The sequence below is a fragment of the Argiope bruennichi genome, chromosome 11 (assembly GCF_947563725.1).
Source record: "Argiope bruennichi chromosome 11, qqArgBrue1.1, whole genome shotgun sequence".
Lineage (NCBI taxonomy): Eukaryota > Metazoa > Arthropoda > Arachnida > Araneae > Araneidae > Argiope > Argiope bruennichi.
In genome coordinates this window covers 20,036,479-20,169,607 of record NC_079161.1, presented here as the reverse complement: position 1 = coordinate 20,169,607, position 133,129 = coordinate 20,036,479, and the positions used below count along the sequence as shown (strand labels likewise).

At 29.4% G+C, this 133,129-nt stretch overlaps 3 protein-coding genes across 4 annotated transcripts; 2 read left to right on the top strand and 1 right to left on the bottom strand.

Annotated features, from left to right (window-relative positions):
- The first annotated feature begins 4,869 nt into the window (after positions 1-4,869).
- Positions 4,870-21,073, top strand: LOC129957186 (techylectin-5A-like). Its single transcript, XM_056069382.1, has 7 exons — positions 4,870-4,958; positions 7,820-8,010; positions 13,997-14,119; positions 15,679-15,860; positions 17,242-17,344; positions 17,579-17,743; positions 20,070-21,073. Coding segments are annotated over exons 1-7 (1,011 nt in total). The 5' UTR covers positions 4,870-4,956; the 3' UTR covers positions 20,315-21,073.
- Positions 21,074-49,304: 28,231 nt separating this feature from the next.
- On the top strand, positions 49,305-66,575 carry LOC129957619 (splicing factor ESS-2 homolog). The gene is made up of 7 exons (XM_056070038.1): positions 49,305-49,573; positions 49,776-49,950; positions 51,917-52,009; positions 52,853-53,116; positions 56,743-56,988; positions 60,796-60,994; positions 66,257-66,575. Exons 1-7 carry the CDS (start codon positions 49,442-49,444, stop codon positions 66,498-66,500), a joined length of 1,353 nt encoding a protein of 450 aa, XP_055926013.1. The 5' UTR covers positions 49,305-49,441; the 3' UTR covers positions 66,501-66,575.
- Positions 66,576-69,054: 2,479 nt separating this feature from the next.
- Positions 69,055-132,910, bottom strand: LOC129956981 (proline dehydrogenase 1, mitochondrial-like). 2 transcript variants are annotated; one of them, XM_056069069.1, is made up of 13 exons: positions 132,578-132,910; positions 91,155-91,363; positions 89,065-89,102; positions 87,696-87,839; positions 85,470-85,534; positions 83,256-83,443; positions 80,984-81,065; positions 79,159-79,251; positions 77,887-78,033; positions 76,297-76,392; positions 73,815-73,999; positions 72,335-72,423; positions 69,055-71,365 (listed from the first exon to the last, which is right to left on the bottom strand). In XM_056069069.1, the coding sequence occupies exons 1-13, from the start codon at positions 132,875-132,877 to the stop codon at positions 71,160-71,162; spliced, it is 1,842 nt and encodes a 613-aa protein (XP_055925044.1). In that variant the 5' UTR covers positions 132,878-132,910; the 3' UTR covers positions 69,055-71,159. The 2 variants fall into 2 exon arrangements, with proteins under 2 accessions (XP_055925044.1, XP_055925045.1); XM_056069070.1 differs by lacking the exon at positions 132,578-132,910 and adding an exon at positions 129,558-129,632.
- Positions 132,911-133,129: the final 219 nt, after the last annotated feature.

Sequence of the window (133,129 nt, the reverse complement as noted above, 5' to 3'; positions counted from 1 at the left end):
TCAGTAGCGCCATCTAGGGCCAAGAGTTCATCTTGGCTATTCATTTGTCACAGCCCTTTACACGGAGCGGACTTCATTCATTCGTAGTCAGATAGAAATTCAGATCGTACTTTAGACATGAAACAGAGAACGACCAGTCTTATCCAGTACCCCAGTGGTTTGCCTCGACTTGCAGGACTTTGTGGCTACGACAGATTTATACTCGCACCAGCCACCATGTACACGGAGAATCTTCGGCTGGCGGGGCTCGAACTCGCAATCCAAGGGATGCGAATCCTGCACCCTACCTACCAGGCTGTCCTGACCTGTCATATTCTGTTGTGGACGTTACTCTGATCCGATATTGGTTAGGTAGATGTCTAGCTCCTGAAGGGTGTCGTGGATATTACTAGAAGGAAAATTCAGTGTCATAGAGAGGGAACTTTGATCAGTTTGCACTTGCACTATTAAAAAAAGTCTACGGTTCTCCAGATGAAGAATTCAAAGTAGCAATAAAGTAATGACACTGTTATTCGATAGCATTACTTCTAAGATCTTGGAATATCGGCTATTTCTCGTAAAATATGTATGGTTATTCGAACCAAATGAGAATTGATTTATAATTTTTACAAATATTCGGTAAAACATAATGTTTCAGATGCGCAGAGATTAATTTCAATAAAGGTCAGGATTGTGGGTGACGGCTGAGGTCGACCATTCTGGAGATTTAGCAGGATCCTGATTCACATTGCTAAACCTCAACAATTATTGTCAGACCTCCAGTTCATTTTTGTTGTCATTCATCGACAGCATTGCTGGTTAGAGTTCCAAGTTTGACAACAAAGAATGGGCGTCTTCTATCAGATGACAGTTTGTTTGTAGGTGTATTCCCATAACAACTGCAGTTGATGCACCGAGGATAATTGCTGTTGTATTCTTCCATTTTATGGTGACAAACACGAAAGCCACAATTCTTAGTATGTTCTAGTGATTGGCATTTGTGAATGTTTTATGTTTAGGAGTTGCCCAACTCTGTGGGAATCGCAATTGACTAATAATTTTTGTGTGTTCTTAAGTTGACTATAAACTAATTGATTGGGGACAGTGCTAAAATAACTAGTATTGCTTTAATATCTTCTCTTTGTCGGAAAACAGGACAGCGGGGGTTTTCTCTGTATGATATCCAATATTGTATTCGTTTCTTTTTAAATGCTTTTTTGGTGGTTTGTTTTTGTTTTTTTTGGTTTTTTTATGATGCATCTGGGAAGTTATGGCTTAATTTCGACTATCTTAATTTTGTCTTCGAGTGAAGACTTATTATTTCTTCCTTTTAGAATTTTATTTCAACTCCTTTTCTTTGAAATTTCTAACTGCTTGATATAAATGCTTCTGTCGAATTTTACCTCATTTTTAATTATTGTCTAAGATTTTTATCATTTCTTTGGTTTCGTTTAGTTATATTAACCCTTTGCATTCGGATTCTGCCACTCACTCACCATTCAAGACGGTGCATCATTTTGACATTTTATTTATTTTGTTAATTATGGTTTTTTAAAAATACCTAAAGAATGGTAAGAAGATGTAGATTAATTTTTCGGTAAAATTCAACTTAAAACTATAATAAATATTTTTTTCATAGTAATAAGCAAGTCTTTGTGTTATTTTAATAATTTGGCATCGAAATACTTTCCTGAGTGAAAAGGGTAAATTTCCCGTTTTGTAGAACTCGAAGGCTATTTTGGAATGAACCTCGTAATTATAATGATGATGGTGACACCTGTGTCGCATCCCCTTCTCTATATTTCCATGCGATACCAGAGGATAAAATTGACCTTTACAAATTTAATCTGCATTAGAACCGCTTAAATGGCAATTTTTCGATAAAATTGATTTTCCAACCTGCAAACATTCCACCCCGAAGATGAGACAATATCAGACAATGGCTGCCTTATCTAAATCTTAAGAAAGGCAGCAGGATTGTCGGCTTGGTCTGTTCCTTGTTATTTTCTCATAGAAGCAGTCCACTCCATGGAAGCAGAGATCAATGTTTCATTCCTTTGTTAGTTATTTGTGAAAAAGGTTTGCTTTTCATCTGTTTACTTTCCTTTGGATGCTTATGGTAGGTCATGAAGGGTTATACAAGGTGGTTATAATTAAACTTCCCCAATAAACAGTATCATACAATGCAAACGGGTGAAAGGGTTGCTACGAAATTTGGTATATAGACTATACACGAGATGCGCTCACGGAATGTCAAAAAAAATTTTAGTTCAAAATATCCACCAGAGGGCGCCTTTTCCAGAAAAACATTAAATTTAACACAATGAACGATCAAAACGGAATATAGAAACAATATTAATATTTATTGACTAGTTTCTGATCACCTTGTCATCTAACCACATTAAGTAAAGTTAAGGAAGAAAATAACAGTACGCTGCTTGAGCGGGGTGGGGGAAATATCCAATTCAGTTGGTAGAAACAAGAACAGATTAGGACGAAATTGCACAAGAGGAACAGTTGTTTATCGTGTCCAGGATGATGTAGGGAAAGGTGCTCCATGTGACCACTCTCATTCATTTGCAAAATTTCAAATCAATGGGCAGTGTGTGCTCAACAGCAGATCGTGACTGATCAGTTGTGATGCTTCGCACATGAAGCATTATAAAGTTCTTTAAGTCATTCAACGTCGCAACAAGATACCGTCATCATTAGAGCCGGAAACATCGACATAAAGCATGATAACGACTGTAAACGTTTCTTACCCTAACCTGAGGCCGCAGTGGCCTGGTGATAAGTTGTGAGCCGTAGAGTTTCAGGTTCGAGACCCGATTCCACCGAAGAACCGTTGTGTAAGGGGGTCTGTTGCACGTTAAATCCGTCATGCCAAACGTCTTCTCGCTGGTGTGGTGTGGCGTGGAGACGGGGTGCTAGCTCAGGTGTCGTCCTCGTCATCTGACCGCGGTTCAAAACTACGAGGTCCGTCCCAAAATAGCCCTAGTGTTGCTTTAGAACGGGACGTTAATATAAACTAAAACACAAAAACTCTTACCCTAACCTGATTTGCATAAAGCTTCTTCGCAAGCATGAAAATCTCGACATTTTTTTCCTATAACTGTCAACTTTCCCCAGTTTTACTTTTTATTACTCATAATTCTTCTTCCGGATTGTTAATATTGTTTCTGTATCTTCGGACTTTTATTATTGTGTTAAAATTAATGTTTTTCCGAAAAAGGCGCCCTCTGGTGGAACATTTTGGAACTGAAACTTTTTTTCAAAATTATGTGAGCGCATCTCGTGTATAGTCTCTATACCGAATTTCGTTGCAATCCGTTCATCCGTTTGCGTTGTAGGGTGATGTTTATATGGGAAGTTTAATAATTATAACCACCCTGTATATCTCCTAGCATATGTATTTAATGTTTAGAATATCTAATAAAACGTTTGTCACTCCCTTTCTTCCATTTCTAAGGTAATGTGTAGAGTTATCCTTATAATTCTGATTCAGTTAACTTGCCTTGAGATGGAAATGTCCACAGTCTATACCAAAAGTGATGATGATGAGATCTATACTGGAATTGCCTGAGGCCATCCTGGCCATGCCAAGAGCGTCAAAACGAACTCTTCAAGAAAATCGTTATCACCAGCTTTTAATTCTTGTAGACTATGAATCTTAAACCAATTGGTTTTTAGTTCTATCCGAATGCAACTCCATATCTTAGCGTATAGCAAATCTGGTTGCCTTGAATCGTAGGGCCAGATTGCTAAATCAGCAAAGTAGGCATTTGTCTAAGCACCTTCCCCCAACTTTTGGGAGCTTGAGAACTTCTTGTGTCATTTTTAGAATAGTTTACTTTTGTATTTTTATTGGATAGAGAACATTATAGTACCGAAATAGTATAGTAACCGTTAAAAAAATTCGAACTCGAGATTTTGACGAATCTCCTCGTTGTAGATTTACATGAGTTCGAAAATCATTTTTGGAAAATTTCCATCTGTCTGTGACAAAAATTACTTTAAAACATTTGAGCCAAATGTATGAAACTTGGTGTGCAAACTGTACACCAAATTTGTAGATTTCTATAAAATTTTGAGCAAAATACATTCCGATTAAAAATTCTGTTAAGATTAAAAGACTGTTCGATTAAAAATGAAAGCGATAAATACAAAATAAAGAAAGCTAGATATATAAAATTCGGTGCACAGATTTAACAACTATATTGTAGATACCTGTCACATTTTGAGCCATATCCAACTACGGATTGACTGTCTGTCGGTCTGTACTTCCAGAAACATGCAAACGCAATAATTCAAAAACGCAGTGACTTAAATATATCAAATCTGATATGAAATTTTGTGACAACAAGTGTAGTTTTGTGCCAAAGTTTTTGCTTTATACAGCTGAAATAAACGCATCTAAAACACAAATTTGATTTTTGGATATTATCAATGCTTGTCAGGAATGAATCGCCAAATAACTCGCCAAGGATGACGCGATAGATTCAGTAAAAATGCTAAATTCTCGCCATGTAAGGTAATGGTCTCTGATATGATAAATTTATTAAAATGTATGCGAGAAAGTTTGGGAGAGATTACTTCTATTGGTTTAACAATCAAAACAAGACTTTCACATTCGAATTCTCCTAATTATCATATTTTTCCTTCCCTTATCACATGAAGTCACTGCTTGAGGAGAAAGAGCTTATCGGAACTATAATTTCGAAAATAATATAGATAAGAAAGAGTTACCATACGTCTTTTACGAGTTATCAGATTTTATGCTAATGGACGATAAGATTTTAAATAGAAGTGCCGTATCTTCATTTTCAAGAGTTTCAACCTCTTTTTCAACTTTATCTTGATAAGAGGATATCAAGGCGCAGTTCCATATAAGAAACACTGCTTTAAATATTGAGTTTACTCACGTGATGTGGTGACAATCTCTCTCCATGTTTTGGTAGCACTGTCGCATCGGAAAACATGTAAGTTAATAATATTGATGTGTTCATGCTTATTTGATACATTAATAATATATGATTAGTTTTATCTTACGGAAGAAATTAATTGTTTAAATAAAAATAATATTGTTTTTGGTTTCTGAAAACTTGCTCGCGGTTAATGGAAAATGCAAAATTAATTTTTTTTATAAAGCGTCTTTTTGATTTTGTACTTATTAGTGATTTCAAAAAATAACAATTAATTGAAATAAATCTATAAACTTTATCTTTCAGGGCTAAAAAGAAGTATAATCCATGATCTTACTCTTCATGGAAATAGAGATCAGGGCAGGTATCTAATCTGATACTCTAACCTATGTCACTGGACTCAACAAATGTTACCTTATTTTTTTCACTTCTTGAGTTGCTAGACAGATTTAGAGATGCATAATCCACGATTTTTTTAATAACAAATAATATTGCTATTGTTATTTTTAAATATGCGTTCCAAATATCTGTTATTTCAATCATATTATTAATTAAAAATTATTACTTAGTATTAAATATAAAATTTATTCATTGTAATTAATACTTCATTTACTAATTTAAGTAACGTGTGATTGAATTCATTTATCTGTTTCAGCTTACTTCTTAAATTTTTTTTTCTCAAAACTATTTATTTATTAGAGTGAACCATTTTCTGGAAAAGATGAGTTAAAAATATATGTCATTTATTTAAAATGTTTACTTTAGTCCTATATTCTACCAATAGATGGCGCCAGCAGTAAAAATAGTACATGTAATCAAAGTCAATCATGTCACGAGCAATTAAAAATGATCTGTATGGAATAGTGCATCATCAAATACGAATATCGGTCACTCCCGTAAAGTGGAGCGGTGACTTCCACTTTCCAGTGAAGCCTCGCACTTTCCGGTGAAATCACCACTCCGATAAATTTCAGTGATATGCAATTCAATGATACGATACGATAATTCCAATAACCGGTCCGTTCACTTTTCAATCCAATCACAGATTTCTTTCGAGAGCTTCCATTGGACAGATCGTATCGATTGTTACTTTCCAGTGAAGTCACCGCTCCGGCAAATTTCAGTGATATCGTATCGATTGTTACTTTCTATCGTGATCCAAAACCTGTAATCGAAATATCACCAGTAAGATCGTATCAAGGATTTGAATCACACCCCTCTCTGAAAAGATCACTTGTATGTGTGACTTTTTGATATTGGTTACGTAATAACCGCTCTGAAAATATTCGTCATCCCTAGACAGATTCAACAAAATTTGAGTTTAAAAAGACAAATATGAACAAATAGAAGTCTAAATTAAATGTTTATTGATCTTTATGTGATCATAAATCGTGGAGAACAAATGCCCATTCTATCATGAGAAAATCATCGTACGTTTATCAGTAGTTCAACAATGAAGTGATAAATGTAAATACAATTAAGAAAATACTGGTAGCGACTAAACAAGGACTTGTAAAATTGCTGCCAATGACCTTTTGGTAAATAAACGAGTTTGTAGCTCAAATAATTCGATGTCGAAGTGCTGAGAGTTCTCGGATTGCTTGAACTCGTGTCGCATCGATTGCTTGGAAAAAGTTTCATGACAAATATGGAAACACTTTTTAATAACACAAATGAATACATAAAAAGATATAAACTGATTGATATATGTAGATATGGCAAAAAAAACCGCTTAAAGAGGTTAATAATATCGTTCAGCAATTTCGTTTTCACAGCATCAGGTTGGCATAGTAAGGTGTCAGAGGATTATTTCTACAATTTTGTGGGTCTTCCAATGTTCTGAAGAAGTTTTGTGTTATGTTTTTTGATTTATATCATATGTTTTTATATGATATATTTTTCGCTACTTTCTAATTTTTCGAAGAATCTGGTTGAGATTATTTTGTAGAATTCGTTTACTGTTAATAGTTTCAAGGTCTTTTTTTTTAATGTCAATATTTCAGATCACGGTATGTTACTAATTTCTTTAACAGGATTTTTATTTCAAGGTTTCTAATTTTTTTATATAGATTTTTGATGAGATTGCCTAAATGGAAGAAATATAAAAAAGGAAAGGTCTAAATAAATGCTTTTGTAGACAAAAAAATGTATTCTTCCTTGATAATACAGGTAATTTATCAAACACATAATATAATCAAAATTGAAGTGGAAAAGCTGATGTCATCTTGCAAATTCTCATCGAATTTATAATTATTCCGAATTCTCATTGAATTTACGAACGGTTAAGAATACCAATCGCATTTACGAATTAATATGAATTCCCACTGATATTGGGAACTATTCCGAAATCCTATTGAATTTACGAACTGTTAAGAATTCTCGCCGCATTTACGAACTGTTGAGATTTCCCATTCAATTTTGGAACTGTTACGAATTCCCACTGAATTTTGGAACTGTTCCGAAATTCCATTGAATTTACGAATTATTCCGAAATTCCATTGAATTTACGAACTATTCCGAAATTCCATTGAATTTACGAACTATTCCGAAATTCAATTGAATTTAAGAACTATTCCGAATTCCCATCGCATTTATGAACTATTAAGAACTTCCATCTCATTTACAAGCTATTAAGAATTCCCATCGTATTTATGAGCTTTTACGAATTTCCAATGAGTTTACAAACTGTTAAAAATTTCAATCGCATTTACGAACTGTTACGAATTCCTATATCAAACAGAAATTGAAAAAGCAAGAAGGCGAATACCACTGGATTTAAGAACCCAAACAGTCCTCAACATCTCTTTTCATGAACATCATCTGTGTTCTGAAATTATGCATATTGAGAATGAAATTAATGCTTGAATATCAGAATTGAAACTTTTTTTCTTTAAAATCACTACTTATTTCTTTTATAGGTGGAATGCAAAAATAACTTTCGGTGTGGTTGTTTGCGTTATTTTAACTTCCATCCAGACAGAAGCAGATTCTTCAGCGTTTGAGACAGACGCAGACTCATTATCGTGTGAACAGAAAGAAAAGCATTTTGTAGTTTTAGATCTTGCTAAAGAATTGATCTCAAAAGCAAAAACCCTTCATCCATCTTGCGGTAAGCACAAAGAAATATGTTTCCTGTTTATTCTTGTATTATTTGTATTCTACTGTCCAGATATATTGTTTTCCAACGGATTTTAAAACCCATCGCACTTTTGCGCATGCGTTAGGATGGATTTAATTCGGTAAAATAGGGGTGAGAGGAAAGAGAAAAAGAGATGTTTACTTTTAACAATAAAGTAAATTCCGGAAATGCACCGTCCTTCCACGTGTCACCCCTTAATGCGATAGAATCGTCGAAAAGTGGTAGTCTCAGGATACTGAAATGAACAGTACTCAGAATGAAATTATTTTAATTTTTTTATTAATGAAAAATTAACTGTTTAATTCATTCTCACAAAAGTGTCATCAGAAGCTATCTTGTACTTCTACTTTTTTGAGCAATATTTGAAATATTTATTACAATAAATGATTATAGAAAAATTTAATGTTATCACATATCAAATCAACTATTAAAAGCTACGTGGTGTGAACGTCACATATGTCAAAGTAAAAATATATTTAATATTAGCATTAGACAGAATCCCAAAGATCGCTTAAGCCTTTAAAGGGCCATTTTTTTCTAGTCATATTATGCTAAAATATTTTTAGGCTTGAAATTAGAATAAGAAAAAGGATTCTCTTAGCTTATTAGATAAATTTAATTTGATTCATTAATTAATTTGGTTAATTAATAATTAAGTAACAAATCAAGACACGCCATTTTGTCTGAGATAAAGAACTGAAGCATCCAAGTTTCTGACTTACTAAAAAGATTTGTCAGAACTTATGCCAACCTACATAATTTCATACAAAGATTGATACATTTGGTGGGAAGCATACTTCCCACCAAAATCTTTAATAATGTGCGAAATTAACGAGAGAAAACATCAAAATTAAGTTTAATTAATTCAAATTCTAATTAAAATTTCAAAAAAAAATCATCTCTATGTGCACATTTCCACACACCAAAGCACATATGTGCTAAATTTAATAAATGTAAAATCATATGTTATGGCCTGCAGAGCGCCAAAACACATACATTCATCTTTATTTTTAGTAGAAATTAAAAAGAAAAAATATGTTTAATCAAATTTTAAAATCTCATAGTTTCGCGGTAAACTACAGACAGTATGAAACAATATTGAAAAAATCATAAAATTCTTAAAATTTCATGATTTATTAATATAACATAAATATAATAAAAGGGATAATTCAATTAGTAGCATATGACAAAAAATACCAAGATAGCTAATTTGAACGATGAATTTGAATCTCCATAGACTGCTGAAAACAATTAATCATTTGAATCAATTTTTAAGTAACCGTAAATTAATAAATAATTTTGAATTTGAAGAGACATTTTTTAATTAAGTAAATTAATTTCATTTAAATATCTCTCTTCCCATGCTGCACAATTTTAAATTCAACTTTCTTTGCAAAACTTGAATACCATGATACTGCTTGTTCCATGCGCATGCTCAATGTCAATAATTTTTAATTAATATAAAATTACCTAATAATTTAATTGCTATGAAATCTTGTGAGCAAAATTTGAAGAAAATCTATTCAACAGTTTGTACTTCTACAATTACAAAAATCAAGACATCTCAATTTTATTTATATAAAGTGAAAACATTTCGCTTATATAGTTGCAGTAAACCAAGTAAGTATATATGTTTTTAAAAAAATTCGTAGGATTTGATAAACTAGAATCACAAACTGCGAAAACATAATATTTACTTACTAGCCGCCTTTGGCGACTAGCTGGTTCGCCAGGATTAATGCTAGCTAAAATATCCAATGAAATATTTTATGGAATTCAGTCTCTTAATAGTTCTTTCAGACAATTATGAAGTCTAAATTTTATACAGTCTTATGATCTTGTTAATCATATTTAGTAGAATAATCTTGATAAACAAATGTTTCAATCTCCTGCGATCAAATCTGACTAAGTTGTTAATAGTTTCTTCAGCAAAATATTTTTTAAGCTTCAGTTTAATTTATAATCATATTACTCATACCTTTATAGCAGCCTTACGCCATTCTATGCATTGCGCTATGTATTTCTCTAATTTTCTGCCAATTGCCTTAAAATTTGGACTTCAAATTGAAGTGGAAGTGATTCAACTTCAATTAATACAAAAACTTTTTGCTGAAACCAAACATGCTTTTAAAAATATCACAACAGAAAATCGAATCCTGTACCATTGAAGTTTTATGTGTACCATATATATATATATATATATATATATATATATATATATATATATATATATATATATATATATATATATATATATATATATATATATATATCAAAAAATTCTCTGTTTCATTATAAAATTCCCTTTTCAGTTTTACTTTCAAAATTATTTAAATGACATAGATTATAATATTTTATTTTATTTTATTTCAGTCGATAAATGTATTTCTGAAAAGAATTATGAAGTCTAAATTTTATACAGTCCTATGATTCTGTGAATCATATTCAGCTAAATAATCTTGAAAATTTAACTTTTCAATCTTTTGCAGTTTGCCCGAGATATACTGCTTTGAAAATCATTATTTTAGGAAAATCGATAATTTCTTTATATTAAGTCAATTTTCCATGGGGAAATTCTGGGAACTGAGAGGACTATCTTTTTTGTGATAGTCAAAAGAGTGATTAAAAACTGCGTGTTTTTAAGAGATAATAAAATTCAAATTATCGTAACTCAATCAATTTTAGTCTGAAAAGTTTGGAACATTTTGTATTTAAAATATTAATGTCTCAAGAATATTTTACTAAATATACCTCATAGGACCGATAGTTTATTTAAAAATATAAAATTTAAGACAATCTGCATAAAATATTTTTTTTACTTCATTTAAATCATTTTTCCTAGTATTAGACATATGCATCTAATAACTGTTTAGAAATTTGCTGTTGTGTCCGATTAGAGCGGATATTCTGTGTATATTAAACGACCTTTGCTTTAAATAATTGAATAAAACTGAATTATTGAATTCATAATATAGATGCTTAAAAAGACAACAGCAATATTTACCTTCCCTTTATTTTTTTTAGAAAATATTATATTTTATATTAATTCCATTTCATATAAACGCATGAAAACTACTTTTCTAGGTTTAACTTACGGTAAAAGTTAATTTAATCTTTTAATTTGAGCTTTTATCAACGTTGATAAAAACTAATTTTCCTAATGTATACAAAACATTCTCGTGCAGATTAAAATTTATTTTCGAAATAAATTAGTGAAAAACATGCTTAAAATATTTTTTAATTCATTAAAAGCAGAAACTTAATTTATAGGTTAAAATGTTGATATTATTGAAAATATATTTTTTTTTTAACTTTAAAGTGATAAAAATATATTTTGTGTACAGTAATATTTTCGGAAGTTAACTGCGAAGAAACGTCAAAATTTTCCTTAATTTTTAATTAATTAAAATTCTAATTAAAAATTTTAAAAAAATCGCTCCGGGGTGCACATTTTCGGCCTGCAAGATATACATTGCGAAATTTTGTAAGCAGTGGGTCGAAAGATCTGGCCTGTAGAGCTCCAAAAACGAGCTAGTGCAAACAACATTCATATTTATTATAAGTAAAGATGACCTTATAAAATAAACATTGCCAAATTCGTGAAACTTTCAATTTTTTTTTTTTTTATTGTTATTAATTTAAGTCAGCCAGGCTTCTGATATTTCTTCTGCACTAATTGCTAATTAATTAAGAATTAATTTAATTTAATTGTTAATTAATTAAATCTAACTTAATTTAAATTAAGCTAGATTTCCCCCCCCCACACCCCACCCCTTCAGAAATAATAAATAAACGATTCAAATCGAACTCTTAGTATCGGTTATTATTTATTTTGAGTTATATTTATGTTTTAAAAAATATTTTTAGTTATTAATATGCTTGTATTTACATGCTGATAACATAGTGAATTATTTATCTCAAATATCACACAAATAATGCATCAATATCTTTAACTCTATACTGGGCATATAAAGATTAAAACTGACAATCAAAGGTTAGAATCGTTTTTCTAGGTTCTCGCTTTCATGGCAGTATATACACAGAGAAGAGATGGAGGTCGATTAATTAACCTTCTCCCGATGACAGATTGCAAATGAACAAATGAGGCACAATCAAGTAACAAAACTTGAGATACAAATTTGAAAGGCAAAAATCGGATCTATTTAACCTTATTATGCAACTTGCTGTTGATAAATCTTAATTGCCCTCTGCAAAGCTTAATATGTATATTTAAAAACAAGATATATCCATGTTAGGATTAAAAAAATTTCAAACAGTTACAGAATTTTGGGAATTTTAAAACTGGCATAGCATAAGGCTAGAAAAAATATGAACCAAGAACATTGTATAAAATATACTAAAAATTTCTTTTGCTTAATGTCACTTTTATCTATATATTAATTTGAATTTTAAACTATTTTATGAATTGTTAATTATATCATGTATTAGATTTGTTAGTTCTTATTATTTTTAATAGTATTTTCAACTATTTTTATTACTTACTTTTACTATAAGGTACATTTTATATCTATTTAAATTTTTATTATTTTCTTATCATATGTTGTTGTTTTGTTGTTTCTTATGGCACTTGCCACTGACAAACCCGCTGTTCGAAGACAGCCGATTTAAGCCTAAGGGGGAGTGCATCTTGTTTTTTATCGTAGGGCCAAGTATACGACTTGACTACTCACGCATCACTCATTCGCTTGTATAACCCCTTTTTACAAGAGGGCACATTCACACCTCTCACAGATAGAACAGGAAGAACAACCATGCCCATACCGGGACTCGAACCCGGGACGCCCGTCCAGATCACGGGGCAGACGCGCTACCCCTGTACCAGGACGCAGGCTCTTATCATATACTTTATTATTACTATTTTATATCTTATATTATGTTTGCTATTTTGCATTTTGCATTTTATATTTTTTTTTCTTCATCTTTTTACACTTTAAATCTTATTATTAATTACAGATTTCATGCATCTCGTATTTTCTAAATTCAGTTATATTCGTGGTTTTCATACTTTCATATTTCTCCTTTATTGCATTTAATATTCTAGTTTATACTTATTACTATTAATGGAAGGTATAAGAGATAACTATATTCCCTGGCTTGTCTTACTGTGCGAGCTTTCTCCCAATTATTTTAAAATTATTTGGGAGAAGATAGATAATTCTTAATACAAGCAAACCTCACTTGACGAACACCTTACAAAACGAGCAAAACAAAATGTAAAAAAAGGACTCATTTAACGAGCGATGTTTCGCAGAATCAGGTGCATATTCGGTATGGGTTTCTTTTTCATAGGTACCCAAGTTAGGGCATTCTTTAAGTTATTTGTGCTTAGGTTAAGTTATTGGATAATGGTAAGGTTTTGGTGCTTACCATGTTGGAATCAACGCCATCAATGGGGCGGTGCAACAAATGCGACCACACCTAGAGGGAAAATTGGGAATTCTGAAATTTCTCTCTTGATAAAACTGGCAACTTTAAAGAAGTGTAAAAAAAAAATTTCGCTTAAGAGTTTTAAATAGAAAATTATGTTACGCATAAAATTGAACATCTCAATTTTTTGATATGGATGAAATAAATCGTCTCTGAAACAAGATATTTATCAAATGGCTTTAATGTTCGGGGAAAATATTATTAAAAGACATAAATTTTAATAATGTAGACAAAAAAAGGAATAAGATTATTGCATATGAGTCATCCAAAGATTTGAGACAAAAATGGAACTCATGTAAATGATAAATTAATATACAATCAATACGAAAGATTACGATTTGCATTGATGATAAATTTTTGTGTGAGTAAAGAAAAAATGTTAAATTCCTTTAAGTATTTCTTTTGAGTTCAGTGGATAATTACATCAATGTAAGATATCTGTAAAGTTCATTATTTTGTAAATACAAGTCTTGTGTATTAATACTTATTTTGTTTGATTACATTGCAGTTAATGATTGCAAAGATAATTCTTCAACTGCTAATAAATGCGGTGTCAAGGAAAAAGTTTCAGCATATTTAAATATTGCGATGAAGCTGGTAGAGGAGGCTAAAGAGAGCTATACAACCTGTGGTATGTATTTCATTTCATTTACAGTTATTGTTTCATTAAAGAATTGGGTGATGGTTTGATTTGGCGAGATATAATGACAATAAATGTTTGTGAGGCATATTCTGGTAATCATAATAGTTTTTATACGATTTCAATCAAAAAATGTTAAATGACTTCTTATCATGTTGACTACCGCATGATCTACTTGAGGTTTTCACTCTTACTATCAAATTGTATCGAACCGTCAATAAAATTGCATGGTGCCTTCTCAATTGGAGTTAAAATATATCAAATTCTTTATCAATAAAATATATCAAATATAGTACTCCTTTTTTAGCATAAGTGCCTCTATGAAAAGAAATAATATTTTAAGCAAAACAATTCTAAAACTTTTCCCTAATTTTTAATATTTGAAGAAAGCGGTTCTAAGAGGTTTTCCGAACTTTAAAAGAGCTCTTTCCGAATTCATGCATATTTATTTATCAATCGGAATTTTGATTACTTGCATTTGAGCATAATTTTAAACCTCTCCAAAAATTAAATAAAAATCAGAAAGTCTTTTAACGAGCTGAAATTTGCCAACCATTCCAAAATTCACTTTCAACATCGATGTTTTCTCATTTTGTTATTGTTGTAATTATGTAGCATTACCCAAGCGATAATTCTTAACACAATAAACATTTGACTAAGATTTTATGTAGATTACTGCAGGAAGACTACCTATGGTTCTCATTTTTAATGAACATTATTATTCTGGAGCCTTTGTTAATTTCATGGCCGTTTGGTTTGATATCTTCCGCATTACTAAAAGTATACTGTATTAAAAATACTGTAATAATAAAAGATAACAATTATGGCTTTAACCAAAGAATGAGTACTTTTATTAACAGACTAATAGCGAAAAATCGCCAAAAAAGATCGGCAAACATATCATGTTGCCGATCTTTTTCGGCGATCATTGTCTACTTTCGCTAATGACATGCAGTTAATCCTAAAGTTTGCCAATGGCATACAGTTAGAAACAAATACAGTTGTGGTGAAGAATATATATTTTTTAAAAACATGATAAATTTCCACTTACTCCATTTAATAGATATAATTGAAATATTTAAATACATAACAGTTAAGATATTAATTCCATTATTAGTTAAGAAAAGCAGACGACTTTTTTTTTCCATTCAATATACATGTAAAATTAAACAATAAATTTTTACTTTCTACCATAAAAAGTTATTGTTTGCGATTAATTGAAAGATTAAAATTTGCAAACGATAGTTAATTTCTTCAAATGTGTTTAAAATGCATCGATAAACTTTCAGTTCTAGCTGAATAATACAATCTTTTGGCACTTGTTCAAAACTTCAAAGCTTTTCAATAATATAAACTTTGTAATAAACCTAGATTTGTAGATTATTTTTATAATATTTGCACTTTAATATTAAATATTTTTCAATAATTACTAAATTAAATCTCGAAATTTAATATATGCGGTAGAGTCTCGAAGTATTTTCTAGTCTAGTCAATCTATCCTATTTTTTTCTGATGATCGATTGAAGTGAAAAACTGATATTTGCTTGCAGATGCTTCCAAGAATTGCACAAAAGTCGTATTTCTTCACAAGAAACCTATCGACTGCTCAGAAATCCTTGAAAATGGAGAAAGAAAAAGTGGCGTATACAAGATTTGGCCTAGGCATCGTATCTTCGAAGGCAAGCCACTAAGCGTGTATTGTGATATGGAAACTGATGGAGGAGGCTGGACGGTAATATGAAATGTTTTTTTACTGAAATATTAAAACTTGTGTTTATATTCTGATTATTGGTGTACCCGATGTATTAAATGTTACTCCTTTTATTACTTCAAATTAGATCAGGTTTTCTATTAAATTCTGCTTCTTAAGACGTATGAGTGGTTATTTTTAAGAAATATCATATTTTTAATGTACAAAAATCTAAGTATGTTCAGGCAGAACTGAGGGTTGAAATCTAATTTAGTGTGCTTCCTCATATTGCCAACGATGCCAAATCGCCAATACCAGAGAACAAAATATCTGCCAAGGCAAAAAACGTGTAATGAAGTAAGCAACTTAAAAGGATGCTAGTTGAACTATCCTCTTTGTTATATGGATACACTACAGCAAAATTCTAAACAATCGTGGCGTTCACGCTCCTGATGATTTTTATGTATGGAAGACATAGTAATTTTTTAGGGAATCTACGAGAAAGTTTCGTGGAGACCACTTCCATTCGTTTATAATTGGTGTAAGCTCTCATTATTAGTGTTGTAGTGGTAACATTATAAGCCAGATAACAACTTCCGGAGAAGAGAGTACTCTTTTGTCTAGTGGTTATGTTACTCGGCTATGAACCCTAACGTTGCGAGTTCGAACCTCAACCCGCACAGTGTATAATTAATTTAATAGTGGCGATAGTAAAATTATCAGATTTTGTAGAAAATTGTAGGTCAAAATGATACACATTAATGTAATTAATTTTGAAAGTTTTCAATAACCAGATGGAGTCACTTAGCTAAATTCCAATATACTTTTCGAAAAAGAAACATGCAAATGGGAAAAAAAAAACAATTCTGGATAGTAATTAAAAGGCAATAATTTGCAAATATAAGTTCTGATCCAAGAACCATTAATTAATCAATGAAGGTTTTCAAATGATACAATGTATGACATGCCTATCAACTTCAGAATGTTGGTATATGATAAGGTAGAGTTCTCTTGTACAAATATTAATTTTTCAAAATTTATTTAATGCCAAATATATGTCAGTTACAAAAATGAAAAGCTAGTGTTTTATTTCATTTTTTATTTAAGTGTGTATTAAAATTGCTCAGATTTCAAAATGTCTATTCTGTGTCATATTGGATGTTTCAAATTCATTCATGTAATTGAATTTTGAAGAAGAGTTTCTTAATGAATAGCAATGAAATCAGGCTACATTTTACTTTTCAGTTCCGTTTCATTAACGTCATGTAAGTTAAGGCAGAAAAAAATGATAAATGTTGCAAGTTCCTTCCACGTTTTAAAATTTCTTAGCAACGTAGCAATTTAACTTCGAGTTTAAGACAAATTATCTTTTTTTTTTTCTTAATTTTGAATATTTTAAAACTTAATTTATTGTAAATTTTAGGTGATCCAAAGAAGAGGAAATTTCTCAAACAAAATAGACTTTTACCGAAACTGGCACGATTACAAATACGGATTTGGCAACATAACGGAAGAATTTTGGATCGGTAAGCGCCATTTTTTGTTTTCACAAGTGAAATTTAAATCTTTTATATTGATGCGAAAGAAAAAAAAATTCACAACTTTCAAAAGCACTTTCTTGTTAATTTATGTTTTTCATCGACTAATTTGTTGATTATCTGTGGAATTCACTGATGGCGTTTGCAGCGCCATTCAATTCCGTAGCTAATTAATTCTTTGATTCCATAGTAATATCATTAATTTCTTTGATTCCATTTCAGGCAATGAGAACATATATGCTTTGACCAATCAGGGAAATTACTTCATGCGTTTTGATATAGAGACAGTAAATAGAGAACGCAGTTTCGCCATATATTCTTCATTCTGGGTTGAAAATGAAAGTGCAGATTATATGCTGCATTTTGGAAATTATTCTGGAACAGCTGGTAAGTTCTCCCCTCTTCCCCATAATCTCAAGGAATAAAAAGTAAACATAAGAATTTACTCATAATCATTCATTCAATATTCATTTTATTAAATTCATACATAATTAATTTATTCAATCATAATTATCATGTGATTAAAGATCTCATCAGATTTATATTAAAAAATCCTTTGATTCTCATGAACAACACACAAATTAAAATCTTAAGTTCGAATTTATAATTGGCGCAGAAAAAGAGACATTAAATGTAGTTTGCGAATTCATATGAAGCTGCACTACTAAATTATTATAGAGATTGCAAACTTAACTTGTCAATTCAAGAAAAAGTATAGTTAAGGCAAATTTTGTAAAAATATAAACAATGAGAAATTCTCCTCAAAGCTTTCTCGCATACTCTGTAATAAAGATGGTATCCCAGTGAATGCCTTACATGGTATTGGTGCACATTATTTACGAAATATTCACCTTTGACGTAAATTTAGCATTTTTACTGAATCTATCGTGTCATCCTTGGCGAGTCATTTGGCGAATAATCCATGGCATACGGTTGATAATATCCAAAAAAATAGAATTTGTGTTTTAGGCACGTTTTTCTCTATCAATTGAAACAAAGATTTGGCATAAAATTAAACTTAAAGTCACAAAATCACGATGGATTTAAGTCCGCGTTTTGATAAGATTAAATCTGCGATCAATCACAGATTTAAATCTGCGTTTTTGAGTTATCGTGTTGCATGCCTCTGAAAGTACAGACCGATAGACGGTCAACCCCTCTTTAGATTTCGCTCAAAATGTGGTAGAATTTTGCAAATTTGGTGTAAAGACAGTATGCCAAATTTCCTGCATCTAGCTCAGAACGGTCTTGAGTTATCTTTGTCATAGTCAGAGAGATCAGATGGACATTTTTCAAAAATGTTATATTTTATTTTAAACAGACTCTGTTTATTTTCTTAGCGTTTGATGCATTTAAAATTAAACATTGTTAATGAATCGATCTGCTCATGATGAATCTGAGAAAATTTTGTTGACAAATTCTTGAGAATTTACATAAATTAAGAAAGATATTCTTTAGTGCCCATAAAGTTTAAACGCTCAGTGACTGTTTTCAGTAATCATATTATAAAAAAAAATGCTTTGTCTCAGTAAAAAATATTATTATATTAATTGCAGATTAATCCTTCCCACTTTAATTTAAAGTATAAATTTCTACGGGAGCTAACAGGAAATTAGAGAGATACATATTACGTTATGACTGAAGGCCTTTATAATATTATGAGTGAATTATATGACAATCAAAATTTGAAGTTTTAAAGTATTTTCATGAAGAAGCTATTAAAGTAGGAATTGCATAAAATATTTAATTATTAAAATTTTAACGAGCATTAAGATTGGCGAACCGGCTGGTCGCCAAAAGCGGCTAGTATATAATAATTGTGATTGCACCGAGGCTAAAATGCTTTAACATTTACAAAGAAAGAGAAGCGAAACTTACCGCTTAACGTTAACGCTGCTCGCGACATGCAAATAAGATTTTCTGTTTTTTAGAGTTTCAAATACTAACCAGCGGGAGTGATCTTCTCCAAATTTTTTCGTATACTCTCTAATAAACTTGTCATACCAGAGAACACCTTGCATGACACTGGTGTACAATAGTTACGAAATATGAACCTTTGGCGTGAGTTTCTATTTCAACTGAATCTATCTTGTCATCCTTTTCAAGCTATATTGTGATTAATTCCTGGTAGGCATTAATAGTATACAAGAATTTGTGGGTGGATCCTAGCACAGCCCACCGCTTGACGTCTTTTTGAATTCTTGCCAAACGAGTGGCGATAACGTCGCCAATGTGGCAACCTAGACGGATTTTTTTACTTAATTTTATTTTTTATTATATTTATTTATTTTTATTTATTTATTATTTTATTATATTATTATTTATTTATTATTTTATTTTATTATTATTTATTTATTTTTTATTATATTTATTATTATTTCTGGCCTTTAAATATTGTTTTTTAATTGCAAAATAATAATAACAAATTTTCAATTAGTAGTCAACTTGGCGAGATTTCAAATAAGTCGCCAAGAGGTGGGCCCATCTAGGATTTTACCGAATTTGTATTTTAGACTCGATTTTCTAAACGGATTGAAAACAAAAATTTGATTTCAACTCCATCGGAATTTTGATTGAGGATTTCTTCTGTTGTTATTCCGGCAAATCAGAATTGTGACAAGATACTTAAAATACAAGAACCTTTTAGATATTTGGAACATTACTGAAATTTTCATCCCAAGTATATATCATGTTTACTTTCTTTTTTATTTAGGAGATGGAATTTCAACTTTAAGAGGCATGAAATTTTCAACTAAAGACAAGAGAAACGACATATGGACAGACGCTTGCACAACTGTGAAGCAGGGAGGTTGGTGGTACTCAGCTTGCGGAGGCAGTAACCCCAATGGTATAAATTTGCCAGAAGGCAAAAACGACGGAAAATACATGAATTGGGAGCCGGTGACAAAATATGATTCTTTGCTGGCCATAGCGATTAAGATAAGACCATATTACTGAAAATCAAAGAAATTCGTCATATTTTAATTGGATAAGTCACTGATTTTCAGTCAGGGTAAAGACATAAAAAAAGTTTAAAGGAGTCTAAAAATTTAATTATTGGATTGAGCAAAAGGAATAAATTTTTCCATTAATACAAAAATCCAGCCTTGAATGAAGCATAATTTGTTGTACAGTTATGCCTCGATTTTCCTCGGACATTTCAGCGAAAAATTTGTCTTTGATTTCTTTGGTATGTCCATATGACCTTGCTGCTGATTTTCGTTCTCCAGGCTTGGAAGGCATATTGTTGAAGGAATTCAGTTTTGTCAGTGTGAAGTTCTTGCAACCTAATACCATAACGCGCATCCATTCCCTGAACCAGAATGTCATTTCAAAAGATACTGTACCTAACAATAACGTTTCAAAAGAGTTTTAAAGTATAATCAGATATCGAATAGTCCTTTCGAGAGTTCTGTTGAAAGACATTTCAACAATTTCAATTACGTTGTCTTCATACTTCTTCTCGGGGTCCCTTTCCACATGATAATATATACATATCTGTCTCATCTCCTCGCCATTATCAAGAAGAGTCTTCAGAACATACATTTGTCTTTTATATCCATTTTGTATTGATTTTTTATATTGTTTTTTACTATTAGAGACTATATCCATTTGGTTTGATTTTTTATGCATTTTTTTACTGTTAGAGACTATATTTATTCTCTATGAATTGTGTTTTTGCTTATCCATTATTAAGAAGAGTCTTCAGAAAAATATAAATTTATGTTATATCTTGATTTATTCATACATTTGTCTTTTATGTCTATTTTGTATTGATTTTTATATTGTTTACTATTAGAGACTATATCCATTTTGTATTGATTTTTTATTACATTTTTTACTATTAGAGACTATATTTATACTCTGTTTTCGAGAGTCTAGAATAAATTAATGGAATTTACTTTAATTTATATGAAAATAGTTGCCTATGGTTTCATTATAGTTACCATCAATTTTGAAAAACTACTTTTTATTGAATACTTACTCTTCTATAACTTAGTTACTTTATAAATATAAGATATGTAATAAAAATGTACAATCTTTAAAACAAACATGCAAGCAATGAACACATAGGCCAAACACTAAAAACCAAACAAATACTCTAATTATAATAATAAAAGAAATAGGGATATTCATAATAATAAATCAAAATTCCCTAAAAATAATCAATTTTGTCTAATCCCATAAAATACAAAAATAAAAGGCAATCAAAATCAGAAAATAAACTGGTAATACTTGCTACTTGAACGCTGTTTACTTTTCAAATTATTAAAAGGTATTTTTACACTCGGATACAAAAGCAATGAATTGTAAACGTAGAAAAGTTCATCATAGGAAATCATGTCTTGGTGAAACGTTCCGCGTCAAAGGCGCCATCTACATATGTATCCATGACAATTCAGAAAGCTCTACAAATGCTAAGCGAAATTTGTTACAATCTCAAAGGTACAATCAAAAGCTATATGAAATTTGATACGATCTCAGAAAATAAAAGAACCACTTAGCTTTATTTTGGCATCGCTCATCATACAATCATAAAAAAAATATATCAATTTTAGGGAATTAACGTACTCTTTATTAACAATCTAAAGGAATTAACATAACATTTTTAATTGAAATAAGAACAAAATTCAAAATTTTCAAATACAATACTTTTCACTTCAAATTTCAATACTACATCAAAATTTATTCTGGAAAACTTATTTTCAGCACTCTAGATCTATTCGTTTTGAAATTATGGGCTAAAAAAATTTGACCATCTAACATAAAAATAGAATTTTAGACTTTTACACATATCTTAAAAATAAACAATTAATGACAGAATCTATTTTTTGTTGTGAAAATATATGGTATTCTACATATTTTATAAACATATTTTTCAATAAAAAGCAATTTTTGATTTGCGAAAACTTTCATTGCCATAATATTTTATAAATAGAATTAGTTTTTTTTTTTTTTTAATATGGAGGATAGTCTCTGTCCTCGCGGCAACAAAATTATTATTAAATTACTATTAGTGTGCCATCTTTGGCGAATTTTGTTTGCTGATTAATCGCTGTTATACGGTTAATACAAAAATAATATTATTTCGAAGATCTTTTTTTGTGGCAGATTAAAACCGAAAGTAGACACAGAAGTAAAAATGTAATGGCAAAATCACAAATCAAAATTCATGTTCTTAAATCATAGCATGTTTGAGTTATGGCATTTGCATGATTGTGAAATTACAGAGCGACAGATGGTCCGTTTGGCGCATTTTTGTTCCAAATTTGACACTTATCTACTCTGTAAATGTGAAAACTATATATGAAATTTTATTAATCTAGCCTTTTCCTTTTGCAGCTATTGTATTAACTTATATTCGGACAATCGGACAAACTTACCCTGAATGGAATTTTTTTCAAAATTTGTCAGAAGCCTACCAATTAGAAGTAGAGACCATACACCAAATGTCAATGGCTACACACGAAGCGTTTTTGAGTTAATTTGCCCATTGCCAGACATAATACCAAAAGTAGATGTGGGGGGGGGGTGACTGATGGCAGTCAAGATTATTGAATTGTAGATATTTAATTGACATAAAGTATTTTACAGATTTAAAGTCGAGGATATTAAAAAAAAATAAAGTAAAAAGTTTGGTCATCGTCATTTACATTTCATCATATTCATTAAAGTTCTTTCTAAGAGCCGCTTGCTCTTCGTCGCTCGTCGTCTTTATTACTTCTGTCTAATTCAATTCAATAAATGAACTATAAAGCGAGATAAAAAAATATATATCAATGTGGCAAAATATAGAATAAAATTTTGATAAGTGCAGCGTGAGAAAAAAATCCTCATTCAAATTTTTGAAAAAATCCTCATTTAATTATCAAAACCTCACAATGTCCCAAATAAAATATGATTGCAATGAGCAACACATTACAAATAAAATTACAGAACATGTTAGAAATATTGGAATTTCGAAGCATCCTTAAATTCAACAAGTTCCATAACATTCAAAAAACGGTTGTTGCATATGTGGTCCAGTGGCTCAATTATTTATTCTTAAAAGTTACTCGAAATTAATTATGCACATTACGTACAATAATTTTACTTTAGGAGTAAATTATTAGACTACTATTGCCTACAACACGAGTACGGAAAGACACATCAATTATATGACGATGCTCAATAGCGCCATCTGGAGAAACAGAAATCTATAATATATGGTGAAAGCGCTAAAAATGGAATGCGCAATAAAGAAATTAACATCTTTTGTAATAAGGAGAAACAAATAATTATATTGTTTCAAAAGGGGGAAATTTCTTGACATTGTTGTGTATTAAATTGATTCTGAGACAAAAAAAGGAAAGTGTTCCTCCATCATATTTCAGTTAAATGAAAATCGTCCAACATTAAACTCCGTTACCCTTCTAATATGATCATTAAATTTTAGCCCATGTAATTAAAAATGTGAAAGATCATTTTCGAAAATATATTCTTAAGCAGTTGTTCTTTGAATCTAAGATTAAAGTTTGGAGATAGATTGAAAACTTCGATTATGCAGAGAATTATGTTACATAGAATTATTCATTACATAAAAAAAAAACTTGTTTTGATAATGTTAATTTTGTTTAAGAAAAGTCAAGAAAAAAGGTTGAAGAACAAACAGATACAGAAAATATTAAAAAATCATAGAAACAGTTTGCAAGTATTCCAAACTGCCTGTGGCGGTAAAGTTTTATACCCACCTCTTCGAAAACATTTTACCTGTAAATTACTAAATGTATTTGATAAACAAATTATGCTCATAAAACCATTAAGGTTATTTCACCCAAGAAAGAAGAAAATTTCTTTTTGGAAGAAAGAAAAGAAGCTTTTTTTTTCCAATACATTTTTTAGCATATTGTCCACAAATTTGCAAATTACGTAGATATTTCTGCTTTTAAAGTACATTTCTTAATTATTTTAATTCGCCAACTTTCAAAAATTAACTATGCATCATTGTTTTTGCTAAACAAAGGATGAAAAATATCTCATCGAGGCTTTATATAACTGATCGTATTTTGTGCCCAGCTTCTTAATAAACTTTTTAGAATGCATGATACTACCAACAAAAACAGCATGGCAGTACATTTCTCAACTGTTACATCTCCAATTTATCATAAAGTTATGTGATATCCAATTTATATTTAATATTGGTAGTCTTTTCTATCATCAGTGATATTTGCAGCAGTTGGCGAGTTACTGACAACGATTTCTCGTACTCTACTGCCATCCTCTCTGTCATACTCTGTAGGAAATATTGAAATTTATCTTTATCATCGATTCTAACCATCATCGTAAAGTCTGCCTTCTCGACCCCCCCCCCCCAAAAAAAATGCATAAAGGAAAAGAAAGTTCAAAACAAACTTATGTTCGAACCCAGGTATTATCTAATGTGTTCTGAAATTCCTCAGTTTGCGCGCATTCCACATCATAATTGATATATATTAATATACTATACATATAATTAGAGATGCATAATCCACGATTTTTTGAATAACAAATAATTTTGCTATTGTTATTTTTAAATATTTGTTCCAAATATCTGTTATTTCAATCATATTATTAATTAAAAATTATTACTTAGTATTAAATATAAAAATTATTACTTAGTATTAAATATAAAATTTATTAATTGTAATTAATACTAAATTTACTTATTTAAGTAACGTGTGATGGAATTAATTTATCTATTTCAGCTTACTTCTTAAATTTGATTTTTTTCAAAACTATTTATTTCATTTCTTTATTGGAGTAAACCATTTTCTGAAAAATCTGAATTACATATATGCCATTTCTTTAAAATGTTTACTTTAGTTCTATATTCTACCAATAGATGGCGCCAGCAACAAAACAGAATATATGCAAAGTCATGTCACAAGCAATTAAAAATGATTTGTATCGAATCAATCATCAATCAATTGCATCATCAAATGCGAATATCGGAAAGTCAAGGTCACTCTCCTGAAGTGGAGTGGCGAATCACACTTTCCAGTGAAGTCACCGGTCCGATAAATTTCAGTGATATGCCTTTCAATGATACGACAATTCCAAGAATAATCGGTCCGTTCACTTTTCAACCCATTCACAGATTTCTCCTTTTCTGTTTTGTTCGAGAGCTTCCATTAGACAGATCGTACCGATTAATACTTTCTATCGTGATCCAAAACCTGTAATCGAAATATCACCAGTCAGATCGCATCAAGGGTTTGAATCACACCCCTCTTTGAAAAGTATTGATCACTGGTATTTGTGACTTCATGGTATTGGTTACGTAATAACCGCTCGTAAAATTATTATATAAGTATATTCATAAAATTATACTTGTTCTTCAAACACATCTATCGTTTTTCAAAGCACACATTTCTGCTCTAAACTGATTTGTGCTTATTCCTGCTAAAAGATTCAGTACTTCTTTTTCATTCCTCTGAAATTAAATATTGGCTGAAATTATTACAACGTTCATTTGACTCATGAAGCAGTAAACTATGTAAACTCTTGTAACCGGAAACTGCCCATCTGTGATTAGACAAATACTCACCAGAGTGGAATCTGAGGAAATTTTTGTAGTTAGTTGCTTCTTAAAAAAATTCTTTCTGCTTTCTACGGACATACTTTGAAACACATTACATTTATGGAGGGAATGGAAATTCCGACACAAAACACAACGTTTAATAATTGTCTTTTTTCCAATGTTAAGTACATTTTTTTTTTTTTTTTTTTTTTTGGCTTTTGTTCACGCTGCAGTATTTTTATGCACTATTTGAGTATTTGGAATGGCAGTAATATTTTCTGAAACCGCACATCTCTTTTCTAAAAATCTCATAACAGACTCAAACGTTGAGATTTCTGCAGTTTTCCGCAGAAGTTCTAATTGTTTTCTTCATTCTTTATCAAATTTCTGAGGAATATTTATAAAAATGGTCTCCATTGAATCACTTTGATCAGATTTCAGAACCTTTAATGCTCAAAAGTTTTTATTAATACAGTGCATTAAAGCTAGCAGTTCCATAGTCGATTTCCTATGAATTTTGTCACAATTTATTATTTAACCCTTTAAATGGCCTTTTTTTCTAGTCATATTATGTTAAAATATTTTCAGGCTTGAAATTAGAATAAGAAAAGGGATTCATTTAGCTTATTAGATAAATTTAATTTGAATAATTAATTAATTTGGTTCATTAATAATTAAGTAACAAATCAAGACACATCGTTTTATCTGAGATGAAGAACTGAAGCATCTAAGATTCTGACTTACTAAAAAAATGTGTCAGAACTTATACCAACCTACATAATTTCATACAAAGATTGATAAATTTGTTGGGAAGTATACTTCCCACGGCCCTAGAAAGTGTTAAAGGACATGCGAATATTTGAGAGTTGACGCTTGTTTCTGTAACCATCTTCTAAAGCTTTAAAGAAATAATTGAAACTATCAGTAGGCGACTCTACAACTTTTTATACTCTTAGAAGTATAAAAAGCTCGAAGAAAGTATAGCTTTAGCAAATCATCCAGTTCATCATAAATTGATTTTAGAAATTTGTGAACTCTCCTTTATTTTGTCCAGTTTTAACTAAAGTAATAAATGGGTTTTTTTTTTTTTGTTTGTTTTTTTTTTCAGCTTTAGCTTTATTTCGGGACGCTGAATATCCATTGATACTTTCTTCTCCGAAGTAAATAGTAAAGTTCCCTTTATTACAAAGGCGGCGATAGAAGGGGGGGGGCAATTGCCCTCTTCTCAGCAGCCTCTTGCCCCCCCCCCATCGGTGAGAGATAATTGAAACTTTCATCTGCAAAAGTGTTCACCGTCTCAGGATGTAGAGATCAGCGCATTATCGAATACGATTTTTTAAAAACCACCTTAAAGTTTATATATTGTGAACAATCGAAACATCCAAGTAATGGTTAAAGTGTTTTGACTGTATTTGGCAAAATAATCGATAGGGTGGTAGGTCAATAATATGCCGTATTTTGCGGACAATTTTTGATAGACCGACTAAAAACTGAATGCAATGGACGTCGAAGACGTTAAGTTCACAGATTTTCAGACATCTATCGTTCATTAAGCTTATAATTTTTATTATTTTTGGCAATATAACCTACAAGGTAACAAGTGAATAAGATATCGACAAGAAGATAGTCTCATTTTGCTGGCAATTCTTGGTCGGCCGACTATGAACTCAATGAGGTGAATGTCGAAAACGTTAAGTCTGCAAATTTTCAGTCATCTGATTCAAATATCTTTCATTCGGCTTACAATTTGCACTGGATTTCGCAATATATCCGACAAGTGAATAAAATATCGCGTTCTGCCGACGGTTTTGGGGCGGCCGACTATGAACTGAATGTGATGAATGTCGAAGACTCTATCCACAGATTTTCAGACATTTGATTCAAATGTCGTTCATGAAGCTTTTAATTTGCACTACTTTTGGCAATATAATCTACAAAGCGACGTATGAATAAAACATAAGATAAGTCGCATTGTATAAAAAAATTTTGGTCAGTTGTCTAAGAATTCCATGCCATGGATGTCAACAACGTTAAGTCCAAGTCATCTTATCATCTCATTTAAATGCTATAATGTTCGTTCAGCATATAATTTATATTATGTTTAGAAGAATAATTAATAAGCTGGCAAGTGAATAAGGCGTCACATTTTTCCTGACTAATCTTTATCCTATGGCTAAGATTTTATCATAGATTATGGGAAAAAACTGCTTTCATCGGGCGGCACTTCGATTACATGCCAATGGAATTATTAGATATATTCATGCTTTTATATTATTCATGGATAAGACGATAGAGTTGTTTCTCATCATTCAAATTCAAGTTCTAAAATTAATCGTCATCTTATTCATCTAATTGTTATTACTTCGGTAACTAAATGATAAATTTATTTTATTCATTTCAGTATGAAAATTGTCTGACAAAATCTAATTAATTGGTAAACTAAATTTAACAAAACATTCTTTTCTTTTGACACTCTTGTGAATATGCATGCTAAAAAATGTTATTTTCCTGTAGCCAAGTTATGTGAATTCATTATAAATCACTGGAGTAAGTAAATTGCATAATTGTAAATTAAGTTTATTTAACAGAAAATTATCTTTTTTTTTGCAATCTAATTTATCAGGTTCAATTATTATACTAAAAAAATATTACCGACTGCAAATGACGACAACAAAAAAAATATATATATTTGTGATAGGGTAGCTTTTTAGTGTAACTAAAAATGTTTATCTAAGTATACACTAAATTTATGAAATAAACTACTACCTAAATTCTTCAGGCTTTGCAATTAATATTATAACTATGTAATCGAGGAACATATCACTTTTATTTTTTTCTTTCAATTACTATTCACGGCAAAAACTACATAATTTGAGATGCTTCTGAATTTTTAATAGATTTTGGATAAAGATGTCTTGATAAATTGATGATTCAAATAGCTTTTCATAGAATATTTATATACAGGATTTTCATAAATGATGGGATTAACTTTAAGGGGTGATAGTACACATCAAGACGAGTAATAGTAAATAGGAAACCATGTGTCCCAAACGTCTTCCGAAGGAGATAAGCGCCATTAAAGTTTAGGGCCCTAAATTTCAAATGATGATAAAAAACGGAAAAATGGATCGATTCATTTGCGGTTTGCGCTAAAATCATTATTTTGTTAGAGTGCATTTTAATGAGCAATGGATTAGTATCCTGAATTTTTAATATAATAAAGGGGGGAGGAAATGCAGTGTATAAATTCTTGCTTACAAAGTATTATGACTTTCATATTAGTAAATTATTTTCATTTACACAAAACATTTAAATTTCCAAAGGTTATTTTAATTGCAATTAAAAGCAGTGATATCTCTGACAATCCCATATAATTGTTTGTAAGAAGTTTATAACATATATTACAAATTTCTCTTTATTTGACTTTCAGCATTTATTTGAAAACAAATAAGTTTTAAACTTCCACAATATGTATTATACTTCCAAAATGTATTATTTTAGCAATATGTATTATATTTCCACAATACGTTATATTTGAAAAAAAAATAGTAATATTACTTTTGGTGTCAATATTTAAATATGTATTAGCTGTCTAAATTTTCAGTAGTTTTCAAAATAACATTTTTTTTTTCTTTCTTTTCTCAAAACAGAAAAAAAGTAAAAAATGCTTATTCTGTGCTATGCTTTTATTTCTGTAGAAAAGCAAATGTGGAGAAATATGCTTATTAATTATCAAAATATTAAATTTTTACATATATAATTGTTAAAAAAATTTATAGATATTAACTCGGATAAGTTATTATCTACGCTTGTTTTTAAAATTCGAAAATTTTCAAATCACAATTAATCTATTTTCTTTGTTTTTTACACACTTCTCATAATATCTTAAAATATGCAAAATTAAAAAAGGACTTCTGTATACAAAAATCTGTTTTATTCAAATCTGACTCGCAAAGTAACATATATGAATTAAAAAAAGAAAATTCTGATGGAGAAGTTACAACTTCTACAAGCATTAAAACAAAATGCCATTAAAGGCACTTTAAAATGTAATATTGATGCTGATTATTAATTCAAAATTCTTCTACAAGAATTACAAGGAAGTGTCAATAGAGGTGCTTTAAAATGTAATATTGATGCTCATTAATAATTCAAAATTCTTCAACAAGAATTACAAGGAAGTGTCAATAGAGGTGCTTTAAAATGTAATATTGATGCTGATTATTAATTCAAAATTCTTCAACAAGAATTACAAGGAAGTGTCAATAGAGGTGCTTTAAAATGTAATATTGATGCTGATTATTAATTCAAAATTCTTCTACAAGAATTACAAGGAAGTGTCAATAGAGGTGCTTAAAAATGTAATATTGATGCTGATTATTAATTCAAAATTCTTCAACAAGAATTACAAGGAAGTGTCAATAGAGGTGCTTTAAAATGTAATATTGATGCTGATTATTAATTCAAAATTCTTCAACAAGAATTACAAGGAAGTGTAAATAGATGTGCTTTAAAATGTAATATTGATGCTGATTATTAATTCAAAATTCTTCAACAAGAATTACAAGGAAGTGTCAATAGAGGTGCTTTAAAATGTAACATGAATGCTGATTCTTAATAAAAAATTCTTCTATATGTGTCTTTTTATTTCTCTAATCCATATACATATTGTAATAAGATAATGAGCACATAAAACCACTAGGATAGAACTACACTGATATGAGCCATAAATGTATGTCATTTTCTATAAATCATAAAAAAAATAACATCAAATTAAAAATATATTTGATTTTCAAAGATTTGAATAAGGAATTATTTAGTCATTTCTGTACAGATAAATTATAAAATAACATCTTTCAAAAAATAATTAGGTAGAGTCATTAGAAGTAATGTTAAAATTTGTTGTATAATGAGAAGGAAAACATGTTAAACATGAGAAAGAAACAAAATGTTAATTTTATACACATTGTTGAAGATTGAAGCTGAAGTAAACTGATATTGTAAAAGAGATTAGCTTTATTGAGTGACTAAGAACATTATTATATCACACAATTTATAAGTAACAAAAATAATTTCTTTAAATTTCTAATTATTAATCATAATAAAAACTGCAATAATTCTTTTTCTATAATATAAATAATAACATAAAAAATCAATTTACTAAAAAAAACTTATATATCCATGTGAAAACAGTGTACAGTCATGGAAATGAGTCATACAGGAAAGTTTCAAAAATACAAAAAGCAATCCTGTATAATCATCACCAGACAGATGAAAAAGATTTCTTTGTTTGTTGCTTTTCTTCTTCTTCTTTTTTTTCAAAAGAAAAAGGCTGTTTCTTATTTCTTCCATATCTTGGCAAGTCTTTAATCTGAGAATTGTGAAATAAGAATTAATTATAAAATTATAAATAACTGTAATGAAAAAAAAATTGCTAATTTAACAATAACCCTTCTTGCTTTAAATATTCATACAAAAATCTGCCATAATCTTTGATATACAGCTGTATAACGGTAGGGGTGGAGAAATAAGAATTTTTCAATATGGAATAAAACATAATGAAAATTTTAAGTTTATATTGCAAATAATCTTTAATACTTGAATTTATTATTATATTTTTACAGATTTACAAAATTGAACAATCAAAGGAACAAGGTTAAAATTGATTAACATGTAACATTGTCTTAGTAAAGAATGGGAAACTTTTTTTATAGCATGACAAATACAAAAAACTGTTAAAGATGAACTCTAGTTATAAAAGTAATATTAAAAGTCAATTAAAAATGATTTGAAAAAATATTACATACATACATTATCAATTTTTAATAACTTATATTGCCATAATAAAATAATTAAAAAAAACCTATAAGACTACACAAATGATATGAATATTGAAATGAAATGAATACACAAATGAAATGATCATTATATTAACCAGATAGAAAATATGCAATAAAATGTTTTTAATGGAAGCATTTTAAGGAACAATCATTTGACAAAAAACAGTATAATCATACAAAACTTGATGAGTTATCTAAAAGGTATTAATAAGTTTAGAAAATTCTTTTAATTATAATTCATTTGCTTCAAAAAATTGAATGTTCAAGGAATTATACAAATGACCGATTCTAGTTTTAATTCTAGTAAATAATAATCAAAAATCGACTCGGATATAATAATAATAAAAAGAGATTCCCATATGAAGGATATAAAAGAGATTAATGTAAACATACCTCAAGTCGCTCAGATTCATTATTTGGTAGGTAAATAAATCTTGGCCTCATTTCAGCTATACATCTAGATACTTCATTTATAGCCCGGCAACATGATGACTGGCTAGTTTGATTGAAATCGCCAATTATTTGTTGATGACTTCCTGAAGCAAAAAAACGTAAGGCAATACACAATTTCTCTTCAGTAGTTACAGCACTGTTTCGTAAAATATTGGTGCTTAATTTCTCCTTCTCAAAGATAGAATGCATTCAGCAGAATTACGGGGAAGTCTGTACTTCGAAACAAAATCATATTCATCTAACAAATCCAAATCAGATACTCTGCCAGTGTAAATTATTCACCTCCTATCTGATATCAACTGCAATAGTTCCAATGTATCTAAATCCTCCATGTTTGTTTGAAAACTAATGTAACAGTTGTCCTTCTTGAGAACTGAGCATGCGGAAAACCGTTGATCAAATTTGACTATCGGAAATCCGTGAATCAAAAAATGGGGCAAAACAGGGGGAAACTGACAATCAGTTTGGTGTGGTGAATACCGATTTGACTGCTGATCAGCGTTTAATCATCAGCTGATGTTTAACAGCGATTGGTGAATACGGCCGTTATTCTTCTCGGATTCGAAACACATCTGAATTCGTGCTCGTTGTTGCAATCCTTACTTAAAAAATATTTTAGGTAGGGGATTGCGCAGAAAAAAACGATTTTTGGCGAAAACATTGAATATTTTTTTATTTATTATTTTGGATTTCTAAAATAAAACTTTTTTTCAACACTCATTTTATATAGCTTCGGATATAAAATAATAAGAGCATGCATTTGTTCATCTGGCATGACACATCATTCTGGCGCAATCTGTGTTTTTATTTATATACTACAATCTAGATTGAAATATAACCACATTTTTGCTAAAATTAGGTCCCAAAGAAATTAATTAATTAAAATCTCAAAAGTCTCATAAAGAAACCGAGTCAAATATTGATAGTTTTTTTTAAAAGTAAAAGAAACAGAGAACATTTTTTTACAAATACCTTCTTAAAGTTTTAACAATGAAAGAAGAATCGGTATCTGAATAAAAAAAAGTAAATAATACTTGATTTTCTTTAATCAAATGTAAAATTAATTATTATGAGTCATTTTGAAGCCAGATTGGAGATATTGTACTTGTCCACCATCGGATTTGTCTTGCTCCCTCGTAGTCAAATCTCTGCCGCCACCGTCGCTGCTTCACTGAACTTTCACACGGTTAATTTTTTCATCATTAGCTGCGCTGCAGTTATTTAGTTATTTTTACCATCTGGTTTTTCCTCCACTTCTCTCGCGGTTCCTAGGACAAATGTTTCGTCGTATTCGCTGTGTTTTTGGACAAATCTCTTTCCAAACTGAGTTATTTTAATTTGCCGTTAAGTGTGTCCGCGTGTGTCTTGGTAAAATTCTTGACTGACTCTCTTTTACAAAATGTTCACAGATGACACTGCAGTTCACCGTTTTACTACCTATGACGTTAACAACGGGAATTTCGAAGCATGAATATATTGTTGTCTTTTAAAATTACTTTTATGTCCAAACCACAATAATCTTCAATAAATTTATCAAAATACTGGGCAGCAAGCAGTTTAAAGATATAATGCATTTTCTGTCAGATTTTTCCTTAAGATAAATATTTTAAAATATTACTGTTTCTGAGCAACACTGAAATGCAAAAGTATAATTTTATATACAAAAAAAAAAGGATTCTTAATCTTAAGAGTGCTTTTGATTTTCCATTCATTGAAATAAAATTTTGAAACGCACATACAAATTAGAAGAATTTTCTTCGCGAAGAATCGTATGTGCTTGGAGTGTACAGATTATTTTCTTCTTAAATACCTGTCTAGGAACGACAAGAAATCAAATCAAAATCAGAATTCGAGAAAATAAAATAAGCAGGATTAAAATTTTCATTTGCTCATGTCGAACAAGGCCTGATATAATTAGATTCTTCAGAAGAAATGGATCAATTTCATTGTAGGTAGTTTTTACTTTCGACGCCGAGTGGGGCGCTGCAGTCGCTCCCCAAGAAAATCTCAGCCCCTAGCTTAGGAGCAGTACCCGTTGGCCATGCCAATGAAAGTGTCTTTTATTCGATTTACATCCCGACTAAGGGGGAATTCAAAAATTGAATGCGTTAATTTATTAAAAATTATATTTCAACAAAAAAAATTGTGAGAAAAGAATAAAACGGAAAAATTCGAAAAATTCTTTACACTTCTTAAATTCTTTATCCTCGTATTTTAAAATATTCCTATTCTACGAAAGGAATAATTATTTTCCGTTCATATATAAAAAATGAATATGATTTTATTTAAAATAAATTTAATACTTTTTTAATGAAATTTCCACATGCTTTATTTTTAATGAAATTTCCACATGCTTTATTTTTAATGAAATTTCCACATGCTTTATTTTTAATGAAATTTCCACATGCTTTAAGTTATTAGTTCTATACAAAAAGTTAATCTCAAATAGGGAGGAAAGGATGCTGGATTAGAATTTTTTATAATAGTCATGGAGTGGATTATTCACACAAATGAATGAGAAGCAAAACTAGCTTAAGATTTCAATCCGTCGATATCTAACAATGAAGTACAAAATCTACTCCAATCTGTTCAAAAAGGTTGAAAGACTCCTTACATTGATGACGACTAAATAGTAATTATAAATTAACAATGCATAAAAAAATTACGGCTGCTCCTAAATTTCATAATTGTCGGAACATGATGAAAATTTAGAAAAAATAATTATAGCAATTGCATAAACTTTTCACATCGTTGCACCCTCTCTTGCCGTGATGACGTCGTGATGACGTAACCGGTTAGTTCAATTGCGAGAAGTTAGTGGCGCTACTGTCTACGGAAAGCACAATGTTAAAAAAGTTGCCATTAGCGTCTATGAGAGTGAGACCTTTGTTTCTCCTTCTCTGTGGAATTTGGTATGTAGACGTTGTACCAAATTTATTTATTACTGTAAAATTTTGAACGGAATCCTTTCTTGGGAAATCTGTCTTACCGGCTGCCAAATGAAAGGGGAACACGATACTTGCAAAACATAAAGACAAAATTTGTTATGTACAACTGGCATGTAGAGTGTAGATTCGATCAAATTTTGAAACAAATAAGTCAAATAGTTTTTTGCACGCAAAGGAGAAAAATAAAAAATGCAAACAAGTAGGTGAATGAAACATTACATGCACCGCAGTGTACATCCGAATAAAATTTTGCTTCATATCTATCAAAAGATTAATCGTCTGTCGGTCTTAAGTTCTCTTGCGTGTAATTACGATAATTAAATAAAAAAAATACTTAATTTTGTTTCTAAAATTATAGAGCTTGGTTTTAAATTTTAAAAAAGCTTCAACAAATATATTCTGCTCTCTTTAGTATATTAAGTAGCACAAAACTCTTATATGCGTAACCGTGGAACCAGAAATCTGAGCTTAAAGTCTGAAACTTGAAAATTCATGATGCATTTGAATTGTTACTTGTAAATTTCATCTTACATAATTCTGAAATAACACATTTCTTACTTGATTATTCTTTCTAAATACATTAATGAAATTATGAGCAGCTTATGCATCATTAAAAAATTGTAGACAGTAAAAATACATAAAAAGATTTAATTCCGTTAATAAAAATTAACAATTACGAATAGCAGATAAAATTATCTTATTATATTTAATAAAAACAAGTATGAATGTTTTAACTGTTATCTGTAAAATCTGCAATTTAAAATATGATTAAGAAAAATATAAAAATATCTTCTTAAAAGGAAATTCCAATCAATACAAAGAATATGCTATTCTTTCAAATATTTCTAAACCATTAGAATTAATAGGTCACACTAAATGAAAGTAACATCTACCAAAGTGAAGAAATTTTTCATTAGTTCATTTTCAGAACAGACAATTTGTGACATAAAACTCTATACGGAAGATAAAGCAAAGTATTTATTAGTATACTCATTCAAGAAATTAAAATAATTGACCAATCAATGAATGATATTGAGAGTTATTGCAGAGGTAGACAACATTAAAAACTTGCAATAAGTATTTCTTAAAGCGGTTAACTATTGGTTAATCTACTGCTCAATCTGAACAATAATTCAGTATTTACTGAAATTTTATATCGCTCACTATAATATAATTAAATTTAAGATTGTTCTGAATTTTTATAAAATGTAACCAGAAGCAGCCGCAGTGCGCCAACTGTGGGATTACACAGAAATGATTATTCTTTGATAAGTCAAGTTTTCCGTTTTCTTACAGTTCGCCCGAAATACGTTTTTACATAAATTTCTACTTTTGTTGCTTTCATAGAGACAAACAGAAATTAATTTGAAATTATATTTCGCGCTGATTGAAATGAGATTTCGAAGTTAGAATTAGCAAAAAAAATATACCATACTGACGTGATGGAAATGGAAGAAATTCACATAATTCTGAAACAACGTATTTCTAACTTACTTTTCCATTTCTTTAATACATTAATAAAATTTCGAACATCTTATAAAGTATTAAAAAATACTCGTGGATAAAAATGCATCAAAATATGTCGTTTTAATCAATTAAAAATTAACTTTGCGATTATTTGATTAAATTTGCTCATTTTATGTATAGCATGAATATTTTAATTTTATCTAAAAAAAATTTACAAGTTAAAAAATAATAAAAATGTAAAAATTGTTGTTAAAGTGGAATTGAAAGTAGTATAAAGACGATGGTATACTCATTGTATTATTTCTTAAATATTAGAAGTAATATATGTGATACCGCTAAATAAATGTAAAATTAGCCAGACTGTACGGACTCTCGGAGGTCACGGCGCAGGTGGGAAGAAAGAAGAGTGCCAAACTTGGCGGTTTATCGCCGTTTCAAATTCACTTTTTTCCCACACACAATAAACGCAATTTTTCCCCCCCTTCCACAAGACAACAAACGCAACTCATTCTATGTTGCATTCTATTTTCACTGTAGCGCCACCATTCTTTGAAAAGGGATTAAACACGAAATGTATCATTCTTGGAAGGGGGAAAAGAAAAGAATCGTTTTTCTCATTATAAAGATATAAGAATTTTTAGTATTTTTATTTAACTTCCCGAAGAATATTATTAAAATTAAAAACTGATGATATATCGTTTTTATAATCTTAAACTCTGCAATTCTGAAATATTTCTATCTCTCAAAATTGTTGCTGTCTTTAACACCAAATAAAATTTCGAGCATCTTGTAAATAAAATAAAAAAATCTATATCTATACTTATAATAAAGCTCAATGTGTGTGTGTGTGTGTGTGTGTGTTGGCGCTCTACAGGCCAGGTCATTTGACATACAGCTACCAAATTTGGTACATGTATACCTTAGAGGTCGGGAATGTGCACCTGGGGTCCCTTTTTTGAAATTTTAATTAGAATTTTAATTATTAATTAAAAACTAACTTTCCCGCCAAAAAAATCTTCCATATTCCCCACCGCCAACTTTTCCGCCAAAATAATCTTCCATTTTCCCCAACGCCAAATGATTTAGGCTTTAGTTCTTTTTTTTCTCCCAACAGTAATGAGGCTAGGGTTAAGATTTTTCGGCGGATTATTTCAAACGATTCTGTTTATTTTCTTAATGTTTTATGCATTTAAAATTAAACATTGTTAATTAATCCATGTTTCAGATTCATTCTGAAATACTTTTGAATTAAAATAACACAGAATAAAGGAAATTAAAAATGTATAATCTGCATAGCGTTACCCCAACTGAAGTAGAAAAATTCACGCATTTGCGTTACCGTAAAAGGCGAAGAAAATTCACGCATGCGCACTCTGTTCTGATTGTTGGCATGGCAACCATTATCAACGGACGATTTAAATTACTTTTAGGTTAGTTGTATGCTTTTGTAAGTAAATTGTATTTATGTTAGTTATATATTTTTTTTATATGCTTATAGTTTTAAGTACATCGTTTTTAAGTAGTTTTTTTTAACCTGATTTCAATGATTTAAATTATTTTTAGGCTAATTGCATGCTTTTGTAATTAAATTGTATTTATGTTAGTTATATATTTTTTGATATATGCTTATAGTTTTAAGTACATCGTTTTTTAAGTAGTTTTTTTTAACCTGTTTTCAATGATTTAAATTATTTTTAGGCTAATTGCATGCTTTTGTAATTAAATTGTATTTATGTTAGTTATATATTTTTTGATATATGCTTATAGTTTTAAGTACATCGTTTTTTAAGTAGTTTTTTTAAACGTATTTTCGACCGATTATTTTAAACGATTCATTTTATTTTCTTAGTGTTTGATGCATTTTAAATGAAACATTGTTAATCAATCGATCCGTTCATGATGAATCTGAGAAAATTTTGTTGACAAATTCTTGAGATATTATATAAATTAAGAAAGATATTCTTTAGTGCCCATAAAGTTTGAACGCTCAGTGACTCTATTATCAGTAATCATATTATTAAAAAAATGCTTTGTTTCAGTAAAAAATATTATTATATTAATTGAAGATAAATTCTTTCCACTTTAATTTAAAGCATAAATTGTACCGTTTTCAACCGTTTATTTTAAACGATTCGTTTTATTTTCTTAGTGTTTGATGCATTTAAATTTAAACATTGTTAATTAATCGATCTGCTCATAATGAATCTAAGAAAATTTTGTTGACTAACTCTTGAGATATTACATAAATTTAAAAAGATATTCTTTAGTGCCCATAAAGTTTAAACGCTGAGTGACTCTATTTTCAGTAATCAGATTATAAAAAAATGCTTTGTTTCAGTAAAAAATATTATTATATTAATTGAAGATAAATTCTTTCCACTTTAATTTAAAGCATAAATTCTACGGGTGCTAACAGAAAATGAGAGAGATACATATTACGTTATGACTGAAGGCCTTTATAATATTATGAATGAATTATATGATAATCAAAATTTGAAGTTTTAAAATATTTTGCTGAAGAATCTATTAAAGTTGGAATTTCATAAAATATTTAATTATTAAAATTTTAACGAACATTAAGATTGGCGAACCGGCTGGTCGCCAAAGGCGGCTAGTCTGAAATAAAAAAACATTTTGAAATCGGTAATTAAATATTAGTTATTATAATCATTAGATCAACTTCGTTTATTTTATTCATTTAAACGAACATGAAAAATTACCAAATTAAAAAAAAAATTATGCAAAAAATATTTTGAAAGTGGAATTGGAATCATTATAGAGATGTTTTCATTGTACTATTTTTTTAAATATTAGAAGCAATATAAAAATTTAAATAACTGAAACATTAACGAGACTCAAGAGATTTTTCCTTATTTCATTCCATTCTGTTTCATTTTAGACTATTTGTAATGTTAAAATTTTTATGTTAAAATATAGTTAAGAATTTTTTGGTACTAATTGCAGTACTACTATGTTAACTAATAACTATGTTATGAGTAAAAAATACAGTAGTAGTTGTAAAATTTCATTTGAAATTGATTCCACGAAATTAAAATAATCGGAAAAAAATATCCAATAATATCCAAGTATTTTCAATATAATTCTAACTGTTTGTATTTTATCAACAACAATATTTCTGTATTAATTTAAAATCAAATCTAATTTTAATTTTCCAAAAAAAAAATCCTTCAAAATATCATGAACGAAATAATGATGATAAGAAACACAAATAAGGAGCTGTTTTTGTTTTAATACCCATATAAAAATCGATATTTTCAGAAAATCTTTTCTGTTACCAACTCAAATTTCTCCGCAATAAATCTATTAAAATAAAGAGAACTACAAGAATTTTCAAAGGGTAAATGTGATAGATTATTCCATAACTATTTTAAAGTTCTCAAACAATGGATAAATAATAACATAAATTTCATTTTTTTTACATACAAAGATTGTATGTTATACTAATTGAATTGTTTCTTAAATTTTAGAAGTAATATCTGACACCGTTAAATAAACGTAATATTAGCGAGATTGTAGACTCTTTCTTAGTTCATTCTATTCCATATCAGAACAGACTTTTTGTATTATAAATTTTTTTAAATAGGATAACTGTGCTTATGTAACACTCATTACATACAAAAATGAAAACTTACAGCACAAAAAACGGCAGCAATTTTAATGTTATAAAATTCCATTTCCAACTAACTTTATAAAATTAAAATAATCTAAAAAAAAGGTATCTAATTCTATCTTGGTTTATATCATACAATTATAAATGATTCCTTTTTTTTTTTTTTATCAATTTTTATATTAATGTAGAGTTTGTATCCGATCTTCATTATGCTGTTTAATTTTTTTTATCTTGAAAATATTTTAATAAAAACAAGGATAATAATATAAATAATTTTTCTGCATTAACAGCCACATACATATTGACATTTTTTAAATCAATTTTTTTACCAATACGTAAGAAATCTATCAAAATTGAGGAATACAAAATTTTTAAAGGGATAATGAATTCTGTGATAATTTATTACATAAATTTTTCAAAAATTCTCCAGCACTGTAATAATAATAAAATGAAGGTTCATAATTTTATATACTACAGAAATTTTTTAAAGGAAAAAATATATTAACTTAAATATATTTTTACTAAAAGATTTCAAAAGCATTTTAACATCATCATCCTCATCTCGAAGTGTCTTTACAGTAGGAGGAGATTTGAAAGAGACAGTCAGCAAATGTCAACGACTTCCTTTTTGAAATACTAGTCATCTTTCCAAACAGATGAATCCCATCAAAATCGAAATGGAACTTACATACATATATGAAATATATAGTAAGGCGGTCTACTCAATGCCAGGATGCTTGCAGGTTTAAAATGTTTCATGCGGACTACCTATCCGTAAACTTTTCTAACCAATTTAACAATCATGTTTTCCGAGTAAGGAATATGTGATTTCTCTATACTGCTCAAGAAATTCGAACTACAAAGCTTGTTTACGTCTCATTCACATACTACATATATATAGAATCTCCTATTGTGGCGGAACACTTAAGCGAGATTTGCCAAATCTCTCTTATGTGTTTTGCAATAATATGAGATTAATAGCTTATCATATATGAAATATTTAAAATTCATTCTTTTTCTAAAATAGTGGTATATTTAGTAGGCCATTAAAGATGAATATAACGGCTACTTGTCATATCACATCACATACATTCAAATATTTACTTGTTCGCTTTTGATCATAGTTTCTAGACTCTACGAGCATGATGAAATAGGAATTGAGAACTAGAACAACAATGGAGAATCTTTTGTTTTCGATTTCTTAAAATATAATGCCTTTGTTCTTATTTTCAAGGACACAAAGTACGAAATTTTCTGAGGAGAAAAATTGGCTTGTGTGCTTCAACTTTCAAATAGCACTACTTTGAAAAAGAGCAAATACGCAGAGGATTTCTTATTTGAATACTTAAGTTACTAGACTGCGGTTACTGATGAATCATATTTTCTCTTTCTTTCTAAAATAAGATGATCAATATGCAATAACACTGGAAGTATAAATACATATTCATGAGTTTGTAAGCCAAATGTAAGCACCAATCCTATAGTTTATATACTTTATATTTGATTGGCCATTAAAATTATAAATAACCGTGAACGTAACGACTACTTGTCTCATCACGTCACTAACATAATGCTGTTAGCTTGTTCGCTTCAGTTTGTAGTTTCCTACATTCTATGAGCAATGTGAAGCAAGAATTGAGAACTAGAACTACAATGGAGAATGTTTTATTTTTCATTTCTTAAAATATAATGCCGTTGTTCTCATTTTTTTATTTTCAAGATCATAGAATACGCCATTTTATGGCCAGATAAATTGGTTGTGCGCTACAATTTTCAAACAGCACTAATATGAGGAAGAGTAAAACCATAGAAAAGGAAAATAGAGGCTCTATTGAGACATTATAAAAACAACTCATTTAACACTGGACTCACTCTTAGACAACTCACACTTAGACTGTAGCGCCATCATTCTTGGAAGATGGAATTAACAGGAAATGTATCATTCTAATACAGAGAAAATGAAACTAATTTCTGTTGTGAAAACGATGCAAACAATTATTGGGTATTTACTCTAGTTTTATTTCGCTTTCTACGGAATATTATTAAAGTTTAAAAATCATGATGTATAATTCTTAAATAATGTATTTTTCGCTACTTTACCCTTTCTTTAATTGATTTGTCTGATACAAAATCCATACATCATTAATTTGTGCAAGAGTAAAACCATAGAGAAGGAAAATAGAGGCTTTATTCACAGAAACTATAAATGCAACTCATTTGACACAGCATTGCACTTAGACTGTAGCGCCATCATTCTTGGAAGATGTAATTAACAAGAAATGCATCATTCTAACACAGAGAAAATGAAACTAATTTCTGTTGTGAATACGATGTAAACAAATATGGGGTATTTACTCTAGTTTTATTTGCTTTCCATGGAATATTATTAAAATAAAAAATTCATGATGTGTTGCTTTGTTATAAAATTCAAATCATGTAATTCTGAAATAATATATTTCTCACTTATTTATCCTTTTTTTAATACATAAATTAAAGTAGCTTAAGTAGAACAGCTTATACACCATTAAAAAATATCGACAGTAAAAACACATCTAAATATTTTAATTGCCGTCATAAAAAATTAATTACTACGAGTATCAGACAAATATCACTAAATGTTTTTAATAACACATTCATGAATGTTTTAATTTTTATTTGTAAAATCTGCTAGTTAAAAGAAAATTAAAAAGAAATCTGCTATCGCAAATTTCAAGTTATCATGTGAGAGCATTATTTTTTTAAGGCACTTGGTAGCGATCCGAATGAAAAAGCATCAAGTTCTTACATGACTCATATTTAACAATCACCAAAATTTTTTTGGTAAAAAAACAGTTTAAACCGGTTTTAAACACGTGACTATCAGATTACGCATAAACTGATATTTAGAAAACTTTTTTTAAAAAAATCTTAAAATCGTTCTAGCTCCAAAACTTTTCCTTCAGGTCAGAAATAATGTTTTTTCTCTAAAAATCCGATTTCAACTGGTGTGGAACGATCACGTGACTATTGTATTGCGCAATCGTCAAATTTTAGAAAAGCTATCGTTTTTTTGTTTTGTTTTTTCATCTCAAAATCGATCGAGCTCCAATATATTTTTGCCAGCCAGGAAAATTGAATATTAAATAAATATATATATATATATATATATATATATATATATATATATATATATATATATATATATATATATATATATATATATATATATATATATATATATATATATATATATATATATATATATATATATATATATATATGTATATATATATATATATATATATACTACTTCAATGCCTCTCCTCGCTGTTTCTCGTTGATTCCCTGTTTTTTCTCTGTGCTTTCTCGGCGATAACTTCTTAAGACCCTGTCGTTTATTGGCCTGACTACAGAATCATGACGGAAATTCGTGCCAAGTTGTAACTTTTTGTTGCCGATAAGTCGCTAAATGTGACAACCTTCTTTATCATTTTCAAATAACCTTAAAAGCTGAAAATTGATGCCTCAAAAGCGATAAATCGCCAATTTTCTGCCCGTGCATTTTGTGGCTTCAGAAACCTCACACCAAGATAACAGCATGTTCTCACGTGATATAACTTTCATACAACACAATCATGATGTTTACAATATAATTATAAATCTATATTTTTATCTACAATAATACTCTATATTAATATATAATCTTAATCCGGTCTTAACTTTGTTGTTTAAATAATTCTTTACCTTAAAAATATTATAGCAATGAATACTAATATAATATTAAAAATAATTTTTTTCTACCAAAATGGCCAAATATCTATTTACAATATTTTAAATCAATTGTGTTACAATACATAAGACATCTGTCAAAATAGAGGAATGCAATTTTCTCCTCACAGGCCAATGAAGGCAGAGTCTAATTATTTCACAGATTATTTAAAAATTCTTCAGAAGTAAAATGATAGTAAAATTATGGTGTATTATTTTACAAGTAAACACATCAAAAAAAAATTTTAAAGAAATTATTCATTAAATTATCTGGGATAAATGTTTTCAAAATCATTTTTAAATTGTCATTCTCATCTGAAGCCGTTTTGAAAGACAGAGTAGATGTTGAGGATGGAGTTCAGCAAAAGTCAATGGTTCCACTTTAAGAACTAGCCCTCATTCAAAACGATTCAATCTCATCAAAAGACTAACAACATATATATTCTGATCAGATGCAGAATCAATGATCTCAGGGCCTGGCGACCATTTGGCGATGAATTTCGCGACTTTGGAGACAAAATAGATATTACTGGAAACTTCCAATATTTTAGCGATTTAGTGAATGGGAACCGAGACAAGCCTGATTAGTACAGAACCTTCTCTGCCCGCCTCCCGTGAACTATAAAAAGCCGGCAGTGTCAAGCCGAAATGGATCATCAATTCAACATTTACGATTTCTCTCGTTAGTTACCGTCATGAGCGGTAGCGATTCAGAGGAGAAGAGTGCTAAGCGCATACGTGCTGACGAATATGCTATGGATTCTAAAAATTCTCAGCAATGCTACTGTAACTAACGGCTCTTCTCAGAGCGGCAAATGGAATACTACCATATGCAAGAAAAAGATCTATCCAATGCATTGGAATGCAACAAAAATCTGGTTGTGATACCGCACAGACAGAATTTACATCAACTCAACAAAAACACCAGGAGATCCTTGAAAAGATTGGAGCACTCTGGTGAGTTGACTATTCTCCCTAATTAGAGCTAGAGTAGATAAGCAATTAAAATTCCCCCCTTCCCCCAAAAGGTAAAGAGCCAGACAAACGCAGGAAAATTCCAATAGTATTAATATATTGCGCTCACAGAAATCGAATATAATTTTTATTCCTAGCATAGTTCGAACGGTTTTTAATATAATTACTAGTAAAGTTTTCCTATTCTATTGTCGATTCTTACAATTTACAGTAATTTTTTTTTTTCTGCGAATTTCAATTACTCATTGCAATATAGTATTTTTGAAAAATATTCTCAATTTCGCAGACAATCAATAACTGAATTATAACAAAAAATTATTTTTCTGCAGAAAAATTTACTAATGCATAGATAATCACCATATTTAAGACAATTAATTTTTAAAAAGTGAGATTAGATATGGTTTACTTCGAATTCGATACATAAGATTACATTGCGATAATATTACGTTGAAAAGTAATTAGCAAAAAATTTAAAAATATATATCTGGCATTCTAAATGGTCAGCATTCGTTATTAGATACGAGTATTTTTACTTGCAGCTGATTTAGATTATCTTTCAGAAATGCTTAAAATTAAATCTAAAATCCCTGACTTTTTTATGCAGCTACTTTATTTTATTTCAATACAAATATTTCTGGAATAATTTAAGTGTCTAGTAACTTCTCAGTGGATTGAAATGAATGTATAAAGATTTTAATATTTCTTTTCTGATATAGAAAAACTACTAACTATCATTTTTGATGGATTTTAACTACCTCCTTCAATATTTTAAAAGTAAAATTATGAATATTATTTATGAAATCGTTATTAAATCAATTGATTTCATAAATTATGAAAATTAATGGTAAAACCGACAGCTTACTTAAAAATCAAAATCAAAATGCATTTTTAGCAGGAATATATCCAGTTCAAGTTTTAAAATTTAAAGCTGGAAAAAACTGTAGGTTGTTTTAATACTATGTTAGACTAATACATTAGTGACTGGGAAAAATATATGCCCAAGGCTCCAGTAAGAGGGGGAGGGGTAAGCATGAAGAAAAAACAAAGTTTTTTTGTCACTTTTCAATGTAAAATATAATGACAGAGTGGAAAACAAACAAACCGAGGTTCCATTTAGTTTTTCTGCATCATTTATGACGAATGGGAGCAAAGAAGCAACAATTTGTCTAGGGTACCGATTACCTTTAAAAGAGCATTCCGTCAGAAATGAAACTTCAAGTAATTCTTCTTGTTCAAATATTTAGTAAATTCTTGGTTCAAATATTTAGACGAACTATAAACATATATTACTATAAAGTTACAAAATTATATTAATATAAAATATTAAGGAATTTATAAAGTTAAGAAATTAAGAAACTGGAGAAAATAAGAAAGTTTTCAATCGAGTACTACTCACAAATGAAATTATGCAAACTCATTCCATATCTCTTAGGAATGTTACTTAAAAAAAATTCCGCCAAAGCAGGGCTCACAAGACTTACTATCACCAACAATGATTATAACAACTGCTGGACGAAATCTCCTGCCCCTGAAGGTTGCAACACAAAAGGGAAGGGATGTTACGAAGCAATTAGGATTCAGCTGGAAAGTTCAAGTGGGGAACGAAATTCAAACTCGTTGCTGGTACAGCAATTGTACCGAGCCGTAAGGAAAGGTAAAAAAAAAAAAAATCTGGTACAACAGTTGTACCGCCCATAAGCTAGAGGTTAATGTCTTCTTGGTAATAACACCGTCATTGTTTTCTACTAAAGGGCTGTTTATATCATCGACCAACAAATCGGGAAAGAACAAGCGGAATTTAATTGGTCGATGATCATTACTAGAGCAATGGAAGAAGAAATGAAGAAGCTTCTGGAAAGCTTAACTAGCCAGTTCAGTGAAATGAAAAATGCGATGCAAGAAATGAAAGTCGAAGAGAAACTTACAGAAGAAATGAAAGCCTTGGCAGAGTGAATAAAAGAAAGTCCTTTCATTGAGGAAAAAAGCTTTAGAAGATAAAGTTAATAAATTCGAAGACGTTCAAGATATCACAGAAGAGAATAAAGGAAACAAAGCCAAATGGGAGAAGAAAGGGCCGAAGATCGAATGGAGATCGATGTCACGATGTCGGAGGATGAACCGAAGTTCAATAAGGAGAGGCACGAACAAGGGAGTTTGTTAATTAATTGTAAGAAAAGCAGCTTGCGGACATCTTGCAAATAAATAACCTAATAAACCTGCAAAGATTCAGATACATATGTGACCATGTACTCTTCAGGATAGAAAACATTCAAGTTCAGATTGTTTTTAGTAGCAGCAAATACGTTTAGCTAAGAAGCAAAAAAATTAGCATTAGATAAAATGTGTTTGTGTGTGAGAGAGAGAGAGAGAGAGAGAGATTTGTGTTTATCATCAGCCATGTAGTCAAGAAATGCTAAAATTTTTAAGAGTAAGTTGAGTAAGAGAGTTATGAAAAATATAGTTTCCTATTTCACAATACAAAAAAATGAAAAGGAGAAAGATGATAAACTGGCAGATAACTAAATTATTCCCTCAAATTTTTATAGTTGCATTCCAGAAGTATTTTTAGATACTGAAAGCAAAACTTGCTCTAGAAGAGAAAAAATAGCAGACTATATGACTGCTTTTACACTGAGTATCGCATTTTTTTTTTTAATTTGAAGAATTGGATCCACTGTCTTACAACTTCAAAGCACAAGTACATTTTTCTATACGAAATAATAAAAACAAAAGACTTACTTTTAAAATCAGAAAACTGCGTTTTAACCATAAATTTAAGAGCCATAGAATGTACAGGTACATTGTGAGAAGTTTTGTTATTTATACATAAAATTATTTTGAATAGAGAAAAGGTTGAATTTTAAACAAAAGAAATATTAGATTTAAGTATATGGAAAATTGTCATTCAGTAACATGGCAAAGGTAAACGCATTAGAGATGCATAATCCACGATTTTTTGAATAACAAATAATATTAATATTGTTATTTTTAAATATGCGTTCCAAATATCCGTTATTTCAATCATATTATTAATTAAAAATTATTACTTAATATTAAATATAAAATTTATTCATTGTAATTAATACTTAATTTACTAATTTAATTAACGTGTGATTGAATTCATTTATCTGTTTCAGCTAACTTCTTAAATTTTATTTTTTTCTCAAAACTATTTATTTAATTTATTTATTAGAGTGAACCATTTTCTGAAAAAGATGAGTTAAAAATATGTCATTTTTTAAAAATGTTTACTTTAGTCCTATATTCTACCAATAGATGGCGCCAGTAGTAAACAGAGTACATGTAATCAAAGTCAATCATGTCACGAGCAATAAAAAATGATCTGTATGGAATAGTGCATCATCAAATACGAATATCGGTGACTTCGCACTTTCCAGTGAAGCCTCGCACTTTCCGGTGAAATCACCGCTGCGATAAATTTCAGTGATATGCAATTCAATGATACGATACGATACGATAATTCCAATAACCGGTCCGTTCACTTTTCATCCAATCACAGATTTCTTTCGAGAGCTTCCATTGGACAGATCGTATCGTCACCGCTCCGGCAAATTTCAGTGATATCGTATCGATTGTTAGTTTCTATCGTGATCCAAAACTTGTAATCGAAATATCATCAGTAAGATCGTATGAAGGATTTGAATCACACCCCTCTTTGAAAAGTATTGATCACTTGTATTTGTGACTTTTTGATATTGGTTACGTAATAACCGCTCTGAAAATATTCGTCATCCCTACATATATTATCATCTAGTTTTGCTAATTTAATAGCAATCTTTCTAAATAGGAAATTATTTTCAAACTTTGTCTATATCCATTTTCAAACTTTATAAATTCATTATAACCTTTGTAAAGTTTATTCTAACTGGGCTTCGCTTCTTCATTAAACTTTTTATCGCTTCAATGAAAACGATATGTCAATACGAACGTTTCTTGCCCTCCTTAAATTAAGAGGAATTAATCGCGTGTCTCTCGTAGGTCGCGAATTAATATGATCAAATTATATCAAATTTCTTGCTTTCAAGAAATTTGATCAATTCCTCAAGCTTTGAAATAATTCAGTTCAAATCAGATTAAAAAGAACGTCAAGCGAAGAATTTTTAAAATTTTTATTCTATAAAAAATTTATTTATAAAGTCTTTGTCATAAAAAATTAAGATAAATAAATAAAGAAATGAAAGAAAAAATTACAAATGTTCTAGTGCATCCGCTCGCTTATTTGATTTACCGTTACAATTTGAGCTGATTGAAATTCGAAAACTATAAAGGTTGCCGAATTGTAGAATGTAACTGGCAATGCATTGTTTCATGACGCAAGCGCAAACGCGCAATACTTACTTCTCTTTCCTGTAAACATCTTCGCAATGTTGTTTTGATTTTTTTTGTGTCACTTTGTGTCTAATGTTGTAGTCTTTACCAACATTTTGTGTTATCCCTAATACTTTAATCAATTTTCGTCTTAAAATGGAAAATCTGAAGCATATTGAGCGGTCAACTAATCAATCTATAATCAGTTCTAACCAAATGAAGGACATGGTTGTTTCAAATCCAAAACGAAAAGCGAAGAAAATATTATCAGAAGAAGATTATACAGAAGTAAGTGATAATTTATTTTCACTCGCCTAAAGATGAGAAATTCGTATGTTATAAATTTATATTCAGCAAGATATATTTTTAAAAATAATATGTTTCCATTTCTCGGTAATATATTTTTTTTAGTTTTCATTCAAACGTACTCTTTGTGGTATCTAAATGTATCGGTTCAAATCTAAAAATAAAGTCTTTTTGATTTTTTTAGCAAATGGAAAAGATTATCACGCGTGACTTCTTTCCTGATCTTCCTAAATTGAAAGCACAGAATGCATATTTGGATGCCATGGAGAAAGGAGATATCGCCAGAATTCAAGAAATACAACTGGCATACAGACTGACAGATAGTACACGCTCTAAAATACAGTCAGAGAGAAGTGCAGGTAAGATTATTATCTGAAAATCGTTTTTTTTAACAGAAATGATTTATAAAATCACTGTGTAAAGAAGGTATTCATAAATAATCTGCCTCTGCAGAAATCTAAATTTTTTTTATTCCAACTTTTTCTTATAAATAGTGTGAAATTTATGGAAGATTCTGAGACCCTTTATTAAATAGCTAATTTTTTTATTAATTAAAAGTTTTTTCATTCATATAAAACTATATTTTTTTATCCCTATTGAATGAAAATATTACATATATTTTGTATTATTCTTTATTAACAAATTAAGATAGAAAAGAAATGTTATAATTTTTTTTTAAAAAAAATTGTATGAAGAAGTATTTGAAAAATTGTATTTGAAGAAGTCCCAAGAATTGAATAATTATTTATGTAATTGATTTTCTCATTTTACTTAAAAATAAAAGTGCAGACAATAAGAAAGTTTTTGTGTATTATAATATATACAAGTTCTTTATATTTTTGAAATAAATTATATATTTAAAAGATTTTTTTATTGATATCCATATTATCATTACATAGAAGACTAATATTAAATATGTATTTACCATTTTATTTATGTATGATATGGAATCTTATTAATTTTTAATTTATTATTAAATAAGGATAAGAAAATGTTTTCATCCCAAGCAATGCTAAGTTTATTTGCAAGTATTAGATAAAACAGTGGATGTGAAAAAAATAATTGATAACAAGTAAACTTTGATTTCATCATTTAAGTCGTTTTATATAGTTCTGCTTGTATATGTGTGTTTGTTATCTAAATATCTTCTGAGAACATACTGTAAGAAAATTTAACATATGAATCTAGTTTTTTGGGTAATATTATTTTGAAATATTTGTCTATTATCAATAGATAGAATTAAAAAAATATTCAATTAGAGTTATTTTTAGTATCTAAGTTTATAAATATGCATTTTGTAACTTCAATAAATTATCTTCCCAAATCATGTAATTGGTTTTTTTAATCTGTTTCTGATTCCAAAAGCATTATAATTAATTTTTTAAGTACTTAACCCTAAAGAGTTGACTTGCCACATTAGTTAGAAGAATCATTAGTGTTAGATTTTATAAAAATTTGCAACGTAAATATATTTTTCATAAGAATGTTAATTACATGATTAGTTCTTAGAATGTTCTCGGATTCTGATTCTGATAAAGGCCATGTTTATGAAACTGAATGCTTTCTTTAAAAAAAATTTGTTTTTTGTATCACCCAAATGAAATTTTTTTTTCCCTTAATTTTTTTGAATTGCCTTGACAGAACTTCTACTTTTTTTTCTTAAATACAAAAGTGCTGACAGGATATCATATTATTTTTGGGTCTTTGGAATTATCCCGCCGACCATTTTCGCCAAACCCGATATTATCGCCAAAAAGTAGCTTTGCAATAATAATGTTTATTTTGGAAATTGCTTTTCTTTATGATAGAATCAAAAGATTGGCAAAAATGCGTCAATCCTTTAGCTCATTTCCCGAGGAATGGCGCATTTTTGCGAGCATTGATAGGTTGACAGGATTATCCCAAAGTACCTATGTTTGCATCTGCACAAAAAAAAAAAAAAAAAAATGCTGTGTTATACTTTTTTTAAATTCTTATTGTATTTTAGATTTATAAAACATAAAAATTTGAAGAAAACTAAATGTACATTTAAGTAGTCAATTATTTTTGTCTGATAAATTTCAAAATGGATATGTTTAATTTTTTACATAGAGTTTAATATTTCTGTTCTGAATAAAACTTTTGCGACCTATATTTTGAAAATTAAAAGTGAATCTGCTGCTTTAAATTTGAACATTAAAAACTGCAAATATTGATTTAGCCATTTCGATGATTAACAATATCACTATTCTCAAAACTCATTATTTTCTATTTATTAATGTAAATAGTTTTAGAGTTTACTCTGTTTAGATTTTGGTTTAACTGGTATCTTTGTTTAATCTATAGTTTTCACTCCTTCCACATTTGAGACACCTGAAATAAAGCCAATAGATTCGCCTTCAAGAGCAGAATCAGAAATAAATCTTCCTATATCAACAGGTAATATTTTATTTTTTCTAACATTTAACAGATAACTGAGTGCTGTTAGAAATCTTTGTTGCTTATATTTGTGATATCAATTCACTTAATATAATGATCAGATGATAAATTGTTTATTACATAATCTGAAACAGAGTTATTATGTAATAATACAATAAAGGGTAAATGTTTAGCGTAGTTATATGCCACTTATATTGTAAAGGCACATTTGATATGAGTATGAATTTTCTTCATTGTGATGCAGTTTTTACTTTTATTAGATTTAGATTTGAAAATAATTAATAGGTCCCAGTCGTGTAAATTATTACTTATAAACAACATCTTATAAACATTGCCATCATGAATTGTTGTTTTTCCTTCTAATACAGAAATTCTTTATTGTATTGAAATATTTATATTAGATTTCCCAGAAAATTTTTCATGGACTGCTCACCTCCCCCCCCCCCTTTTCTTTTCTTCCCTGATTACTTTAAAAACATTTTTGTAATCATTGTAATTTAAAAAATAATTATTTGTGTCTATCAATTTAAATAACAATCATTAAAAGATAAAAATAAAATAATTAATAATGATTACCTAAATAATTAATGAATTACAAAAATTAAATAATGACATAAAACATTTTCTTTTGTTCTTTTATGTACATATATTTATTGTGTTGTTATGTAGCATTTTTAACATGTTGTTACATTTCTTTTCTTTTTGAATATAAAAAACATAATATTGAACATTTTATTTTGTTCTTTTATATATAATGTTGTTATATACTATTTTATGTTATATTTTCTTCTTTTTGAATATTTTAAAAAAAAAAAAATCATTTTAATTGTATATTTGGTTTAGAGAAGCCAGAAAAATGCCAAGCCAGTCTAGATAAATTTTTGGGTGAAACAACAAGTGAAGACAACGCCTCCTTTCAACAACTGATGGAGCGTTCAGATGAAGCTCACCGACAGAAGTACCCATGGCTTTACAAAGATGAGAAAGAAGAAAGCAAGAAAGTGACAAATATGCTGGCTCTACCCAGTTCAGAACCAGAATTCAAAAAACCAGAACTAGTGACATGGGCCTATAAAAACAAGAATGCTCTTATGTATATTCCTGATGGTAAGCCTTGGATGTTTTCATCCCTTATTGTCTTTTTGTATCAATTGGTCATTTTCTTTTCTTTAATTAACAGCTCTTTTTTTTTTTCTTTGAAGGACTATAACACAAAACAAAAAGTAAAAAAACCAATAGCCATTTCTTCTTCATTAAATGCATTTTAACAGTTAGACTGCTGCACTAGTGAAAAATTTTCCATTTGACCATATTGCATTATCAGGGGTGTTTGTGCTCCGGGGATTTTGAACTTCGATACCCGGAAATTCCGGGGATCGTCGTTCAAAAGGAAGTAGGAATAATAATGAATTATTTATTTTGATCTGGGTAATTTTGTTTGCTTTGAAAGCAGAAAACGCAATATCAGTGTGTGTAGTGAAAACTTTTCCTTTCTTTCTCCAAAGGCAGTGATAATGCGTGAAAAGGGGGAAAAAACTTCTTTTTTGTTCTTTCCTTATTGCGAGTTATGACTCATTCCCCCGGTTCTCGGACATTCTCTTCTGGATTCTTTTCGACAAGTAGGCGTGGCAGAAAAAAAAGGGAGAGACTTCGTTCGACCAGATGTGCGATCACGTGGCCTGGGTTCAAAGGTCTTAATTTTGCAAAAAAAGTAATTCATTGAACTTTTATAATTAGGTCATTCAGTACTTCATAATTGTAATTTTTCATTTCTCTCTCCCCCCCCCTTCTCGAAACTCCAAAATGTCGGTAGTAAGTCCGTAAAAGTTTCAGGGGATTTTTTTGGGGTCCCACAAACACCCCTGCATTATTCAGAATGTATGTAAAAATCTGTAAGTTATTAATGCTTCACAAAACCCTGTTGTCAAAAATGTTGCAGATTAAGTACAATTCTTAAGCCTGTAAATGTGTTTAATAGCAACACTTGTGAATTTTATATAAACTGTGTATAGCTTAAATTGCACTTTTGGATTTTTTTTTTTTTTAAAAAAAATTGAAAATGTAATAAAATTATTTCTCTTATATCCTCATCTATATTTTCCTCCTGATGACTGTGCACATTTCCTAAATAGGTTGTACACACACTTAAGTATTGGTTCCATGGTTTGGCCTTATTACCTGGTCTCCTATGTTTGTTGGTGTCATCAATTCCTTTCTTGTTCTCCCCCCCCCCCCTCCAAATTCTGTGCAATTTCTTGGCTATTTTAGAGCAATGGTTGTGGTTTTTCTTACTTTATTTTTACTGATTTTTATAAAATGAATTAAAAAACACTGCAATTCTTTTTAAGAAATATTTTTTTCTTGTATCCCATCTTAACATGTATAATATTTCATTTTAATGAGAAATACTCGCTTTTGAAATTTTTACTGAGCACAAGTCTGTTTTAACTAGCGTTCTTCAATTTCATAATAAATTGGATCATATTTGTTCCCTTCTTTTTTTATTTTCCGTTATGTTATAGTTTGTGGTTTCATTTATTCTCTTTGCTTTGAAGGTGAATTTATTATAATTAATTTGTTTAAAAAATTTTGTAAGTTCAATTCATTTATTATTATTGTTTTTGCTGCCTGGATGTTTTCTTATTGTTTTGTATTAATGGTAAAAATAAATTACTGGGGTTTTCCCCCCTTTTCTATTTCTGACTGAGTTTTGAATGATATTTACCTTTGTCCTGATGTTCAATTTTATCTGATATTGATATATTTATAGCCTTTTGTAATTTTTAATATTTATAGTTATGTAATTTATTTTTTTTACAATTCTATAATTATTAAAATTTTTATTACTACTTTGTCTATTTAGACTGCTTTTAAGTAAATTTTTTTAAATAATTGTAATTATGATTTATCGGAATTCCTTTCATATTCGATAATGATGCCTCAAGATGTTTAATGTTGTAGGTTGGAAATATATATTGCTTTTAATGAACTATTAGATAAAGAAATAAGAATATACAAAAAAGTAATGCTTTTAATTCAGAATTTCTTAATTTTAAAAAAATGTAGTGTCTTTAACCAGTAATCTCTTGTGTTGTTTGTTTTTCTGTCATTCATTAAATAAAATTAATATTTATTATATTTATGATTTTATCAAAAATAGATGAAGTAAGTCCAATCTTGTGCTTTGTCTCCCCACTTTCACTCTCTGTGTCTTTCATTTTAGCACATTTTAAAATTTAAGCATCTCTTTATTTAAAGCATCTTTTTTTCCAAGTTTTTTGATGAACAGAAAAAAAAAATTTGACAAAATTTTGGTGCAAATATTTTTTAAATAAAGCGAATGCAATAAATTTAATCTACTGTTTCTTTAATTAATCTTCTTTTTCATTCGTAACTTTAACCAAGAGATACAGTTTAATTTCTGAATTGCATTGACTTTTCCATATTCCATTAGGCCTAATAATTCAACTATCTGGAAATGCTGCAGAGGCATTTTTTTTACTCCCCACTCTTGCAGTTTCATTTAACAATAATTTTCCATATTGACCCCATAAAGAGTTTCACCTTTACTTTTTAATCTTTATTAGTGAAATAAAGCTGTGAGTTTTTCTCTATTGGTTATCTCTTGGGCCCACAAAATATAATATTATAAGAATAAATTTAATCTTAAATAATATTAGTGCCAGGTATAAAATAAATTGGTTTCCCCTCATCATCATGATTGCATTTTTATTCATATGACTCTACAGCACAACTTCATTTATCTTTTATTATATATATATATATATATATATATATATATATATATATATATATATATATATATATATATATATATATATATATATATATATATATATATATATATATATATATATGTGTGTGTGTGTGTGTGTGTGTGTGTGTGTCAGTTGACTTCATTTATGCTATATTTAAGGTACTAGTGTCATAAAATTTCGTTTATGATTAAAAATAGAAAGAATTAAGTGTTAATTTCTTAAAAACTTGGTTTTCAGAAATATGACAATAAGATTTTTGAGATATTTAAATATGAAACTGTGTGAATATCTAATTTTCATTACATAATTCTATAATCTATATTGATTTTCTCAATTTTTTTTTACTTGTAATGATATAGATATTTAGAAGAGAGAGATTAAAAGCAATAGTTTGAAAATCGAGGTGGATTGTCATTTTACCATAAAATCTAGTTATAGCATTGATTCATATGTGCTATAGAAAGTAATAAATATTTAATATATTGAACTGTCATTATTCACTAAAAAAGTAATCTCTCAATCTACAAGTGTTAAAAATTGGAAAAAAGAATTCTTCAATAGTCTTAAATTTTGAAACTAAATTTAATTTATCTCGTTTTTGTATATATTCTGCTTATTTGAAGTAAGAAACAGGAGAATGTTCCCACCATATGGAATGTCTTTAATTGCTTCATGAAAATGTTCATCTTATGTTTTTACACATTTACATCTTTAAAATCATCTTCAGAATGAGATTCCCCATTCATTTTTATAACAATGCAAATTGGTGTGAGTGCTTTAACTTCTAATTTCTTAGCCACATTACTAAGCATTCAGTTATATATAGCCATAATTTATTTGAATTATTATGTACTTTTAAATAAGAATACCTGGTAAATTAACAATTGTCATTTTGTTTATTCTTTTATTTCTACTGTCCACAAATGCATTAACAATGTTTATTCACTACCACAGGTGTTGAGCTTACAGCAGAAGAGCGTCTAGCTGTGGGACAGAAGGAGATCAACCACTCAGGTACTCGATTCGAAGGAGGTGCTCCCTTTGCAGCAGAGGCCCATAAGGAGGCACTTGCAGAGGCTGCTGCTCACCAGGCCAAAATGAAAGAGGGAAAAGTGGGCATTGATGGGAAGGAGATCTTGCCTAATGAATCCCCACAGGTTAACGGATATGGATTTGTTGGCACACCTTTGCCAGAACCAGGTATTTCCATATTTCTGTTTGTTTAAGCCTTTTGGCTATAAGGCTTTTTCCATTATTTGCTAACACTTATGTAAACTTGATAGAATTGCTTCTTAATTTACTTGTTACAGTAAGAGATTCATTGTACTTTTTAGTATAATTATTAAAAAAAAACAACTATGATTGTGATTGATTAATTTTCTTTTAAAATTTTAATAAAAATAATAGTGGGATAAAAATGGTTGGCTTTAAAAAGTTCCTTTTTTTTTATTTTTACCAAGTATTTAGAACCTTTGGGGGGGGGGCATCTCAAAAAGAGAATGAGATGCTTCTGGTATGGTGGTTGGGTCTCACCATCCTGGAGGGTACACAAAAAAATGGGGGATTTGGCCCCTCCCATCAATGATGGAACATACTTCCTTCGGGAAGCGTTGTACCAAGGCCGATGATGGCCCTTAGGACTCAACCATAGTTTCCGCCAGTGTTATTGGTTTTGGTGGTCCATCATTCAATTTTCTTTATCCGTGTGCCTTCAGGCAGGTCGGAGAGTCAGTGATATGACTTACCAAGTATTTAGAAGACAAATTCAACATTCAAAGAAAATTGAGGGAAAAAAACAAGTAAAATTAGATGTTTTAGTATGTATGAAAAAGAATACTAGAAACAAATTGCTTAAGTTCCTTAGTAAAAGATTTGCTGTACTTCAGCTTAATTATCATAAAAAGAATAATTTATGTATTATGAAAAATTTTTACGTGATATACTTTAGTTTCTTTTTCTTTAATTGGGAAAATTTATTAACCTAAAAAAAGTTTTTTGTAATGAAAATTCTATAAAGACATTTTCATAAAGCAGGTAAATTTTTAAAATTTGTAAAAGTGTAACATAATAAATCATAATTTATTTTTGTTTTGAAGGGAAAATATTATTTAATTTTTATGCTAACTACATGATTGCAGTTATATAAATAATCAATATGCTGATATGTCTGAAATTTTTTTTAAACATTTGATATAAGTTTTAAAAATTAATGCAGTTATACAAGTGATGAATTTAATTGCATATGCACAATTATTTTTAAAAGAACACAGCTTTGACTAGGTGTTGAAAATGTTCATTTTTAAAAAGTTTTTAGCATTTCAATTAATGTGTCATCTGACATTTTAAAAAAAGTTAAAAAGTTAATAAATTTGTTATTATTGCCTGATCTTACCCTATTAATATTCTTTCATTTTATCTATATTATGCTAGAAAATTACAAAAAATACAGATCAGAGGGTGGTTAATTGGTTCAGGTCGATAAATTTGCCTTTTAAGATCTCAGAAAATTTAATAAATAGAAGCATAAAATTTTGTTGTAACACTGATTTATAAGCAAAATCCTTATAGATGTGTGTAAATATATATACTATTAGGGTTTTTTTCCCCCTATGGGGGTAGCAATTTTTTACTGTTACTTTGTAGGAATCTCAATGGGTTTAAAGGTTTTTATACTTTTGAGTACCTTATTTGTTTGAACTTTCCAACTGGAAGTGTATGCCTAATTACAATTGTTAAAGAAATAAATACTTGTTTCACATTTTTGGGGCATCCTAATATTTTAGACTTTTTGTAATCAGTTCTTAGTGTGATCTGTCAAGAAACAGAAGGAAAATATTTGCTGTTTCTCATACCTCAATTCACCATGTACTTAATGAGGCAAAAGTAAACTATATTTTTTACACCTATTATAGCATAAGCAACATATTTGATTGAATTTCACTTTGTTATTTCTAGAAAAAATTCATATTTTTCTTAATTGTATTCTTAAAAGAGCTGGTGTTAGACACCATCCATGATTAAAAGAAGAGAATGCATTTTTTAAATTTTCATTTGATGAAAGATTTTTCACTTTTTACTTTAAACTAATTATGATCTCTCGAGTAATAATAATGGATGTTTTTCTGTTAACAATAAAAATAATTATTAATATGTCTACATTTCTTATTTGGCATAGTGTTGTATTAACTTTAGTAACATTTTATTATTATGTTATTTAATTAAATGATCTGCAATGTATTTGTAAATTACTAATTCATCCATTGTAAAAAAAATTAGTGTTAAAATACTGCTATTAATTAAAAGTTTACTTTAAAAATTATTTCTTACATATTTTTGGATAGGTTTGCATTCCTCGGCCTTTTCTTACATCCTTAAAAAAATCCAAATGTTCTTTGGAAAACTAATTTTTGAGAGAAACTTATTTTTTAAAAAAATCTGCAATTCAAATACTTATGAATCTAAATTTAGCATTTTCAAAGATTTAAATATTTTATATGAAGCACCATGTCAGTCACTGATGACTACTTTTTATTCAGATCATATTGACACATTGAAAAGCCATCCATGGCCGAATGATCATAGCACTGATCTCATAATTAAGAGATCGTAAGTTCGAATCATGCTAGAGACAATGCGATACACAGTTTGTGTAAATATTTAATTCCTTGATTTTTTTTCCCTTTATTTCATGTTCCAGCAGATTCTGGAACTTTCTTTAGTGTACCAGACAAGTGTTCTGGACTTTTCTTATTGTCTCCAGAAAAGTATTCTGGAACTTTCCCTGTTAGTATAAAAGCAGAAGATCTGTCAGTCACTGTGTTCTCAATTCAGAGTTGAGTTAATAAATTGGTTTAGCTCTATTTCTTGTGTGTGACATTGAGTTCCTCACTAGAGTACCTACGTGACAATATAAGTCCAATTGACTGTTTATTGATTAATAATATACATTTAAGAAATTTTAATCTAGGGATCACAAAATAATACACCAAATGCATGCAATCGCAACTTTACATAGAACTCTGGCTGCCAGAATACCAAAGAAATTTAATATTACAGGCAAACTAGAAAGGGTGTGAAAATGGACTTTGCACTTACCATATTAACTGCTTAGTTTTTAAATTTGTTTTCAAAAATTTCTGCGCATTTTTATGTCTTCAAGTGATATTAGCTTTCTCAAATAAAAAATTTAATTGATTCTTTTTAAACATCAGTGTACACATATGTCCTGTACAAGATATAAATATTAAAAGAATGGAGCACAATTCCATTCTTTAATTGATAAAATTTTATTATTTATTTTGCTATATCTAGTGTAAAATTTGGAAAAATGCTTTTAAAAAACTTGTATCTTATTTAGAATGTTTAAATATGCTGTGAAAGTATTATAATCATTAAAAAAAAAGAAAGAAAGAAAGATGTGTAAAAATTATTAATGACTTCTATGTTTTGAAATTGCCTGCATTAAAAAAAAATCCATTTATGAAATTGACTCTGTATGCATTTATTGGTATTATATAAATGTAATTCAAAAATACAATGTCTGCCACTTTTCAATATTGCCATTCTACTGTTTAGAAATGTTAAAAATATTTATATGTTATGATGGTTTGAATAGAAAAACATAAAAATTTATGGAACTAGTTCAGCAGTTAACCTGGCATTGTTGAAAATATAAATTTTCAGAATTCTACGATGACATAAAAATCGCCCTCTTTAAATAAGAGTTTCTAAAGAAATCATTCATTTAATTCTATAATATTATTATTGTTTCTTTTAAAGTAATCTATTTCTGTTATTTATATTAGAATGTTATTAAAAATTGAATTTATTTTTGTAATTTACCAGCAGATAGGAAAGAATGGAAAAACAGCAAAAAAAAAAATTAGTATGAAATGTAGTTGCTGAAAATAATTTTTATTAACATCTTTTTTTTATTATGATACTTTGAATATTATTAAAAGTTGTAAAAGCATGAGAATTAAATACTCTTTTATTTTTATTGAACAGGTGTGAATGAGACGCCTCTTCTTACCTGGGGTGAAATCGAGGGTACACCATTTCGCCTAGATGGCGGAGACACTCCTCTACCCCAGACTCCTGGCGGACAACAGTTCAAAATTCCACAGCCCTCTGTGAGAGAGAGGATAGCCCACTCACTTGCTGACAAAGCAGCAAAAAAACACAGAAAACCAATTGCCTCCCAGAAGTAAGAAGCTATTCTTTTTTTGTTATTTTAAGAATTTGAATTTCCACTTTAAACAAAATTTTGCACTTATATGTAATTTTAATTACCAATTTCAGGTGAATAATATTTTTGTCAAATACTATATGGTAAATTCTTTCCTTGAACATAATTTTTCAGTTGTATCCATTTTTCTTTACTTTTATAATTTTAACATCAGTTAACAATAAAAATAATTCTTTATCAAATATATAATATGATAGGTCCTTTTTATTTATATAATGACATTCATTGTTGTGAGAACATAAATATTAGTGATGTTTGCTTCTGATTCCTCTAAAATTAAAATTTTTTTTAATTTGGAAATAGTGTCATTTCTTTTGTTTATGACATTTTGGGGACACTTACTCTATTTTTATATCTATTTACACAAAATTTAAATTATCAATGGTAGTATCTCTAGTACTTCCAAAAAACGATTGCTGTTATTAGACTGCTGATTAAAAATCTATCACTTGAGTTTCTTCCATTTGCTACCAGACACTTATATGTTATTTTTTAACTATTGCTTTTCATCATCATACAGTAATAATTGTTTTATAAAAAATAAATGCTTTATATCGTATAGAAAGCATTTATATTATGATTGAATATAGCTGGGGTTCCTAATAAACTATAAGTCACAAATCAATTTTTTAGTGAATCACAAGATCATGAATGAATATGTTTTCCCACAATTTGTAAAAACATAATGTAGGCTTAAAATCTTCATCAGTGTATTAATATATATTTTTAAAAAATATATATATTTTTTTTTCCTTCATAAACGTTTCTTTTTGGCCCATTCTCTTTAGGAAATAATGTGTACTGTTAGATTCTGAAAAATATTGATGCATCAAAAATGAAGTGGGGACTTTTGGACATGGTTTCTAAAAAGTGGGTCACATGGTATAAAAATTTGGAACCATTGGGGTCCAACCCATTTACTTCAGTGCTGTATGCAGTAAGTTAGTGCTTCAAACGTAATCATGTTAACATCTATGAGATAATTTAACAATTAACATTAAAAATATTGCATTTTATTCAAAAGATTGTAATTAAATTTTCATATGTAAGCTAAGAAATAACCAGCTGACTTTTTAAAAAATTATTTTATATTTGAAGAATTTATTAATATTTAGTATTTAGAAAATTAATTCTATTTTAGATATAACCATACTTTATGAATATTTTAGCATAAAAAAAAGTAATAAAGTACTTTTTCTATTTACCGTAGACAACATTGAAGTAACATTAAGCAAGAAGTTCCTATTTTTGAGCAATGAGACCCACTTTTTAGAATTCCACTAATTCCAAGAAACTAAAAACTTACCCACTTTAAAGGGAGTTAAAAGAATTAGAATATTTAATGAGATTTTTTTTTTACTCGTATACTGTCATTGTCATGATAAGATAGTGGGTTACAAAACTTTTGGATATTTATTCTGAAATGACATTGAATGGATTTTGAAGGAAAAATTAAAGGATTAAAGAGTGAGAAAGGGAGTTAAGATTTTCAACCACAAAATGATAAAATGAATTCAGGAATACCTGAATCCCTTATTGCTACACTGCTAAGGAGTAGTGATATTCATTGAAAAGTAAAGCTGATTTTTCATACTTACTATTTGAAATGACATTTCTTGAAAAAAAAATGTTTTCTTTGAATTAATAGGGATTTTTTTTATAGCCTGGGAAAATGAATCTGTCGTCATCTGGAATACTATTTAAAATAAAATTTTAAATCTTTTTTTCATAGAGATAATGTAATGTGATGTTCAAATAATTTTTTTTAAAAGCGTTATTTGTCGTAGTTGTAGCTAAACTCCAGGGTCTGTGAAATATTTGAATTATTTTAAAAATTTCAAATATTTTTACATTTAACCTTTGTGAAGTTAATTATGTTTTAGAAGGATTATGTGTAGTTAAAATAAATTACATATCAAATTCAGATTTTTTTTTTAAATCTAAAAATTTATAGTTTGATAGTTGTTAATTTTGTATTTTGGAAAGTATATACTTTAGAGAAAATAAATATAAATTTCAAAAAGGCTTCATGTAATTTAATAATATACATTTAATTTTATATTAGAATATAAACAACCTTTTATAAAAATTGTGAAATATTTACTATTAATTATGCTATCATTTTTATAGCAAATTAAATTACTTGTGCTTGTTCTGGAAAATTAGGTGTTAATTATTTACATGAATTTAAAACAAATGAAATGAATATAATTACATTTTTGGCACAAATTTATTCTACTTTAAATTTTTTTTATTTGATTTTCCCCCTCTTATTCTACAATCGTTTGACATACAATTGATTATTCTGTTTCTCCATTTGACTTATTTGTTCTTTGCATACTATGGCAGAGATATCATATATTTTCAAGATTCTGAGTATTCAAATAATTTTGAGCTTGGTAATTATATTTTCCAATTTGTTTTAAAAAATTAAATGTAATAATGCCATATATGGCCAATTTGGCGCTAAATGCGCCAAAGTAAGAAGCTTGAAGGAACCTTTGCCTACTTGAAATGAACTCTTTCTACTTTCTTGTTTCTTTACCAACCGCTGTAAATGATAACATTTAGCAGGATATGTTCTCCTGACGGATAAACAGAATTATAGTTACAAATATGGTATCCATAATTGTATCAGTCACTATTTTAAATATTAAAGGCTCAAAAGAACTTAACTGTTCACCTTGTATAACTGGACTATTATACCTCAGACAGATAACTTTGGCCTTTGCTTGCAGTTATTTTAATACAACATAAAGAAAAATATTATTCATGTGGATATCATGGTAATATTATATTCAAAACGTTACTCCCTTTCATTTAATTATTTACACTAAAATTTACTAATTAGTCACTAAAGCTATCTTTTAAATATAAATCTTAGAATCTCTTATTTAAATTTCAAACTAAGCCTTCTATGAGCAAATTAAAACACCCTTAATATTCAATTTGTAACTCAGTTCAAATTAATTTGGGTTACTTAAGATCACTAACATTACAATTCATGATATGACTGTGATTTACAAAAATGCATGAAATAAGAATGTAAACAGATTTTTAACTTAAATCGGTATACATATAATCACCCAACACATCAGCTACTTCTATGAACATGATAAATACCTTAATTGATAAACAAACTTTCATAATAAACTTATAGCTAGTTACTGAAACATGTATGCAATTTAAAAATTTATTGGCCACATGATAATGATATACCAGCAAAATGTTTAAATAATTATGATTCCCTTTGATGTGAAAGTTTCAAAAAGAAAAAGTTATGGAAAAACAATTTATAGTTCCTCAAAATAAAATCTGAAAATCTAAATGATAAAAGGAACTTGGTTGATGATAAAATTAAAATTCACTATTGAAGTGTAGATATCAGAATAGAAGTTATTACACAAGATTACTGATTATTTAACAGGCAATGAGTATACAATAGCATCCGACTATCTCCTTGTTATGGTTCTTCTTGGAGGGCCAGTCATGGTGAAGATTACTATTTTTAGATTGCAGTAATAGACATATGATGGGCAAGGAAAAGAAAGGAGTTAACCGTTCATAATGATGTTACATCAATGACAGCGTCATTATACCACATATCTCCTGTCAGATCTCTCAGATGGCATGTCTGTTTTTGCAGTTGGCCAATAAAAGTTGACAACACTTAAGATAAATGTAGTAGAAAGACTCTTGGAAAGAGATCAAAGAAAGATTGTCACTAGAAAGTCAACAGCAATCCTGTTTTCTTTATGCATTTTGAAAAGCCTCAATATCACAAATTCAGTGGTTCTATTAAGGAAGAATTCAACTCCCAACTGTAACCTCGGGCAGCAAAGGCAGTCTGCCAGATAATCAAGATTATTCTCATTCAACCAAATCAGGTGGACCAAAACTTTTTCATGGATCTATTTAGAATGATGTTTTTTGTAAAGTCGCCAGAATGTCTCCAAAGGTCTCCCAAAAAATCCTAACAATAGCTTCTAAATATGTAAATTTATTTAAATCAGGAAGCAAAATAATCAAGAAATAAAATTTTGCCAAAACTTTAAAGTGCTGATTGGATTATAAGGTTGCCAGAAGAAAATTCTTAAATTCAGTGTCTAGACACAAACTCGAAGGGATGTGCAGAATAAAAGGACTAAAGATCAATATTTAATAAGAGGAAAGGATTTGAAATTCTATTGCAGAAGAAAAGAATGAGACATTAACTGGACATAGCAGGTATCTGAGCCAAGAAACAATTTTAAAAAATTCTTGAAAAAAAAAATATTTCGATGGATATTGACTTAACTTTTAGTATACAGGATTCAAAGGTCAAGAAGTGAGAGCTTTTTCTCATAACTGTGGATTGGTTAATTTCCTATTTAAAAAAAAAAAAAAAAAAATTAATTTTTTTTTTTTTTTTTTTTTTTTTTTTTTTTTTTGTAAACATATTAAAACAATGGCAAATTCTCCCATAGAAGTTTGAAATCAAAAATGTCTAAATAAAATTTAATTAGTCACAAAAAGCATTTTGATTTAAATGTTATCAGATAATTCTATTGATATTCTAAATACAAAGTAATCGATATAGAAAAGAAGGATTTTTTCCCCCCTGATTTTTATCAAGTTAAATATTTTGACTAAAGTTACAAAATACTTAACGTAAACTATAAATTTTCATTGCAACAATTTTTTAAATTATTTATTTGTCTTCAAAATTATATATACTATATTTTATTAAATTCTGCATCATCTTTACTCTATAAGAATAATTAACTGTCAGTGATATTTTTTAAGAAATATTTATTATTGTATACAATTTTTAATGATTAAAAATGGTTTGGTACAACTTTTATTCCTATTTTAATTAAAATTAAGACTACAGATGATGGGAGAATTTTGTTTATTTATTATTATATATTAGTAAGTGAATATTTATATAAATGGATTTTTTTAACATTAAAATATTTCACATAATTTTTGAAGAATTCATTTACATATATTTTGGCATTCTGACATTTTTACTTTTTCACATATGATCAATAAGTGATTTTTGTCTAATATATAATTGGTTAAAAATATAAATGCTTCAGATTTGCTGACAAATACTTAAATATAAGAAATATCATAGTGCACGTCTCATGACAATTTTTTACGAATAAAATTTAGAAAATACTTTCATTCTAAGCAATATCCAGTATATCATTTAATATGTTTTTATTATTATTACAGACCGTCCATGCGTCTATCTGGTTCTATGACACCGCAAGAGCGTCTCCAGAGCATGTCTCCTGCTGCCCAGAGGCTGGCCTGTACAAAATTAGGCATACAAAGAAACTCTGACTTAGCACTGAGGGCTAGCTATTCCCCTTCTCCTCTCCGCACCCCCAAAACGCCCTTGGGCCTTGCAACTCCATCTCCTGTACCATCCCCCAAAAATCAGCCCAAACGACTCAAGGCCAGCGATTTTTTTTAGATGATTCATCCATGTAAAATTTGTAAATATGTATTATATTAAAGAATTATCTGTGGATTAAATGGATTTATCTTATTTATTTTTGTAAATAAACCAACAATTGTACATCATTTTCATTGTTGTATTTTTATCTAAGTAAAATTACAATACTTTTTTATTTCAATGTTCAGCTGTAATTTACAAGTTTGGCTTCAAGACATAAAGGATGGGATGGCATCTTTCATGTTTACATAGTTACATATTGTAATGTATTTGTTGGTCTCGTCACTTTTATCGGTGAAATAAAACAAAGTTTTGGTTAAGAATGTCAAACTCAGACGCCACTTAAACCAAATAAACTCTTCAGTCTTGAGATCTAACTTTTCTTCCGTGTCTCACAAAATTTAAACCGCTTAATGTTTTGATATTTTGACTTCTTTTCCAAGTTATGTAACTTTAAAAAGATACCAATAGATAATAACACAATACTAAATTCATTTACAAAATAATCATTCTATCGCATTTTGAAAATGGCTTCATGACAGTATGGCCATAAAAGTATGCTTTGTTATTATTTAAAGTAATTTGACACTTTGCAGCTAAAAAAAATTATTGAATGCTAGTTATTTTACTTATTTTCAATCATTAAAATTTCATTTCCATAAAATTTAAGAATACTGTAACAGTTTATGTGAAACCCATGTGTATCAATCTCAATTCTGAACGAAGTAAAAGAACAGCAATAGTAAAGTCCAAATTTCTTATCATAACTTGCCATTGGCTCATTTTTAATAAATATTTTTTAAATAAAGTTTTTTAATACATATTTTTACATTTAACAAGATTTTTTTTTTCTTATTTTTAAATGATGAGTTTTTTTTTTAGTTGAATGATTGCATGAACACATGAAAATGAATTTATAATATGAAGAGGAAAAGGACAGGACAAGAAATGTTGAAAAGTGATAGAAGGATTCATAGGGGTGAATATGACAAGTTTATCTGAGATGCTAAAAATCTTTGCATTTTAAAATAGAAGGAAATAAAGCTGCTGTTTTTTTGTTTTTTTAAGTGTTCGAAGTGAGATTGTTTCTAGCTGCAATAGGTGGTAAAAAGAAAAGAATAGCATATCACAAATCATATGAGTGTATAAATACAATTTTATGCGACTAATATTGCATTGTTAAAACTAATAAATGGTCAATGCAATTATTTGCTTATTTTATACATTTAGCTATATCCAACTGCAATTTAAAAAAAAAGATATTAAGAAATATGTGTTACTATTGGAATATCACATAATATTTGTCTTTAATCTGCTAAGTTATGCAGGAAGCAAAGCTAATAAACAGAAGAGGAAATTTATGTGCAAGAGAAATCATGAAAATGCAATTCAAAGACTAGAATATTATATGAAAAATGCAATAAGTATTTGTGTGTAGTAAGAAATAATTGCTTTAAAAAAATATCGTTATGAACTTTTTTTTAAAAAATTAAATCCACTACATTAAATTGTTTTTTGTAAATCTTTATTAATAATAATTAAAATAGTTATTGTAGCATTTAGCATGACATTATATATAAATAATTTTCGATGTTTTACTTCATTGAGACTGGAGGTCTGCACATGTGAGCTTTAAATTATTAGCCTTCTAAAACATCAATTTTACAAAATTGGAATATGCATGTAAATATCATGAAAGAGTTTTTATTAATATTATAAGTTTGAAGAGAATCAGCAAAGTTTTTTGAGCCATTAAAAAATTATAGAAATGTTTAAAATACAAAGAACTTATTCTTTTTAATGCTTTTTCCCCACCCACTTGACATCCATTTAAGAAGCTATGTTATTCGCAATGACTATATTCAAAATTGGCCCAAGGTAAAATATCTGTAATCATGGATTTTAATAGAAGACAGTTTTTTTTATAAGTGAAAAATAATTGCTGTATTATAGTACTTTCAAATTAGAAAATAATTTCATGCGCCAGTTTTTGAAAATTTTAAAACTTGCCTGGCAAATATTTGTACAATTCAGGTCTGCAACAACAATTGAATACAAATGATGTAATAGGTATTATTGCATAAAAGGCTGCTAAAATATTCACTATTATTGTATGGGAAATGGTCCACCGATGTAACTCAATTATTGGTGAATGCAGTGGTTTTTTATTAATAATTATGCATATATTTATTATTAAAAACTATACTTAGGAATTTTAAAACTAAATTACAAATTTTTTTGTAAGTGCTTTGTTGTGCTTTACGGACCATAAAATTCATTTTTGTGGGCTGAAAATTTGAATCCTTGGTATAAATTTTTAACCAAGATATTGCTGCTATAAAAAAAAAAAAAAAAAAAAAAAAAAAAAAAATTACTAATGATAAGAAAATAAATAATGTAAGAAAATTCTAGAATTCTACATCTAAAATCTCCTCTTTAAAAATGCCATTTTTTAAAAAAATGTATAAACTGATGGTCATGAAAAAATGTAAGTTCCTTATATAATTGAAATGAAATTTAAAAGAACTAAAGTGAGAAAAAAATTAAGGCTTGAATAATAAAGCCACACAAATAAGTTCAAAACTATTTATTTTTAAAATATACATTCCATTGAGATTTTGAAAACAAATTTCTTTCACAAAAACAAAACCGAGATTCATGGGGCAGCAAAAAGAGATTCACTGGAAAATCACAGGCTCAATATATATATTTTTTTCTTTATTTTGAGAATAAAAGATATCACAGGAAGAAAAATTTAAGTATTATAAAACTGTGTTGAAATCACGAAAAAAAATATACATTTAACTTAAAAACTGTTTGCAGCAATAATGGTTGAACACAGTAACTAATATGAATAATTTTTATCATCCATAAATCCTAGCCCAAAATTACAGTATCAAAGTTCCCATTGGCATTAGGTACAGACATATAGAAGTATGTTCCTATTCAAACACTTTTTTTTTTTTTTACAATTACAGATAAGAAGAAGAATCAATGCATTTGCAGAACTTTGATCACAATGCATAATATCCAAAAAAGTTAAAGCAGATTTTATAGTAATCTCAAATTTTATCGATAACCAAGCACTTTGCAAGTTTTGATATTAATAAATGTCTACAGAGAGATTCATAAATGCGTTATTTTTTTGAAAATATTAATATATATTCCTTACCACTACTAATTTTGACACACACATTATCTATTAAAAATACTGGATAGAAACAATTCTATTGTTTTGGGCTAACCACGCATTTTATCAGGATGTATGTTAGAACTAATTCTTCCAAAACAAAGAAAAATTTGTCAATCCTACAATATATTAGTTATTTTCAAAAAGAGAAAATAATGTCAAAAATTCTGGATATATTAAATCAGATCAAATTTCGTCATTTCTTCAAATAAAAAAAAAAATGCTTCTGTTTCTTATGCTACAAAGACAATACTGTACAAAACATTAAATAAAAATAATGCTATCATCCTATAACAGCTGGGACAGACAGTTTTCAAGTTTTCTCAACACAATTATAATGCCTAATAAATAAATTGTAGAACTAGGATTTTCATGCAAATATTATATTTTATAACAATTTCAAAAATATAAACTTTAAATAGATTCCAAGTATAGTTAAAACTTGCATAATGGCATCTGTTTCTATATTAAATATAATTAAACAAAGACTTAAAACAGCACTCATTTAATCTTTCATTTGGATTACAAATATCATTTTCTCACACAGAAGAATAGAAAGATTCGCTGCATCGTTTCAGTTGCATTTGTCACAATAGCAATTCATTAATTAATGCTGTATATATTAATAAAGAATTAAGATAATTCATTTCCTTCTTACATAAAATTATTCTTGTTTTTAAGAGAAATATCTTGAGTATTTAGAAAAAATAAATGGAACTTGAAAAGATTTAGGATTTACAAAAATCATTTCAAACAAAGCAGTTACCCAAAAATCAAAGTCAAGTTTTATTTAAATAGGATTAATAAATATTAAAACTAAAATTAATTGTTTAAATTAACATGCAAAATTCTTTTGAAACCACATTAAGTAAAACGAATTATAATTTTATAAAATAATCTTTCAGAATTAATTCATGGATATAACTCATCAAAGTATTGGGATAGAAAGAAAACAGTTATCCAAGTAACTAGTGATCATTTTAAAATCAAACCAAAAATGGACTCGTACTAAAATACATTCACTTGAAAAACTCTTGTAATAGAAGTTACTTAATAATGTTAACCAAACTGAATGGCTTAATTATGCAGAAAGAAAAGAAAAAAAAATTGGCATTTATTAAAACACACTGCAACCAATTAGGCAGCTTGCATAAGAATAAAAGAAAAGAGTAGAGCTAAAATACTGAAAAAGAAATCAGATTCAGGGTCAGATATTGAGACTTATCAATTAACAATTCTCTGATTCAGCAACAGAAATTTGTTGCCAGAGAAAAAATAATAATTATGCCAAAGGAAAACTTAATGATTGTTCTCCATATAGATAATGACATTGCATTCTACATACAGATCTATATGCAAGAAACATCAAAGTTTCACTTTGTAGTAACATGATGCCAAGGAAGAAGTGTTGCTTTAAAGTCATCAAATTTAACACTTCTATCAACATCATATGAATGTTGAATAATTCTTCCCAAAGGTCATGTCCTTCATATAGGCCTGTAATTTCCCTCAGGCTTGTGGACGACTTGACCAGCGAGGAGTCTTCTGAAGATCTCTTTCCTCATGAGTTTCCTCTCCCGTTCAGATTTCTTCAGGAGACAATGGTTTTCTTGTGCGCGACGAGAAAGATAGGGAAGAACTTCATCAATGGGCCCATATGGGACATATTTGTACACTGAATAACCAGATTGACCTGTATTTAAAAAAAATGTATATAAATACAAAACAGGTTTTGAAAAAATGTTATTTATAAGCAAGATTTTTTCAATACTTGATTGTTTAATTTTCACTAGCATCTAATTGTAAAACACATTTTATTTATAATGAAAGTGATTCTGATATCAAATTATACTATTTATGAATTGATTTATAATTAAGTTTCGATCACGAATTCAAAACAAGAGACATAAGCAAATCGGTAAAAGTTTAAAAGTTCTTTCTCTCTAATTATTTTATAAAATGATACAGTAAATAATACAAACAAAATCACAAAATTTAAATCAGATATTAAGAGATATTCAAGAAAATTAAATTCAATAAAATTGCTCCCAATTATCTGCAATCCATACTTAGTATTTAAGAAGGGTAAACAGATGTGCAATAGTACATAGAGGTTATTTTTGGTGTATTTAGAAATCAAATAGTGCAACAATTCTAACACTTCAATCCTACACTAAAAAAAATTTGATATTTACAATTTAAAATGAAATAAATGAGGTAGAATATATAACAACAACTGCTTTTCGGGCAAAAGCCAATAAAACCTTTTCCTATTTTCTCGACTATTTACTGAAGCTCTAGGCTATTGGATGACTTTCCATTTTTAAATTTAAAAAAAAAAAAAAATCAACATTTTCAAAATTTAACTTTTCTAGAAAAACTGAGGTTTAATTTCAAACTTAAAACAAGTACTTATTGGCATTGAATAAACTGCAAATATCTTGGATCGAGACAATCCTTTTTTTCTTTAAATATAAAAATAGAATATGTAAATAGAACTGATTTCAGACCATACAGATATCTGAATGTTCTATAATATTAGATTGATATGAAAAAAATAATATATAATATTAACACCACTTTTAAAACAGTTTATCTGTTTGTATTTTAACAATCAAATTAACCGCCTAAAATTTTAAAAAAAATAATGAATAAAACTTACCAAGTGGGAAGCTAACATGATCACACATTCCATAGAGTTGACCGAAGCAAATCACTTTGTGTTCAGGTTTAATACCCATTTCCTCCATCCTGAAAATAAATCAAACAACACATTCAGACTAATAACAAATCAATAAAATCTTGGGATTTCTTCAATTATCATCAATTAAAATGATCCAAAACCATGAAGAAAAATTTTAAAAATCTAGGAAGTATCTTGAAGATATTAAAATATAATTTTCTGAATCAAAAATATTTTTATGCATTAATTTTTATCCCTGGGTACCATCTAGATTAAAAAATTTCAAAATAAAGCATAAATTTTCAGTCGGTGATACTCATATTTTAAAAATTTCTTAATACTGCTATAAAGTTTATTAATTATCATTATACATTTGTTTTTTTAATCATTATCATTTCAGGGTATAAAACAACATGCTGCACTCAATTTAATTTTTAAGACTGTAACAAACTGAACACTGCATTTATAATATTTTAAGATACCAAAAAGGACTATATAATATTATATATTTAAATCCCACTTCTTGTCAATTCAATGGTGACATTCTGGGAATATTTAAAGCATTCACAAATTTGATGCCAATGCCAAACGGTAATTATGAAAAATTAAACAACATTCAGCTATTAATTATTTTTCTGGTTTTATAATTTAAATTCATTTTTTAATATGTATTTTAAAAAAATTTCCTTTAAGATCGCACAAAAATATTTTGTGCTATCATTTTACTAATTCTGGTTTAGCTTTGTTAAACTATTTCCATGAATCTAAAAGCACCCTCCCCCACAAAAAAAGTGAATAAAATCAGGTCCTTTAAAATGTCATTTTTGATAAATAATCAAGAAGTGGGAAAATAATGTCTGCTCAACTTTACACTAATGGTTGTCTGGAAAAAGCTTCCATCCTAGATGAAAGGTACACTCATTAGTATATCCACTAATAAATTGCGATAAAGTCATCTGCTATTTTCTGTCAAGTTTATAATTTAAATGTAGAAGCCCACCAGAGATCATTTTGAAAAACTTTAAGAGCAATTTTCATTTCCTGCAGTGAAAATTTATTGAAAAAATAATGGGATTGTTTGTAATTGAAATGCAATAATTATGAGGTCATCACACTTATACTTCTGTACAATTTCCAGAAAAGCTAAAATATTTGCAAAATTTGTACTTGTATGCCAATATTTATATTTTTCGAAAATAAACAAGTCATGATCGAAGTACAGAAGTATCGTATATAAAAATGTATACTTTACAATAATTCAGTAGTGTTAAGATTGTGGTATTAGACATTTTTGTGTATGTCACTAACTACTGTGATAACAAAAAAACAGCATAATTTTGTGCTTGCACAGTGCTAGACAATATTTGCTGAAATGTATCAAAAATGAAAATTATTTCCTGAAAGTCAAGTTTTATTTGAGTAACAAAATCAATGCTGAAAAAAATATTAAAATACTCACTTTTGTACAGTGAATCGGACGGTATCTTCATTATGTGTGGCTACCATGACAGCAGTTTTACGATCTCCTTTTCTCACAACACGATGCAAAACTTGAGTCAAAATTTTGTGATACATTTCACTAGTTGCTTCATAAGTGGGGTTGATGGGATCTTCATAACCTATTTGTTTGGCTCTAAACCGCTCCTATGAAGCAAAAATACTTGATTTAATTCTTTATAACAAGCTAGCCACTTTTGGTGATCAATTGGTTTAATAGAGAATATGACAAAGTTTTAAGATAAATCTCTTATGGATAGCTAAATATTCATGGATCTCTTAATAAAGGCAAAGTTTGTCAAATGAATTTGAGTTCCTTGACATCACAGCCATTAAAAGCTAAAGTGCTTGGATCATCACAATTTCACAATACATAATGTTTTTTGTTTTTAGCTCATCTTTCAACAAAAAAAAAAATTATGCAATATTTTAAAGCTTTAATTTATCAAAACAATGCAATCTATTTTTGAAAATCATGCAAAAAAAAAAAAAAAGATGATTAGTGTTATTAAAAAGACAATTTTATTAATTTTGAAAATGGAGTAAAAATTAAATTTGTGCTATAATATTTTCGAAATTATGTTAGGAAAATGTCAACATTTTGCTTAATTTTTAATAAATGTGAAAAAACTATTTGGAAACTTCGTTTTCTAAAGTATATTCTGTTTGTTCTAAATTTAACCTGCAGAGTGCTGACACAGACACCCAAAGCTTTTCTTTGATTTATATGAATTTCAAATGATTTAAATTTTATTTATTGAATTGTTGACTTCAATAAATAAACTGAAATATATCTGAACCAGAAGAGCTATTACTCAAACATAAAATTGATTTCCTATTAAAATGATATTTATGACATTCAGATAATATCTGTTATAATACCATAATAATTTAAAACCTATTCAGTTAAAAAAAATGCAACCAACTTTATATTAATCAGTTAATGTAAATTTGAATTCATTTTTAAAATCATTAATAATGGTCTAAAGAAAAAAATAAATATCATCTGTAAATTGAAATATATAGTAATCTAATAATCATACCACTTGAAAAAGTACTCTTAGATTTTCTTTTTCCTTTTTTTTATTAAATAAAAAAAATGGAAGGAAAAAATCTTTAGCTATCATATGAAAAACAGATTTTCATTCTCATCAAAATGAATGAATGACCTTATTACCCTTTATCTACTGATGGTACTTATAAGTACCAATCACTTTAAAACTTTATAGCCCAACAACCATTACTTATATTCTGATGGTACGTTTTAGATACAGTCTTTTAATTCTACTTTTTCATGATAGATGGCAGTAGTTGTTCTAGGCTGATTAATTTTGCGAGAAAGAACGCTATTTTCGAACGGACATAGTGTTCTTTTGCTGCCATTTTGTAAGGATTGATGCTCTCATCTTTTCTTTGCTATAAATATGTAATATCAAACCAAATTTAAGTGTTGTATTTTTTTCATTCACTCTGTATTGTCTTATAATATTATTTGCCCAATCATTATAAGATAACAGATTATGTAATGTGATTAACGGTCGAATTATTCAGTGATACTTATAAGTACCACCAGTACACGTAGTGTTGGAGAAAACGTGTTTTCATTTTGTCCATGTAATTATCCATAGTATTTCTGTTTGTTATAATGTAATTATGAAAGTGTAGTATAGCACTATGTTTTGGTATTTTTTTATAGATTTCAATTATAGATTTTTTTTAAAAATTATTTATTTATTACTAACACTGTCAAGAGTATTTGAAAATGTTAGTATTGAATGTGAATTTGCTTTTGCATTCCGAATAAAAAATAAGCTAGATTTTATTTGCAAAGGTCCAAAGGAGACTCAAAGATGGTACCAAAATTGACATTACCGCACCCATCGTTGTAAAAGACTACAATGGACACATGTGGGGAATTGATAGAGCCTACATGTTACGTACTATTTGCACAGGTTGATCCCCACAGTAGTCAAGATGTTAAACTGAGATATACATTTTGATAGGAATTCTCTGATCATATGAAAAAGTTCAGATATAAATTCAATATTGAATTGAATTTTCAATTATTAGTTTTGCTTATAAGATATTATCATTATATTAGTATATCTTAATATTTAATACATGCTATTGACAAAAAAAATGTCATTTGTGTAATATTAATTAATGTAATTAGAAACATGTTGCATTTGCAGCCATTTGATGACTATTAAGAAACAGATTTCTTAAATTTAATTTTGCTCAGATGATGAGATTTACACATGAGCTAGTATTTTCAAATTCTATATAAAATCAAGACATTTGACACATAATTTTTGTATAATAAGTATATTACACAATATATGTTTGTGAGTTCTTATATTTGCAGCCCTCCAGTCACAAAATTATTATTTAATTTTCCTATAAGAAAAGAGACCAATAATGACAAGTTTCAGAAATCAAATTACCTGTTCCATGTAAGCTCCTCTGACGAGTTTGGCACCAAAGTAGAAATCTTGCCTATCTGCCAATTCAAGGTCCAATACAACATTATTGAAAGCTTCCTAAGGGAGAAAAAAAAATTAAATGTATAAATACAGAAAAAAAATTTCATTATTGCAAATATAAACATAACATTAAAGCAAAACAAATGTATAAGTTGAATATAAATTTTATATATATCATTTATAAAATTATTAATTTACTCTCAATGAAAACCATAGAATAAATAAAGCTTTCTACAAAAAATATCTCGATGTTATTTTTTCACCTTTTGAACTTCATAATTAATTTTTTTTTAATATTAGCAAAAATTATGAAATATCATGAGATTTTTAAATTTTTAATTACAGTACACTTAAAATTCTTAGTTTTATGAAAATATTGAAAAAAGTATTATGCGCATAAATATCATAGTCGGTATGGTTCATTAAAATCATGCAAAAGCATTTATTTACTTTTCTACAAAATCTTAAATGTTTTAAATATAATACTTCTTTCTAATTGCCCCTTCTCCTTCCAAATTCATATTTTACAATATATCGACTTTTTAATTTAACAAGGGGAAAAAATAAAATTTAATTTAAAAATAAAGACTGATTTCCATTTTTTTAGAAGAAAAAATGTTTTTCACTCGAAAAAGGATCACGAAATTTGATCTACGTATTTTTAGAGATACATGTACATTAATAAAATATGTATTATTATAGTCAGTGAAGTATTCCTGAATATAAGCAATTTATCTAACAACCATCCATTACAGTCACGCAGCATAACCAAAATTGGTTTTTGCACCATAAAACCTCAAACAGTCATTTACAAAATTTAGTTTATAAACTAGTAATAGATATTCTAAATAACTGTTTCAAATTGTTTAATTTCATGCAACTATTTCTACTTCCCCAAATGTTTGCAAATTTGTGCATCTTGCAGCTCAAGGTAAAGCCACAAGTGTTATTTAGTAACTCATCAATTTAATTTAATTTAATCTTTTTTTTTTTTCAGGAACTTTGTAAAAAGTAAATGCTTTTATATTTACATCTTAATATGTGTATAACAGACAAAAAATAGCAATAACAAAATCTTAAAAAAAAGAACCATAATTATTGGTAAATGATTTACAAGAAGATAATAATCATGATAGAGTATAGGAAGAAAATAAATTTCAAACAAATGTAATTATTATTCTGTGGGACTGTTAAGTGAAAAATTAACATTCCAATTTATTATAAGTAAACCACTATTCTGAAATTAATTTCATAATTCAATGAAAATGAGCATTCTTGTCTTAATAATTCTTGTCCGATTCAGAAAATTTGTATTTTTTGCAAATTGATTCATTTAGCAAACAAGATAATAACATTTTTTTTAAATTATCCTTAATATTATCTTCTTCAGTCAAAAAGTTCAATGCAGCTGCCTAGTTAGAAATATATTAAGAGTACCAAAACCTGTTACTTCAATTTCAACTTCACTTGGAAAATTTAACATCATGGGAATGTTTGTACAAATAATTAAATAATGTCAATTATATTAGAAATGCATCCTTCATATTTTACCTTGAGATAACACTGGTATGTATTGAAAATAATGGCTTTTTCTTTGTTATATTTGCGCATCAATTCCATAGTTATGCGACTAATAGCTGGCTGGAAATATGACTGTTCAGCATCAATCATTACACGAACATCTTTCTCCCGTGCAACCTGAAAAATAGAATAAATGAGCTTTAAGACAGTAACCTACAAACATTGCATGAAGTATTTGTTAACGTAGTAAAATTTCTTAGGGGATTTTCTCAGAAATACTGTGCATAAAATATTACAATCACTCTTTTAAAAGAAATAAAACTGCCAAATAATGAAAAGAAAAGAAAACAGAACAAAGAAATTACATTTCCAGAGACAGTTACTTTTTATTTCAATCAGGAGATTTTTTTTTAAAGACAAATAAAAATAATGATTAAAAAAAACTTCAAGAATGGAAGCTTTTTAAAAAATATCATTTCTATCTGGATTTTTAAAAAATGGATTTGTTTTTTTATTTTGAATAATATGAACAAAAAAAATACGAAAATATGAAATGTTTTTCAAAAGGATTTAAATAGAAACAGATAATATGAAGAGAAAATACCAAAAAACCTTCATCACAATTTGAAAGAAGCCATTAAGAAGTGTTAAGTATGGTATAATCATTTCTGATCACAATTCAATGAGAAATAGGATTGTAAAACTCTTATTTTCAAACTAACACAAAATGTGCTTCTCGTGTTCTTCATTCGAAATATAACATAATATAAATATAACACTTATACAGAAACATAGAACTACTAGCAATTCGATTGTGGATTTTAAATATTTAAGATAAAATCAATCAAAAGTCACACAAATTAAATTATATTGCCTTGATACAATGAATGTATGACACAATGAAAGCATTATACCTTCCAACAGTTTTGCTATGACAATAAATAAATTCCATGTACAGAATTTAGACAAAATTCCATGTACAGAATTTAGATAAAGTTATAACATATGTATCAAGGTCTATATAAAGCAACAGAAATGAAATATTGAAAATGAAAACCAGAATAAAGCTTTGTCAGATTAAAATGTACAAAAGTGAAAAACATAATAAATTCTATTTTACTTTTTAAAAAATAAAAATAATATATTTTAATGAATTTCAAGTTAACACAAATGATAAAGTTTTAAAAAATGCAACAGAGTATACTTCAGTATTAGACATACTAATCTTCAATTCCAGATCTGGTTTTGAACATTTAAAATTTTATGGTATCTAAAAAAATTAAGCAAGACTATCTGTGTTACCTTTGCAATATGGTGCAATCTTCTCATCATATTCCTAAACATTTCTTCCTCTTCTTCTGTCAATGCTGAGATAATGGGCTCCATTGTCCCTGTCTGTAATTCCATAAAAAAATTAAATTTATTTACTTTCGTCATTTAACCCCCCCCCCCCACCCCCTTCCTTTTAAAGCTTCATCAGTAGAAATTATGGAACAAATATGAACATTTTAAAATCATTTAGAATTTCTAATCATTTAGGCATTTTTAAATTATATAAATCCTTAAATATATGTTTTAACCGATATTAATATGTTCAATGAAGTAAAAGAAGAAAAAAAATCAGAAAACTAAAGGAGAGAAAACATAGTTTTATGTGATTTTATACACACATACATTTTATATATATATATATATATATATATATATATATATAATTAGAAGTATAGTCCAAACAAGAGTAATCCTCCATAACTAACTATACAGGCTTTATATTTTAAACTTTTTATTTTTATACATTATGTGAATTAGACATATAACAACATATTAGACATATTAGACAAATAACAACACACACATACACAATGTAAACATTTATATTTAGCTTACATAGTTTCATTTCATTTACTTTTGTACAAAAAATACCAACTTTTCCAATATGATATTTAAAAAGCTTACACACTCACAAATATTAAAAATATAAACCACAATTCTTGTTTAAAAATTTGCAATATGTAAATATTCATCATATTTGGCTAGACAACCCAGGATGGGCCAGTGCCTTCCTCTGAATTCTGTTCCACCACATTTTACTTTTGACACTTGTGTGCCAGTTTCTTTCTTGGATAGCCAGGAAGTCTGTCTCCACTGACTCCATCCATTTCATTTTGGATTTACCCTTTTTCTTACTTGTTAAAGGCTTATGTAAAAGAATTTTTTTAAATATGGAATCGTCATCCATTCTAAATATATGAGTTACCCAGTTCGTCCGATTTATTTTTATGAACTTCATAATATCTGGCTCAAAATTACGTCTTCTTCTCCAAATATTGTGGATTTCTATCCCACTAAGAATGGCTCGCAGAATTTTTCTTTTCAAAATGGCTATTTTATTTTCTCCAGCTTTGATCAGGGTCCAGGTCTCTGAGCCATAAGTAAGTACTGGTCTAATTAAGGTTTTATATAGTAAAAATCTTGTATCTCTTGATACTAGTGAGGATTTAAAAAATCGTTAGTCCATAAAAGGTTTTATTTGCATTCATAAAACGACCCGGAATCTCCTTGACTATGCTATTGTCATCAGTAACTATAGAACCAAGATATATATAAATACTATTGCAATATAAATATAGAAAGAGTGATTTTTAAACTTTAGGAATAAATGTTAAAAAAAAATTCAGATCTTGATAATCCAGACAAATTATCTTTAGATGCAATGAAGATAATTTGTCTTAATTTAACCTAGTAAATAACATTAGTAATTAATTTTAGTAAAAACTTGGTCAAATTTAAATCAATAACAGGATAAATTATATCGAGGATATAGAGAAATGGATCATTGATCTCAGAGGAATTAATAAATCTCAATTTATGATTTTAGGAGGATTGTTCTTATATACAAATAACAAAAATTAACCCAAAAAAAATAGATAAAATATATGCATTCAAATTTCTCCTAGTGATTCACGGGATTTAACACATTCAATACCATGACTCGCACCTGATTTTCAGACTGCCAATGTAATTAGATGACTCCTTTTCTATCTCTTTAATACAGGAGTCATCTAATTAGATAGAAGATTCGATATAAATATGAATTACAATCAGTCAATATTTGATGATTTCTCACCTTGAGGTTGGGCACCTTGAAGAGATCTGAAATGACATAATCCATATCCACCAATCCACTCCAACAATAGAGATTCATTAAACTGTAAGAGAGTAAGAAGTTATTACTAAGAATTTCTATAAAAAAAAAAAATTAAAGCAACAAAGATATTCATATCTGTTGGTATTATTTGTTGAATTTCATTTATTTTTATAATATAAAATAGAATCTCAAAATTACTTCAAATGCTTAGCACTGAAACATCGTAATTTCCCGAGATAAATGATATATTAGAGGTTTTGAAATATTTCTTGAACTTAAAGGACACATTTTATTTATTAAAGTTAAGAAAACGCAGATTAACTAAGATAAAATTCACACACACATTATTAGATCACAAGTACAGTTTATGTGCATTATGTCAGCAAATTTATCAGAAACAACTAAATCAATAAATTTTGTTGCAAATTCCCATAAGTCATAAGTTAACCTGAACTAATAGCAAAAATATTTCTATACTTAGGAATCAAAATAGTGTCATTAGTATTAGTTTATAATATCGCTGAGACATATATAATTTCATATTTTACTAGTATATCAAAAAAATCATAACTCGTACCATATTTACTGAATACTTAGATCTTCTTGAATTAAAAATAGAGGACCAGTAAAAAAGTGGAAAGAAAGGTACAAGCAATATAATCTCTTTCACTTTACTGGCATATTTAGGCAATATAGCACTATATTTTCAATTCCCTGGCCCAAAAATAAAGGTAGAGAGACAGGTAACAAAATCAAATAGATAACAGCTAATAACAGCCCTCACCTCTCACTCCCATAAGCAAAAAGCAACAAAATATGATGTGTTTTGTACTTTGTAGCATTTTGAAGAAAACAGAACATACATTTGGGGAGGACCCCCCCCCCTTGGATTGAAACTAAAATTTGATATACATTTAAAATCTTTGATTACAAAATCATATAATAAATTTATTTTATTTAAATCATTGTGCTTTTGAATCCATATGTGCATATATATGCAATTATACAGAGACAGATAATAAAAATTGTTGATACCAATCTTCACTTATGAAAAGAATTGTGAACCAAATTTTCATCATTTAACTCTTCCCATTTATTAGTTTAATGTGTTCGCATGCATAGAGGCAGATATACCATCACCTCCTCCAGTAAAATTTGTAAATTAATCTGCATAATTCGTATTAGAATCAAATATCAAATTTAATAAAATGGACTTAATACATTCTGTAGACATACAGAGTATTCTTCAAAGCAAATTTTGTACAGAATAACAGAAAATATAATTCCAAAAAGAAAACAAAATCATTCTCAGGGTGATTTTTAAGTACAGAGAATCATTATAATTTTTACGTTTTTTTTTTATTGACAAGTTTAATATTTTACCTTTCTATGTTTTAAATAGGAGAAGACAAAGAAAAGGAAAAGCATGTGTTATTTAAGAAAAGCCTAATCATGTCTATATTTATAACTGTTGTAGAAATATGAAAATATAATGTTTTGGAAATTAAGATTCTAAGCTTAAGAAATTATTAATGTAAATATGCATAATTAACCAACTTAAAACATGAAATATCAAATAAATAACTGCATAACTGCTTAAAATATCAGTTTAAGCAGTTATGCAGTTAAAAATAAAATACATTATAAAAGACCAAAAATCATTAATGCACGATGGAATTTGTCTCTTTGTTTCAGGAAGACATAAGAAATTAATTATTCTGATTACTAAACTTTTTATTAATTCATTTATTATTTTATTTTAAAAAATCATTTTGCAATTCTTTAGCATTTTGCCAACCCCCCCTTCCTTTGTTGTTATTGTTATAGCTCACTTCAGATTTATTACAGACTTCCTAAATTTCATCTGTTTATTATTCCTTTCTGAATGAAAATCCTTTTTTCATATCCCATTATAAATTTTTAAAAATTGACCCCTTAGAATAAGAAAAGACATAATTTAGATATTGGTCACAGATTTAAAAAAAAAAAATCATTTCAAAATAGCTATTTAGCAATAAAATATGTTCTCACTTATACAGAAGGACTAGAAAACATAACAATCTTTGTCAATTCCATTAAAAATCTGCCATATCTTATTTGAGATTAAGATAATTTAAAAAAAAACCTTCATTATAAAAATGCCCTAAGTTCATAAAATCAGTATTTTCTATTCTAATAATTATATTCCACATCAGCTCTTTCTATGGGATTTTAAGTAAAGTAAGCAATTTTGCAGAATATGAACACATACCCTTTCTTGTCATAGTCCATGTGCTGCAAGAACTCTCTCACTTCTTTTTTCTCTACATTAAAATGGAAATCCTCAAGCTTGTGCTCAAGGAACTCTGGACTCACATTCTCCAGAGCCATTCGAGCCTGCTTGCCTGTCACACTGGAGAAGAACTTACGAGTCTGTGCTATCACTTCGGACAGTTGCATCTAGACAACAGTAAAGCACTCGTCATGAAATATAAAGATTAAATTCTTTGTATAAAAAGTAGCAATCATGTAACATGAAAACTAGTTTTATAAATTATCAGGATACTTTCCAATTCTATGAAATTCTCAATTTATAAAAATTTTATGGTATGATTCTTCTGAACTATTTTGGATTTCAAAATTAAAACATTTTCAGCATTGTTAATATGATAGAAATAAGTATTAAAATCTAATAAATCTAATTGATATTTATAGTAATTGAAAGTTTTCCTTATTTAAGTTGCAAAACATTTTTTAAAAAATAAAATTGAATAAATATACTTTAATCAGAGCCAAATTAAGCCTTCTATGGATCCTTATGGAAAAATAACCTTGGAACATCTTTTTAACGAATATTCTTTTAATCAATTTGAATTTGATCTTAATATAAATAGTTTTAAGTAGTAAATTTTGGCAAATTGAAATAACAAAATGCTTAATTACAGATCATTTTTCAAAGAGTTGCTTTAAGTCAAAATATTGTATATAAAAAAAGAAGCCACCTGAAATTTAAAAGTAATTTTAATTAAAATAGCAAGGGGAAAAAACAATAAAATGTTTCTCAACACTAATTAATATTTAATAACCAAAATAAATATTTTTCAAGTCATAAAACATTACATTTTTTTATAATTACAGAATAAAATAAAGTTTATAAAATAGTAATTAATTACAAAAGTTATAAGATTTTTTTTTTAAATTTTTAAACAATATTCAATTTTAATTAAGTTCAATCGCCTGGCCTTTATAATAAAAGGAAAGTATGAAATTAAATAACTCACAGAATACCATAAAAAAAAACACCAAGGGGTCAGGGATCCCAGGCAATTGCTTTCTTTGCCTATTTAATAATCCTTCTCTTACTTTAAAGGATGTTAAATTAATATTAATTTAATTATACAAAAAAAATTTAATTTAAATTTCTTTACTAAAAAAATCTGACAAAAAAAATCAAAATGAATTTTTAAATAAGCATAAATAAAACTTATATTTCAAATATGATCTACATATGTGGATCAAGTAATTAATTAAAAAAATATTTCTTCAAAGCAAAAAAGTTTGAATGAACAAATCTAATATATAAAAAGGTACATTACGGCCTTATTAATAAAATTTTTCTTCATTATACAAACATTAAGCTGAGTGATTAGTTTCCTATTAAGAACAAAGAAAATCTGTAACAGAATTTTTATTATGAACAATTATTTTATCTGAAGCTTATAAACATTTTTTTTTCATTGTTAAAAATGGAAATTTATAATTTGAATTACCAGCTAATACCATTATTATTTAATCCCTGTCAAAAATTCACAGAACAAATTTATTATCAACCAAAAAAAAAAAAAAAAAGAAAAGAAAACAAAGACAAAAGATTTTTTATGAATGTTTATATATTTTAATAAAATAAATAAAAAAATGCATACAATAAAAATGATACTCGAATTTGCAACTTGTGCTGACCTTCAACATATTAAAACTTTTAATAATGGATATAAATGTAAATTCTCCTCTTCAGGTATATCTATCAGAAAATCTATTGTAAGATTTCTTTTAGTGGTTATAAGATTATCAGGATTCTAAATACTACTTCTGATCTAATACCGGATAACAAATGCTACATTTATTATCAAATATTAGATTATCTTTGGTTATTATAATGTTAACACATAATAATCTACAAAAATCATCATACAATTATAAATTGTCACACTTTAAAGCTTATAAATCAAAATGTTATTTAAATTTGGAAGACCAAAATTTGTAGAAGATAAAAGATATGGTTAATGATTATATCAGTACAAAATTCCACTTTCACACACACACACCCTTTCTAAAGCATGCAATCAGTAGCTAGCCATAAAAAAATAATCAACTCTTGACTATAAATAAATTTGGATAAAATAAAATTCTAATTGCAATCAAAAATAAAAAAAGAATTCATTACATTATTTTTAAAATTAAATTATTATTAATAATAAATTGTTACCAGAAGTTGCGGTCTACCCAGAGCTGTCATTTTGATGGCGGCAAAACCAGTGCATTGTGTTGAACCTAAAAATAAAAGCGTAGGTAAAGAACTGTCTCAAATAAATATAATACCTGTAATAATTATAATCTTCAGATTAAATTTAAGGATAATCCAAATCTCTAATGCAAAAATTGTAGCATGATAATGTTATAATCTCGGTTCTTGTATCATTACATAAATTTTAAAATTCACTCATTAATCATATAAAAAATAGTAACTAACAAATAAATAACTAAAAATTATTGAATATTGTTACAGCATGCATACATAAATGCAATTATTAAAGAAATGGAAATTGTCATAAAATATACTTATAAACACAGTTTGAAAAATTTACTGAATTAGAGAAGCAGTACTATATACAAATAAACTTGAAAAGCTTTTTTTTTTTAATTTTAAAATGATTTTTGGGCAATAATATGACAATATTGTTATTGACGGAAAAAATTAAAATTGATTAATTTTAATTAAAAATTAAATTAAAATTTTGTAAAGCCCTTAGAGAGCATCTACTACCCAAGAAATAACTACATACTGAATTTGGTAACTATAAGTCCAATACTCTGTTCTATGAAATTTTTGAACAGTTTATTTCATAATATATATTGCAATTTTCAGATAATATATCAATCTTCGATGGCAAGTAGTATTTAATATTTCAAAACTTTGATAATTAAAAAAAAAAAGTACCAATTTTTCTTTAATGTAATAATATTTTTTCTTAAATTCATAATATATTGTGCTTATTTAAAATTATTAAGTATTTATAATTTTATAATATATGGGAAAATAAAAATTTTATCAATGAAGTAAGTAAATTTCCAAACAAAAAATCTATGGCACATTCATATTAGAATTCAAAATTTTTTGAAAAAAATAACTTTTACTTATTTTAACAACTTGAATTTTTTTTAAAACTTTTTTGATAAAATTAATGTTGTTCTTCAGTAAAACTTAGTACCATGTTTCAATCAGATACAGACAATAAAAAGAGAGAGAGAGAGAGAACATGAAGATTATAATTATTTTTATACTTGTTTATTTTTACAGCCCCTGCAATAAATCCCCAAAAAGGGAAAAACATCACCAACAGAAATAATCACCATTATCTAAAAACTGCCAAATAAATCAGGGCCTCTTGATTTTTTTTTTTTTTTTTTACATTATACCTATAACAGAATTTCACAATTTAAATATAATCTTAATATATTATTATAATTTAGGTTTTCGATTTTGGAGTAATCTGAAAATCGGCAAGTAAACCCAGAAATCCAACCATTTTGACATGTAATACATAACTAGTCGCCTTTGATGGCTGGCAATATTGTTTGTATTTAATTTCAATTAAACCATTTATATAAATCATGTCCATCATTCCATTAAATTGCCAGATATTAAGGCTTTGTTAATTTAATAGTTTTGCATATGTTCTGTTCTTTGTACATATGAATTTTCTTAATGTAGACCAAATCCATGATATCATAGTGCTATTATGCTTGGTTCATATCTAAATTTAGCAGTATTACAACTTGACTTTTTTATTTGTTTTGTAAACTATATAGATATTAAGCAGAATCCTTTAAATTTCACCAATGGAAGAAAATCATGCAATTACATATTTGATGAAACAATGAAAGTGGTTTAATTTCAAGATAATAATGTAATTTTTTATTGGAAATCCAGCAAAAAATAAATAAATAATTTATACGACTATTAAATTATAAATTATTTTTGGTATCATTAATAAGACAATTTTCAAATTTTGTGATCGAGTAAAATTTATTTCTGTACGATAATATTTTTGCAAGTTATCACGGAAAAATGCAAAAATTCAGCTTTACTTTTTATTTATTAAATTTTTTTAAAATCGCTCTGATCTTCATATTTACACCTTTCAAAGTATACATGTGTCAAATTTCGGAGCAGTAGATCAAACGGTTTGCCTATAGTGCACCAACACACACACACAGACATTCATGCTTATTGTTAGTATAGATGGAGCTAGGCAATCTTGGCATAGTCTGAAAATTGCCAAATAAAGCCTTTATCATGGTGTACTTTGAAAATCGTCAAATAAACTCGGGGGCCGTAAAGATAAACAAGTAACATTTTTATTACCATTATATTTTAGAAAAATTACATATTCAGAGTTTATTGAAAAATTGTTTTTATTAAGTAAATTACCTGCCACTGCACTGATACATTTTAGGAATGTTTCCATATTTTTTTCGCACTGTGCTTCATCCAGGTAAAAATAAGTCCTAGCAACAGGACAATACTTTCTCCTGTCAGCAAACTCTTCATATGGCTGGTACTGTTTAAGCTCTCCTAAAAGGAAAAGGAAATTTGTGAAAACATTTTTCAATAATGTACATATTAAAGTAAAAAACTGATAAAAAATATTAATTTATATACAAATATATTATTGGCCCATTTTTGTGTTTGTGGTATAAAAACTTTCAAAGAGAGAACATACTTTTAAATAGCATATTTTTTACTGTTGTTTATTTATGGGCGAATGTCCACTAAATAATTTTTTAATAAGAAACATTTATTAGCACTTGTGTATTAGCCATATATCACTGGCAAACATATTTAAAATCAATAGTTACAATAAATATTTCTTTGGTGAATTTTTTGGTGGTTAATCGTTGGTATGCAGTAAATACACATTTATCAATTTTTAATCTATGCATTTCCTTAAAATAGCGATTTTATAAAATAAATCTGTAATTCATTTAATATAATCCGTTGAATCACTGGCATTATATAAAAGATAACGATTTTTTTTTTATTTATTTATTTATTTATTTATTTTTTTTTTTTTATTGGAGGCTGATTTGTTCTTCAATTCAATGAAATTTAGTTCAGATACATATTTCGACTAATTGTACAGCATTCTGATAAACAAAATGAAAAAAAAAAAAAAAAATTAATATATTTTTAGATAAAGAGATAGTTAGAAGTATTAACCAAATATCATTTGCGAACTTAATATTAACCAAAATAGAGCAATTTCTAGTCAAATGGGTAATCCCGACCCTAAATTTTTATTGCAACCCTAAAAGGCATTTAGTGAATCTCTTATCAGTATCCAAGATGGCAGAAAGCCGGCAAGTTTTGGGGCGGTTGGTATGATTTTGCCATGCTGAACGAAAAACCAGATTCTGTTCTTATCTTAAAAAAAATTGTAAGTTAATATAATGCCTTCCTGAAGTTTAAGGAACATATACCATCAAGAAAATTATATTTAACGATTTCACTTATAGTTTCAGTTTATTTCATAAAACATAGAAATCAATTTAAAATTATAATTTACAAATACATTTTTGGCCATAATCACAACTTTTCAAACTAATTATGTTTCTGAAGCCAAAGTCTCAATGTTGCTGTTCTTTTTACCAGCACAGTTAAAAAGTTGCTTTTCTTTTTAACAGTTAACAGTTAAAAAGTTGCAATGGTCATAAATCACTTTTTCAGACATTAATTCAAAACTATTCACAAATTTCCAAGGAACTGCAAAATCACAGATTAAAGAAAAATAACAATGTACCTAATTTTCCATCTTCAGATGCAGATGATCGGCAACCACTAAATAAAATAAAACAAAAGAAAGTTATTATAATTTTTAATTTTCTAATAAAAAGTTTTAAAAAATCTCAAGTGATTTTTTATAAAAAGACACTCTTAGCATAGTTACAACTGCTTTCTAATTTTATTTATTCAGCTAATTATAAATTCCTGAACAAGCACAAAAGATCAATATTTTATAAAAAAAAGTTTAAATCAATGTACAAAAATTAAATTTTTCTACAAATGAAATTATTACTTTCATCAGAATTTTTTAATAAGAGAAATAATACATTTCTTTAACAGTGGGAACTAATAAAGTAAATAGTTTAAGCAAATAAATAGTTTGTATAACTAAATCTTGAAGCTTTCTTCAGTAAAATATTTTAAAACTTTGATACATACATAACTAATACTATTTTAAAAGTCTTAAATTGTTCTGTTCCTAGAACTATGTATTTCTCTAATATTCTATCTACTATATTCAATAATTTCACAGGGAAAAAAAAAGAATATCTAAAAATTAGTAAAATTATTTTTTTAAACTACTGCTTGATTTTGAAGTTAAATCTTAAAAGTAAATACAAAAATTCAAAAATTTTATTAAAAGCATACCTTATTAAAACCTACTCAAAAATAACCTAAAAGGAAAACTTAGAAAAAATAAACTTTATTTTATTCTGATCATAAAACGATGGGAGAAAAGGCATGACGGAATAGCGTAAGAAAAAATTGAAAAGATTCGAGTTTAACTTCAACAATGAAATATATTTGTTTAAAATAGCCTTAAAATATTTTTAAATAAAAGAAAATTATACGATAAAAGAATTTGTATAATAGAATGCATAATCTTTTGAATTTCAAGATGATTAACAGTTATATCACGGACAACAGCCAAAATTTCATTTCATTTTTAATTTTCAAAAATCAATAAAATTTACTTTAAAAAAATTTGGAGAATGGGTATATCATACATTCCCATCCACCAAATTATATAAGCGATAAATCTGGCATCTCTAGGTCAAACGATAGTGTCTTGTATGAGCGCCAACACACCATCACAGGCATTCTTCTTTATTATTAGAAAAAATAATTATATGGTTGTATTTTTGGCGACTTGGAGGTCAGATTTGGCGCCAAATGTGTTTTTAGAAAGTACGAGTTAACCGAGCTAGTGAACTCTGTGAAAGCTAGTGATTCCTGATGTTTGTAATTTTTTACTCCATAGATACTTTTTACTGCTCATTCTTTACGGCGATTGAATTATACAAACATACTTCTTCACACATTTGAATTTATAACTTTTTTACTGCGAAAACTCTCGAAAAATTAAAATTATTTTAATTTACGACAACATTTGCGTCATTTTTTCCCCCAAGAAAAAAGACAATCAGCGGTGCAACAATATATTTTCTGCATCAAAACTCAGATTAACTAAATGCATCAACAGTTGGATTAATATTGTTGCAAATTTGCGTGAGTCAGTGTAAGGAAGAGTGATTTAAAGATATTCTTAATGGAGACTATTGTGGTGAATAGCATATAAGCCAGTTAACAGCTCTGCTACCCGAGCAATTGCTTTGGTATCATGGTTATGTTACTGGACTGCTAACCACAAGGCCCCAGGTTTCTATCCTCGCGCATCCCATACCGCTACGCTATTTTTAATGGATGAATCCGAGGTCAATAAAACCCGACTTTAGTGACCAAAATAAAGGGACAAAATAATTTGATGACAAAAATAAAGGTTCTAGAAAATACAAGAAATTCGGCGATTTATTTTTAATAGTCAAGATCTGAGATACTGCCACAGAATACGATACCCCGTCTAGATTATATAAGCGAAAGAAGCTAAAGTGAATCAGTGAAGTGAATTTTTCTCTTTGGAGTAATGATCGCAGAGCGAGGTCTCTAGTTGCAATCTGGGCGATATTATGGTGATGACGCGACGTAAAAATCATTTGCTGCTTATCTTGCGGAATAAAGAATCGTTATCCATTATAGAGATTGTTGTACTTCTCTCTGTACATTCACCGGATGATATCCGTAGCAATATAGAGAAAAATCACTCACCTCATCTCGGCCTCTCTGGCCTGTTCCTCGCTGAGGTCTTCTTCGGCCGAGTAATCGAGGATGCTCTTGACACCAAAAGACTGCATGCGCTGAATTGTGGGAAGGATCTCCTGCTCATCTTGGCCTGCCACGAAGTGACCGTAGAACGTCTGCCTCATCAGGTAATGGAACAAGGATGGTCCCAGAATCTTCTTACCAAGTTTCAGAAGCTGAAGAAAAACGGAAACCATATAGAAACTTCACAAATACAAGAAGAATTAAACAAGATATAGTAAAACCAATGTATGTAACAAATTTTCTTTTTAAAAAAACCTTTGTTTGGTATAGATTTTGATCAAAATATAACACAATTCAAGTTTTTCCCCTATTAAGAATACACAATGTTTTCGAAATTCTTCTTGAAAATGGGGATGTTGATCATTAATGATTTATCGAAGGGATCATGAGCTTTCAAGAGAAATAAAAATTGAGGAAATTGGACTAGTGATCAGGGTTACGGGACGGGCTCTTTAATTTCTTGCTGAAACTGATTTTATTAGTAATGCTTGCGAAGCCACACATTTTCACTTTTAATATGCCATACTGGTGCAGTACAGTGTCATTGCCAATTTGAAATTTCATAAATGCAGTGAGTGTTATACTGCGTCACATGCAATATTCATTTATACTGATAGTTTCATCGGTATAAATGATACTCTGCTCATTATTTCATTCTAAATACTCATCATTTCATTTATACTGTTGAATGAATTTTTGGATGTTATCCTCGCACTCTTTCGTTCAAACCAATATTACGGGAAATACTTATGAAATATTTTCACTAATCATATATTTAATAATTTACGACATATTTTTCTGTTTATTAATAGCAAAAAAATTCTTAAAATTAATTACTTATACCATCATTTCGTGTGTGTATGTGTGTGTATGCATACGTGTTGTAAGTCTATGTGTGTGCGACAATTTTGCAGAAGCGTGACTGAAAAGCAGACAAATTTGGAATTTGAGTTTATTTTTCCGCGGGAGGACTAAGCTGTACAGGGAACAATCAATAAGAGGGCACGTCAGTCTATACCGTAACATAAGAGCAAAGTCATTGTAATTTTTCCTTTAGTGCTTTTACTAAGATTCTTTTAGGGACTTCTTTTGACGCGTGTCGATTCTGGAAAGGAAATCTTGGGTATCTGAAAAAATGCCGAAAGTGTTAAGCATTTTTATCTTTTCGCTCACAACGTGAGAACTGCAATGATCATCAACTTTTTAGAGCGAGTGTTAGAAATAATTAAATAAAAAGGTGGGATTTGGCTCAGGAAGTAAGAGAACATTTTAGAATAAAATAATATGGGATAATTTAAGATTTAAAAAAAAAGAGAATAGGAATTAAATTAAGATATAATTATATAGATATTAATTAAATGTGGCGATTCATTTTTATGCTTAACAATGATTTGTTCTAAACTGCAAGAAGTTAGCTTTAAGAAACAAATTATATCATAATGGTAAAATATAACAATATGAACATTGCATGAATTCCGTTTTTACCAAAGAATTAGCTTCTTTAGAATCAATATAATTTCCTCCGAGAGTGCTCCACAGCAGTAAGTTTGATACACAGTGCAATATTCAAGATAGTAGGATTTCAAAAAAAAAAAAAAAAAAAAAATCGAATTTATACTTTTTTTTATATTTACTTGTTTATGAATTATACAAAAAGAAAGTATTGTAATCGTTAAAAAAGGGGGGGGGGGAGGAAACAGATCGATATTTCAACGAATCTTCACCTTTCAGACTTCCCTGAGTTCCAAATGCACATTTCTGGAATTATAACCGTCTGTCTGTGAACATGATAACTTAAATATGCCTCAAACTAGACAGATGAAATTTGGTATTCGGTTTTTACCCCAAATTTGCATATTTTTAACAAATTTTGAACAAAATGCATTGAGGAAGCCTGTTTATCCGGTAATTCGTATAGTTAACACGATAATAACAAAAGGAAGAGAGCTAGATAGACCAAATTCAGTATACAGATTTGATATCTATACTGCAGACACCTCTCAAATTTCGAACCAAATCCAAGAAGGGATTGACTGTCTGTCGGTCTGTATCCTCAGAAACGTGCAATCGCGGTAACTAACTCAAAAACGCAATCATATAAATAGATCAAATCTGGATGGGATTTGGCGACTACAAGTGTAGTTTTGTGTAAAATTTTTGTTTCAATCAATTGTAAGAAACGCGTCTAAAACACAAATTCGATTTTCAGATATTATTAAAAGCATGCCAGGAATTAATTGCCCAAAAAATCGCCAAGAATACCACGATACATTCAATAAAAATGCTAAATTCGCGCCAAAGATTGATGTTTCGTAAATATTGAACGCCACTGCTATGAAAGGCATTTTCTAGAATAATACAGGGTGTTCATTAATTATTGTCGGGGTTTCCGTACCTCATAACTTTCGAATAAAAAATATTACGCAAAAACCGATTACATATTCGTAAATTACAACTCAAAGAATTTTGTTAATCATATTAAAGTGTAAAGCTGGCACAATTTGCACTTTGTAGGCATTCAGCTGAAGACGATTCTTTGAGTTGTACTTATTGAGTTATACATAATTCTTTGAGTTGTAATTTACGAATACATAATTCTTTGAGTTGGAATTTACGAATACATAATTCTTTGAGTTGTAATTTACGAATACATAATTCTTTGAGTTGTAATTTACGTATTCATAATTCTTTGAGTTGTAATTTACGAATACATAATCGCCTTCAGCTGAATGCCTACAAAGTGCAAATTGTGCAAGCTTTACACTTTAATATCATTAATAAAATTCTTTGAGTTGTAATTTACGAATACGTAATCGGTTTTTGCGTAATATTTTTTATTCGAAAGTTATGAGGTACGCAAACCCCGACAATAATTAATGAACACCCTGTATCTTTATAAAAGAGTATGCGAGAAACCTTTGGGAAGACTACACCAACTGGTATTATTTATTTTAACAACCTAAAAAAAAAGTCAATAATTTGGGCAAACAAACTGGTTTTGAAAATTTGTTTCACAATTCTGACACTGAAAAATGTATATACTGTTTCTTAAATTATAAATGAAATTAGATGCGAACCCATACCTAAAGAATTAGTTTCAATTAAAGTTTCGCCGTTAATTCAAGAATACTACATTATCACATCTATAAAACCGAAACGATTTTCATATCGAGAAAAAGAGACGAAATTCTTAAAGACACGAAAGCAGTGCGTTCCAATAATAAAAATGACCTTGGCCACTAATACGAAGAACAGGAACAATCTGATATTGAAATGATTTTGCCAGAAGAAAAAATTGACGCAATTGCCGTCATATAAACATTTTCTTTACGCCAGAGCGTCGTACGTTTAATTGCATACGTAAAAGCAAGTCTGATTGCCTTGTCGCCTGATCCGTGTTTTTGATTGCATATAATCGTAAAGAATTAGTTTTTTTAAATGAATATAATTGTTGAAGGAAGTTAACTATTAAAAGCAACTCAAAATGATTTTTAGAAAATTAGGAAGGTTGTTTTTCTTATTTGCGTTTAATGTTTTAGGAAATCAGTAGAAAAAGTTTATTAGGTAAATTTCTTTAGGAATTTATCATTTCCAATGTTTCATAGCATACGACTTCGTGAAAATTTGTCCTACTTATAGTCTCTAGAAATCAAAACTATTTTTCGTTGAAAAATTACAAACGTGATTAATAAGCAGAACTGATTCATGATTAACCAATTACTAATATATATTAATTGATTGGTTACCTCTATATATGCTCTCTATATAATGAAGATTAATGTGTCGGTGTTCCACAAACATGACCGTCTGACATAAATTACCAAATTTGACACATATATGACCTTGGATGATGAAAATATGCACCCCGGAGCAATTTTTAAAATTTAATTATAATTTAAAATTAAAATGAATTTTAGCACTTTTCCGTGATAATTTCCGAAAATATTACATCCCAACATTATTTTTAAATCATCTTAAAATTAAATTTAAAAAAATCACTGGTAACAATTTAATAGTCGCGAGAATTTTTCTTGAATTTTGGCGATTTCATAAAAATATTTTTATTTAATTACCACCAATACTTTACATCGATACTTATACAAAGCTCAATGTGTGTGTGTATTGGCGCTCTACAGGCCAGACCGTTTGACCTACAGCTACCAAATTTGGTACATGTATACCTTGGAAGTCGGGAATGTGCACCTGGGGTCTCTTTTTTGAATTTTTAATTAGAATTTTAATTATTAATTAAAAACTAACTTTCCCGCCAAAAAAATATTTTCATTTTCCCCACCGCCAAATGAGTAAGGCTTCAGTTTTTTTCCCCACTCTAATAAGGCTAGGCTTAAAATTTTTCGGCCAATTATTTCAAATGATTCTGTTTATTTTGTTAATGTTTGATGCATTTAAAATTAAACATTGTTAATGAATAGATCTTTGAAATTCATTCTGAAGTACTTTTGAATTAAAATAAAACAGAATAAAGGAAATTAAAAATGTCTAATCCGCATAGCGTTACCCCAACTGGCGTAGAAAATTTCACGCATTTGCGTTACCGTAACTGGTGTCGAAAACTCACACATGCGCATTGTGTTCTGATTGTTGACAATTATTATCAACGGATGCGGACTGGATTTAAATTATTTTTAAGTTAGTTGTGTGCTTTTGTAATTAAATTGCATTTATGTTAGTTATATATTTTTTGTATATGCTTATAGTTTTAAGTACATCGATTTTTAAGTAGTTTTTTTAAAACCTGTTTTCAACCGTTTATTTTAAACGATTCGTTTTATTTTCTAAGTGTTTGATGCATTTAAAATTAAACATTGTTAATGAATCGATCTGCTCATGATGAATCTGAGAAAATTTTGTTGACATATTCTTGAGATATTACATAAATTAAGAAAAATATTCTTTAGTGCCCATAAAGTTTAAACGCTCAGTGACTCTATTTTCAGTAATCAGATTATAAAAAAATGCTTTGTTTCAGTAAAAAATATTATTATATTAATTGCAGATTAATCCTTTCCACTTTAATTTAAAGCATAAATTCTACGAGAGGTAACAGAAAATTAGAGAGATACATATCACGTTACGACTGAAGGCCTTTATAATATTATGAGTGAATTATATGACTATCAAAATTTGAAGTTTTAAAATATTTTGATGAAAAAGCTATTAAAGTAGGAATTGCATAAAATATTTAATTATTAAAATTTTAACGAACATTAAGATTGGCGAACTGGCTGGTCGCCAAAGGCGGCTAGTTGTTATCATAAAATTCAAACCATTCTCATTATTTAATAAAATATTTGATTTCGTGATATTCTATTGTTTAAAACTAAAAAAAATGCTGTTTAATATGTGTAGTTTACAAGTTGAATTAAAAAAGAAATGAAGTCACAATAATACGGAATAGAAGACAGATGAATCGCACATTTAGATCTTTAATAGCTCTATGATGCGATAGAACTGGTTCCCATTCGAAAGGCTCATGTACAATGAACAGAGCATATGCAAGACAAATAAATGACACGGTTTTAAAGTCTGATAATTTGATGGAATCTTGGACATAAAATTTATCTAAACTATTTAACTGAAATTACAAACAAAACCCACTGCGATCCAGCTGGTGATCAAAGGCGATTTATTAATAATAAAGTAGAATATATTTGTGTTGGCGCTCTAAAGAACAGCCAATAGGCCAACAGTGGAAAGGTGGCTGTCAGTGGGGAAAAGCCTACGAAAGTAGCAAACAAGCGCGCTTCAATGTACACACACAAAAAGACTTTTGTCAAAATTTTAAATTTATTATAATATATATATATATAATATATTTATATTATTTTAAATAATTATAATTTTTTTTATTTTTAAGAAAACTGTGTACAGATGTAGGGACTCGTTTCTTGATAAATTTTAATGATTCATAGTTCAGAAAATTTTGATAAAGCTCGTAGCAACTGCAAAAAAATCGGAACAGTTGATACATATGCAAGTCCTCTAATCTAGATCTACCAATTTTAACATAGATATGCTTTGGAAAGTGGAAATAATGATCTTAGAACATTTTTTTTTTTTGAAATTATATTTATAATTTCAGTTATTAAGAAATTAAGCAGGTTTTGTCGTTCACTCCGCGGTAACGCCTAAAAATATAATTAAAAAAATTATACCATGTTAAATTTTTTTTTTAATTTTATTTTTATATGCACCAATTTATTTGTTTTCTGAAGTTTGGCATTTAAAAAAAAATTTGCATAATTTTCAACATTTGTCTTTATTATCTGTACAATGTACCGAAATTCAAACAGTTTTCATTGTTTCGCCAAATATTTTAATCGAATGAGTTTCTTTTATAGTAAAAAAGAAAAATTTCCCCTTTTTCAGGAACAGGAAGGTGAGGTTTATGTGGGGAATCAAAAAGTGAAATTACATTGGAACAAAGACATCGACCATTTCATAAGACACTTAACTTTTTAATGGCACTATATTGCCATTGAACTAGACAAAATAAACAGAATAAGATTTCAAAACAATCATCTGTATAGAGAGAGATAATTACTCAAGAAGTACTACTGAAATAAAAGAGTACTAAGTATAGTTAACTGTTCAATTTTTTCTAAAAAAAAAAAAAAAGTTGAATTTTTGAAGTTTACAAACATAACTTGATATCATAAGCATAATAATATACTAATGTTCCTCTGAAGTAATCTTAAAAAATAGATCTACGCCATTATATTGCACAGCTAAGATAAATTGTCTGTCGCATTTTAAATCAAGATTTCGTATCATAATTTCTTCCTCGTTAGCGCGCAGTGTTTTAAGAGTCATCTAATACATATTGTTACGAATTCTGTAAATTGGTGTAATTTGTCTTATGATAATGAATGTTATATGTATCCCATTGTATTTCAATAGCAAGTCGCCAAATTGGCGAGATATTGGCTCATTGGCGATGTTTTAGGCAACTAATTTTTGTCGCCAAATTTGGCGACATTTCGCCAAGTTTGGCGACGGATGTTGGAAACCTTGGCGACAGAGAGAATTTTCTAGAGGGATCCTGATTTCTTGAATTCTCTCCAAGGTTCTGGATTTTTCTAATATGACATAACTTCCTGTTAGTGACGTCACTTCCGGCAGAGAGCATATAAAAACAAGCACGAAAGATTAAGAGTTGTATTGGAGCCTTGGACAGCAAGCAAGCTGTAGGCTGGTGACTGAGCTATTGAATGCGCAGTGTTATTCTTGTAGTCTTCGTTAAATAAATAGCTTTATTTATTTTTTAAAAAGGATTCTGCTTATTGAATTTACTCTAAGCACATCGCAGGAAATTCGTAACAATATCAATAAAACCTGCAACTTAGAAAATTTTCGAATGTAAATCTGTTCAATAACTAGAAAAAATTAATTTTGAAACTTCATTGCATCTGATGATAATCATAAATAAACCTTGATACTGTTCGTCAACGGATTCTGAGACGACCACATTTCGATGACTCCATCTCATTAAGGGGTGAGACGCAGAAAGATGGGTGCATTGGGTTTCACTTATTAGATACAGACCTTGGGTTTCACCTATTAGATACTAGTAAATGTAAACATCTCCTTTCATCTTTCCTTTCACCCTTATTTTGACGAATTAAATCCATTCTAACGCATGCGCAAAAACGCGGAGGGTTTTACAATCCGTTGCTGAACAGTATTCAAATCAAGGTCTCGGTGATATCTAATATTTTTAGACCGTTTAGACTAAAAGACGGGAATTCTTTGCATAACCAACAGTTTATTTTCACATTAAAGACGAAGATGGCACATAAATAAAGCGATATAAAAATATGCCTACAGCACAATGCAGTCACGGATACAGAATACAAATTACAGCAACGTTGCTATCCACAAAAAGATACAATCAATAGCATCAGAATAAAACTGGACGCCAGGTACAATAATATAATAAATGATGACGAAATGCACAGGGACAGTACACAAAATAAAATAGAAGAGATTATTATTTAAGTACAAATATTATCAAAAATATTATTATTTAAATACAAATTTTATATACTAACAAAATAAATAAATACTCGTATACGTAGTATAGAGAAAGTATAGTAATCGTCAAAAAAAATTCGAGCTCGAGATGAAGTCGAATTTCCACGCTTTAGCCCTTTTTAAGTTCGAAAAACACATTTTTAGACAATGTCCGTCTGTGACAAGAATAACTCAACAATGCTTAGCGATAGACGGTTGAAATTCAGTGTATGGTCTTTATACAAAATTTGATGATTTCGATCAAATTTTGAATATAATCTGTTCAGAGAAAGTCCGTTTGTCCGGCTCTTTGAATACAAGTTAACATGATAATTACAAAACGAAGAGAGCTGGATAGGTGAAATTCGGTACACAGATTTAACATCTATAGCGTAAACAATTGTCAAAGTTTGAGCCGAATCCAACAACGATTTGAGTGTCGGTCTGTACTTTCAGAAACATGTATACGCATCGTAATAATTCAAAAATGCATTGATTTAAATATCTCAAATTCGATGCGAGATTTTGAGACAATAAGTGCAGTTTGTGTTAAATTTTTGTTTCCATCCGTTGAGAAAAATACGTCTCGAAAGCAAATTCGGCGGTTTTATATATATATATTATTAATGTATGCTATGATTAATCGCCAAATAACTCGCCAAGGATTGCACAAGGTTCAGTAAAAGTGTTAAATTCACGATTAAAGTTAATATTTCTTCACTGTTATACTTGTTCCATGTAAGGTGTTGCAATTCACCATTAAGTTTTGTATTTCCTGTTTCTTTAATTCTATTCTTAGCTTATTCCAACTTGGAATCTGGCAACTTCTTTTTAGTTTAGGTTACGGAAAAATAAAAAATGGCTTTTGATGTGATTACGTTAACTTACGCTTTTTAATAGTATTTATATAAGTTTTCATCAATATTATGTACGTATTCTATGCAGATTAACTTTCTCTACTGTAAATAGCCTCATTATCTCTGTGTCGTGTTGTGAAAATAAATATATTTAAAACGAAAGGAGAGTTTGCATTGAGCCATAACATAAGGCGTTATCTGGCATGACAAAGTAATTAGACAGTATAAGAGAAAGTTTGGGAGAGACCACTACCGTTGATTGCAACAGTTTTCTATTTAAAATTAAAATATTTGATTGACAAGGGAAAAAATTCGTCAATTTATAAAACAGAAACAAATTTGGTTAAAAGTAAGAAAATAATACTCCCCTCCTTTTCACAGGAATATGAAAATTGCCTGTTTAACAATTTACTAAATCTGAAATTTTCCCTTAGCAAATTGATTCCAGTGAGATAGATTTGTCTGATGCTTTCCCACCAATCTGAAGTCTTATTTTAACGTTTCAAACTGCAGAGATAAATAAAAAGCTCTGGAAAAAAATAAAGGCAAACTGACAGAGTGAAAGACAATTAATCTAATCATTTCCATCTAATTAAATTAAAAAATTAGGATCATAAATCATACATTCAAAATGCAGGAAGCTGTAGTTCAATTTCCTTCAATCTCAATAGAAGATTTAATAAGTACCGTGACATAATTAAGCTTGTTAGCATCCATATGGAGAATTTAATTTTCATTTTGCAAAGGGGAAGGCTAAAAAATAAAGGACGCGATACTTGGCAAGCAGGCAAAAAAAAAAAAAAAAAAAAAACGTGTTTCTGAAAAACAGACGAAAGACGGTCAATCCTTTGTGGGATTGGGCTCAAAATTTGAAAGGTGTTTAGACTATAGATACTGCGTATCGAATTTGATCTATCTAACTTTGCTCGTTTTATAGTTATTGTGTTAAATTATATTCGAACATCCGGACAGACAGATTTAGCGTATTTTGCTAAAAATTTGATAGAAATCTACAAATTTCGTATAAAGTCCGAATAACAAATTTCATCCCTCTAAATCAAATCGTTTTTAAGTTCTCTTTGACACAGACAGACAGACATTTTCCAAAAATGTGCTTTTCGAACTCGGGAAGTTCTAAAAAAAAATTTCAAATTAGAATTTTTTGACGATTACAATACTTTTTTTTATACAACGTATACAAGAAAGTAATTAATTACTATTAATGGCTAAATTAGTTTCTAAACTCCGTCTTCTTAAAGGATACGCATACATAATAAAACTATCGGTTTTTTTTTTTTTTTTTTTTTTTTTTTGTCAAAGTCAAATAGTGCTTACGCTACATTTTTTTTTTTCACTTGATAAATAAAGGCATTCGTGAAAAAATTAAGACAGAGCCATTTACTATGCTATTCAGTGCAACAATTTTAAAAACCTTGATTTACTAACGTAGAACTAATCAACGGATAGTTATTTTGAAACTCCATACTTGAATGTACTCGCTTCTCATCTTTCGCTCTCCCTATCAATTTTTTTATTTTCTCATCTTTTTCTATTTCACGGCATCTTTGAAAAATAGAAAGTAATTGCACAACAATATTATTAATTTCAAAACATATGTCCCTGAATCAGTGGCGTGTTTCCAACTTGGCTGCTGACAAGGGGCGCAAGCTTGAGAAGAGGACACAAAATAGGTAAATTACAGAACTTTATTTTCCCAGTTCCCAAATAAATAAGCTGTTAAAGAAATACAAATTTTATTAATTATAAAATATTAGAATAATTAATATTAATTATTTATCAAATCTTTATTTTTCATTGCATTCATTTCGTTATTAAAATATATAAAAACACCAAAATCTGTTTTAATAACATTGTTTAGAAACACGAATACCGGAAGTGTAGTCAGATAATGTTGAATGCATTTTCACAAAGATACAAAAATAAAAAGAATAATTAAAAATTAAATAAATAAAAATAAAACCTTAAATAACCAGTGGCAATGACCTCCACCAAACTTTTTCGAACACTCTATAATAAAATTGTCATGCCAGAGAACACCTTGCAAGATATTGGGGTACAATAGGTACAAAATATTAACTTTTGGTGTGACCATCACTTTTACTGAATCTATTCCGTCATCCTTGATGAGTTTCTTGGTTATTACCCCTTGGCATGCCGTTAATAGCATACGAAAATCGAATTCCTGCTTTAGATAGGTTTTTCCCAACCGATTGAAATCAAAGTTTGACACAGAACTGAGCTACACTTGTAGTCACAAAATCCCATAACAAATTTGATATTTTAAAGTTTGAGTTATCACATTTACATGTTTCTGAAACTACAGACCAATCCCTCATGGGATTGGGCTTAAAGTTTGATAAGGGTCTATACTATAGATATGTGTACTAATCTATACTATAGATATGTGTACTAATCTATAGAATAGATATGTGTACTAATCTATAAAATAGATATGTGTACTAATCTATAGAATAGATATGTGTACTAATCTATAGAATAGATATGTGTACTAATCTATAAAATAGATATGTGTACTAATCTATAAAATAGATATGTGTACTCATCTATAGAATAGATATGTGTACTCATCTATAGAATAGATATGTGTACCAATCGATACTATAGATATGTGTACTAATCTATACTATAGAATAGATATGTGTACTAATCTATACCATCGATATGTGTACTAATCAATACCATCGATATGTGTACTAATCTATACCATAGATATGTGTACTAATCTATATCATAGATATGTGTACTGATCTATACCATAGATATGTGTACTCATCTATACCATAGATATGTGTACTCATCTATACCATAGATATGTGTACTCATCTATACCATAGATATGTGTACTCATCTATACCATCTAATTCTCTTCGTTTTGTAGCTATCATATTCGAAAAACCGGACATGCAGACTTCCATTGAATAGATTTTTCTCAAAATTTGATAGAAATCTGTAAATTTCGTGTAAAGACCCTACACCAAATTTCAACAGCCTAGCGCAAAGCAAATTTAAGTTATCTTTGTCATGGACAGACAGACGGACATTATCCAAAAACAGGGAAGTCCTATCTATGGCAAGATACTTAAATCGACCACTGTCCTAAATAGATAAGAATACATATTACAAACTGGATTTCTTTCCACAAAGTATTTGGCAAATATCTTTAATCTTATAAATCACAAAAGTTACTAATCATTCTTCATAAAATGTATAATATAAAAAAAATCATATCATAGCTTCTCTTCAAAATCATATCATTCGTCCTTACACGCGCGCATTTTACATTCTTGATTGGAGTTTTTTTCTTTTGTGTCTCAGACACGGGGAAAAGGCAAGGCCAAGGCCGGAGAGCGTCAACTTGATGCGGTTGATGAAGAAGTCGATCAACATCACGTGCGCAAAAACGAGCGAAGATTCGACCAGAACGTGTCACCAGAAAGATAATGACGGAGGTGATTGGATTTCATTCCTTATACGATGCTAATTACATGTAAACAAAACTCAGGTAGTTGAGAACAAATCGTTTCGAATTTGTAAACGTGGCTTCCTTCATAAATGAAATGCAGAATTTTGCAAATACCTCTTTTCCGGTTAAAAGGAAATTACAAAAACGTAAACTTTCGAAATTTGAGCTTGAACACAGATTCAGAGTGACGACTGACGAGTCGCGTGGCTGACTGAAGAAAGTTTATGATAAAAATCACACGTGAGATTTTTCTTCTTTCGCATCAAAGATAAGAAAAACTGCTCTTCAGAAACGAGTGTGGTCGTATCAATCAATGAAATGCTGATTAGATCTTGCTTAAATGGATACTGATTTATTCATCTTGTATCTCAGGACGGAAAAGCTGAAGACGAAAGTCATTTCCGTCAGAACATACACTTCCGTTAATTAAATTTGTTCTGTTATTAAATAACAGACATTTATTTTCATACAGAGAAGGTATAAAATGAGGGGGAGAGAAAGAGAGTAAACGTTGTCACCAAACAAATAATGACGTCAATTTTAAAAAAAGCGTGTTTTCCCTGGCACATTATCACGGATACATTTATCAACAGAAAAAGAACACTAAAAACATTAGAAAATTCTATGAATGGCGAGGTAGTGAGTCCCCTTCACCAAGGTCTTCTTTACTACCTCCCTGAGAGAGCAGAGGGAATTTTGAAGATTCCTAGAGCTCATTATACGTATTATTTAGCATATTATTTATTATCCTTCCTTTGTTTAAACATTTCTTAACTTGCCTGGTTAAAAAATTTCTACTTTTTTGTTTCAGTAAAATCCGTAAGCAACCTGCCAACAGATGGCTCACAGCCAGTGTTATGCAACAAAAAACGAGACGAGAAGTCTGACTACGCATGCGTATTCACAATCCTTTATTATTTGAATTGATATCGTAGTTTCACGACAGGAATACAAAAATTAACGATTAACGTCAACGTTTTTGAATTGATGTTAACCGAAACACTTTAACGCGTGTTTTATAACAGCTTCTGAAGGGCAAATGCGTCTGCAAAGATAAATGCCATTTTTGTTCGGCAAATCTATATGAGGTTAGATGGAATACAATATTTCATTGAGAGTTCTAAAACAGGTCAACTTTTCCCACGGCATATCCTGTACTAGATAAAAGAAATATCAAATTTGCATCCAAGAGCAAACTTTTTCCGTCGGCCAACAAACAAACAAACAAAAAAAGTTAAAAGTAATAATTTTAGAAAGCGTTTTTATTAGTGTACCAAATGCCAATAAATAATTTTTTATTAAAAATATGGATTGTAAAGATAAATCATAAAAGCGAAAAAATTTGATAAAAATATATTAAAACTGTTAGAATTCCAATAGCATTTTTAAACACTTTTTAATGTATATTAAAAAATTTTCTTTTTGATATTCATTGCGGAAGAAATTCTTTAAAGTATCTTTTTCAATGCTTCAAATTATTGCGATTGTGTTTTGATGTCCATGTTTTGATTTTAAAAATATAATTTCTTACCTTTAAGTACATCAATAAAAGCGACCTTTTGAAACTTTTGACTTTTATTATTTATCTATTACATAAAAATAAAATTATGCAAACATTCCATTTCATTCGCTTTGTGATTGGTAGATAGCGAGTCACATGACTCATGACATTTGAGGTTTGTTTTGCCAGTATTGTTTGAAATATTAAATGAAAATGTTTATTACGTCGTAGTAAGTTTTGGAGTAGTAGCACTTGATGGTAAAATGATGACAAAAATAAAATAAAAAAGAAGAAAAGTATAGCTTTAATTAACAATAAAGTAACAGCAAAAGAGTTTAAAACAATATTATTTATTAATATCGTTTGTGGCATCACTAATGAAAAGTTTCCAGTTTAAATTCTCCGAGAAAGGGACATTTTTTTTAGTCTTTTGATTTAGCAATCGTTTGAATACCTACCTACACGCGTTAATCTTGCATTATTTATTTTAAGTAATGAAGCGTCTAACGATATCAGATGACGAAAAAAATGTGAAAAAAGATTTAATAGTTTTAAGGAAGTTTTTATTCAATATGTTTAATTTTTTTTAAATTTTATATTTTAATTCTTCATTCATTACTGAATGAAAATACTGCTGAATGTTTACATAATTTTATTATTTGCCTACGAATTGTCAGGCGTAATGTTTAAATATTTTTTTTTTTATCGTTCTTCAAAAATGTTTAATAATTCACAGAAAAATTAATTTTTGATGTTCTGAAAAATCGTTTGGCAAAATCTAAAATTTTTCGAGAAACTTTTAAGATTTAAATGATAAATTTAAATGTTTATATTTTATAATGTTTGCATATTACCAAGTTGAAATTAAACAAAAAAAAAATATTTTTATTCCAATCAATACCAGATGAATCAACTAGTTATAAACATAAAGAAAACTTTTAATGATAAAAATACGCCTTTAACAGTTAGTCAGAAGTAATTTTTTTTAATTATAAGTTTGGAAGTAAAGACAAAAAATAGCGCAAGTTTGTGTGCTGTGCGTCATAATAAGAAAATTGGATACAATGTATGAAATATGAAGAAAGAAATAATAAATAAAAGTGCAAATAAAGAAGATAAAAAGATTAACTAATCATATTTTTTCTCGGCATGCATTAAATACCTCATCAATAAGATATCCGCCACTTTATTAGTTATTTCAATTTCCTTGCAATTTTTTTTTAATCGTGATTCCATTATTCTTTTATCGATAACACTAATAGCAAATTTTGTTTTGTTTTTTCCGCATAAACGCTTTCAACCAAATGGAGAGTCAGCACGCAATTAAACTGCCACGTTCACTCGTAAATCGTTTGCGTTCGTGAACACAACTTTATTTGGGATTTCGAAAGTCTCTTAAAACATTCAATGAATTTGTGCATTTCCCTAGTCATTTAAATCATTCAATAAACTATCCTTCATCAACTGATGTGTGGTTGGCATTTTAAATGGCAATTGCATAATATTATTTCAGGAAATTTACTAATAATTATGTTATGTAAGTTAGAAAGAGACTTCAGAGAAGATTGATTGAATTGCCACATAAATAAAATGCCGCTTTAATTTACTTCATAAAATGCAAACAGAAATTAGTGAAATCATCAGTGCAAGATTTAGATAAAGCTTTAGGTATTTGATCTGTCAGAATCCTAAAAGGAACCTAAAAATTATTGTTTGTCTGTGACCGCAATAACTATATGGAAGAAATTTGGTATGTGGTCTGCTAGTTCGCAAATTGTACAGACTAAGTCTATGGCAAAGGATATCGACGTGCTCTGATTGGTTTAAGCCTTGGCATCTTTTTGGCAATGTTTTGCACTCATAATAGTCTAGTTTTCGTTTATTTGGCTCAAACCTTGTATCTTTCATTAGTTTTATGGAAGATACGACTGAATATCAACACGATCTAATTTTTATTAATATAATTGCTTTCTCTAAATATTACTAGTAATACTACTAATACTAATTATAATAATAATAAATATTACTAATAATACTAGTAATACAAGTAACTAATGTTGTTTATGCACAGAAGTATAAAAACAAAATGAAAATAATTACTCAACATATGATGCAGCAATTAAATAATTCTTATTTTTCTATGATCTTCGTGCCTTTATTAAATAATTTATGCAGTCATTGAAACTTGTTGCTGAACGTTTGTTACTTTCCCATCAGTTACATATGGGGAGATGATTACTTAATGCCCAAAACGTATAAATATGTAAGCTTTAACGAAATATGTGATTCGTAGCTAATTTTTTTCAGTTATATCAAAATAATATTAAGAAGAAACACACAAAAAAAATATTTTTAATAAATTATAATTTTTATATTTCCTGAATTTAGGTTTCAGGATTTGATCTTTTCTGCTGTATATGTGTTCCAGATTAATTAATATTACATGTAAACCGTAAAAAATGGGGGGGGAATAAATTCACAAATTTTATTTATATTTATAAAAATATATTTCGATATGGCATCTTTTTTGGCAAAACATTGTCAAAAAGATGCCAAGGCTTACACCCATCAGAGCACGTCGGTATCCTTTGCCATAGACTTAGTCTGTACAATTTGCGAACTCGCATGTGGTCTTGGAAACTAAAATTATAGATGTGTATATCAAATTTTGTCACTTGTCAGTTTTAACGGCGACCAAAAAGCGCCAAGAAAAAATTTCGCCAATTTGGCGATTTCAATCATCAAACTATATAGCATGTAATTTGCACGTGATTTCATATTTGTATATTTATTTTTATGCACTAGAATATATTTTTATAATTTGGCGAAAGTTTTTCTAGACGCTTTTTGGTCGCCATTAAAGCCGCCAAGTGGCAAAATTTTGAACCTAACCGTCGGAAGAAAGAGTTACAAAGCGTATGCTTCCTTTCATTCACCACATAACGGAGCAATAGAGGTTTATAAGTTCAGAAACAACTAGTACAGAAAAAAATCTTAATAAAACATTATTTAACAAAAAATAAACCCAAAATTCTAATTCATCATAAGTGATCATCTAAATTATATTTATGACAATGATCAACATATAATTTTTTTTCATGGAGTAAATTTCAATAAAAAGAAAACATATGTATTGAACAGATGTACATTTGCCGAGGAATTATGAAAACAGAACCGAAACCATAAAATAACGAATGAAAGAAAATGAAGGAAAAACTAAGACAGCAAATTTAACATCAGATATGAGAAAACAGTTGGCCTGATCTACAGAAATATTTTGAAGATTATTGTTAAACTTAACGAAGAAAAGCATCTTTCTGCTTTTCAATCCATCAACTTAGATTAATTACACCTCATCACGAAAAAATGTCATATTTTTACTTTCTTGCATACGAAGTACAAAGAAAATATTGTAATCGTCAAAAAATTAGAATTTTGACAAATCTACGCACTTTAGACCACTCCGAGTTCAAAAACACATTTTTTGAACAATGTCTGTCTGTTAGGGACAAAGATAACTCAAAAACGCCTTGAGCCAGGCGAATGAAATTTGGTACACTATCTGTGTACCAAACTTGTTAAATTCTATCAAATTTTGAGCAAAATCCATTCGGAGGACATCTGTCTATCCGACAGTTCGAAAATAAGTTAACACGATAGCTATGAAACAATAAGAGCTAAATAGATAAAATTTGGTACACAAATTTAACATCTCTAGTGTGGATAGTAATCAACGTGCAAAATCAGAAAAAGGGTTGACCGTTTGTTGGTCTTATAATGTCTTGATCTAGACTGATCAAATAACGAAGCAGAATTTCCATACAATTCTTCATTTTACAGCCCTATATATACAAAAAAACAACTTGTTCTAATCTGGGTTATATAAATAGTTATTTACACCTGTAGTAGGAGATACAACAGTCAAAGTCGAAGGCTTTCTTGAAACTCAGTTGGTTCTCGGACTCCGAACTCGCGGGCGTAGTCCAACAGTCAGCATGCAATCCGTTTCTTCTCTCTTCTTAAAAAAAAAAAAAAAAAAAAAAAAAACCTCCGCACTTTATTTCGGCGACAATCTCCGCCTCTTAATTTACATTGGCCATTTGAGCTCTCTTTCGGCCAATCGGGGTTCAGCAATATGCTCTCTCAGCGGCGCCAGTGGGTCGTGAGAAGGTCCTTTCACAAAGAGAAACATCTAGCATCCAGATGTTTTGACACCCCTTTCTCTTTGAAGGTACTATCAATACCTCTTGGACGAGGAATTCCACATGTGGTCTTTCGCTGTAATCGCTAATGAACCGATGCGAGACCACCCAGGTGAAAAGATCCACCATCTGACTATCTCGAGGAGTTTAGTAAGTAACAGCGATGACACAGCTGGCTGTAAATGTCTGGAAACGGGAAACGGGGAATGTTACAGTGTATTCTTTCAGAAACATGTAAACTCGATGTCAAAAAGGGAATAAATAAATCAATTTTGGTATGGAATTTAGTGACTACAAGTGCAGTTTTGTGTCAAATCTTATTTTCAATCGGTTGGGGAAAACGTGTAAAACACAAATTCAATTTTCGGATACTATTAATCGCACGCCAGGAATTTATCGTCAAAAAACTCGCCAGGAACTACAGATAGGTTTAGGAAAAATACTAATTTCACGCCAAAGATTAATATTTCCTTAACTATTATACGTCAATGCCATCAAGACATTCTCTTGGATAACGCCTTCATTAAAGAGTATGCTAGAAAGTTTAGGAAAACCACTCCCACTGGTGTTATCATATTTTTTAAATGATAGAGCATTTTGAGTAATCAGCTTGTGGCGGATTGATATGAGTGAGGATAGAACCTGTGACCTTATGGTTCGCAGTCCAATAACATGACCACATACAGAGTTTTATCTATCTAATTCTCTTCATTTTGTAGTTACCCTTTTCACTTATATTCGAACAGTCGGACAGGTAGACTTCCTCTCAACGGATTTTGCTCAAAATTTGATATAAATCTACAATTTTGGTGTAAAGATCATACACCAAATTTCATCCATATAGTTTGTAGCGGATTGGAATGGGCGAGGATAGAACCTGGAACCTTATGGTTAGCAGCCCAGTAACATGACCACGATACAAAAGCAATTGCTCTTGCAGCGTAGCTGTTAACTGGCTTATAAGCTTTCACCACAGACTCTCCCTCCAGTGAGTCGAAGGTGAGACGAACGATATGGCTGTTGAGTGGTGATGTATTAGCTGTTGATTCTAATGCGCCTGTACCCATTTGAGTAGCGCCAAGCGTTATGGCGAGCGTGTGTGGGTGAGTGATTGCTGTTGCTGCGTCAAGTGAGTCTGACGACTTTGATTTACTGTGGGTAGATGGCGCCACAACAGCTGTACAAAGGTTGAAGGTTCATCGTCCGAGGTCACCAATGTGGCGGATTGAGATGCGCGAGGGCAGAACCTGGGACCTTGTGGTGCGCAGTCCAGTAACATGACCATAATACAAAAGCAATTGCTCGGGCAGCGTAGCTGTTAATTGGTTTATAAGCTTTCACCACAAGCTATATTTCAAAATAGCGAAGTTAATAGGCGATGCTCTTGTAATTCGAAAATTTCGCAGCGTATATAACGCTTTAACACCTGTATTTTGCTCTTTTCGATTGGATTTTATAAATAATTTAACACTTTCAATTGCATTAACTTCTCCTTTTCCACGACTTCGGTTTATAATCGAAACTACTCAACTTCAACTCAATTTTCGTTTCCAAATCCTGCTGTTTTATTTCATTACAATTGCAGTTTCACTCGCTTTGAGCGAAGGGATAAAAAACTAACGTCTAAAGCATAACTTCAAAGATACCTAAGATTCCCTTTCCTAAATCGACACGAGTCAAAGATGTCCCTATCAGAATATTTTAGTAAAATCAATGAAGTGAAAATTTTCAGTCACCTTTTCTCTTATGTCCTGGTACAAACGAACGCATTTTAGCTTCGTTCCCATGTACAAACTTTGCCCTCCCGTGGAAAAATAAATTGAAGTTAATTCAAAATTTGTACTTTTTTCGATAACGTATATGCAAAATTATATTACATATTGATAAACAAATATACATTGACTTATTTATAATAAGATTATTTTTCTTTAGTTTGAAATCAATAACCGTAAAAGAAATCTCGATAATTTTTTTAAATAATTATAATTTGAAATTTTGGAACTGAGAGATAAAGTTGCTTCATTTGCATTATCTCGAGAAATACTGGTTGCAGTACTGTTCATTCCAACCCCCCCCCCCACACACACAGACACACACACTAACACACACAGAATAATACGAACATTCGAGGCTCAGAAACTAACATAAAATTTGGAAAGAAGAAAAATAACTTAATTTCACCAGATTACATTAAAACACACATCTTTAGCAAGGATCAGCCCAAGACAGGACAATGCAAGCGCCCATGGAAGGTCACGGTCTTTCGTTGCTCAAATTCTTTGTTCAGGTGTTTTTCCGACACTGCCATTACGCGGATTTCTAGCGCGTTTATAGCGTAGATGACAGGTGACACCTGCCGCATGTAGACAATCCAAGACGTCTACACGAAAAGCACATATTTCTTTTCGGAAGAATTTTATGGCAGTCGATGACAGTGCGTCAATAAGCCACACGAAAGAAACGCATGATGAAACTCAAGAAAGCAAATCTGCAATAAGTTTTTTAATAAGATGGCATAATTTGCAAAGTATTATTGAAATTTGTAGCATTTTACAATTTTTTTAAATGCAATGGAATTCGATTAATCTGAATTGATAGTACCGCAATAAAAATTCGATTTAACGAAAAATAAGAATTTAGAATAGAAATTTATTGTTACGAACAACACTACAATGCCAGTGGTCGGTTATCCATACATAAGAAATAAGCATGGTGTATATGCTTATAGTTTTAAGTACATCGTTTTTTAAGTAGTTTTTTTAAACCTGTTTTCGACCGATTAATTTAAACGATTCATTTTATTTTGTTAGTGTTTGATGCATTTAAATTTAAACATCGTTAATGAATCGATCTGTTCATGATGAATCTAAGAAAATTTTGTTGACAAATTCTTGTGATATTACATAAATTAAGAAAGATATTCTTTAATGCCCATAGAGTTTAAACGCTCAGTGACTGTTTTCAGTAATCATATTACAAAAAAATGCTTTGTCTCAGTAAAAAATATTATTATATTAATTGCAGATTAATCCTTTACACTTTAATTTAAAGCATAAATTCTACGAGAGGTAACAGAAACTTAGAGAGATACATATTATGTTATGACTGAAGGCCTTTATAATATTATGAATGAATTATACGACTCTCAAAATTTGAAGTTTTAAAATATTTTGATGAAGAATCTATTAAAGTTGGAATTGCGTAAAATATTTAATGGTAGGACCGGAGTTTAACCTCTTTCTTGGCACAATTTTTAAAAATTGCCAACAACGACTTTGCGAAATGTTCAAAAGCAAAGGAGCAGATGTTCAATTATAGTGCATAATAAAGATTGCCAGCTTTGGCGCGTTATCGCAACTTGGCGAAGAAGGGGGTTAAACTCCGGTTCAACCTATTTAATTATTAAAATTTAAACGAACATTAAGATTGGCGAAAAGGCTGGTGGCCAAAGGCGGCTAGTAAGAAATAAATATGGTGTCCGCAAAATTTTCTTGTATATTCTCTCTCAGGTGTTCTCTGTTATCCCAAAGAACATTTTGCATAGACTGGCGTACAGTAATTACGAAATATTAAACACTGACGTGAATTTAGCAATTTTACTGAATCTAAAGTGTCATCCTTGGCGAGTTAATTGGAGTTAATTCCTGGCATGCGGTTAATTGTATCTGGAAATCGAAACTGTGTTTTAGACGCGTTTTAAACAAACGACTGAAATAAAAATTTGACATAAAACTACACTTGCTGCATAAAATCTATACCAAATTTGACATATTTAAGACATTGCGCTTTCGACTCATAAGCTTCTGTAAGTACAACAAGGACATTGAACGAATTTTGCTCAAAATTTGATAGAAATTTACAAATTTAGTGTAAAGACCATATATTAAAATTTAGCCATTTAGCTGAAAGTGTTCTTGAATTATCTTTATCACAGACAGACAGACAGACGGACATTTTTCAAAAATGTGTTTTTAGAACACAGGGAGGTCTAAAACGTGGAAATTCGTCATACTCCCGTTTCAAATTTTTTGACTATTACTATACTTTCTCTATACTACGTATACGAGAAAGTAAAAACGTATTTAAAACGATTGATATTATTTTAAGGTGCTTTTCCTACAAGCCTAAAAAGAACAGAAATGCATACCACATCCTCTAAGTACAATAATCACTTATTATTTACAATCAATCATACAATATCAAAACAACGCTATTTTTGAAGGCAGTTTCAAAACATCTTGGTTTATTATATAAAACAGAGGAAAGAGTTAAACCGTTTTGCTTGCATGTTAACGCTATATGGCGCGTTGTATTTCATAGTGCAGTGAAGTCAGCCATCTAACTCTCCGACCTGCCACAAAGGCACACGGATTTAAACCATAAAACTGAATGACCGGACCGCCGCAACAGCAACATTGGCGGGAACTGTGGTTGAGTCCTAAGGGCCGCCACCGGCCACGGTACAACCCTCCCCGAAGGAAGTATGTCCCGTCATCGATGGGAGGAGTCAGATCCCCCACCTATTAGTGTACCCCTCCAGGGTGGCGAGATCCAACCACCATGCCGGAAGCATCTCATCCTCATTTCGAGGTGCCCCCCCCCGGGAGATCATTGTGCAGTGAAGAAAAATAACAATTATTTTTCAAATATGTTCACATAAATATATAGAGAAGACCTTATACTTCGACAGATTACCTCGAATTCTGATAGCAATCGACAAATTTGGTGTTAAACTACATGTCAAATTTCATTGCTCTATTTCAATTAATTTGTCCACAGAAAACAAGGGGAAAAAAAAGCTTTGAGTCTAAATATCTGCTTTACGGTGTCAGAGTAGATGGGAATTCGTCAATTATCCAGGTGGTGCCAAATTGATAAATCTAACTTAAAAACAGTAAAACATAGGTTATAAATGATCAAATATGCATCGCAATATATTCAAAACAATTGTCATTGCATTTTTTTTTATTCGCCAAAGCAAGGTCTATTTATCGATACCAAAATACATGATTTGCATATTTAATCAAAACCGTTGATGTACCATTCACACACACAAAAAAAAAAAAAAAAAATCTCATGGGCGGCGTAATTATTCAAATTCATTCACATGTCCCATACGTGTCGAAATATACAAAGCAACGTGAAAGCGCATATTCATATTAAGTTAAAACAAGTTTAAAAAGCCATCAGCAATATACAAAATCGTGGCCTCAGACTGTACACGGAACATTCATTTCATTCTATTAATGACCGTGAAACACAGTTCTGCAGAATTCTTCAAAGCAGACTGGAAACCGGTACGAACCGGATGGATCTTGTTTTCAATGCAAATTAAAATCAAGCTGTTTGTTTGTTTGTTCCACGTCTCCTTTTAAAACACAGATCAGACTTATATAACAATCGTGCAAAATTTGGCTAAGACGAGAAAGAATTCTAGCATCTATTCATAGAACAAAAGTAAATGAAATACTCAATTAATTAAATTAAAATTCAACATTTATATCTTTTCAATAATACCAATTTCATTTTTGAGCAGATTTCCCCTTTAGGTTTTATTATTATTTCCTATTTATCTAATATTATAAAACATATAAAATATTGACATGCAAGGCACAGAAATTATTTTCTTATTACTTATTAGTCAAATTTGGAGACCAACTAGTTCATCGGGGGCATTGATTAGATTTAATTTCGGCTAAATAGTTTAGATTTGATTTCGTATCCATGATTCCACCAAATAGTTAAATAATAAAGCCATGTCATTTTGTTTTTCATATTTTCTATTCATTGGGAAATTCATTCCATAGAAAAGAGTCTCCTAACATCATTATGCTATTAAATACATAAATTTGCAGTTCATCTATCCTGTAATTTTCGCGATATTGTTGTTTCCCTTTATTCGTTCGTAAACTACACAAACAGTCAGAAGAATCCTTTATCCTTAGCTTTCAAAAAATGGAAGAAAATCACGCGATTAAATAGTTGACGAAATAATGAAAATAGTTTGAATTTCAAAGTCAACAATGTAATCTATTGTTAGAAACAGACAAAGAAATAGTCATATTTCAGGTAAAAATTTCACGACTATTAAGTATCATTAAAAAGACAATATTTTAAATTTTGAAACGGTATAAAAATTATTTTTATGCAATAATTCGAATGATTGCGGAAAAAAGATAATTAATTTTAATTTTAAATTAATTAAAATTTTGAAAACATTGCTCCGAGATACATATCCCCACTCTCTAAGGTATATATGTGCCAAATTTGGTAACTGCAGGTCCAACGGTCTGGCCTGCAGAGCGTCAACACACACACGTCCATCTTTATTATTAGTAGATATTGTTACAAAATTTTTCTTCTACAAATACCGCTAATCAATCGCAACACATTTAATCGCTAGTTCAGCAGCTTGCTTGCTTGCTGTCTAATCCTCTACAGTTTCTCTACGTGTCAGCGACTCCGACTACTCTCGCACACCACTTCTGATGATACACACAACTTCTTCCTTGTTGAGAGGGATTACGGCTCATTGGGGCCGCGGGCCCCACCATCCGTAAATCTAACAAGAAATGAAACTTTGGGGTGAATAAAAATGTTCTTATTAGTTCAAGGTACTAGTAGATGATGAGAGATTATTAAGATGACACCACAGGAGTGAGGCCAGGAGAAGGGAGCACTGGTTTTCGGGGTTCAGATTACTAGCCAGGAGCCAATCAGGTGCAGGATACTGGGAGAAACTTGTCAGGACCAATCAGGAGACGGCGAGGTTAAGGGAGGCGTAACAGCGCTGCAAGAGAGAAGAGCTGGGTGATTATTCTAACAGAGCATTAATTAAGATGAGTTTCTTTTCTTCTTTCGTCTTGGCCACTTTAATCTTTTTCGCTTCATTGAGAAGGCCAGGAAATTCCGCCAGCATAGACTTTATTTCTCTTAGTGAATCCATGAGATCTTGAATAGGCATGTTTTCAGGGGTGGTTGGGTTTCCTTGTTTGGGTGGGTCAGGAGCGATCGATTGATGATTACTGAACTTGTTTTTTGCAGCATCTGCGTAGGATTTTCTTATCACCGGATTAATTTTGATCACTGGGTAGGATTTGCATCCACGCCAAGAGGCGAGGTGTCCAGCTTGGTGGCAGTTGATACAGACAGGTTCTTCTATCTTTTCTTTTATGTCACATCTATTTTAGGGTACTTGCCGTTGCATTTAATGCATCTGGGGGTGCATTTACAGTTTCTTGCACTATGATAAAAACCAGCACAGTTGTAGCACATCGTGGTTTTGTTTCTTTTTCTGTAGGTTTCAACTCTGATCTTTAGAAAAGCTATTGATTTCAGGTTGTAGATATCTTGAACAGATTCAGTCCTTTTTAGTTCAACCATGAAAATTGGGTAGAGGGTTTTCTCACGATAATTTCTCAGCTGGGAGATTCTTAATGGGTGGAAGTTCCTTTCTCTAAGTTCTTCATTGATTACACTACTTTCCATGTTGACTGGGAGACCCTTGATGATGATTTTAAGTGGGCGGTCTTCAAAAGATTCAGAGAGAACATATTCTTGATTCTTTTCATCTAGGAGGGTGAGAATCTTATCTCTTTCATTTTTGGCATATGGCGAGATTTGGATATAGTTATTTCTGAAGGTGTTGACGGTTCTTGGGAATTGTCGGCAGATTTCTTGCAGTATAATGCTGTAGTTTTCGGATATTTTCAGATTGATGGCTGGGATTTTTGACTTTGAGGGATCTTCAGAGTGTGTGATTTCTTGCTTTTTATCGTCTACCAAGAGGGCGTATTTATTCGCAGTCTCAATGTCAGGTTCATTAGTTGTAGAGAGAGTTCTCTTCGCTGTTTTCCTTGGGGATACTGGTATGAAGTCGTCTACATTCATATCTTCATCGGGTTTTGTGGCATCTGTGTTCTTCTGTGGAGTTTTTTCGGGTGATGAGTCCGCGGAAAGAACGGATTTGGTGGTTGGTCTAGAAGCAGGCTGGTCTGGGTCATTCCTTGGTCCTTGATGTTGATTTACTGTCAAGATTCGGAGCTTTTCGTAGAGTTTATTAAGCTCTTGTTGGGCTTTTTTCTCTAGGGCGGCCAGTTCCCGGCTGTTGGGGTCCTTTCTTATCATGTAGCGGACTTCTGTTACTTTCTTCTTCCCATAAAATATAGTATCTTTGCATCTCTATTTCGTCGCTTTTGGCAATTGCATCCATGTTGTCGAGGTCCATCAATTTTTCAAAACTCAACCACAACTCACGAACCAAAACATCTCACAAACATCTACACACAACTTCAGCTTCAAAGTGCCCGTCTTTTATAGTTCCGGGAGGCCGGGCTAGAATCTTCAGACCAATCAGGGCGTATATGAGTGTATCTTGGTTCTTGCCGACTAATTCGTCGCCAAATGGTCGCCAAGCTCAGCACGCACAGGACAGATCTTACAACGGTTTTAACGGTTTTTCCAGGATGGCACTATTTGTGCCGGGTAGCAAAATTACAGAATTGTAACAATATTTTCAAATAACAGAAGTCAAGCGCATACAAACCGCAGTACGAACATTTCAGAATGCTTTATTAAATGCTTTATCAATGGATACGAAAACTTTTTTGCTGAAATCCATGTTTTTAAAAATATGAATACAGAAAACAAAAACGTTCAACATAGAATTTGAATATGCACTACAAAATATTATATTATTTATGATGCAATATCTCAAAGGGTTATTTATCATAAAACTCAGTTTCCAGTTTTACTTTCAAAGCTGAAACTAATTTAAATGACTAAATAATAAAATGCTGTTTCAATGAATAAATGTATTTCTGAAAAAAAAAATTAGGAAGTCTAAATTTTACACTGTTATTTTGTCTTACTGCACCATATTCAGTGAAATATTCTTGATACACTAACTTTTAAACTGACTGGTGTAAAAACAATTCAATTTAAATGTTCTGCGACCAAATCTGACAACAACAACATTATTTTAGGCCTATTAACTACGTTGAAACTTTGGGCGCTGATTGGTGTTTCTACACCGAGATGGTTAATGGAGTGATATAAAATCACACGTTTTTATAAAATAGTGGCATTTAGATTTTTTTCTAATTCAATCAGTTATTTCTTCCGCATTTTTTTTTTTTAAATTTAAAATGCTAATATCTCGGGAATATTTTATTAAATATGATTCACAGGATCGAGACTCTGTATAAAAATTTAAAATTAGAAATTCATCACACCATTTCCAACATAAAATATTATTCTTTACCTCATTTAGATCATATTTTTTTATAGATGTACATGCGTACTGCTAAAGGTTTAAAAATTATTTTTTAGCTTCTGATAAGAGTGAATATCCTGTACATATTAAACCATGTTTACCTTAAATAAAACAAATTATTAAAATAATTATAAAATATTTTATTAGGTTTTAGAAAACGTTTTTTTTTTTTTTTTCCATATTTATTTCATTTCATACAAACGTGTGCTAAAAATTATCATTTTTTTAAAATTAGTTTGTAATGTGAATTAGCTTAATCTTTTAATCTCTCATTTTAATAATTTTTAAAAAATTTCGCTCACAATTTGTAATATCTTTTTAAAGAATAGGAACAAATGAATAAAGTAAGAACTGTTGCCAATACACATGGGCAAAATTATGGAATAATGCTAACTACATTTCATGTTTTTAAAAAAAACATGAAAATTATCTATCTAAAAACATTTATTAAAACCTTTCTTGTACTCAAAATTAGAAATATATAGCAAATATTAATAAGTTTGGGGCAAATTTAATTATAGGAGGTTTTTGAAAATCGATTGGTTTTATTGATATTCTCATTTTAATTGAAACGTTTCCGATGATAAAAGGATTTTATTATTAGATTTTAAAGATAAGCAGTTTTTACATTATAAACATTAGATATGAAAATATGTTAACCCACAGCAACGCCGGCTATATCAACTAGTATAAAAAAACTGCTAAATGGTTAGATAAATTCACACACAATGTTAAACTTTATCATTTTTTATTATGTCCGTATTAGAGAATTTAGTCATTAGATAAATTAAAGATTAGATATAGAGATTTTATCAATTTTTTTCCCCAATATTCCCGATGGTCAGTTCATTTTTAATCTAAATCTGAGGAATATTAGTTCTTACAAAGGAAAAAAGTAAAATTTTATAAAGAATGAATTTCTATCTAGAACACAACAGAAAACCAGTTCTCACAGTAAAGCGAGTTTCGGTTTAAATTCATAACACAGCAAACGCTCAATAATTCGGAAGATATCAGAACAGAGGACTGCCAAGTAACGAAAATGTCGGAATAATAGAAGTTCATTCAAAAGATGAATTTTAATAGCAAATTATGGCATTTACAAATTACATCAAACTATAAAAAAATTACACTATATTTATATATTTAAAAATAATACAGAAAACCAAAGAGTCAGTCCCCTATATTCAAGCATCGGTCCCATTTTGCCATATTTTGTTTTATTTGGTAGTCAATCACCTCTAGAATCGTCCATCAATGGCTGCATGTCTGCCACAAAAACATAACACCACTGTACATTCTCTAAAGGGGGGTGGGGAGGTAACAACACAGTATTCAAGACACAACTATAGTACTGATTTCGATAATTTTTATTAGATCATCAATGGTTGCCTGCGTCCTACCTTTCTCATGATTCCGGGATATATCGCAAAACATAACTGGCAGAACCTGCAACCTTAACGAGTGAACAAATTTCGCCAATTAGCAGACACTGTTAACCAATCAGAATGCTTCTAGTGTTATTGTACAAGTTTAATTTAAAATAATATGTTCTTTTGTTTTGATAAGACATAGTTCATCAAAATTAGTTACCTTGTCTAGATTAATAGGAGAGATCACAGCTAATAAGTTAAGTATTACAAAACATAACTGAAAATACAGTTCGTTCTCGAATTCTAAAACCCTCCGCACTTTAGAATATGCATCAGGATGCGTTTATTTAGTCAAAATAGGAGTGAGAGGATAAAAGGAGGAGATGCTTACATTTAACAATAAGGCGAACTCAGATTATCCGGGGACATGGAAAGTGTAAAAACTGCGGATAATTTGTAATATTCTCGAAAAAAATATTAATTCACAAGAAAATACTTTAGGACAATTTTTATTTACTGTATAGAGCCTAAACATTAAATTTTAAATAAATGGAAAATTAAAATTTGGTACTTCACTTTTTTTTAAAAAAAAATAATACTAACCTTTATGTTAAAACACTTTTTTTTATTAGTTATTTAATTTTTTGATAATATTTTGAGATAAACAACAGTAGTTAATATCGATCACATTTACTGATATTATATAAAATATTCTTCGTGCCACTCCTAAAAGCTTTTTTGTCATTTGAACAGGCCATATAAGCAATCATTACTGATTACTGAGTTTAAAATAAAACAGTACAGAAGAAACGATACGACACTCACATATATATGTGGGAAAAAAATTGAAAGAAAAAGTATCAAACAGAACGGAAATTAAAGTCAAAGAATTCAGGAAATGCACTCATCCTTTCGGGTGGTAGAATCGTCGAAAAATGGTAGTCATGCGACACTGAGACGAATAGTACAGTTATTTACACAGAGTCAAAAGTCAATGAAATCAATACGCAGTGACTAGAAGAAGTATCGGTTCAGAGCACTGCGGGATTTCTTATTGCTTTTAGTGGCAACCCTTATCGTGGCAAGATTGCTTTTTTGAAGAAAAGCAAAAAAAAATGTATATAGGTAGCTTCTTTACGCTATAAAAAACATCAAAAAATAAATAAATAAATCTAGAATGTCATGTGTTTAATAAAACTAAGTTAAAAATTATTTTATAGTGGTAGTATATTTTTATAAAGTTGTATGTATATATTTTATAAAGTTGTTGTATGTATACAAAATGAACATAAGGGTTAAGCAAATTTTGATCGAATATTTTTCATTTAATTCTCACCAAGTTTATTTTTTTTAAAAAAATTATTAGCTTTATCAGACTTTGTGGGTGGGACAAACCACCCAGATATTTTTCACTTTTCAAAGACTATTCATTTTTTTTTACATGCGTCTAATACATTTTACCTCTGTTTTCTATCTGCATGACATCTTTTGAAAAAACATTGTTTCATATTTCTCACATTTTTAATCATTTTTGCTCGCTTTAAATTCTAAAATTATTGAATTTTATGTATTCATTTTTGCTTCCTCGAATTTAATTTCTTTCTTTTACAGGAGTCGAGTATTTTTATATATTAGTTAACGGATATTTTTTAATCTAGCATCAGATCAGACCATAATTCAATCCATTAAAAAGTTTTAAACAGCATGTTTTCTATTAGATTTATCAAGCTTTTCACCAGATAAATGTCGAAAGAATTTTTTCGCAATCAAACGAATACTGCATCATCCAAGAATTACTGCAACAATCATCAGATACACTTCCATTTCAAAACGAAGTATGAAATGAGATTTTACCGTCCGGTATCGCAAGACTGGCAAAAGAAGTAAAAAATCGTTGAATCATTGTTTTGTAACAACTGTTAAACTGCCTGCCATCTTTCACTTGGAAGGTGGAGGCATAAATGATAACACTCGGTCTTTGGATTAAAATAATTTAATTTACAAACAATTTTTAGAGTAAAATATCATACAGCGAACTGTTTTAATGCCCTTATTTAACATCAGACAACTTCTTCCACCGCATCATAAACATGTTATTGTATTTATCTACTAAAATTCTCTTTTTTGTAGAATGTCGGTGACCATCAACGTGTTTTATATTATTTGTTCTATAAGCTAAATAGCGTTTCCTTTTTCTTCTTTTTTTTTGTATCAAAAATCTATATTTAGGCCATGTCATTTCTATTTTTAGCAAAAACAATGAAAAGAATACACACTCTTATCAAAATACAACTACTAAAAAGACCCTCAGATCAAAGTTTGTTGTTGTTTCTTATGGCACTTGCCATAGGCAAGCCCGCTGTTCGAAAGCGGATTTAAGCCTGGGGGAGCGCTTCTTGTTTCTGAAGTAGCGCCATCTAGGGCCAAGAGAACGACTTAGCTACACACACGTCACAACCCTTTTTACGGGGCGGACTTCATTCACGCATTTCATTCACTCAAACACAGATCGTAATTTAGACCTGAATCAGAGAACGATCACCCCTGATCCAGTACCCCCAGTGGTATTACTCTCGACATGGAGGACTTTGTGACCACGACAGATTTATTCGCGCGTCAGCCACCAAGCACGCGGGGAATCTTCGGCAGGCGGGGTTCGAACTCGCAACCTAAGGGACGCGAATCCGACGCTCTACCAACCAGGCTATCCCGCCTAGATCAAAGTTTGGAGGAGGAGAATCAACTATCAAACGGTAAAGTATCAATGAACTTTAAATTTTCCTTATATATAATACAACCAGTTTCTTCTTATTATTATTATTAGTATTATTTTTTTAAAAAAAGCACTAACACAAACTCAGAGTATAGAAAACAACGATACACAGCGCTTCGAATCTCATTTGTTTCCTCATCTGTTCGCTGCTGCTTCTGTCAATCCAATCGTATCCGACTTTCTTCAATATCTCAAGCTAACAAATGCAGTAAAGTGTAGTTTTACACAGAATACACACATTGCTGGTTTTCATATTTGTCCTAGAAGGCTTTCCCGTCCTTGTAGGTGTTCGTAGTCCGGTTTGGACGCCCCCCGAACTGTTCATTAACCCTTTAAAGGGCCATTTTTTTCTAGTCATATTATGTTAAAATATTTTTAGGCTTGAAATTAGAATAAGAAAAGGGATTCATTTAGCTTATTAGATAAATTTAATTTGATTAATTAATGAATTTGGTTAATTAATAATTAAGTAAGTAAGTAATTAAGTCAAGACACATCATTTTGTCTGAAATAAAGAAGTGAAGCATCTAAGTTTCTGAATTACTAAAAAAATGTGTCAGAACTTATGCCAACCTACATAATTTCATACAAAGATGGATAAATTTGGTGGGAAGCATACTTCCCACGGCCCTAGAAAGGGTTAACCTATCAACCACTATACCCTTGCAAAATTTGTCACAATGTAAAATCAGCTCGATTATGAGTTAGGTGTTCGAAGCAACATATGAAAGACATAATAATGAAATATCTATTTAATCGTGCAATATCAATTACACAGGGTTATTCAAAAAGAAGGAGCAGATTTAAAATAGTTATTTCTAAGAAACTATTATAGATAGATGTACATACTACACATCGATGGACAGAGGGAAAATTCAAAGTTTTATTTATTTATTTATTTTACATTCCGATAATCCCGATAAAAGCGGAGTAGCTGTTTACTAAAAAAAATGGAAATGTCTCAGGAAAAATCGATTTGCATGCCGAGTATAGAAAGAGTTGATGCATTGTAGCGTGCATTTTAATGTAAATTCAACAAACAACCGTCGCGCCATACAACTGGTAAAAGAAATTCGTAGAAGATATTTGCATATTGTATTAGAAAAATCAAATTGCGAGTGTAGTGAGTTGTACAGTGAAAAATCCAACAGATTCGATAAAAGATAAGGACGCTTTACTCTATATGAATACACAGTAAATAGAATGGACTATTAAACAAAAGCAACAGCGCAAAGAATTCAGAGAGGGACTACGCTCACTACTCTCTCACGACTAGCGACTAATTACTGACCGACTTTCAGTTTTTATCTCTCAGCTTTATATAGTTTCCGTGACAGGCACAGAAGTTCCTAGAACAAACGCCGGAAATCAAATATTAATGAAACTATCTCCATGTTACTTGAATATTCTGGGTCCTTCATTTTTGTCACCAAAATTGTTAAAGTCGTCGCCAAAGCCGGGGGTCACTGCCTCAACATCCATTCAACATAAACATCTGTAAAACTATCCTTCTTACCAAGAAAATTACTGCGCAGGGAAGCAATATTAGAAGTTCGCAATATTATAGAAAGAAAAAACACCGCTCGTCTTCGCATATCAAATGAAATTGTTCAGTGTATTCAGACTGCTTTGGAAAGTAACTTAATCCACACACATAGAGGAGGAAGAAAGTTAAAACTTCGCACTCAAAAGTATAGCGAGAGCTTAAATCCTATGCCTGCTTCTGTTAAGGATCTATAAGACCATACTGTTATAATAGTGAAAGTAAAAACCAGGGATCAGAGCAAGATATGAACTTCCGATTCGATGCTTATTTGCATAACAAATAGAGCTTATATTGAATGCATAGCATAAAATTTTGAACTTGACTCTAACCCGCTACATTTTATTTGTGTATTTCTACTGTCGTTGTCATTAGAAATAAATATTTATTACTAGGGGACTTTTCCCCCTTGCTCGTCAACCCCTATGTTATCAGTCAGTTCCAGGTAGCAAGTTTTTAAACTCCACTAGCATTCGTTCAATACTGGAAGCTCCATCTTTCCATGATGAGAATATACATTTTCCGATCAGCCTATTTCGATCCAAAACTCAAACCCCCACAATGAAAACCTTATTTACTTATATCTCCAATATCTAAATATTGATTCAATTTTTCACATTTTGCAATTGACTTAAACAGCTTCACGGTCAGCTTTTCCATCGCATTTTTTCATCTGATATCTCTGGACATTATTTAAAAAAAACAATGCAAGTTTAACTCATGCATTTCTTAGAAATTCAGAGGATTGCTAGCCAAGAGACGAAAAATTTCTGTTACTCTAAAAAAATGTTCATTAATGTTGCCACAACTGGTGTGTATAAAAGTAGAATTAACAAATAATATTATTTAAAACTCATTTGCTGTTAATTAAAGCTTTACCTTTTTTTTTACCACCATTTCACAGTCAAGTGCAATATAAATACTTGCTATCACTTAAAAATAATTTTCATTAAATATTTCAAACAATACTGGCAAAACAAACCTTAAATGTCATGGGTTAGGAGACTCCCTATCTATCAATCACAAAGCGGGGGAAAAAACGCAATGTTTGCATAAAATTTGTTTATATAATAGGTAGACAACTCTTTCTTTTCTTCTAACAATTAAACAGATATAAATATTATCTCTGTTATTAAGATAATATAGAACAAGAAAAAAATACATGTCTTAGCAATTAAGTCCAAATACGTCTATTTGAAGAAAATTAAAATACGACCAAATTCTATTTCCGGAAAATAAAATTTCTTATTATGATGTAATTTACTGTGAAAACAGCGCAGTTACTCGAAGAAGCCAATAGAATACTTGGCCTCAATCACCACATTTCTTTTCGCTTTGGCAGCTCTAAAAAGAAATATTTGATTTTTCTGTTCATTTCTTTCTTTTAAATCCGAATCGGAAGCCTTAAGCGTGCCAAATTACGTGCAGCCTTGGGAGGGGTGTGGCCTTCCCAGACTACCGCAGCCAGCAGACGCAGGAAATCCAGCAGTTTAAAAGAACTCGGGATTAAGCATTCTAATGGCCTGAAAACAATTGCTTGCTTCGTTAATTACAAGCGATTAGAGGTTAGGTTAGAGACCTCCACGAAATAAAGTTCAGATTTGGAAGGGGAAAAAAAAATACAGCAGTGTTTCCTGAAATGCGACAAATCACAACCACTACATTATTCTTGATAGCGAACTTTATGTGTTAATACTGCAACAAATCATTAATATTTGGTTTAGGTATAATGATATTAGTTATTGAATTATAAAATGCCGAATATAATAATAACTCATCGGTTAGAGTTTGTAAATGTGAAGGGACTGGAGTTCAGATTACTTTACCCGAATTGTCCAATTTTATGGATATTAACATTTAAAGCAGCGAGACTGATCTACCAAAATCTTTCACTCGTACTTTCTAATAAAGGTACCTCAAAGAACGCCTTGCATAGCATTGGCGCACGATAGTTACGAAATATTAACCTTTGACGTGAATTTAGTATCCTTACTGAATCGATAGCGCCATCCTGGTCCTTGACATGCAGTTAATAGTATCCGAAAATCGAATTTGTGTTTTAGACGCGCTTTTCCCAACTGATCGAAACCAAAATTTGATACAGAATTACGCTTGTAATCACAAAATTTCATACCAAATTTGATGTATTTAAGTCATCGTGTCTTTGAGTTATCGCTTTTATATGAGTCAAAAAATACAGACCGACAGACGGTCAATCCCTAGTTGGACTTAGCTCAAAATTTGATAAACGTCTATAACTACAGATGTTAAATCTGCATATCGAATTTTATCTATTTAGCTATTTTTGTTTTGTAGTTACCGTGATAAATTATATTCGGACAGACGGACTTCTTTAGAGTGGATTTTACTGAAAATTTAATAGAAATCTACAAATTTGGTATAAAGGCCGTATACCATATTTCATCCATCTAGATCAAAGCGTTTTTGAGTTATCTTTGTCACACAGACAGGAGGATATTTTACAAAAATGTTAAAGTAAACTTAAATATTTAATTTTAAAATATGTTTAAAAAAAAACCCTACTAATTTTAGTAAGTACAGCCATTGCCTGGTGGCTAGATGTTTTAATCCTCACTTCGTTCATACGTATGTGTGCCCGCATACCATTTGTTCATTTGCAAAATTCATCTCGTCATAGACGATGTCCTTTGTTTTTTATTATTCATTCTTTAGACGGAAAACAAGCAAGCACTCTACGTATCGTGTATAAGATACTGTATACGAATATTTCTTGATTTGGTCGTTCTATTGAAAAAACAGTTTCTAAGCTCAACTTAGAAATGGCCGGCATCCTGGCTTAGAGGTAGCGCGTCTTCCCTGTGATCAGAGCTTCCCTGGGTCGGGCATGGCTGTTCTTCCCTGTGTTCTATCTGTGAGATGTGTGAATGAGCCCCCCTGCAAAAAGGGGTTGTGCAAGCGAATGTGTGTGTGTCATCTTCATTTGAGCTAGAAGTCAGACTTCTACCCTCGGGTGCTCAGGGGTCTTTACCCTCAGAAACTACTGCATCCCCTTTCAGTGGTAATGCGAACACAACAACAACTAAGAAATGCATCAAAACAGAAAATAAGAAATCGAAAAGAGACAAATCATAAAATATATTGAACCATTTTGTTCAGAACTTAAACTTTTTTCAAAGACTCTACAATGCATAGTAAAAACGAGGTTCAGATTCCTCTTCCCCCTCCTTATTCTGGACGTGCGCACATGGTCAAGACTTAGAAATATAAGAATAAAAACACAGACACATTAATAACATTAAAATACGTATTGGCAAATAATCTGAACTAAATGTGGAAAATCATAATGGTGGATATCATAAATACCCAACCACAGTCAGGAAAGGTTCCAGAGGCTTGCAGCCTGTACCGCGGCACAGAACGACAAGTGTGCTGTGGCGCCAATGCCATCTATTTTTAACAAGCGATTTTTTTCTTGTTGCATTTTAAATGTACAACATATTGGGGGGGGGGGGGATATTTGAATACTTCGTTCTTTTCAAAGATTAAGCATATGTACCAATATATACTATAAGGGAAGGAGGCGTTACAATTCCGCCCATGGCACATAATATTCTGAAACCAGCTATGACATCAATTATGCACATTCAACTCAAACTATCGCTTGGCCATAGCAGTCTATTACTTTTTAACAGCTGGTGCATTTGTTACAGAGTTTAATACTGAAACCTAATAATCTTCTAATATTAATAGTATTTTGCATGTAATTCCACTAACAAATGCAAATGTTCTACAGCTTGTGAACATCTACCCAATAACGATAATAAATGTGTTACAATCTTATTCCACAGTTCAAATTAGCAAAATTTTTCAAATACAACCAGCTTAAGGTATGGACTATCCAATCGGGGGGGCACCTCAGAAATGAAGATGAGAAGTTTCCGGTAAGGTGGCTAGTTCTTGCCACCCTGGTGGTTACAAAAACGATGGGTTTCAGTTACTTCTATAGATGATGGGGCGTGCTTCCTACGGGAAGGGTTGTATCATAGCCGGTGATGGAACTTAGAACTCAACCTTAGTTCCCACCAATGCGGCAATCCGGTCAGATTTATGCGTGTGTGTCTTCGAGCAGGTAGAAGTAGCCAGCGTTGTGAAAGTACAGACTATATTCATGGAAAAAGTTCACTTAAATATTAACTTTTCATTTACTAAAAAATATTCTTATATAAAATTCGACCATGAGATTTTCATAAATCATCAAGTTTTAGACTTCGCAGAATTTGAAAATCGCTTCATCAGAATTATGTCTTCTGTATGTGAAGAAGATAGTTCAAAATGGCAACGAACAAGATAGATGATATTTGATATAAGATTTTCATGGTGTTAATTATAAACCTGTGTCAATCTCAAAACAAACTCATCTAAAGGCTGACTATATATCAGCCTGTATATTAATGAGACAATGATTATTCAAAAAATTAGTGACCTAAATAAATGAAATTCGGAATACGGTCTTCATATGAATATTTTTTTTATCTGTAAAAGATATTGAATTCAATTGGTCAATGAGATGATTATCTTCATTATACTAAATAGTTTTTAAAAAACCGGCATTTCCTAAACAAATATGAAAAAAAAGAAGAAAAAAAAAACGGCAATGCCTTTACCCATGACTTATTTTTTTCTTCTCCCTCCCTCATTTTATAATTCAAGTCAAAGTCTCATTTTTACTCATAATATCATAATACAATCCGGAGGGGGTGGGGACTTTATACGATTCAAAAATTCGAACCAGGTAGGAAACAGATTGTATATCAAGTTATACAAGATAATTTTTATTTCTTTTGCTTCAATAGAAATAAAGCAGCAGTCTGTACTTGTCAAAATGCAAAAAATTGAAAATTCTTAGTAATTCTAATTTTTCAATATTTGAAAGGCATAATCTATTAAAATTAGAATTGCGGTAGGATTCATGGAAGACTTCAACTCAAAGGTACTTAATTTCCATGACCTTGCAATTGGTAGAAGAACCGTGTGGGTGGGGGGGGGGAGGAAGGGTTATATTTTCCTAATATTTTTTGAAGGTTAATTTCATCTTATTTTCTTATTATATCAAATGAACCACAAAGGGAAAAAATAGATCCAAATATAACAACAAAGAAGATTAAATTTTAAAAATTCCTAAATAATTTGCATTTATATATTATAGCTAGATTCTTTAATCAATAATCTAAAGTTAAATCATTAGTTAGTTGGGATGGGTCTCCTTATCTCCTAATTAAAAAAAAAAGTTTTTCATATTTACAATAACATCTGAACTGGAACCCATTTCCCTAACTTCCAAAACCACCTCATAAAGACTTCAGAATGGTATCCAAATCAAAATAAACATCCTGAAAAGATACGAGAGGATTTATATACCATATATTAAACCCTTCCGAAAAAAATTCGTTTTTCATGAAAGCATTCAAAGATAAGGGCTACCACTAAAAACATTTTATAGATTGATACTGACAAGGTTGTATATATTTTTGATATAATTATTAGCTGATACTAAAACTGCATCAAAATATACTTAAATATACCAACATAAATATGAAAAGGCCTCAATAGAATAATGGCATGCATATCACCTTAATATGCATATCAAAATTAAAACTTTAATCTTTCCTTATGATCATTGTAACAATCTAATAAAACTTTTTTCCTCAAAGTGGTAATCTATTAAATCTTCTTCACTCTGTAATTAATAATACTCTATTGTATAAAGGCTTCAATGCAATGGATAGGTTTAACGTTAACAGAAGGAAATCAAGAAAAAGTAACCTCACAAACTATCTACATGAGCCCCTGCTTGGAGTGGAGATCTTAAATTCCTTTTATCAATAATTTAAAGGAAATGAATTTTTTAAAAAAATTTCACAAGTCTAATTTTAATTTTCATCAACAGTCAAAGTCATACTGCATCAAAAATTTCTAATCAGATTTGACATGCACTTCAGTTGTGCATGAATATCACAGCAAAATACAGATCTATGATATAGAAAGTATCACAGTAAAGATAAATTTTCTTCGATACAAATTTAGTTTTTAAATGATCATTTATTTAAATATTTTGAATCAGACTGGAGAAATAAAACTCTTTAAAGCATTTTTTTAAAAAAAATAAAATAACATAGTTTTTAAAACATTCTTATTAGACCTAAACAAATTTGCATTCCTTTTTTTTTCCATTTATGATTATTAATTTTTTTAATTCATACTAGGCATTTTAACTACCTTTTTTGACCACCTATTCATATTAAACTTATTTCTCTAAAAAACAAAGCAACAACAGTTAAAATTTAGTTTCTATAAAAATTTAACAAGACACATGTAATCATTATAAATTGAATAATTTGTTTAGATTTCAGGATTATTACGCATTATTAAATCATGCAAAATATATTGTTCACAATTGACTTCAAAAAGCAATACTATCCGCAAATTGCACATGATTTCATTTATTTCTGATAGATACTGAGAATTATATATGAGTAAAGACTTCAAGTAGATTTAGTTAATTCAACATAAATGAATTATCAACAATGATGATATAATTTAATTCATGGAACAAATGAGACCATTAATCACTTTAAATACTTTTGATTATTATTAAAACATTAGTGACCACTCAATTCGTATATGAAAATATTTCTATCATTGAACTTTAATTACAACACCTTGAGTGCAATAAAGTTTAATTAAAATAAAATATTTTACAATTTGTATAACTATTGCACAAATACAATGTTGAAAAAACTTTAATAAATGATTATGCTATTATCAGCACTCTTTTATTTTTATTCCTAAACAAGGTTTTAAGCATAACAGCTAAGCACTCTATATATCAAAAATGAACATTTTTATTCATTTGTAATTATAAAATACAAAAATTAAAAATCACAAAATTACCTTCACTATAAATAAAAAGTAATTAAAAATCACTCATTTATGAAATGCATTTCTTTACACTCATAAATCTAAGCAAGCAAAAATCTTGACACTCATAAATTTTAAAGCCAATATACACAAAGAAAAGAAGAAAAAAGTTTTACATTTTATACCAAATAACTTCACTAAAATTTATTACATTTTAAATTTATTAAAATAATGAAACAAAGATATTAAATAAACTTCAGAATTCAGTTAAAATGAAATATTTTTAACTGAATAAAAAAAAATTCACATATATTTATTTATTATTTCTTTGACAAAATAAATAGAAAGAAAATGCATAAAATAAAGATTGCTTTGAATGAAAACAAAATCTCTTCACAAATATAATATTATAAGACATTAGTAGCATATCATATTTAAATAGATTTATATTTAAATTTTGTAAACAAAGTTTTTAAATGTTTAGTATCTCTCACACACATACATCATTAAAAAAAAAACAGACAAAAATGTTGAAAGTCAGTATAATAATACTATTTTCATTTTTATTTCAGATTAAATTCTTTCTTATTTGTACTAATCTACATGGAAAATACATCCAAAAAAATTTTGGATAAGTATTTTGGAAACCTACTAGATGCTTATCAGAAAGAATCCAATAATTAATAAAATAGGAAAATACGAAAATGAAATTCTGATAAATAAAATTTCATAACAAAATTTGAGAATATTGTAAGGTTGCTCCCGGTGAATTTACAATGAAGAAATTAAATAAGACAAATTCTTTTGAAAACAAGTACTCTTATTCATATTCAACTAATAAAAAATGAAATAAGAATAAGATAACTTCAAAAATTAATAACTATCAGAGGATGTTATAAGCCATCATTTACACGATGAATGAATTTCCTATTTTAATTTCTATCCTAAAAAATAAAATGGTTCATACAGTCAAAAATAACCATCAAAGAATGTGCATATCGCTTGCTAAATTAGTTGTTAACTTCTGAAACTAAAATCTGAAATTTTAAAATTGATGTACCAATACAACAAGGCAAGCTTTTATATTGATATATCAATTCCGTGAAAAATTGCTTATGCTCCGTAAAAAATCATATTGTTGTATTTTAATACAAAATAATTATGCAAAGGAATACATAATAAGGTTAAAAACTGTTTAGTAATGGTATATAATAATAATCCATGCATCGATTTGAACTCGCCAGATGCTGTTTACATAATTTTCGTCAATATTTTTAAAGAAAGATATAAATAAACTTAGCGCGCAATATTCAGGTAAGCAAAATGGCACCATCTGAGGAACTGGAAAGAACATTCAACTTTAAGGGGTCGTATGAGAGGGGAAAGGGAATAGAAGTTACTTACCTTCTGATTGTTTTCGACTAGATAGTCATATGTAGATAATTTCAAAACCATGAGCGCCCGGATCAATTCCCACGTGGTTTTACTCTTGTAAGCATCTTTGGTGTTTTCGAACGTCAGATCAAGAACATCCTTCTGATATTTCACCCCTTCCACATCATCTGCAGAAGCCACAACAGAAGCTGTTGTTGATTTCGAGCGATGTTGTTCTTTCTGTAATTCATTTCGGACCGAACAATAAGACCGATGAAAGTATTTTGGGTTAGATTTTTGGAGGCAGACAATCACACCACGTGCGGCCATTCGAAAGCTCTGGATCACTAATGAAAATTTTGTTGAACCTCAACCTACGTATTCGGCATATCCCTGTTGAAATTCTTTTCTTACATAAGTTGGGGCTCGTTGAATGACTGCGTCATGTGCTATTAATGATATGCGTAGTATTTTAGAAGTGTGGACAGTAAATGCTGCGCATGCGTAGTTAGTTCTGAAATCGGAAACTACAGAAATTTTTGTTTACGTAACAGATTGTAGACGAAATTATGACGTTCGTGT

Excerpts from the sequence above, each read along its gene's own strand:
- LOC129957619 (XM_056070038.1), top strand. The coding sequence starts at position 49,442 with ATGGAAAATCTGAAGCATATTGAGCGGTCAACTAATCAATCTATAATC. Across the intron at positions 49,574-49,775 it reads CAGAAGAAGATTATACAGAA|CAAATGGAAAAGATTATCAC; the intron begins GTAAGTGATAAT and ends TGATTTTTTTAG. Across the intron at positions 56,989-60,795 it reads CACACCTTTGCCAGAACCAG|GTGTGAATGAGACGCCTCTT; the intron begins GTATTTCCATAT and ends TTTATTGAACAG.
- LOC129957186 (XM_056069382.1), top strand. Across the intron at positions 14,120-15,678 it reads AGAGAGCTATACAACCTGTG|ATGCTTCCAAGAATTGCACA; the intron begins GTATGTATTTCA and ends ATTTGCTTGCAG. Across the intron at positions 15,861-17,241 it reads CTGATGGAGGAGGCTGGACG|GTGATCCAAAGAAGAGGAAA; the intron begins GTAATATGAAAT and ends TGTAAATTTTAG.
- LOC129956981 (XM_056069069.1), bottom strand. The coding sequence starts at position 132,877 with ATGGCCGCACGTGGTGTGATTGTCTGCCTCCAAAAATCTAACCCAAAA. Across the intron at positions 91,364-132,577 it reads TAGTCGAAAACAATCAGAAG|CTTCTGAAACTTGGTAAGAA; the intron begins GTAAGTAACTTC and ends GTTTTTCTTCAG. Across the intron at positions 74,000-76,296 it reads GAGGAGCTTACATGGAACAG|GAGCGGTTTAGAGCCAAACA; the intron begins GTAATTTGATTT and ends TTTGCTTCATAG.